At 40.7% G+C, this 137,127-nt stretch overlaps 5 protein-coding genes across 7 annotated transcripts; 1 reads left to right on the top strand and 4 right to left on the bottom strand.

Annotated features, from left to right (window-relative positions):
• Nucleotides 1-20,967: 20,967 nt before the first annotated feature.
• On the bottom strand, nt 20,968-37,179 carry Rwdd1 (RWD domain containing 1). Its single transcript, XM_034523703.2, has 7 exons — nt 36,933-37,179; nt 30,246-30,311; nt 27,587-27,717; nt 25,926-26,069; nt 24,936-25,068; nt 24,419-24,481; nt 20,968-21,268 (listed from the first exon to the last, which is right to left on the bottom strand). Exons 1-7 carry the CDS (start codon nt 37,003-37,005, stop codon nt 21,150-21,152), a joined length of 729 nt encoding a protein of 242 aa, XP_034379594.1. The 5' UTR covers nt 37,006-37,179; the 3' UTR covers nt 20,968-21,149.
• Nucleotides 37,180-50,122: 12,943 nt separating this feature from the next.
• Nucleotides 50,123-114,717, top strand: Trappc3l (trafficking protein particle complex subunit 3L). 2 transcript variants are annotated; one of them, XM_076916503.1, is made up of 7 exons: nt 50,123-50,243; nt 54,927-55,000; nt 63,680-63,858; nt 66,962-67,059; nt 71,868-71,967; nt 107,190-107,375; nt 109,130-114,717. In XM_076916503.1, exons 3-7 carry the CDS (start codon nt 63,817-63,819, stop codon nt 109,247-109,249), a joined length of 546 nt encoding a protein of 181 aa, XP_076772618.1. In that variant the 5' UTR covers nt 50,123-50,243; nt 54,927-55,000; nt 63,680-63,816; the 3' UTR covers nt 109,250-114,717. The 2 variants fall into 2 exon arrangements, with proteins under 2 accessions (XP_076772618.1, XP_034380810.1); XM_034524919.2 differs by lacking the exons at nt 50,123-50,243; nt 54,927-55,000 and having other exon boundaries at nt 63,557-63,858.
• Nucleotides 50,458-56,063, bottom strand: Calhm4 (calcium homeostasis modulator family member 4). The gene is made up of 2 exons (XM_034524949.2): nt 55,244-56,063; nt 50,458-53,469 (listed from the first exon to the last, which is right to left on the bottom strand). Exons 1-2 carry the CDS (start codon nt 55,802-55,804, stop codon nt 53,083-53,085), a joined length of 948 nt encoding a protein of 315 aa, XP_034380840.1. The 5' UTR covers nt 55,805-56,063; the 3' UTR covers nt 50,458-53,082.
• Calhm5 (calcium homeostasis modulator family member 5) lies at nt 97,022-104,910 on the bottom strand. Its single transcript, XM_034524918.2, has 2 exons — nt 104,225-104,910; nt 97,022-100,479 (listed from the first exon to the last, which is right to left on the bottom strand). The coding sequence occupies exons 1-2, from the start codon at nt 104,894-104,896 to the stop codon at nt 100,090-100,092; spliced, it is 1,062 nt and encodes a 353-aa protein (XP_034380809.2). The 5' UTR covers nt 104,897-104,910; the 3' UTR covers nt 97,022-100,089.
• Nucleotides 114,718-130,731: 16,014 nt separating the features above from the next.
• Nucleotides 130,732-134,054, bottom strand: Calhm6 (calcium homeostasis modulator family member 6). Of its 2 annotated transcripts, none has more exons than XM_034524539.2 (2): nt 132,685-133,374; nt 130,732-131,293 (listed from the first exon to the last, which is right to left on the bottom strand). In XM_034524539.2, exons 1-2 carry the CDS (start codon nt 133,201-133,203, stop codon nt 130,871-130,873), a joined length of 942 nt encoding a protein of 313 aa, XP_034380430.1. In that variant the 5' UTR covers nt 133,204-133,374; the 3' UTR covers nt 130,732-130,870. The 2 variants fall into 2 exon arrangements, 1 of the variants encoding a protein (XP_034380430.1); XR_004608825.2 differs by lacking the exon at nt 132,685-133,374 and adding an exon at nt 133,790-134,054 and having other exon boundaries at nt 131,131-131,293.
• Nucleotides 134,055-137,127: the final 3,073 nt, after the last annotated feature.

Genomic DNA, 137,127 nt, shown 5'->3' with positions numbered 1-137,127 from the left:
GATATCATTGTGGGTGTGGGAAACCTACTTATTAAAATGAACTAGACTTTGGATTTAAGTATGTTCTCTTTCTCAGCCTAAGTAACAAGCCACAACCCCAGTGAGATGGAAGGGGAAGCACCAGAATTCCACAGTATTCTACTACTGCTGTCCAAGGTTGCTCAGTAACATAGGTGTACCACGTGCACTGGCCAGTGTGATGTTTTATATTATAAATATAATATATTTATATTATATTTATAATATAAATTTATATTTATATTATATTTTATATATTGGGTTTATTAGGGCTCAGCCCTCTTATGGAATGGGGGATTTGTACAAGCTTTCAATACCACTCTTACTTCTCGCACTGTCTTCTACACTAGAGTGACTATCATTCTTTTATACTGTTTTAAAGAATATAGGGGGCTATTTAGTTGTTCTGCTTCCTAAATGCCTTGTGATTACCTTTTTTGAATGACCTCATACCATCTAGAGTGTCTTGTTTAAGGAGCTTCTTGAGCTTCTGAGTGTTCCCATGTCAAATGGCCACATAAATAAAAAAAAAACACCCAAACACATGGAAAATCTTGTTTTTCTTTCTGTAGGAAATACATACTTTTTCAGACAAGTATTTTTCCAATTATCTTCTTAAAATGCCTTGCCATGTTTGTTAAAATGCATATTCAGTATTATCTAGCTTCTGCAACTTTTGCTAACTTATTATGAGTTGCTTATATACCTCCCCCTCCAAAGCTATCATTATAAGTTTTGTTCTAACTTCACAACATAGTACGACCTTCATCATCAATTTAGAGATAATATTATGTTTGCATATAACTTTAGGGTGTAGCATAGTGTGAGTAGGCCAATAAGTACAAGTGATCAAATAAATATATAAATCAATATTTTAATGTCTGCATTTGAATTAAGATAGGCTATAGATAATACATTTACATGCAAGAATCTTTATTATTCCCTTTATTTAGAAAAATTTTTAAATTATCATAATTAATGAAATTCACAATGATTAAATCATTGATATTACTAGTTTGTATTGTATTGCAGTTCTATGAGTCACTCGAGTACTAGAACCGTGGTGGTGGATGGTCAGTCCCACAGCTTGCTGGATGTTGGGCTAAGTTATAGACATTGCACAGTTCCCTAAGGAACACTGTACATACTCGTGGCTTTAAATGGACCTACAGTAACACAAACTGCTCCCAGAAGAAATAAACATCACATTCTAATTGATGAGTGTTTAGCTAAAGATCTCAACAGTGGTGGGGAGCAGTCTCAGGGGAATCCCAAAAGTCTAATTGGAACAAAAGGAACTAGCTGCAGACAGAATGAAGAGAACTGTTGGGTAGACTGCTGACAGAATCCAGGAAAACAGCAATGCCAACAGGAGCCAAAATTGGATCTCTAATTCCCCCTCCTACTGCCTTCAAATGTACTTCCAGTGTCATTGGTGGAATCGGACCCTAAACCAGAAGGTAGATTTCTCATTGGGTATAAGGCTAAGTCTGGGTAAAAGCAGAGTAATGATCAACATTTTGGTAGAGCATCAGTTTGGTAGAAAAATCTGTAGTCTCAGGAATTAAGTCCATGTCTTGGAAAATCATCTGGTTTCACACTGGGAAGCACCCAACATGCATGACATGCACTAGAGTTTATGCTGAAAATGCACATCCCCTGGTAGGACAGAAAGTCCATCTGACTGCATGCATTAAAGCATTACAAAAACAAAAAAACAAAAACACCACAACTAACATGGGATGGCAGTGGGTAAACAGAGGAATGGGTAGAAATGAAAGCCAGTCCAGATGTTCCTCAATGAATGAGAGGACTGAGTCCCAGTAACCTACAGCACATTGCAACTGTCCTAGGCTGACAGTGCAGCTGACACATCGACCTTCCTGGACAGCAGAGCTCAGTGGCACAGTGTACTGTGCAGTTCTAGGGTGTTTTCCCAGGCTACCTGGGGTGATGGCTTGCTGCTGCTCTCTGGTCTCCTAAGAGATAGTCCCCTATACATCATATCACTAGGAAAATGATTAAAACATTAAATCCAACATGGTTCCTGGGGCTGTATTTTATTCTGCAACCCATGTGCCAAAATACTTACATGTTGGGAGTAAAAATGTAGATCGGTGCCTCAGATGCAGGAGGCTGGGTTTGCCTCAGTGTTGTTATCATGTACACAAAAATATTTATTTATTTATTTATACTTTGAGCCATAGTAAGTTCAAGAGCATTGTGCATATGAGTAAATAGACTACTTCAAATCACAGGGCTGTTAGTCATAAACTTGTTGCATAGTCAGTGTGGGTGGAAATAGATTCATTCATATATCTATCATTAATGAAACTAATATCCCTGACAAATGAAAGATCCAAAACTGAATAAAATTTTCATAAGGGTTACCAAAATGGTCACATACTACTCTTTATTATTCCTGTACTAGTAAGACCTTTCTAAGCAAGACAGTCAACTTGGATAGCATAGATTACAACACTGATAGATATGATGTATCTTTTTATCCTTTAACCTTTTTGATTTGTTTTTTATTCTGTGTGTATGGGTACTTTGCCTGAGAATATGTCTAGGTACCACGGGGCCAGAAGAGCGCATCAACCAAGCCCCTAGAACTAGAACTACAGAGAGTAGCAAGCTGCCAGGTATGTGGTGAAGGTTCTCTGGAAAAGCAGTAAGTGATCTTAGCTGCTGAGGCATAATTAGCCTCTGAAACCTAATTATTGTGGAACACTTAAATATTGCATAGCCATGATTATAGCCAATTAGAGTTTAATATTTATTTTAAGGCCCAATTCAAGTTTCCTTTGCCTGTTTATTCACATCTGTCCTTTATTCTATTTAAATTTTTTTCTGACAAATTTAAAGAAAGTCCTTATACAAAATGGAACAAACTGAACCTTCAATAGTTACAAATGTTACAAATGACTGGGATAAATTTTTCTTTTACATTTTTATTTCTCTTATCTTATATGGATAGGTGTTTTATCTGCAATATATGTATGTGCACCAATTGCATGCTTGATACCTGTGGAAATCAGAAGAAAGTATCAGATCTCCTAGAAATGAAGGTAAGGATGCTTGTGAAGCACCATGTGGATGCTGAGACCCAAATCCAGTTCGTTTCTCTGTGGGAATAATAAGTGCCCTTATCCACTGAGCTATCTTTCCATCCCTTGAATATTTTTATCTTCATATAATTTCAAAAATATTTGTTTTTGTTTCATTCCAATTGCATGATCTCTCCTTCCCTCTTTCCCCCCTCTCCCTTTTCCTCCTTCATCACCCTTCCTCCCTCTTCCTCCCTTTCTTCCTCTTCTACTTCTCTTTCTTCCCTTGCTCCCTTCGTTCTGCTATGTTTATAATATCTAAGTATCTCATAGGACCCCAAAATCATTTAGCTTAGGTAAAACTTTCCGTTAGTTACTCAGAAATTCTCAGCAAAGCCATTCATTTTAATAAGTCTACAACACTGATTTGCACATTTTGCTCTTTGTTGCCTTCACAGCATGGATTATTTTACAAACATTGCCACATTGGGGTAGGCTCAATGTTTAGATGCTTAAATTACCCCCTGATTATGTCCTGTTCCCTTACCAGGCAAGATTTGTACATTGAACCGATTAAGAATCTCTCTTGGGGTCAAATTCTGTGGGGTTTGGGAACCTGAGACTCATCATTACCTAAGAGTAGCTCATGTGGAAAACTGAAGGCTTTAATAATCAACTAAGAGATAAGAGAAGATGATGCAACAGAACTGGGGCAAAAGACTATTGCTGTAGGAAACAAACATACAGTAAATATCTAACTTTAGGAAAAGGAATGGATATTTCTACCAGTCTGCATGCTCATACCAGCCAGACAGAGATTTTGCAGATCCCTACCCCTGACACCTACTCCCCTCCCAAAGCCCTGTCCTCAACTGGGCTGAACAGGTTAGAAATCTTGGGAGCCCATGGTTTCTACATGCAGTTTGTAATAGTTTGATTTGTCTTGCTGTAACAAAGCACCCTGCCAAAAACATCCGAGGGTGGGGCAGGGTTTACTTGGCTTATTCTTCCACATCACAATTCATCATTTTGGAAAGTCAAGGCAAAAACATGAAGCAGAACAATGGAGGGATGTTGTTTGCTGGCTCATCTTCAAGGTCATGCTTAGCTAGCTTTCTTACACAACCCAAGCAACCTGCCCAGAAAATAGTGGTATCCACATTTGACTGAGCCCTCTTACATCAATAAAAAGAATTCTGACAATTTCCCACAGGCATGCCTTCGGACCAATCTGATCTGGATTTTCTCTCCACTGATACTCTCTTCTTAGGTCTCTCTAGGCTATCAAGTTGAGAATCAAAACTAACTAAAACAAAATTCCACTGCTGCATACATAGGTCCTGGCCAGACAAGTGCAAAGTATTGCACTTTTCTGCCTCTCTCATGCAATGCCACTCCATGGCTCCCTACTAAACCAGACAGGTTATAGGTCTTGGGAACTTCTGTCTTCAATACACCTTTCACTCCTTCTGTGTGTCCACATTGTTGCACACTCATGCAGCTCTGTCTTCAATCAACCTGAACAGCTTAGAACTCATGACTTCTATCTCCAGCACACACTGCTGTTGATATATGTGCTCACTCAGGTGGACAGCAAGGAGATCTCAGGAATCCACTCCTGCCATGCCCATTTGCTGTTGCACACCAGCTTTGTCAGACAGATTAGAAACTTCCACTCTCATTGCACATTTCTTCAACACTATGTGGCTTCTGCTGGTTAATCAGAGAAATGCAACCTCCCTATACCACTGCTCACTGAGGAAATGAGAGGTTGCAGAGCAGCCCACATATAACATACTCATGAAGCTCTCTCAATATGCATTTCATCTTAGAGGTCCAGGATCCTCTGGCCAGCTGCACACTTCTTCAGTGCCAAAGGAAGCACAGCTTATGAGGTCAGAAGTTACATGAAACTGCCATATGACTGAGTAGGCAGTTATGATCTTTCAAAACTTGAAATATATCCTCTGTCCAGTGTTCCTCTAGCTTTTAAAGTTTCCATTAAAAAGTAGCTGTTTTTTGAGCAAACCTGCGTTTGTATGCGTATTGGTCTTTCTTGCTGCTTTGAATATACTTTCTTTTTTTCTGAATATTTAGCATTGTATGATATTGGACATATATTTTTTGTGCCTGTTTACTGGGTGTTCTCCATGCCTATTGTAGCTGGATTGGTTCACACCCCATTGATAGAAATGCTTCAAATAGAATTGAATTAAACACATGCAAGAAGCTACAGAGAAAATTAGAAGATACTAAAACATTTAGTAAGCAAATGTGAACTGCAAAATATCAAACACTAAAATAAGCAACAGAATAACAGGAATTGATACAGACCTTTCTCTAGCAACTCTGAATATCAATAGGCTGAACTCCCCAGTAAAAAGACACAAACTATGTTAAAAAACAGTATACCTACTTTTTGATGTATCCAAGAAACATAATCACCACTAAAGATAGGCACCACTTTAGTGTAAAAATATATTTCAAGCAAATGGAACTGAGAAACATGTAGGAATGAATGTTCTGGTATCTGACAAAATAGACATCAAGCCAACACTAGCCAAAAGAGATAAAAAAAAGAGGTAACTGCTTAAGGGACTAATCCACCAAAAGGACATTACAATTATAAATACAGAATGGACAAACACGGGTATAGTAGATGATTCTAATATTCTCACCAATAAATTATACAGGCAAAATGTGAGCAGAGAAGCATTAGAGCTAATGACATCAGGGATCAATTGAACTTAACATATATCTCAAGAACATTCCACCTAAACACTACAAAACTCACATTCTTCTCATAGGATTTACTCTAAAACTGATCAGGAAACATGTAAAAGTGGTGCCTTTGAATACTAAAAACAATCAAATGTACAATGTTAGTTGTGAAATGTCAATTTCAGAGTCAAGAATCAAGTGAGACTTTAAAAAGAAATGTAAGCCTAAAGACTATGCATAACAAACAAAAAGACGAACAAAACAAGAATGTTGAAGTAAGAACATATTAGTGATATTTCTGAATCCATTCAACTAACCTATGTCTTTAGATTAGAGGTTTGAGGCCATTAATATTTGAAGTTATTACTGAAATCTACGTGTTGATTGTTGCTGCTGTTAGTGTTTTTTGTCCTACTTTGACATTCATTGGTTACAGCTTCATTACTTTTCTTTCTACAGACTCTTGGATATCCTTACTCTTCTCCTCAGTATAAAGTATTGTTCCATGTAAAATTTAGTTCTCTGTAGAACTAGTCTGATGAATGTTAATTCTTTTAGTCTATTTATACCATGGTGTTTATTTCTTCTTCAACTATGGAAAATAGTTTTGCAGTGTTACTACAGAATAATAGTTTGTGTTGGCATCTGTGGTGATTGAGAATTTGAAGTAGATTTCTCTGGGTTCTTATAGCTTTGGTTTCCATTGAAAAATCAGCTGTAATTCTAATGGGGTTTTCCTTCTATATGAATTGTGCTTTCTCTCATCCAGCTTTCAAAACTCTCTATTTTATTGGCATTCAACCTTCCTAATGCTGCCACCTCTTAATGCAATTCTTCCTGTTGTAGTGACCCCAACCATGAAAATATTTTTGTTGCTACTTCATAACTAAAATTTTGCTACTATTATGAATCATAAATTAAATGTATGCTATGTCAGATATACAAGAAATCCAAGACACAATGAGAAGGCCAAACCTAAGGATAATCAGTATAGATGAAGGTAAAGACTCCCAACTTAAAGGGCCAGTAAATATCCTCAACAAAATTATAGAGGAAAACTTCCCTAACCTAAAGAAAGAGATGTCCATAAATATACAAGAAGCCTACAGAACTCCAAATAGTTTAGACCAGAAAAGAAATACTTCCCGCCATATAACAGTCAAAACATCAAATATACAAAACAAAGAAAAAATACTAAAAGCAGTAAGGGAAAAAGGCAAAGTAACATATAAAGGCAGACCTATAAGAATTACACCAGACTTCTCACCAGAGACCATAAAAGCTAGAAGATCCTGGACCGATATCATACAGACCCTAAGAGAACACAAATGCCAGCCCAGACTACTATACCCAGCAAAACTCTCAATCATTATTGATGGAGAAACCAAAATATTCCACGACAAATCCAAATTTACACAGTATCTCAACACAAATACAGCACTTCAAAGAATAATTGGTGGAAAACTCCAACACAAGGAGGGAAACTACAACCTAGAAAAAGCAAGAAAGTAATCTTCCAAAAGCCGTAAAAGAAGGTAACTACACAAACATATCTCCACGGATGTTAGCCCAAAAGCTTGGATTAGCGAAGACTCAACCCGCAGACCACATGAAGCTCATGAAGAAGGAAGACCAAGAGGGGATGCCTCAGTTCTACTTAGAACGAGAAACAAAAATGCTCAAGGGAGCAAATAGGGAAACAAAACATGGAACAGAAACTGAAGGAGGGGCCATCAGGAGACCATTCCACCTGGGTATTCATCCCATGTACAGTCACCTAAGGTAAACACTGTTGTGGATGGCTGGAAGTGCATAATGCGAGGAACATGATATAGCTGTCTCCTTAGAGGTCTGCCAAAGACTAACACACTCAGAGGATGATGCTCACAGTTAACCACTGATACGATCAGGGGTTTCCCAATGGAGAACTTAGTGAGAGGACTGAAGCTTTCTATGTCTTAAGTTGATTTTCTGAGGTATTTTATTATAGTGATAAAAAATGTATGCCATAGGAAACTGATCCTTGGAGTGTTGTTTATAGTATTGACAATACCTGATAATGGTGTTTAACAATGGTCATAATTTTTCTGGGGAAGTTTGGAGAATGTTGTAAGTAAAGCGTAATGACTACTTCCTGTGGCTGATCAGAATACTGACAGAAATACAATTTCCTAAGTTCACTGCTAAGAGTTTGACTTCAGTCTCACAGGGGACTTTAGATCTAGACCTCTGAGCAATACTGGAACTGTTAGGACATAGTGACTGTTAGAGACAGATTAATTGTATTTCCATTTAAGATGAGGACACAAGCCTTGGCAGACCAGTGCAGAATGTTATGGTGGTCTTTATCTTTATTTTATTCTTTTATTAAAAATATGGGGGGGGGGTTCTCACATAACATCCTGAATACAATTTGCTCTCCCTCCAAGCTCTTCCCCAACCCCCCCTTCCATCCAGATCCACCCCCTTTCTCTCACTAGAAAACAAACAAAAACAGGCTTCTAAGGAACAATAATAGAATATAATAGAATAAAATAAGAGAAAAAGTAACACAATAGAAGTGGACAAAACAAATAGAAAGAAAAGAACCCAAAAGCAGGCACAAATATCAGAGACCATTTATTTTCACACTCGGGAATCCCATAAAAACACTAAACTAGAAGTCATAATATTTACACAGAGACAAAGAGGATATGGTTTTGACCTTAAATATTCCCTAAAGTTTGACATGCTGAGTACTTGATCAGTGTGGGGCACCATACTTAGAGTGGAGCCTTGAGGGAGTGGGATGTGGAACCTAGTAGAAGGAAGTTAAATCACTAAGTAAATGCCCCGGAGGGAATATTGGGAATTCTGGTTCCTTTTCCTATTTTGCTTCCAGTCCACTATTAAATGAGCTGCTTTGCTCTACTTGTCACTTTTCAGCATGGAGTTCAAATACAAATTAAAGTACCTGCCACCCATGTAATAAAATCTGAGACCATGAGTCCAAATTAAGGTTGGGATGTCAATTGGTTATCTCATCCTTTGGCCACAGTAACAATGGTGTGGTGGTAAATGAGAATGATACCTGTAAGCGCATACATTTGAATGATTAGTCCCTAGTTGGAGAAAGTATTTGGGAAGAAGTAGGATATGTGGCCTCATTGTAGGAGGTATGTCACTGAGTGTGGACTTCGAGGTTTCAAAAGTGCATGCCATTTCATTAGTGCCCTCCATGCCACACCATCACCACGATCACCCCACAATGCCTGTTGCTTGTGGATCACGATACAGCTCTCAGCTACTCCTATTGCACAATACCCACCTCCCTTCTGTCATACTCCTTGCCATCATGGTCATGAACTCACCCTCTGGAACTGTAAGTCCTGATAAATGCTTTCTCCTGTAAGTTGCCATGGTCCTGGTTTCTTATAGCAACAACAACAACAAAAGAATGAAGTATGGATAAAAAGCTTATCATCAGAAATGGGACAAATTAGAATGAAAACAGAGCACAGATACCCATGAATATTTCCTACTCAGTGACTGACAAACTTGCTGTGAATAAAGGGAGTTTTAATGAATTATGATCAATATATACACAACTATCAGGATTCACTCTTCCCCTCCTTAAATAGAGTATAGCTGTACCAGTAAAGTGTCACTTGAACAAAATATAGTAAGATTAAAACCTGGTTTTCCCCTTTGAGAAAAACCACAAGGGATCTAAGTAAGAGACAACTGAATCATGAAAAAGGAAGCAAAAGGACTGTGGTCACTACTGCTTATACTGTATTCAATTCTGCTCTAAGGGTCACGTAGTGTTGTCCAAGTGATATGCTTCATTTCAAGACTGTCACATAACATGAAACACGAGAGTAAGCTTTATTTGTTTTCCATAGATGGTACACAAGTGCTTCATTCATTCAATCACTTCTAATTATTAAAAAAAACTTAAATACCTCTAAATGAATAAAATAGTATCTGCTATAGCATTATAATATAAACCATAGACAGAAGTGTAGCACAGTTATTCTCTGAGGTGCTCTACAAGCAGCTGAGACAGATGCAGATACTCACAGCCAAGCACTGGACGGAGGTGGGGAACCCCTATAGAAGAGTTAGGGGAAGGATTGAAGGAGCTGAAGGGGGTGGCAACCCCATAAGAAGTCCAACAGTGTCAACTAACTTGGACACCTGGGAGCTCTCAGACAGAACCACCAACCAAAGAGCATAAAGGGGCTGGTCGGTGGCCCCTGGCACTTATGTAGCAGATAAGGGCTGCCATCCTCAGTGGAAGAGGATGTGGCTAATCCTGTAGAGATGTGATGCCTCAGGGTGGGGGAATATAGGCACCCTCTCGGAGGCAAAGAGAATGGGGAATGGGGGAAAGAATTCTGCGAGGGGTTACTGGGATGGGGGCAACACTTGGGATATAAATAAAATAACTTAAAAAATAAATAAAACTATATAAATCATTATGCTTGCCGGGCGGTGGTGGCGCACGCCTTTAATCCCAGCACTTGGGAGGCAGAGGCAGGTGGATTTCTGAGTTCAAGGCCAGCCTGGTCTACAGAGTGAGTTCCAGGACAGCCAGGGCTACACAGAGAAACCCTGTCTCGAAAAACCAAAAAAAAAAAAAAAAAAAAAAAAAACATTATGCTTATATAGTACTTGGAATAAGCATGTATTTATATTTAGCCAATAAAGATTTTTAAATAAATATAAGATTTGATAAATAAAATTTCTAATGTTTCCATTACCAGGATAGGTAAAAGGTAATAGATTATTTACCTTAAAAACTGTGTCCACAGTGGCAAATATCTAATAAATCTCATGTTATTAGATATGTTTCTTTTTATTCACATGCACAACCATCAAAGTAAAACAAAAAAGTAGGAATTTTGTGCCCAATGCTAAAAACATTTCAGGTAATTTTTGTTCATTTATTCCATAAATCTATTGGGAAATCACCAAAACCTCAAATAACTATCATCTTTCAGTTACATGAAATAATTTGAATGAGGCAAATTAATGAAAATTAGTTTATATATTCCTTTTCTAATGAAATCTAGTTCTATATGTAAGGTCTACTTCTTTTGTAATATAATTTTATTAATTTTTTGATAATTTCTTACAACATACTTTTTGATCACTCCCAGCTTCTCCTAACTCCTCTCAGGTTCATCACCAACTCCTTTTGACCCCAATTTCATGCTGTTTTTGTTTGTTTAATTTGTTAACTTATAGACTCCAATGTGTGTTGTCCAAATACTCCTGGGTGTGGAGCCATTCGAATGGCCCACCTTACAAGGAGCCACACCTTTAAACTGACTGTTGCTCACTCTTACCCACACACCCCAGAAGCCATCGATTGTCCATGACTCCACAGCCTCAGTTGGTGATGGGCCCTTGTCAGCTTCTTCCCCCTCCATAGTAGAAAGCTGACTGGCATGCTTTTGAGCAGGTAACCACAGCCTCTGTGAATTCATAAGTTTAACAGTCCTGCCATATCCAAAAACAGTGCTTCACTCAAGGCCTCTCCAGCTTCTGGCTCTTCGTGTCTCTGCCTACTCTTCTGCAATGGTCCTTGAGTATTTATTGCTATAATACAGATATCCTATTAGTGGGTGAGCACTCAACTGATACCTAAGTCTCTGCCCTTTCACCAGTTTGAAGTTTTTGTATTTAAAAGAAAATAAACTCCTCTGGGGAGATTTGAAAGCTGCATTGATCTGTGCATTGATCAATCAGCTTTGTTTTCATGTGTTTTCTTTTGTGGACTGTAATGTGACTTTACAATGTGACTTACTTTGATCTAAGTTCTAAGTGACTGATCCTCCATGCTTCTGTTCACTGGGTCTACCACTCTTATCCAACATGGGTCTAAGAAAACAGCCTCCATCATATCTCCCCACTAGCAATGAAGATAAAAAGGAGGGAAGAAAATCCTTAAGACAAAACTTGTACCAGTTACCATAAAAAAGTACTCATACTTCTAATGTTGTGTGTGTGTGTGTGTGTGTGTGTGTGTGTGTGTGTGTGTAAGTAAAGAGGTTTGGGGGAGATGTGCGGAGTTCAGAGGAAAACTTGCAGCAGTCTCTCTCCACCATGTGGCCAGGCAATCCCACCCAGGTCATCAGGCTCAGCAGCAGGTACTTACACCAAGCCCACTTTTAACAACTTCCCATTTTACTTTCAAGACTCCCTTCATTGATTTTTGCTGCTCAGAGATGCGAGTTGCATAACAGTGCTGAAGCTAGAATGAATGCTTTCATCACTAGGTGGCACTCGAGAACACTGCATTTTGAAGACAATTTACCCCATTTGGTTGCTAGGTGGCGATAGTGTCTTTGCATGATCAAAATCACATGACACCTAATCACAAATCACATTACAATACACAAAGAATATGCCCTAGGTTTAGAAAAGGGTCTCTATCATGAGAAAATATTTATTTAATAATGTATTTCATCATATGCTATCTCAAAGTAAAATTAAGATATATCTCAAGTTTGTTAAACAGACATCTTTATTTTCATCATAACAGACCAATAAAAGGAAAAGAAAACCACACAGCATAGCTCCAATAGAAACACTGCTATCTCTTTGATAGCTACCAATATTCTTGAAGTTTGGAAACCTGCGTGCCTTCCGTGTTCAAGGGGAACTTCATAACAGAGCTTCCTCCTCTATCTCTGATATTGACTTGCCGGCTAATGTCAACCACAATCCAGTTCACCTCTTAAGACAAGAGTTTACTGTAAACCAAATATGAGTTATTGTGGCTCAAGAACACAGATACAGGTTGTCCCAAATGACATTTCATCACAGAAGCAGTTACATGAAATTTTTATAGTTACAGAACAAAAGAAAGTCATACATTAAGACATTCACAATATATTAGTGAGAACACCAGGTAGATAGGTTTCAACAAAGCAGGGACATACTATGTTAGAAAAGGCTGAGCTCATATCTGGTGGCAAGTTAGTGGTCTGTTGACAGAATACATTCCCGAAGTTGCACCCTGTGGGTGACTAGATGAGAACCCAGACCCAGACAGGTGACAAATGGCTACTATATTAAAATGATTAACTAAAAGAAGAATGGCTGTGGGTCTCCAACTTTCCAACTCCCCACAATCACCAAGGTCTCATCAGTCAATTGGTCTTTTGATACCTTTAACAAAGGTGTGGTTTTGGGTTTTGGAATCAGCTCATTCTAATTTGTGCCCTAAAAGCCACTCCGAGAGCTGAGTCCAACTTAAATCTTAGGCTTCAGTTGTTTTACTGCATTTAATTTTCCGATAACTGGTCAAGACTGAAGCTCTGTGAGTCCCACCATAGAGCAAGGAGCTATTTTCTGTCCACTCGTTTTTTACTTTTTCACTCCATCATAAACAATAGAAAAAGCTCAAAGGTTGTCCAGTGTTTTAACAGTGACCTCAGATTAACATCAACACAAGTTCAGTACCAACAGGGCTATATTCTCCCCTCTTAATAAATCCTCGTTCCTGTATTCCACAAAATCAAAGGCCTCCAAAGGAAGCTTAGTATGGGCGTGTCAGCAGAGGCAGGACCTTCCTCTTATCTGTGTTGTCTTCTTGATCCTTGTTGATCTTTACTAAGATGTGCCTCATTCGACCTGGACAGCCATACAGGTATCTCATACATCTGGTAGCCATGGAGCTTGTCTGATGCTCATTCACCATGCTCAGTGGCCTCCTGATTCCTGCCATAATCTCCTGTAGATGCCATTGGCCTCTGCTCATTTTTTAACAGAGAAACAGTGGAGCTCTCTACTGTGGGAAAACAGTTCTCAGCCACAGTGTATAGTCGACTCTTTTATTTGGACACTTCCCTTTTACAATACCATTTAAATTGGGGTTGAATGTACACACTACAATATTCATGAGTACTGACCCAAAGATTTTGTAAAATATATATTTCTATCAACCTACCTTTCCAAAAACTTTCCTCTATCTCATAGGTAATATATAAATGGCATCATTTTGCCTTACATAATATTGTTGAGATTCATCTATTTCTATCATGACCTAGAGTGTTCCTTTTTATTTCTGAGTAGTATTCTACCACATAAATACACCATATTTTTTTTGTTCACTCACCTGGTTATGACATTTAGGTTGTTTCCAGTTTGAACTTTTCTGAATAAAAGTTGCTAGAGTAGTTTTGAGTAGAATTCAGTTTGCGGTTTCTAAGTCTCCTACAAAAATACTAAAACTGCTGGCTCATAGAGTAGATGAATAGTGCCTAGTTCCCATTACACTGTTTCACAGCAGTGTCACTAGGCAGTTCCAGCTGCTTCACACTCTTAACACCAGGTTAACAGTATCCATGATAACTAAAACTGCATCACAAGCTTCGTAATATAAACATTCTACACTCAGCTGCATATGGACTATTCTCAGCAAGGAGTACCTAGTACATTAGAAACCTGCACAAGATTTCAGACTCTTTTCCAGCTCCAGCGTGGTCACAGGACATTAGAAATATGTATTACTGGTGCTGTCCAGATTCAGTCACCCTAGCACAGCATGGCCAGTGAGAAGTCTCAACACACTTCTCTGACAGTTCTACCGTCATTTGCTATTGAGTCAGCATGGTGTTTGTTTTTTGTTTTTTATTTTACTTTTCCTTAAATTTTTAATATCACACTTAATTAGTAATATGTGCCAAAAACAAGAATTGTTCTTGAAAAAATATAGTTACGCAAAACCCAACCGCTAAAAAATTATCCAAACAAAACAGCAGGCTTGCCAGATGTAGTAGTACACAGCTATTCTCTCACACTCAGAGAACTGAGGCTGGGGAATTCCAAGTTCCAAACTATCCTGGGTACTAACGTACCCACAATAAAAATACTAATAACAATAAAATTGCCTGAGCCTTGCTCTTTAAAAATAGCTCGTTTAGTGCTGGGTGTATAGTCCAAAGAAGTAGCACTGGCCCTATATGTAGGAAGCCCATGGTTCAACTGGTAGAACCATTTTAAAAATGCCCTAATTCAAGTTCCACATCCGCTACGTAATCCATAGCACACTGCTTGCCTATACTATTTAAAAGAATTATATGCTAAGGAATTATATCTGAAAGCAGAAGATGAACTTCATTTGAGACATTTTAAGTAGCATTTTACAGAAACTGTAAAAAGTACCCAGTAAAAATTTATAGGAGTCATATTTCCACAGTTCAGCTGCAGAGTAGGTGTGTTATCGCTAATAGTATGCAGGCAGAATGAACCTAAGAGGGGAAGACATACATTCATTATACACACAAAATCAATACCCAGTAGGTAATTTGCCTGGAAAGGTTGTTAATAGAGTTTCTACTTAACCCCAGGCAAGCACTTGCTCCTGACCTGATTTTATTTAATTCTAAAAGTAAAGCTGTAGTGTTTTTTTTTTATAGTACTGACCAAATCAAACACACACACACACACACACACACACACACACACACACACACACACACACATTTTTGCAACCCAAGATTAAGCAGTAACTGTAAACACTAGTATCATCAGGACCCGTGGTTAGTTGTTCAAGTTCTTGCTCCTCATAATGGTAACTCAGAAACCTGTTACTACTCCTGTCTTCAAGTTCTGACTAAGCTACGGCAAAGTCTTTTTGATTCAGAATTTTGTAGATCTGCTGGGATCCTCGTGTCAGCAAGTCTTCCCAGTGTATTCAAGTGAACAATAATATTCTCAGACATTTGTTTCAGCTCAGCATCTATACTTTCTGCTGATCTAAAGATTCTCTCCTACTCCTGTCTTTGCAGCAGATTCAGGATGGCTGTTTCTTCTGACTAGGTCGACAGATGCTTTAGTTCTTGCTGCTGTAACATGAGACTGCCCAATTCTTATTCTTACTTTTTCTAATCCTAGAATTGACTTGGTTGGACTTGGTGAAGAAGGTACCTCCCTAGATCTTGTAGCTCCAGGCTCTTTGTCCATCAGACTATCCACTGGACTCCTAATCATCACAGGAGTTACTACTAAATTAAGAGCCAGGTAAGAGTATAGAAGTGCTGACTAAACCAGTGTTATAAATACAAGTTGAAGTCACCATTAATCACGGCAACAATATTAGGGGTAACCACAACAGCAGCATTTGTAGATGACGAGTTCCATGACAGCCATGGAGGAAGAAACATTTGACACTGCAGTAAGCATCGATGTCCCTGAACTACCAGTGATGGCAACAGCAGAAGATGCTAGAACCAATCTTAGCTGCAGACAGATGACAAAGTAAGCATGCAGACCTCTGAGACTGCACAGCACTGAAATGGGCCAATCCAAACCCTGACCTACTCCATCAGGGAAAAAGTGAAGTCCTAGCTGAAGAGTGCTAGACTCCAGCAGCCTGTTTTAGGTCACATTAGGTGTTTTAGGTTGGATTTCCCCAGAAAGCAGACTGGGGAATATTGTAGGGAGTGAACATCTATGAGAGTAAAGGAAGCGCCACTGAGCAAGGAAGAAGCAACTGAGACAGAGGCCACTGTTATCAACATGGTACTCAGGACATCTCTAGTCTGCTCCTCAGAATTACTCAAAATCAAGGTGCTGCTGCTCCAGACAAGGATGAAGGGCGAGACTTGTGGAAGAAAGAGTACAGCCTACTCTGCTTAGCAATCTTTCAGTGTGTGCCTGGTCTATGTTTGGTTTTGATGTAATAATGGCAAATAGGAGATGGAGTACACTTACTTCTTATGGTAATGTATAAGAATGATTTATAGATAAAAACACATGAAAGTTTTCATTACTAAGTACCAATCTTAGAGCAGCTTACCAGCTTTTCTTTCGAATTCTATAAATACATGTAAATATGGGAGTGAGGGTAGGGCCTACAATGGTCAGAAGAGGATATGATGCTCCATGGAGCTGGAGTTACAGGTGAGCTGCTTCAAGTAGATGCTGGAAACAGAACTCAGGTCCTCTGGAAGAGCAAACAAGAGTTCTTGACCACGGAACCTTCTTTAAAGCCTTTAGCTTTTTTTTTTTTTTTTTTTTTTTTTTTTTAATGAATTATTCATTATCTTCCCCTTACAGACCAGGAAACTAAGAATCAGACATTCAATAAGTTCACACTCCCATGGCAGTTATTCCAAAACTAGAGGCTGTTAGTCCAATTCTCTACCATTTGAAACAATCATATATTTTCTTTTTAAAATGTTTGCATAGCCAGGCAGTACTGGCACAGACCTTGAATCCCAGCACTTGGGAGGCAGAGGAAGGTGGATCTCTGAGGTCAAGGCCAGCCTGGTCTACAGACCAAGTTCCAGGGCAGCCCCAAAATCCCCCCAAAACAAAACCAAAAAAACTTTGCGTTTGTATAGTACGTATACATATGTTCATATTCACTGGGCATGTGCATGCCACAGCACATATGTGAGAGTCAGCTAAGTGGACTCCCATCTCTCTATAGGAACACTGGGGTTATATACATGTCTGGCTTTACCAGAGTCCTAGGGATATAGCTCAGGCTTCATAACTATGAGACAAGGTCTTTTACTCACTGTGATATCTTCCCAGTCTTGACAACTGAATCACACATATGTATGTGAAAAAATATATCAGTCATCACTGGTGAGTAAAAATATTAAGAATCTAATCTTTACTATCTTGTTTTTCCTTTATGCTTAGTTTCCAAGGGCTGCTTCACAGTGCACAGGTTCATAATCAATCAAGTACGAATGGCAGTCAAAGCAAGTGACTGACTGAAAGGCAAAAACCATCGAGTGATCACTGATCCCTTTTCCTGTCACTGACTCTGCTGTGGCTGGAAAGTCTAGATATTTTCAGTGTGTTGCCCTATCACAAAGCAGTTTTGAAGGTCTTCAATATTTTATCCTTCACTTTTCCCCCCGAGACAGGGTTTCTCTGTGCAGCTCTGGCTGTGTCCTGAAACTTGCTCTGTAGACCAGGCTGGCCTCAAACACATAGAGATCCACCTGCGTCTGCCTCCCGAGTCCTGGGATTAAAAGGTATGTGCTCACACTGTTCAGCTTAATCTTTAATCTTGTTAAGGAAAAAGAAGACCTATAAAAATTCAAGAAAGTTCTGTGTGTAGTGAATCCCACTGCGTGCTGTGTTGTCTAAAAGTCAACAACCAGATGCTCCCACACAGAGGCTTTCCAAGGCAAATGCTCTCCTTTGTGGAGAAGACACCGTCAAGAACAGTAACACAATAAATGCCTAAGAACACCCTTCTCCCCAGTTCTGGCCGCCTTCTCCTAACTTGCTCTTTTTGCAAGGCTGTGCTTTTCCATTAGTATTTGTCAGTCTGTCTCTCTTTTTCCTTCTACCTCCTTTTCTACCTACTGCATTCTATCTTCTCCTTTGGGTCCATATTTCTGAAATATTTACCTAGATCATACACTTAAGGAAAACAACCCAATTTAACATTATGATTCAGGACCGCGGACAGTGCACTAGGTTGACCAGTTCAGGGACCAACTGAAAATCTCATCTATTATTAAACATATCTGTTGTGATAGTTAAAAGTGGGGAAGGTTCTGGTCACAATAGTAAAACTCTGGACTGAACTGCATTATTTCTCTTCATGGGAGAAGGGAAAACAGTAACACTACCACAAAGCACAAACGACATATAACAGCTATCCAGTTACGGAACTTTTAAGTGACTGTTCCCAGTAAGCAACTGGAACAAAATCTGTGTGTTTTAAACTGCACATCTACAATGTCTATGCAATTAGCTGAGGTTGGATCAAGGATAAGAATTGGGTGGCAATTTAGTCATTCTCACTAGAGAATGCATATAAATATAAAATGAAAATCAGCATAGGTCATTTTTCTTTGATGATATAAATAAAAGTCCTTTGATGAATGTGTCCTAACAATTAAAACAACCCCTTTAGCCATCTTTTGATAGAAGTAAACTGACAAACAGGTCACATGAACTTTCACCTAAACAGCAGAAGCATGACAACTTACTATCTTCTTGGAAGCATATGTGTCTGCTACCCAGACAGTAGTTATGCCACCCACCTGTGGGCACACTGCATGCCAAGCTTGCCACTTGCCTGTGTACACACTACATGTTCCACAGCTTTTGAGAGCTTCACCTACTACTGATAGTTCCTTCAATGTTAGCAGGTGATCATTTTGACACATACTCCTGCTTCACCTTCCAACCTGACACAAAACACTTCAAGTGATGTCAGAGAGCTCACCTCCCTACATTTGAAGCCTGTGGTAACAACAATGGGTAACATGCACATGTTAACACCTCACAGGCATCTTCTGGAGTACAAGAGCTCATCTCTGGCTGCTTACACATATTCTAGACACACAGTTTGTGAAAAGTAATGAACTCTTTTCCTCTTTTCAATGAGATGACACTGACCATTCCATCTGACCTCAACTGAACAATATTCATCTACATGCTGCCTCAATTAGCACTTTTTCAAATTGCCCCTGAGTATCTTTGCTGGCAAAAAGAGCATGAAGGGATAAGAGGATGAGGTCTTATTCAAGAATGTAGGTATAAAGAGAAGACTAGTTTGAACAATCCTAACAACTCTCATTCTTTCCATAATTTACATATTCCCTCCCCAGTGCTCCTGTGCCACAGGATCCAGCATGATGACGTGTTTCCCTTTTTATCCTACTAATTTTTCATGTCTTGGCACAAATAAAAACAAAAAACCAAGCAAGTTTCCCCACATCCACCAGTCAGCCTGCTACACAAGCGGAGTCATGGGCTTACTCCCAGAATGTGAATTCAACTGAGATTTATATTCTTGTGACAAATCTTGAAGTGTCAATAGAAGTAGCCAGGTTACCTTTTTATCATTGCTTTCTCTACATTCTCCAAAGACCAAGGTGGAAACCCACTTCAGTACCAAAACACCTAAAAATCTTTTAAGTCACATGAATAAAGAGGGACTCCTTGGCACGTGGGTCAAAGGCTAACCTTGGCACATTGTTCCTCGATGCTTACTTCCCCCAACTGCACAGCTTTTCCCAGCTTCTTCCACATCTATTGATCAGCTTCTCAGCATCTCTTGTATGGAACAGAAAGCTCACAGAATGCAAGCTTTTGGCTCTCTGCATAGAAATGCAGAAAGTTATTGCTACCGCCTGGCATCAAGACCAACTTAAAAAAAACTTCAAAAAGTATTAAATTCTATAATGACAATTTTATATTTTTTGTTTTTTGTTTTTTTCAAAACAGGGTTTCTCTGTGTAGCCCTGACTGCTCTGGAACTCACTCTGTAGACCACATTGGCTTCAAACTCAGAGATCTTCCTGCCTCCAACTCCCAAGTGGTGGGATTAAAGTACAATGCCACCAAATCCCAGCATGATGGTTTTATTTTAAATAGTTTGATTTTAATCATAAGTCTCATTCCAAAAATAACTATGTGGTTAAGACTGCATTTCTGGGTATGTGACAGACATTTTTGCCTGAAAGTAGATACTTGAAATACTACAAGTGATTCCCACCAGGGTCAAGTCAACCTTTCAAAACTGTAGTGATTGGGTAGCTCACAGGAAGCCTAGCTCACCAATCTGATGCACCAACCAACCATCTCAATTTACTATGAAGAGGGCATCCCATATGTATGTATCTAGATGTATTTCTCTTCCAATAATGAACAGTCCCAAGAGAGTCTTTGGACTGGCTAACTGGCAGGAAAAACACTAACCCAGGTAAGACAAACCAAGAGACCAGTGGCTCAGTCAGAAATGTATGTTAGAACACCTCTAGATCTGCTGCAATGAGACAGAACTGTTTTAAAATCAGGTTGGGATCCACTGTTTCTGGCTATAACCCACAAAGGGCCCAAGAATGCATACCTCAAACCCCTCAAATTCTGATTCAAATACTACCACCACTGTAATAAAGTCTATTTCATTCCTCCCTAAATAGTATTTGAGCTTCTAATTTTGTTATAATTCAAAATTATTGTGTCAGGCACTAGGAGTTCAGGTGGGTTACTGTTCTGCTCACTCATTCTTCTTGTAAGACACTTGGAATCCAAAGTAACCACTGACTTCAGCACAGAAATCCTGAGTCACGCCAATTCCTCATTTATAAAGCCATGCATCTACAGCAGCAGCCTACATCAGTGATACAGGCGGCGGGAGCCCTCTCCAACACTAAATGATAAAACATCTAAATTGTTCATCAATAAGAGGAAATAGGCATTTTATATTTGAAATTTTATGGGCAGTTTATTAAGTTCAATGATGAAAGCTATCAGAAGAATATTCTCCTGAAAAATGTTTTTTCTTAGAAAAAAAAAAAAAAAAGAAAGGAAGATCAAACCCTCTCAGCACAGCCACAGATGCTGTGGCGGTCACATCTCTCTGGAGACAGGGACAGTCCGTCAGTCTGAGTCACTCCCCGGGGCAACGGGATTGTAGTCAGGATCATCCTCACCATCTTCTAGCTCCAAATCATCCATTTCTTGGAACAATGACTCATCCACCTCCACGTTGTTCCCAGCTGTGAAGAGTAAGACAGCCTCACCTTATAATCCAGGAAAAAAAAAAAAAAAAAAAAACTGGTGTGTGTGTGTGTGTGTGTGTGTGTGTGTGTGTGTGTGTGTGTGTGTGAAGAGTAAGACAGCCTCACCTTATAATCCAGAAAAAAAAAAAAAAACTGGTATGTGTGCGCGCGTGTGCGTGTGTGTGTGTGTGTGTGTGTGTGTGTGTGTGTGTGTGTGTGTGTGTGTGGGGGGGATAGGAGGGCGGGGATAGTGATGACTCCCAGGCTACCAGTGGAAACCCTTCTGAAGTTGATCAGCAGAGACTCTGACAATAGAAGAGCAACTCCAATCTTCACAGTCATAGCCAGGCGGTGGTGGCACACGCCTTTAATCCTAGCACTTGGGAGGCAGAGGCAGGCGGATTTCTGAGTTCAAGGCCAGCCTGGTCTACAGAGTGAGTTCCAGGACAGCCAGGGATACACAGAGAAACCCTGTCTCAAAAAAATATAAAAAATAAAAAAAAAATAAAACAGGTTCAAAGAACACTTAATGACAATGTAGCAAGCTATAGTTGAAAATGGGGACTCACTGGTGGACCATCACTGAGACCAGCCCCACAGCTCAGCTCACCTAGTGGCAGCAGATATGCGTATCATCAAAGCTGAGCTGTAACTTCTTACTTAATTGACTGTCAGCTGGGAACTGACTGTCAGCTGGGACTTGCCTAGTTCCCTTTACATACATCAGATGGCAAAGGCTCTAAATGTCTAAGTCCTATGAGAAGCACTGGCCAGGCTCCGCCTCAGCAAACTTACCCTGCAGACGGCCTGAAGTAGATACAGCAGGATACCATAGCACTCCTCCATCCTTGCAAACATTATCTTCCTTCCCTCTTAAGAGTCTAGTCTACTGACATTCAATCCAATGAGAATATAGAGAGACTATATAAACTACAGTCTATATAAATAATACTATAGGGCTGGAGAGACGGCTCAGCCATTAAAGGCTAGGCTCACAGCCAGAAGTACAATGACAATGCCCTGAGTCCAGGCCACAGAGTAACTGAGTCAAGAGCAGTGAAGGCTTCTCAAGCATCTTCAGGGAACATCTGAATCCAACAGAATATGAAGGTCTGGACAAGCAATTGTAAAAGTATATAAAATGTATGTTCAAAACAATAAGATCTTGATATTTCCAATTAAAAGACAAGAGTCTTAAGGGAAATATCTGGAAGTAACACAGGTAAGGCCAGACTGAAATGGAACTACATATTTTTCCCCTACCAAAGAATTCTAAAGTTTTATAGCTAAATATGAGTTTCACATTCTCAGAAGCAGAGCAGTAACTATAGAATATTCAAGGCTCTAAGACACAGAGAGATTCATGGGTTGGAGAGATAGTAGGAGGACTGGCTGCTCTTCCAGAGGACCCAGACTCAATTCCCAGCACCCACATGGTGGCTCACAGATCCATAACTCCGGTTTCAGGGATGCTATACCCTCTTTAGGCCTCCGTGGCCACTAAGCACACATGCAATGAACATGGTAACATGCAGTCCAACATTTGAATATATAAAGTAAATAAATCTTTAAAGAGAAAAAGATAAAGACATTGAGAGAATGATTTAAGTGGCTACAATAAGTCCAGGCAAAAACAATAAAATCTTCAAATGAGAGAAGAAAATTGCTGGGGGTATTTCCAAGGTAGACTCAGCAGCTCTCTGGGAAATCTACTAGAGGTGAAGAGATTCCTTGACCCACAGGTCAAGAATAAAGGAGTCAGGGATAAGTGAAACCAAGCATGCTGAAGCATGCTTCTAACCCTAGCACTCAGAGGCAGAGGCGGGAGGATCTCTGAGTTCAAGGCCAGTCTGGTCATAGCAATTTTCTAGGCCAGCCACTACTATATCCAGTGAGACACTACTGAAACAAGGGAGGGAGGGAGGGAGTAGACTAATGAAGTTTCTGAAGCACAAGAGAGTAAGATGAATGAGGGAGCTGAAATTTCTCAGCAAAGCAGAAGAGAATATCCTGGTAAATTTCTGATGTTTGGCTTTGGTTTGTCTGAGACAGTTTCACTCTATAACTCAGACTGGCCTATAACGCACAGTGTAGAACAGAACACCCTCAAACTTAGGCAGTTTTGTTTAGTCTCCAAGTGCACAGATTACAGATAGTAAACCAACATGCCTAGCTTCAAGTTTTGTTTTTAAGATTATAAACGTAAGAATATTGACCTATCAGCTAGAGAAGGTAATAATATATTTAATGGGGAAAAAAAACATATTGAGAGCTAACAGTGTAGCTCAATGACAAAGCATTTGATGTGTATACACAAGGCCCTAGGTTCCATTCTTATCACCAGGAAGAAAAGAGGGCAAGTGCCAGCAAAGGCTCCTGCAAGGTTAAGAAGAATGATTTAGCAGTGGGCCACATCAGCAGTACCTACTCTTCTCCAGCAGATAATCCAGGGCATGTTTGAGAAGCCAGGCCTAGAGAATGCCAAAGGACAGGGTAGACATAAGAGGGTAATGAGTTGTACAACCTGAAAAAGGTACTACTTCAACCAGGTTTGATAAGCATGGGTCCAAGTGTAAACACAAGCAGGCCATCAGCTGCAGGAGGCAGGAAGTGGCCCATGCTGCTTTTTGCTGTGTGGAAAGTGGGAAGGATGGCCAGCACGTAAGCATCTGTGGGTGGGTATGATAATATGCAAATCAAGAACAGGAGGGAGGGGTGGAGGCAAAGAGGTGAAACTTAAGGACAAGAAACTCCAACAATTACACAGTAAAGGAGGGCGGGCTGCTCTGCAGAGGATTCTGGAAGCTCCACATATAAGCTTCTATAAACCCAGAGTGGACCCTGGATTCAGTTCTCCCACATCTGTGATACAGACTTTTGAGCAAAACGGTGACCTGAGTCATGCTACATCAGTTTCCAGCTGAGGAGGCTTATACACTATAACTGCCATCCTTGAGGTGTTTAAGTCATCTGAAAACTTAAAAACATACATCGCTATACAATTAGATTGAGTATATAAACTGATCAACTGTTAAACCTTCAAAATTTTGTTTTTAACAGGCTGGTAGGAAATTTTCACACTCAATAAAAATAGTCCTCTGCTTTTCATATATACTATATCCACAAGGAAGTATAACAGTAACTTACCATCCTCCAGGAACTGGATATCGGATGTATCAAGATTATGATCTGTTTCAAATAACTGTTTCCCTAAAAGAAATAAATATATTTAATTAAAATAGGATAGCATTGCTTTATCCCCTGTAATCACAAGGGTAAGACCCAAGAAAACAAATCTGAACATCTGCGTTTCTGAGAATTTCAATACATCTATGAATTATGCAATAGCACAGAATGCAAGATATGTATTCACACTAAGACAGAAATCATGAAAAGCCTAGGTTCCCCAGGAATGGAAAATTATGAGTTTGATTCTATCACTCTGAAGGCTTTAGTCCTCAATATTCTTGTCTAAGAATCTAGACTATAAGCCCAGACTCACCCAATACAAAACAGAAGTATAGTATATAGAGCAGCTATGGACCGTGTGTGAAGAGTGTGCGCATGTTTGCCATGGAGATCTATCCCAGTCATCTCTGCTGTGTGGAGATGGCGTGGGCTGTGGGCTGGGAGGACTGGCCAGGCCAGGGGGTACCATACACACCACTTAGTTTATTTTTCCCTGCTTGTTCCTCTTCTTTCATTCGTTTCTTTTTAATTTCCAGGAGTTCTGCGTCAAACTTGGCCTTCCAACTCAAGAAATTTTCAATCGTAACAGGGGTGCCATGGAACAGTTTCTAAGAAAATGAAAGACACAGGTGTCATGTCGATGAGATAGTAAATTAACAAATAAAGCCAAATGATTGTCTTCTAGATAACCACAGCCACACAGTGAAGCATGGACAGACACTACTGATGTCTGCCTGGGCTAGCTCTCTACTTAATCTCAGCATCTTACTCTGGAAAAGTCAAATTTTAAAAACATTCTTCTTGCAAAACTTAAAACAATAAAGATAATTAATGTGTGGTGCACTTACTGTCCTCGCCACAGCTGTTTATTACTAAGAAAGTTCTTGGTTTTAGTATGCTTTCACTACATATCAATTGAAAACACTGCCACCACGTTTTCACTTTAGAGTCTGGGGTTGGCCCTGTTTACATCACTGTGAAAAGACTTGTTGGGAAGCATTTACATTTCTTGATCGCACACAAGTGTGCTTTATCAATCTGTCATCTGTTACTCACAATACATCCTCAACCAAAATTTCACCCTAGAAAAATTTACCTTTTAGTCTCACTATTGTGATTTCCAAAAGCAAGTTACTAACATTATCAAAAAAAAAAAAAAAAAAAAAAAAAAAAAAAAATCAAAGTGGGGGCTGGAGAGATGGCTCAGAGATTAAGAGCACTGACTGCTCTCCCAGAAGTCTTCAGTTCAATTCCCAGCAACCACATGGTGATTCTCACCATCTGTAGTGGGATCTGATGCCCTCTTCTGGTGTGTCTGAAGAGAGTGACAGTGTACTCACATACATTTAAATAAATTAATAAATAAATAAATAAATAAATTTTAAAAAAAAAAAATCAAAGCTAAATATCAACTATGCTATAGAGAGATGTAAAGAATATGAAAAAACAAGGTTTTCAAGTATACCTTCTCTGCTTCTTCTGCTTCCTTTTCTTTCTGTTTCTTTTCTTCCTCTCTTCTCGTTTTTATCTGGTCAACTATTTCATTTAACTTTTCTTGAACAGCTGTCACAAGGGTGAAGATCATCACCATGCCGAGGTTCTCCTCAGCCTGTGGAAAGCAAACAGAGGTGGGGAGAAACACACTTCTCAGGAAAGTATAACCATCCAAAGAAACAAAATTATTAACAACTAAATCCTATGTTTATACCATGCTTCCTTATTCAGTTATCTCAAACAGTTGGATACGTAGACATTTAAATTTAAGTATAGAGCCAGAAACAGTAGTAGTAAATCCCAGAATCTGAGATGGAGGTAAAAGGATCAGAAACTCTTGACTACACAGGGAATTCAAAGCCACCCTGGAATACATATGCCCTTGTCTTTAATGACTAGGACACAGACCTAGGAAACAAGTTAAGTACTGCTGTTCTAAAATCTGACAATATAGACTTCAAACCAGAAACTAGTGAGGAAGATAATGAAGGGTCACTTCTTAATAATTAAGAGAACTTCCAGAGGACATATACATAACATCAGATACAAATCCCAGTACAACAGAGTGGATGACTTCAATACCCCAAAGTATACCCAACCATGAAGAGAATCATAACAGCCCAAAGTATGAGAATAAATGACTGCTGACTCCTCATCCATAAATGGGACATGTCTATCAGCCCATTCAGTCCCCAAGTTCAGAGCATCATGGAAGACTGTAAGATCGAGAGGATAGGGAGGTGGTCTGTGTCTTCTAGACATAATACAGCCATAATATTTGCCTATACAAAACCTGAATTAGACCAAACCTTCCAAAATCCCAGCATTGATGGAAGAGGGCATGGGGACCTACCCTTAGCTGAGGAGCTCTGAGCAGATGATAGCTTCTATGGGAATAAGTCATTTTTCTTTGGGGTATGGCCAACAGTGGGTTGCCTGTGCTCCAGTAAATGGCCCCTAGTCACTGCATATTGGAAGTACTAATTGGCCTTAGTGAGCTATTTAAAGCAAGGGCTGGAGAGAGAGCCCAGTGGAGTTAAGAGCACAAACTGTTCTTTCAGAAGTCGAAAGTACAGCTCCCAGATCCTGTATCAGACAGTCACAACTGACGGGAACCACAGGTCCAGAGATCTGATACCTCAGAGGAAACCTGCACTCATGAGCATACCCACCTAGAGACATACACATACATATGCATAATTAAGAATAATACAAATCTTTGTTTGTTTGTTTTTAAGACAGAGTTTCTCTGTATACTACTGGCTGTCCTGGAACTTGGTCTGCAGACCAGAATGGCCAGAACTCAGAGATCCTCTGCCTCCTGAGATCTGGGATTAAAGGCATGTGCCACAACACCTGGCAACATAAATCTTTAAGACAATAAAAAAGAAAGAACAGGACATGATGGTGGGGGAGGTTATGCTGAGGGGAAATGTGGGGAGGAACATTATATAAATATATGAAATTCTCAAAGAATAAAAATCTTGCCTTTTTTAAAAAGATGCTTTGTGGTCATATATCATGAATTCTGATTGGTCAATGTACTATTTATATATAGCTAAAACATTTTCTAGCCATCATTTAATAAAGGCCAATAAAATATGCTACTATTAAGAAAAATGATTTCCTTACCTGCGAAGCCAGTAATTTTAAAATGTCTGAGACATCATTATCTTCTAGATTTTCCTGGGAGAATATTTCATAAAGGGGAGTCTCATCCGGGTATTTTTCACTATATGTAAACTTGAGAGTAGTTTGGACAGCTAAGGCACAAGAGAAATGTTTAATGTGAACATATTAAAAGTATAAAAATCAGTGTTTCTATTGAGTCAATGATTTGTAACCTCAGTGAAAAGTATCACAAAAGAATTACTAATATAAGCAACAACCTCAACAAGATGAGTTGAAGAAATCAAGAGAATGGCAGAAACTCTTTGCCCATGAAACCCACTTACCACCTAGTGGCATTTTAATATACTGTATTTCAGAGAAAGATACACAAAATCCATTTAAAAAAAAAAATCCTGGCTAAATAAAAACCTACTTCAAAATAGTATTAACAAAATTATTGCCATAGTCTCACATTCAGCCTTTACCACAGAAGTTCCTGACTGCAGAGGACTTAGCTAGAGCGTGGAATTCATATTCAAATACACAATGGCAGGAGGATGTTGCTAACTGAGTGTCTAAGTGACATGTCTTTGCACTGGCAGTTTTTGAGAGGCTAAATGCTGGGACTTGTATTACCACACCTGCTAAAAAAAAAAAAGCATAAAAAACTTACTGCTTCTACTATAAACAAAACCAGATATTGACTACAGAAGAGTATTGATACCCATAATGCTCTCTATGCATGTAACTGAATCATTTCACTACATGTAAACTTACCAAATCAGAGCACTAGACCATGTCTATAATTATTTACCAATTCAAAGTAAGAATGAAAGGCAGGAAATATAATCCATGGATAAAGCACTTGCCGCATAAAAGCTGGGTAAAATATAGCACACATGGAATTCTAGTGACAAGACAGCAGACACAGAACAAAGCTTGCAGACCATGCAAAGCAAAGACCAACACCTAAGATTGTCCTCTGATCTCTACACGTCTAGACAGTCAAACATACACCGGGTACTGGAGAGATGACCCAGCAGTTAAGAGTAATAGCTGCTCTTCCAGAGGACCTAGGTTAATTTCCTAGCACCCACACAGTGGTTTATCATAACTCTGGATCTGAACCCTCTTCTAGCCTCTGCAGCAAACAGGTATGTACACTTACATACAAGCCCAGAAACACTCATGTACATAAAATAACAATAAACTTTTAAAAAATAAAAACAAAAAAAGGAAGATAGAAGAAACAAAATATATAGACATATCTATAATCTCAAACCTACCAAGTACATCATTCCAATTCGCTTTGCTAAGTATGTCACCCTTTCCTGGTTAGGACAGAACTATGCTTATTATAACATTCCAAGTATCATTTACTTGTGTTGAAATACTTTCTTTACAGTAATATTCCATAAGTAGAAACACACAAAGGGTATTTTCTTACATTCCATGATTGAACAGCTCTCCTGTACTAATCTAAACTCACAACAGCATATTTCTCTATTCTTCAACACTGAAAATTTATTGGGTGAGATGAAATATCTTCATTTTATCTTGCCTGAAATACTAGTGAGACAAGCTTTTAAATATTCATTTATACTGCTATGTCTAGACACTAAGTATCAACTCTTCTTGCCTACTCTTCTACTCATCAGTTCATTAAAATGAGGATAGAGACAAAACCAGCAGAAGCTAGCATTGTTTCAAAGAGCTAAAAACATTTTTCAAACTAAAAATGAACTGTACACAGCTGTTTTTATAAGAGTGCTATTAGCTCCCAATAAAGGCACTGTTCAGAATATGAGAATGCTCTCTGGAAACTTTAATAAGAAAGTTAACTTCTGTCTCAAGGAGCAGTGCCTTCTGCACACATACTGGTTTCACATAGCTACCTGATACCGAAGAGCTTCAAGAAGTATTTATTTGGAACTTGAATGGAAAGTTTGTAGATACTTATCTATAAAAGTACAGAAAGAATAACTGTGTCTAACATCTTTTCATTGAAATTTCAAAGCACCTCAATGTGGAACTCATTTTCCATTATTAAGAAACTAACAGTTTTCAAGTGATACCTCTAAAACTGACTGACTCCTCCTGACAAAACTTGTATTGCCACCTAAAAAAAAAAACATACTTGAGACTGTCAGCTTATATATAACCTTTTAAATTATTATATTAACTGACTTAGACCAAAAACAGATAACCTTCATACTACTATGAAATTTAATTTATTTAACTTTAATTAATTTAATTTAATTTAATTAACTTTAATTTAATTTAATTTAAAACTGTTTTACTTTGGGGGAATCAATAAATAGGTATACATTCAGCCTGTTTATAACAGTAAATGGTCAATAAATAATTTACACTTCCAAAGAAAATAGCAGAAATCAAAAGGTAAAAATCACTTGACAAATTCTCTGAACAAGTCTCTACTGTCCCTTCATCTGCTGCATTGTTAACCTATCTGCTTCACTTTTAAATACCACACATACCAACTCTGTAGGCCCAACTACAGAGCCTGCCTCTGTCCCTAGAAGTCACAGGCACACAGAAAACACAGGCTACAAACACAACAGTCATGCACAATAATAACAGCACCTCCACACCTGCAGTGCACTGCACACTGACTACAGAAAGAGCCTAGGAAAACCATGAGCAATTCCATCTTACTTACTTTCATCATTTTCTCCAGCCTCCGATGTCACGGTAATGGTGAAGCTGGGTGGGTTTTCTGATAACACTGCAAGAAAACACACACAGCGGTTCTGCAAAGTCAGCAAATACTGGCTTAATGGACTAAACTAATGGACGAATGAAAAAAATAACGAAGAAGATTAATATTAAAAACCAAGTGAGAAATAAGCCAGAAAGCTCCTAGCTGAAAGGGTGGCTACAGTGCCTAAGCTTTATGCCAGGCCTGGTCTGCAGCAGCTGTGTGAACTCTGGGAGAGCACAGATGACTCAAGTCACCAGGGAGACTGCATAGCTTTCAAGTGTCCAGGCCTTCCTCAAATCTCCTCAGTAATGGTTTTAAAACAGAGGCCTTCATCGCGACTCAGGTTTAAAACACCATGTCAAACATCTACAAAGACTCAAAAGCGGTTTGCCCAACCAATGAAGCACTCTTCCTGGACTCAAACTGTATATCAGTCTCAGACAGCATACCCCATGCTGAAGACGCACTAAAGGCTTGTTATATACTCCCAGATAGGTTGTTCTTACCAATTTTAGGTGTTTATTACAATACATTAGATAGGTCTCCTCTTCCTTAGCATTAACATGTCATGAAATGTAAATACCATGACCACAGGAATCAAAGCTTTAACCCAACATCATACGTACCAACAAGGACTCCAGAGGGCTATTAATTAGTCTAACAAACACAGCCATACTGAGCACCACATTGTACTTGTGCTGGGCTATGCAGTTAAAGAAAAATCCTTTAAATCCAATACCAAGACCATAGTTTTATACTCTTAACTACAGTCAGCTAAATTTAAGAGGTTAAACACAATTAATTTACCTTATATACCACTAAAAAGATGCCAAGATATAGTTTCCTTTCAGTCATAATTCAAATATATGATGTGCATCTTAGAAACAGTCAAATACACCATCACCTCAATGCCACAGATGCAGACACTGAACCATGGAGCTTTCACATAAACTGCATATGGTTCTTCAGCTCTGTCAGGGCTGGTAAACCACACAGGACTTCATTTTAAAAAAAAGGGGGCGGGGGAGATACAAAGAAAGATAAAAAAACGAACAAAAAAAAAAAAAAGGATAATATTCCCTGCTGATAAATTTCAGGGATGTTATTTGAATGAGGCTAAAAGCCATGAATAGCACATTAGCAAGTAGGCATGAAGAAGGAGAATGTGTGTTAGAATACCCCAGTGGCAGAGCACAACAGTTGGGAAACTAAGGAACATTTAGACAATTAGTTTTCTGTTGTGTGGGCATATATGAGTGAGTGAGTGGACTAGTGAAAGTATGTTTGACAGTGTAATCTTAGATAGTAACATTTTCAGCAGCTGGAACTGTATCTCTGCACAGGACAATAAATCTTGCAACAGTGCACAAAATAGGAAGCAGATGAAACTAGGCAACCTCTACAACCAATCAGGCAAGGATAATGAGGTTCTGAACTAGGATCAGAGCCATGGGAATAAGAGGAAATTAAGATGGTAATGACAAGTTGAGTTTGCAGCTGTGAATATGGTGCCACTAAGCCAAACAAGAGTACAGAAGAACCCAAGCATGATGTATTTTCAACAGAGAAACCTGCAGAGGTGAGGAGTAGGCCAGCAGAAATGAGGACACAAGGTCTGAATCCAATTTGGATCTTCTGGTCATCACTAAAGCTATCACATTAAGGAAATCATTAGAACTAGATTAATGAGATCATTAGAAAGAAACAAGACAAAGGGCAACAGCAGCTTTGTAAGGAATCCTTATTTTGGAGAAAAAGTGAGAGGGAAAAACTTGCCAGATTGAAAGCAGCAGCCACAGAAGATAGCAACAAACAAGATACAAGTGTTATACAGTCAAAGGACAAGTATTGGTGTGGTGTGAAGGACAATCCCACTACCACGCCCACCCTACCACCATCTCTGCTCCATTTTCTAGTGAGGTTTTATCACATCATTACATGCTTTTAGCAGCAGTTAAGGACAGGTCTGATGGCATTTAGGATGGAGGTAGGACAGTCAGAAATTCAAGGATGTCCTCAGCTACACAGGGCACTGGAGGCTAGCTAGCTATGAGAAATCTGTCAAAGGGGTGGGGTTGGGGGGTGGTGAGACAAACATCAAACACTAAAAGCAGTTCTCTATTTGTCCTCCATGAGTTATGATCATTTATAGAAAGCAGTATATGGTCCGAACACTAGAAAACCTAGCCCTTCTTAGAACACTGGGTTTGATACATGTAACAGTGTCTATAATGAACACTGTACAGTTTGTACATGGAGGACCCACTGACAAATTAGGTCATATTAACCCCTGAGGAGGCCTTCAGTCATCTAGAGTTCCTGCTCACTTGTTATGCTCTCAGTTCCTAGATCCCACCACTTAGTTGATATTCTAACAATGTCACCACTTGCACTAGAAGAGTCCTGCTTTTCCGGGTGCTATGTCCCTCTGAAAGACTGTTCCCCAGGTTCCACTTAACTCATCCTCTCTCAGTTTTCCAAAAGAATTGGGCTATCCTCTCCCCTTGAATGTATATTGCCTAATTCAAGTAGACTGAGTCCTTTACTGTGTACCTAATAAATACTTAGTAAATAAAGATGCCTAAAGGACACAGAGAGGTTTTAACAAAAAGACAGAATGGTCTAATCTTAGACAACAGAAAAGGTGGATCAAACGAGAGAGAACTACCAATCAATGAGAAACCACAAGAGGACTATGGGGCACTGGAACCAAAACAGAAGGAAAAAAAAAAAAAACCATAGGACCTCAAAGTCAGGAACAGGAATCACCCTGGCATTTCCAAGGTGTGCTGATACGCACATGCGTATCAAAGTTATGATCTAATGAAGACAAAGAACAATAACACCCAAGTAACAGAAGGATCAACAACTAAAACAGTATTATTTCTCATAAGGAATATCTTATGCTTATTGAATTGCTATAAAGTATTTACATTTACATTACTTCCCATCAAATGCTTGAAGAAATCCAGGCTTGCAAAGAACACCACAACAACCTGCCACTCTGAAGAGGGGCAGATAAAGGAAAATGGGTACAGCTAAGAAAAAGAAATGCTAGAAAATTCTATACATGGGCTAAGTTCCTACAACAAAATGAAAACAGATACACCTCCTAACAGTTACCAGGAAATCTCCTAACTAACCTCCCGCCTCCTCCTCCAATCCTTTATCTGCTGCTGCTGCTCCTTGACGAAGATTGTGAGACCTTAAAGATAACCAAGAACTAAAGTCAGAAGCCCCTTCCTGAAGGAACTTTTCTGAAGAATGGGTGCTGCCAAGAGACTCTTATATACAATAAAAATAAACCTTTGCTTTACTTTTAAAACCTAATGTTTTCCAGGTAGTGGCACACACCTTTAATCACAGCGCTTAGGGGCCAGAGGCAGGAGGATCTCCAGGAGTTTGAGGCCAGCCTGGTCTACACAGTGAGTTCCAAGATAGCCAGGACTACATAGAGAACCCCTATCTCAGAAAACCAAGGGAGTGGTGGTGGGGGGTACTTATAATTGCAAAAACTACTAACCCCTACATTTTTTGTTCTTTAAGATGAGGTTTCATCACATAATCCATATTGGCCTGGAATTTTCCATTCTCCTGACTCAGGCTTGGATTCCCAGTCCTGGTGATAATCTCACCACTGCTTGTTCTAATGACCTGCTATGGACTAGGTAGGATACACCACAGGTGCCAACCTTCCACCACTGTGTGAAGATCACAAGTATTTCTCAAGAAACCCTGCTTTTACAATAGGACCTCTCCTCTTCCTCTTTATCACTGTAATTTTGGTGCCAACAACAACTACACAGGGACTGATGAAGCACATACAGGATGTCCTTTGCTAAAGCAGACAGAATTAAGGGAACTTGATTTTGTTTGTTTGTTTGTTTGTTTGTTTGTTTTTGTTTTTCAAGACAGGGTTTCTCTGTGTAGCCCTGGCTGTCCTGGAACTCACTCTCTAGACCAGGCTGGCCTTGAACTCAGAAATCTGCCTGCCTCTGCCTCCCAAGTGCTGGGATTAAAGGCGAGAGCCACCACTGCCCAGCGGGAACTTGATTTTGACTTACTAAAGTTCGACCTTGGACTTCTAAAAAACTCCCCTCTATCAGACATTTTAATAGAGAAATGGAAATAATTCTACTACCTTAGCAGATACATGACTGGTGGGAGAATGGTGTGGAGTCGGTTTATACAGGTTGTTAGGAGAGCCAAAGTCCAACCAAGCTGCCAAACAGGCAAAAAGAAGAAACTCGAGTACAATGATTGAGTGCAACACTAAACCACGAGTAGAACAGCAACTAATCCTAAGGTTCAGCTAGGTCTGTGGACCACAAGTACGCCTTTTTGATATCATACAAGGTCAGTGGACCTAACAAATGCTTCTCTCCTAGTTCATTGGGTATGTACTAAAGAAAGGGTAGGGTGGGGTAGGGTAGGGTGGGGTAGGGTAGGGTGGGAGATCCAATTCCTTCATCTGACTGAGCATTTGCCAAATCTAGTATTAAATGAGATACAAAATGAAGGGGGAAAAAAAAAACTGAAAACTACTGTTCCTGGCAAACAAGGTAACTTTCTTAAGCCTGAAAGCAAGTATGGAAACAAATCCAACTGGCCACAAAACTGCAAACCTTAAAAACCCTCAGAATTTCTGAGTTCAAACACAGAAATATTTTATTTAAAAGTCCTACCTTTTCCCTAAAAGGTTTCAAAAAAAAAACCAAGAGTAATACAAAATCCCTAAGAACAATTAATCAAGATATTTTATTCATTGCAAAAATGTGTACATATGCTGGGCAGTGGTGGCGCACGCCTTTAATCCCAGCACTTGGGAGGCAGAGGCAGGTGGATTTCTTAGTTCAAGGCCAGTCCGGTCTACAGATTTCCAGGACAGCCAGGGCTACACAGAGAAACCCTATCTAGAGGGGAAAAAAAAAAAAAAAATGTGTACAGATACAGAAAGGAATTACAAGCAGGCTCAACAGGCTGCTATGGAATAGCTGAGTGAATCAAAATATTTGTAAGTCATCATTTGTTACCCTGCCTCAGGCTCCTCATGCACTTGTACATTTGACAAGAATTTCATTTACTACCACTACTGGGACCTAGTAAAATTCGACACAATACTGCTTTAGGACCTAAAAATATGTCACCGTTGTAAGACACAAGCACAATATTTAGTGAAGGATATCCTAATATGAAAGACAAGTTAAAAATATTGTTTGCCTCGTGCATTTTTGCTTCTGCCTACAAAAGGTTCATGCTTTTTTTGTTGTTGTTGTTTTTGGTTTTGTTTTGTTTTGTTTTGTTTTGTTTTTCAAGACAGGGTTTCTCTGTGTAGCCCTGGCTGTCCTGGAACTCAGTCTGTAGACCAGGCTGGCCTTGAACTCAGAAATCCACTTGCCTCTGCCTCCCAAGTGCTGGGATTAAAGGCGTGTGCCACCACTGCCTGGCCATGCCTATATTTCTAACGTACTAGAAAGGTCTAAACATTGTGATTCAGACTATACTGACAACTGACACTAGCGCTCTATTTTAGTTTGACATTGACATATAAGCAAGGTTAGAGAAGGGAGCCAGACTCCACACACACTCATCCAGGTAATGACAGTCTCAAACCTACCCTTAACATCCGCAGCACAGCTGTATCGCTGGTGCGAGAGAACATGAACACAACTGGAGCTACACAAGGGTAGCTGAAAGACATCTGCCTGTTGGCAAAGCGGAACAAAATTTGCTACTATTGCAAGCAGTTGGTCAAAAAGTGGAGCCAAAAAATAAAACTAAGCTAAGCAATGAGAAGGATGATTTGGAGTTTAGGAGTTAAAGTAATATGCCTTCCGTTCTTAATTCAGACAGTAAGCGATACTTGACAACACTTAAGAGAAATGGTTGTGGAATGTAAATCCCGGCAATCCCGAGCTTACTGACTTTACCTTGAGTGCTTCTCTAATTTGACAAAACCATAGATAGGTTGTCTACGGAAACGGACTCACACGGAATGGTTCTACAAATGAATTTCCTCACAGATGTTTTCCCTTACCTCCAGTCTGCTCTCCCTACATCTGAGCTGAGGCTGAATCCCCAACCCAAGTCTTCAGGGTCTAAGAACTGGGGACCTCTGGCCGGAGGAGGCAAAGCACAAGCCACCTACCAGCCTTCCCTGGGCCTCCAGAACCTCGACGACATCTAAAGATACCTAAGATCCACAGAGGCCACATCGTTCATTGGGCATTCTGCAGAATGCCTGATCACTCTTAGACTTAGAGAAAATAAAAGACAACCCGAGTGTGCTGCTCTCAAAAGTCAGTATCCCAATCATCACAGAAGGGCAAACAGCTACTACTTCACCAGAGCTTAAAACAGGAGGGGGTAAGGGGGTGGGGGTGGGGGGGGGACACTGAGCAGCTCAGGAGAAACTCATCGCACTGCCAGAGTTTCCCTCCGCGCGCGTGCTTCAGTGAATCTTGGACGGCTTGCGGTTACGCGAAGACAAAGCGGTCGGGATCAATTCCAGGGCCTCCACCGAGCCACCCAGACCTTCGGATTTCAGGACAGTGGGGAAGGGAGCAGGCGGGTGCTGGAAACTGACTGGAGAGAGGGAGGAAGGGCCCCGGCCTCCGCCCCGGCGCGGACGACCGCCAAAGTCACCTGTGAAGGAGTCGGGGTAGATAGACTCCAGAGCCTCCAACTCGTTGCGTTGTTCCTCGCCGTAATCTGTCATCGTGGCCCGCGTTGCTGCCCATGCATCTGCGATACCTTGGCGGCAGGCTGCAGCGGACACCGCGGCCGCCGGCTGCCGTGCAGGCGCACGCGCAGAGTCCGGGTGGAAAGGCCTGGAGCCACGCCTGGCTCGGCTGGCAGAAAAACAGCCCGGGCTCTGCCGGCCGCCGGATCCCCGCGTCGGAGTTCGACTGATCGCGCCTGGAATGCCGGCCTCCGATTCGCTGCCTGCTCGCGGCCGCTCGGGATTGGCTGGAGGGTGACGGCGCCCCGCCCGGCGTTCGGGAAGGACATCCAGGGTCTGCTGCTGGGCTTTGCAGGCTTCTGATAGAGAGGCCTGACAGAGAGGCATCTCCATTCTGCGCTCGATGTGTCTGGTCTGGGTCTCGCGCAGGGCGTGGTGGCGTCGCCGTGAGCCGGGCGCAGAGGTCTGCGGGCTTTGGCTTTTCCGGGTTCCTAACCCAAGTGTTCGCCCTGATCAGCCTCTGGGCTGCTGCCGGACCGGCTTCTTGAGACATTCAATGGCTGGATCTGTGCTCACTCCTGTAAGCCCAGCTGGGAGGACTTGGGGTGAGCGAGGTTCGTTCTGAGCTGCTGGAGAAGCTGTAGATTCCGGGAGGAACCCGGGAGAGAGGCTGGAAGTCGAGCCAGAGGTTTAGATCTTGGACCGCACTTTAAAGTTGTGAACGAGGGGGAAAATTGGCCTAAAGACGTCTCCAGTTGTGTTTCAGAGAACCAATGAAGGGGCGGATTTTAGTAACAGATTTGACATTGCAAAAACTACAATAAGATACCGGGGAAAATACTCAACCTTTGATTTAGTTCTACTTCTGCTGATAGATTTGTCAGCTTCAAGTTCATCACTACAATCAAAATGCCAAATGCCGTAACTGCAAAACTAAGAAAACAGCTAAATTTGATTTTTTTAATGAACACTAAGCAGTTACTTGGGTTTATATTTGTTTATAATAAAGGAACACGTATTAGCTTAAACAAAATGTAGGGAAATGTACCTTGGGAAAAATACCTCAAACATACTAAAAATGTTCACGCAGAGTTGTCTACCTTTCTCGTGTATTAAAGCTGGCTTTACTTGTATAGATTTTCATCCTAATTGCAGTTTCCCCTCCTACTCCCCCCTTATCCCCTCTCCCATCCAGATTTCTGTTTCCCATTAGACAACAAACAGGTACAGGGGAATATATAACAATATGTAATATAATACAATATAATATAATACGTTTTAATATAATATAAAGATACTCCAAAAACTAACACATCAGAATAGCACAATGGAAAAAAAAAAAGGCCCCCAAGAAAAGGCACCAGATAACAGATGCAGGGCCACCACTTATTTGCACACTGAGGGATCCAATAAACACTAAAGTATATGCGGTAGTATATAGGCAAATACTGTGTAAGGTAAGCAACAGAAAAAAAATGCTTATAAATAAGATAATCTTTTTAAATGTGCACTGTTAAATTGTTAGTACAAGATCTCTCCAGGTTTTTTTGTTTTTTGTCTTTTGTTTTTTTCCCCGAGACAGGGTTTCTCTGTGTAGCCCTGGCTGTCCTGGAACTCACTCTGTAGACCAGGCTGGACTCAAACTCAGAAATCCGCCTGCCTCTGCCTTCCAAGTGCTGGGATTAAAGGCGTGCGCCACCACCGCCTGGCTCCAGTTTTTTATGTAGATAGTGCTATGGACTTGGATCTAAGAACCGCTTTACTTCTGTCCCATAAGTTTGGGTATGTTGTGTGTTCATTTTCATTCAGGAGTGAGTTGTTCAGTTTCCATAAGGTTTAAAGCTTTCTGTGGTTTTTGTTAGTGTTGTCCAGTTTTTAATCTGTGATGGTGGTCAGATAAGATTCAGGGTGTTATTTCAGGTTTTTTTCTATCTGTTAAGACTTGCTTTGTGTTCAAGAATGTGGTCAAATTTTGAGGAAGTTCTCTGAGGTGTGAAAAAGAAGGTGTATTTTTTTGTGTATGTTAAGTCCATTTGGCTTACAATATCACTTAACTCCCCTAAGAATTGGGGCAGAGTTAAGGAGAAGACAAACCAGGTAGTCTGCTACAAAACTGGAGAGGAGACTGGGGGATTGGAACTGGAGGAGAGGAGGGTGAGGTGAACATCTGTCGTTAGCCTGCCTGCTTTCCTGGCCAGAGGCAAATGCTGCTTTATTTAAATTTTAACTTTCTAGTTGAGGTTTCTAGTTGAGGTTGTGTCTTTTACTATCTATTGTAATGCTGAATGCCAGGCCCCCAAGACCTGGAGTCTGCATGTAGTCCCTATTACCCCGCCCCCAAGTTAATTCTCATTGGTTAATAAAGGTGTCAACAGCCAATTGCTGTGCAGAAGAGACGTAAGTGGGGTTTAGGTTTTCATAGTCTTGGGAGGAGAGGGGTACCACTTGAGACGAAGGTGCAGGAGAGGAGGAAGGAGAAGCAACCATGGGTTAAGGGTCAAGAGAGCATGGCCCTGAGGGCTGCCCAATTGGAGTTAAGAGCAGCCCAGATTGAACATAGTAAATAATAACTTGAGATTATCAATAGGAAAATAGATTCTAACAGCATGGAGGGTAGGCAGTTGCCCAGCTATCGTGCAGTTTAAGGCATATCGTAAATATAAAGGCTATGACTGTGTCTTTCATCCGGAAACTCAACGAACAAGGCGAGACAGAAGCACTGGGTCGGAATTTTAATAATTTTCACTATACATTTTATTGTTTGTGAGTTTCACATCATGCACCCTAATCCCACTCACCTTCCATCCTTTTGTATCCACCCTGTACCCTTGCAACCTTCCTCTATCCCTGCAAAACAAGATAAAAGCAAAAATTTAAAAAATAGAGACATCTCCTCATGGAAGCTCTAGTGTGTCATGTTGTGTCACACATCTTTACTTTCAGATGTTCATTGCAATGAGTCGTTGGTCTGGTCTGTGGCCTCTGGCTTCAACTACACCACCAGTACTAGGCTCTCTTCACTGGGATGTATGCAGCTTCGATCTGTAGGACTGGCCCTTTCACATTCTCCAGCAGTTCATAGATAAGGTAGATAGATGTTGGGGTGGGCCAACTCAAAGCTCTGGATTTGGGCCTGGGTAGTAGCTGAGTTGGTCAGACCACCAGCTCTTCCTCACCTACACTACCAGGTTAAGCTCTCCAACACTGCCCCAGCCAGCTCATGCAATGCAGCAGCCAGCAGGGGGCAGGGCCAGCTCTCCCTAGTGTAGCAGCTAGTGAGGCACAGGGCCTCTTTCTCCCACTCTTATGACCCCATGGCCAGCTCTCCTGACTGCCACAGGTGTCGAGGAGAAGGAAGATATCACCCTCCTGCCCTGCCACCTCACAGCTGGTAAGTGGCTGGGCCAGCTTGTTCTCACCCACACCCCTCAGGCTGGCTTACCTGCACCTCTGCCACCAGGGCCAGCTCAACTGTTCTGCCCAGGGCCTGCTCTCCTAAGTGCTGCAGCAGGTGAGGGGTAGAGCTAGGTCTCTGGAGTGCAGCATCCAGTGAGGGGTGTGCCCAGCTCTGCCCAGCCCTTGGACGTCCCAGGCATTGTCCCAGGCACCAGCCCAGACTAGGGACATCTGCATGGTCGTTAGTAGTAATATGAGCTACAGACATTGGTACAGACCACTGCTGCTGCATGGCCATGGACCCACACATGGCTTTCAGTGGCAGCTAAGACTTCACCATGACCTCAGGTGGCAGCGCAGGCTGCTCATATCAGACTATTCCTCTCCACCCTTGCATCTCCCATTCCACTTCTCTTCATAATGCTCAAAGAAATTTCTCTCTCTCCCATCTGCTCTCCATATACTTGCACACCATAGAGGCTCCTGGTGCAGGCAGGTCATGCAGTAGATGGGTTTCTGGGTGTCTGTAGCTCGCCAGTGAGTGCCCCATGGCAGTGGGCTGGCCTCTAGGTGTCTTCCATTCACTGGTGCTGTGTGGTGTGGCATCAGACAGATATGTGGGTGTGCCTACCCAGCTACCACCCACACAGCTTGGTCCAGCTCACCACCATCTCCTGCTCACTGCTTCGTTTTTAAACCATATACATGATGAGGACCTGTCTTATCTAGGCAACAAAGCAAAGGCAGCAATAGTTCTGAGGGAATTGCACTTCTAGTATGGTTGTGTAAGAACAAGAAGTGATACGAACAGATAACTTTCTGGAACACTAGGGTACATTTGTATAGGATAACAAGCTATGTGTTTTCACTTCTGTAAACACAGTTGGTGGCTCCAGCTGCCCAGAATGTGTTCGATCACAGATGGCTGTGAGGTACCATAGTGTCAGGAATGACCCTGCTTAAACATTAACTCCTTAGTCAGTCATACATGCCTATTGGCACAAAGTCTTGGCCTCTGTGGGAAAGCACTAATTCAGTTAAGAACAAATAGCTATAGATCTTGTGGATAGGTAGCCTTGGTGGGAAAGTACTAGCTTAGATCAGAATAAATGATCATAGATCTTATGGACAGGTAGCCTTGGTGGGAAAGTACTAGCTTAGATAAGAACAAACGACCAATAGATCTTATGGACAGGTACCTAGCACCCTGTTCTGCTCTGTTTCTTCTGCAAACTTTTCACCCAGCCGATATTCCTGTTCTTGAGAACATCTGTACTCCCCCTAAGAATACCTGCACTCCCCAGAAACAAAGAGAACCTACATCATCCCCCTCCCCATATCCTGCTTCTATGTGTATATAACTGGTGTGGGAACAATAAAAATTCGACAGCTTGATCAGACTTCTTGACTTGCTGTCCTTCTTTGCATACCCTTGTCCCCCAGTTCTCTCTTTCAGGTAGTCTCCCAGTCCCAGTTCACTGCCCCACAGGCCAGGGCACAATAGGCAGAAGAATGTCAGGATATATGCTTGCCCCCAATTGGACAAAGGAAGAACCTTGTGGGTTTTGCCTTTATAAACTTCTGACTAATATTTGGTGCCATTTTTTGAGAATGCCTAGTGTGGACATGGCCAGTGCCTGTCATCCTAGCAAGTATTTAATAAAGCTTGCTTCCAATCTGGCTCAAATTTTGTGGAAGTGGTGGTCTTACTCTTGCCTGATGGGAACATTTTCTCTCCCTTGCTAGAAAAAACAAAGGAGCAAAAGAATAAATAGGACAGAGTTAGTGAAACAAAATGCAAATAACATCAAATGCACAAAACAAAAGTGAACTTGAGTTAAAATGAAAACCCAAATAAGTTACCCTTGGTGTGAGGAAAGGGGAGGATCCAGTCAGGGTTGTGCTAAGGCACACAAGCTCCAGCTGGTGTCAGGAGGTGGGGAAACAAACCCTCCAGCTTCACTTGGTTTTAGATGGCTTTAAAAACCACTCATTTGGAAGGGCTCAAAGCTGTATATGTTACAGCCTCCCCCAGATTCTGATGTGTGTGCTGTGGGAACAGTAGCCTAAGTTGCATTTCAGGAACATTGAGGCCATTTGGTTGAAACAACTGACCCTTCAGTCGGGCCTGAACAAGCAAGGGTCAAATTGGTAAAATTTTTTGTCAGTTGGTCAAGTCTACCACCTAATCTTACTAACACCATTATTTTCTTCACAGACACTCTTTCAAGAGCCATGAAACTGGTGGTATATGTGGAAACTGTCACTCCTTGTCCCGAAGTCTGCTTCTTTTTTTTTTTTTTTTTTTTTTGGGGGGGGGGGTGTTGTTTTGAGACAGGGTTTCTCTGTGTAGTCCTGAAACTCACTCTAGACCAGGCTGGCCTCGAACTCAGAAATCCACCTGTCTCTGCCTCCCAAGTGCTGGGATTAAAGGTGTGCACCACAACTGCACAGCTTTGAAGTCTGCTTCTTGTACATGTATTCAAACTTTGTCCATGAGGAGAAAGACTTGAAGCTTGAGTCTTCTGCTATTCTTGGCCCCTTACAATAAACTCCTTTGTACAATCAATTAGCATACTATGCAGTAAGTAACAGAGCTGTCTGTCTGTTTAAGAAAGTCATTGCATTAAAGAATGTGTTTTTTAAATTTCATGAGCTGGAGATACGGACCATCTTTCCATCTTGAAGTTGGAGAGATTGATGGCTCAGCAGTTAATTGCACTTGCTGCACTTCCAGAAGACCCGAGTTCAGTTCTCAGCATCCCCATTCACCTGTAGCCGGCTTCCTGTAACTCCAGCTCCATGAGATCTGATGCCTTCTTATGACCTCCATGATAGAGGTCATGATATACACATAGAAAATACATGCAGATGCACACACACATACACAAAAATAATAAATCCTTTAAAAAGGATTTCATGGGTCTATCTAAGATATAGTAGATTTACAAAAAAAAAAAAAAAAGATTTAGAATAAGTAAGAAGGTACATATATACATAATGTGGTTCAGATTCCCAACACCCATGTAAAAGCCAGGCAAATGTGACAACTACCTGTGACCCCAGCACTTGTGAAGCAGAGACATGGGATCCTAGCTGGCAAACTGGAATCTGTAAGCTCTGGCTTCAGTGAGGAATCCTGCCTCAGTAAAGTGTAGAGCAACCAGGGAGGATACCTGATGTCAGCATGGTATCATGGAGCTAAGGAGAGAGGGAGAGACATGTCACATGCAAGCATACACAAGTATCCACACCCATACGTGCACTCACATTTGAACATGCTACACGCATGCATACCACACACACACCACGCACACACACGAGCACACAGACACACACACTAAGTGTTGTCTATGTTCTGTCTCTTCCAGTTGAGGCTGAACAGCCACCTTTTCTGTTCTTTAATGTCAAATGTTCACTTGTAATTTTGTATACCATCATGTCAGCTTCTGCTGACCAAGCTGACCTCAAACTCCCAGAGGTCCTCCTTCCCACCTCTTCTTCCTGAGTGCTGAGATTAAAGGCATGCACGACCACACCTGTGTTGGGGGCCGACTTTTAGCAGAAAGCGGCTATCAGCTTTGCAGCCATCTTGAGCCATATACCCTGACATGAGACTTGGATTACAATAGCCTACAACAGCTGAGCACACTCCGATAATCTTGGTTTAGATACCTTGAGATTAAAGGTGCGTGAGATTAAAGGCGTGAGAGATTAAAGGTGCGTGAGATTAAAGGTGTGTGAGATTAAAGGTGCGTGAGATTAAAGGTGTGTGACTTAAGAGTATGACTTAGAAGTATAGAGATCAGAGTTAGAGACAAGACCTAAGGGCATGATTAAAGGTGTAACTTAGAGGCGTGGCTTAGAAGTAAGACATATAAAAAGCAGAGGCAGACAGTAGAAATGAGACTATAGAGAATCAGACAGGAGACACTTAGCGGAAGAGAGACTGAAGAATAAACGAGATTGAATCACACCCTGTCTGGTCTTCATTCTTTGAGTCTGCCCTCACCCTCGCTCTTGCTGAACCCCGGCCCGCAGACTGGAGCAGCAGCTGTTTGGCCGGGATACAGTGGCCGCCCAAACGTGGGTCCGTGGGTCGGCCCGGGCCTCAACATTTTGCCTGGGCTGCAACATTTATTTTGGCCGCCCCATCGTGGGGCTAGTGTGGACCCCAACACACCTGGCTGCAGTAGCTTTGAGGGAATTTTGTTTGTTTGTTTGTTTTCTGGCTATAAATTTTAACAAAGTTCAAACGGTCTTTATAATGTAAATGGCAACAACAGAACTATCCCAAACCTTTCAGTGTGGTTCAAACCTGTCATCTCAGCAATGGAAGACTTGGACAGCCCTATGAGCAAGCCTGAGCTACATGAGGAGAACTTACCTCTAATAATAACAAGAACAAATAATAGTAATAAAATTCTAAATCATAATACAATCATAAACATTTGAATGTTTTGTTAGTATATGTTAAATATACATAAAAATAGGTTCCTTGTGACACTTTCATGCACGTGTATAATGGGTTTGAACCTACTCAACCCTCATTCTCTCTCGTCCCTCTCCTCCCACCCATTCCTTTCCTCTTCCCAACCAACTCCCTCCTGCTTTCATGTCCTGTGCCTTCAGTGGAGGGAAGGAGAGAGGGAGAGACATACTGACAAGACAGACCTAATCCTAATGAACGACCATATAGGATCGCTTATAGAGTCCTGGAGGTGAGATTCTTTCCAGGAACAGACACCCCTTACTAAGTGACCTCATCCCGGAAGTAAATCTCTCTGCCTGTTCTGGCAGCCATTATCTACAGACCTGAGGGCGTGGCTTAGTTTGTACATAGTATAAACTTCGCCTATCAGTTGATTCTGCAAAGTGTGTTTACGTTGATTCACATGCCAGCTATGCGAGCTCTCTAACCCTTGAGAAATTCTTCCCAGCCTGGATGGGGGGCAGGAGCCATGATAGATAGATAGAGGGTGGGTGATTATAACGGTTGGAGATTTTATCTTTTTAAAAGTGGTCTGCTGCAGAGATTCGGTTCTTTCACCATGGGATCCAAGAATCCAACTCTGGTGATCAGGCCTAGCTGCAACTGCCATCCCTCAAGATCTAGAATGTGTTTTCATTTCTTCCTTTCGTTTTTATTTTTTATTTTTGTTGTTGTTCTCTTTTGTTTCTCTGAGACAGAGTTTTTCTGTGCAGTCCTGGCTGTCCTGAAACTGGCTCTGTAGACCAGGCTGGCCTCGAACTTAGAGATGCCCCTGCCCCTGCCCCTGCCCCTGCCCCTGCCCCTGCCCCTGCCCCTGCCCCTGCCCCTGCCCCTGCCCCTGCCCCTGCCCCTGCCCCTGCCCCTGCCCCTGCCCCTGCCCCTGCCCCTGCCCCTGCCCCTGCCCCTGCCCCTGCCCCTGCCCCTGCCCCTGCCCCTGCCCCTGCCCCTGCCCCTGCCCCTGCCCCTGCCTTCCAAGTGCTTGGATTAAAGGCAAGCACCACCAGGCCGGGCTAGAATGTGCTTTTTTTTTGATGGCAGCAAATTAAAAAAAAAAAATCTTACCCAAAATGTGCAGGAAAATGTTGTGCAGCTGCCATCTATTTTCTAAATCAGCCAGATTTACTACACTTCTTCCAAACGCTTTCCTCAACCCATGCTCACTGTATTTCTGAAACAGGGTCTCTTTTGACACTGGTTGCAGGCACCTACCGCACCAGGCCAGGGGATGTGACACAGACTTTGGTCAACTGTTGCCTAGGTTTCATTCCAGTGTGGGAAGTCCTTGATCCACCCCACCCCCACCCCCCACCCCCCACCCCCCAGCCCACCCCAGAATGTCCAAAATTGAACTGCGGTCAGAAAAGACAACGATCCGACCAGAAGGACTCAAAGAAAGTCCTATCTCAGACTGCTGGCGTCTACGGTAGCCCACCCTGGATGCCAGGGTGCGACACGCTACCTCGCCAATAAGGAGCACGTCACACTCAAGATTCTTCTGACAGCGTCTTTTATTGTTACAGCTCTTTTAGTTAGAAGGATGCAAGATGGAGAACAAAGGAAGGACCCCAAGCCCCAGAATGTACTGACTTATATACTATCAAAGAGACATGATCTGTCCTCATTGGCTTACAGACTGGGGTCTCATTTACATATCCACTGATAGTACTATCAGCGGGAGAATTCGCGCCTACGAGTGTGCACAGCTGCAGACACCAAGGCCAAGAAGAACCAGGAACAGGAAGCCAGCGCCATCTTATAATGGCGAGTGTATAGCTACTTCAGCAAACGCAGCATGGCTCCTAACACCAGGGTGCAGCTAATGCGGGGCCTGGCCACTCTATCAGCTAGGGACACAGGCGGGAGTTGGCACCTGGGAGAGCAGAATAAATGGCCACGGGAGGGCGTAAAGCTGCTGTGCAATGCATCTTCATTCGCATGCCCCACCCCTGAATCCAGGATGCTTCAGAGAAAACTCAAAGGCCAGGCGCTCTGATGGCAAGGAGGACAGAATTCTGTAATAATCTTTACTGCTTGTTTTGCCTGTAATGACTTGCTTTTTGCTTTGGGGAACAGAGGAATGATGTCTTGGGCTTAATCTTCAAGTGGGGAAAAAAAAAAAAACCCTTCTTGAAGAATTTCAGTTATTCTACTAAATATGCTGTGTCATAGGTGACATTGTTCAAGTAGAAGAATGGCAGTGTAATCTTTCCAACAGCAAGCCCGCTTGATGTATGAAACTTACACACTCCATAAAGTCCCACAGAAATTGAGAATCTTGAGATTCCTTTAAAAATGACAGACAAGGGTTACACAGTGAAACCCTGTCTCAATAAAACAAGACAAAAACAACAAATTGTGTGTGTTATGCAGCATATATATGTATGTGTTATATATATGTATATGTGTATATACATATATTCATAGATACATCATAGATACATCATAGATACATCATAGATACATATATACATATATACATCATATCTACATCATATGTACATATATACATCAGATATACACATATACATCATATATACATATATGTATCATATATGTATGTATATATATATATATATATATATATATATATATATATATGTATATTGCTAGCTGTGGTGCTCACCTTAATCCCAGCAGGTGAGAGGCAGAGATAGATGCTAGCTCTTGAGGAGGTCTTGGATACCTAAGCTCTTATGTGTTGATATGTGCCACCACCCTACCACACTATCACCACTATAATACATTTCTATGAATTGGAGGTTTTAAGAAATTCAAATTTATCATCTTGTAATTCATAAGAACTATATAGAATCCTTACTAGTCTGACAGGTCTCTGTATCTCAAAATCAAGATGTCGGCAGAGCTGTGTTTCTTCTGCCAGCTCTCAGAGTCAGTCTATGTCTTCGCCTCTTTGTTTGTAGAGGATGCCCTCGTCCTTTAGCTCATGGCACTGTTTGTCAGGGATGATGAACACTCAGTAATGACTCTTTCTTCTCCTATTTGCCAATATACTCCAAATTGAAATATTTCCTCCAGATTAGAGGATCCTCAAGACTCAGAGAGTAAGTGATTCAAGAGTCCCAGGAGACCTCAAAACTAACCTGATTCACAAGACCTCTCCTACCAGAAAGTTACATAAGCAGTAAAGATGATGCAGAGAGATGCAGGGGTGTAGGCTGTGTGAGTTGTCACCCATGTGGACTGGGCTCTGCGATGACGCACTTCCCTTAGAGTCGCTCCTTCCTGTAAGCAACCCCTCACCTGTACTCTTATGAGCAGTTCCAGTAAATTTCTTGGCTTGCCAAGTCGAACTTGGTAGAATTGTTTCTTTGGTCTCTTCATTGTTACTTCTCTATCTGTGGTGAGTAGACATAGTTTGTGATTCTCCCAGAATAGCCCTACACTTTCTCTGACTGATTCTTCCTGTGGAGGAATGACTCGTGACTATATGGGACTAGACCTCCTCATCTAAAAACACTTGTATTGTATCTTCCAAATGCCTTTTTCCCATCAAAATAACACTGATGAGTTGCAAAGACTAGAGTGTGGAGGTCTTTGAATATAAGTCCTGTGGCATGTGATTGTGTCTATACATATGTTTAACTTTGAAGGGAATTTGCTCAATAGAGATTTCCATAGAACTACTCTGCAAATAAGTCTGTGCTCAGAGTAGTATTTCACTCAACGACTCTTACAACTTAATCATCCTTTCCTGTCTTGTATAAAGGAAAATTAAAGTTCCAGAGAGACTGACATCCATAAGGTCATATGAGTAATGAGAGACAGTGTTTCACTAACCTCCACGTCAACCCGTCATAACTATGGCCTTCTGAATGAAACAAGATTATAGTGCTGTCATCATGAGCCTCTGTGTGTGTGTGTGTGTGTGTGAGAGAGAGAGAGAGAGAGAGAGAGAGAGAGAGAGAGAGAGAGAGAGAGAGAACCTGAGACTCCTGGACAGGGTGATGGTAATTCTGAGAGTGTTGTAATTCTGGGAGTAGTTTTGTTTTTTTTTTTTGTTTGTTTTTTTTTCTGGTTTTCGAGACAGGGTTTCTCTGTGTTGCCCTGGCTGTCCTGGAACTCACTCTGTAGACCAGGCTGGCCTCGAACTCAGAAATCTACCTGCCTCTGCCTCCCAAGTTCTGGGATTAAAGGCGTGTGCCACCACTGCCCGGCGAGAGTGTTTTCTTCAAGTGGGGAATATTTGTGTAGATTTACTGATGGAGCATTTCAAATCCCTCATGTTGCTATCTTAAATGTTTCAATGTTTGTACTGCTTCAGATTTCATAACTTTTTAATGCTCCATTGGTACTGCAGTCACCCACTACAGATAGGTGCATATACTCATATAAACCACTAGATGGCAACAGAGGAAGCCATAAGTGAAAGCTGCAGTCTCCCTAGATGCTGAGTTTAAAGACTGATTCATCATTCTTGTTTACAACAGCCAAATAAGCTCCACCAAGAAAGATGCAGCTCACCTGTCTTCAACCACCGTGCGCTATTCCGTCTGGAACAATGCAGTTTGCTTGTCTGGAATCACCGAGCGCTATTCCGTCCGGAAGTCACATTTGTGGACTCGTTACCTTCCAGCTCACACAACCCGTTTTAACTCTGTCCGTTCCCCAAGCCTGTAACTCTGCTCTTTCTTGATCACATACTAATTTTTGGTATGCTGCATGTTGAACCTAAAGTTGTGTCTATATATTTGGGGATTTCTTGAGCTAAAAAATATATTTGTACTCTGAATTCAGACAGCCTATTAATTAGTTATGTGATATCAAAATGTAATGGTTTGTTTGTGCTTGCCTTTTAGTACAAACTAGATGCAAGAGAACAGCAAACCCATACTGGTGTTTCTTTTTTCTTTCTTCTTTTTTTTTAATTATTTTTTTATTTGTGTGTGTGTGTGTGTGTGTGTGTGAGTGCACGCACACACACACGCTAGTGCCAGAGGAGGGCAAAAGGAAGTGATATAGATCTCATAGGACTGGAGTTACATGTGGTTATAAACTACCAGGTGTGAGTGCTGGCAACAGGATTCAGATCCTCTGGAAAGGCAGAAGTGCTATTAAACTCTGAGAACCACACTGCTGTTTCTAATTGTAGTCATTAATTTAAACTTTTAAACAAAAACACAGCTGGAAATGAGTTCAGAGTTAAGGAGAAGGACAAAGTGTAAGTAAGGTCTGTGCAGTTCAGCTTTGATACCATGAAGGAGTCAGAATCAGCCAGAGCTAAGCTTTGGGTTTATTTTTCTCCTAGGAAGGTGATCTGAATCCTGGTGGAGTAGTGGAGCTGACAAAGGAGAAGTCAGCAAGTCTATCTCTGCCAAGCCACAGAATTTGATGTGCCAGCCAAAAGAACTTGGCAGCAAAATATAAGGTAGGTGTTAGCACATATAATTGATTTTAATTATATGTTTTATAATTACATAAATCCATTTAGCATAAAGGAGAGGAAGGCCATGTTCGTAATGAAAAAAATTTTACCTAGCTAGCTGCAGAACAAAAGAATACATGAAAAGAGGGGGGTATCAATTTACTTTACTTGAAATAGATGATACACAATACAAAAAAATCCCAAGTATATATGCTATTCTTCATGCATTCATATAGATGCTAGGAATTCTTTGAAACCATGTAAATCAGGATTTCTCCATGTCCTTTACCAAAAAGCCAGACCACAATTAACTGGCTCAGAAGGTAAGCTTTCTATGTCTGAGAAAATCTTTGTCTGAGTTTGATGAGGAGAGGGCTTTAGAAGCTGGCAGAGGCTGTGTCCAATTAAGTCCTAAGGAACTATTAATCTTTCTGGTGATGTAACACTATAACTTCATACATTCTTTGATTGTGCTGTTAATTGAAAACCTTATTGAAGAGTCTCTTTAGTGGTGAAGGTCCTGAAAACTAATAAACCAATTCTGAGTTTGGTGAGGATGATTCATTTACTAGTAAGTCCCAGGACAGAGGAATTGTAAAACTCTTGGATCAGTAGAGACAGAGAATTCTCGAGCTTTATGGGAATTTTGAGAATAAAATGGATGAGATATTCCATATTTACTAACTTTCCTATTGGAGGGAACTGAGTGGTCTTCCACAGTGTACATCTACTTTAGCTACGTTTTCAAAATTGCTTCTGTAACATTGTATCAGCCCTGAGTACACAGTTAATTGATACGGTAGTGCTAGCTTTCCCAGGCCACCTGAAAGAAGTGACTCTTAATGTTCTTTCAAAAGCAGAATGTCAGTTGATGTTTTTTAGAGAAAGATAAAGATACAACTCAGTGAAGAGGCAACTGTATAGAAATACTGTATACCAGTGGTTCCCAGTCTGTGTCACAACCCCATAAGAGTTGAATGAAACGTTCACAGGGATCACCTAAGACCATTGGAAAACACAGATATTTACATTATGGGTTATAACAATAGCAAAATTACAGTTATGAAGTTGCAACACAAATAATTTTACTGGTTGGGAGGTCATCACGACATGAGGAACTGTATTAAAGGGTGCCAGTATTAGGAAGGTTAAAAACCACTGCTCTATTCACATGGATTAACCTATATAACAGTGAATATAAACATTTTATCAGATTAGGAAAGGACTTCAGTAGTTCATGTGGTTCAGTTCCTTGACTTCCACAAGATAAGGTATCATTATTTCTACTTTATAAATCAACAAGTTAAGCCCCATAGAGATGGTCTGACTTTCATAAGGTTATCATTGGTTGATAGTGAGTTCAGGACAATCTTCTGGCCAAGCAAAGTGTCACACTAAGCAATAAACTATTAGGGAACCTCCTGAAAGAATTTCCTTTTCTCAAAAATTTCTTCTTACTTGTTTCTGTCAAAACAAAGCACCCAGAATTTGACACAAAATAGAATCTTCCATAATTGTATACAAATACATTAATAAGAAATTGGTGGCATTTTAGATAATCCAGTTAGTTGATCTTGAAAGTCAAGGTGACCATCAGCAGTTGGTTCTCTGGCAATCAAACATTGTTTTGGCTAAAGAAGTGAATAAACAAAAACCCCGAGGTCCCTCACTGGGCCCATGAGCCAGGTGCTTAAGTGAACATGACAGAAATCAGGTTTGAAGCAAATCTAATTAAGACACATTTTCTAATGTTTATCTTGCCCCAGGTTCTATTTATTTTTAAAATCATGTATGTGTATGTTTCTCTGTGGGGTTATGGTTCTGTGAGACAGGTACCTGTGGAGGTCAGAGGTGTTAGATACCCTGGATCTGGAATCAGGTAGCATGGACCACCTGACATGAAACATGATTATGAACCAAAATCAGGTTCTTCACCAGCACAGTAGTTGCTCTGACTCAATGAACCATCTTTCCAGCACCTCTTCCCCTCACTGCACCTGCTGCTTTGAGTTCAAGAGACAACTAGAAATCATACAACTTCATTCCTTAGCTCCTTAAAGAAGTTTGGGAGCATAAAAGAAAAATTTGACAAGGAAAAGTTACAGTTGGGGCCTCTGTTGTGGAGCACAGAGGGGAAGCTTTAGAATAAAGTTTATAAGAAGTTGTCATGAAGACACCCCTACTGTGATGCTGAGAATAACCTAATGGTAATGATAATGTGGTGATCCACCATCATCCCCGAGCACAGGACATTACTCAAAACCTTCCTCACTGTTACCACTTAAGAAAGAGCATTTCCTTCTACCTTCCTCTCTAGTCAGCTGCATCTACAGAGAAAAGGTAATAAAAACATATCATTTAAGTGAAGACAAGGAGAAAAACCAAAAATTAGATCGAGGTATGATGGGAGATGAAATTTGGAGAGGATAGAGGAAAGTGATGCTGTTTCGTGGTCACTTTATGAAAAGCATAGTGGTAAATGTTTCTTGCCATCACATTAGTATCTCAGTAGGCCTCTGAGGGAGCCATTATGAGCATAGGACAAAATAGCACTCAAAATTATTGATACTTGCACAGGTACTGAGCAACACAGCTAAATTCCAATTGACTTAAAATTCCATGCCCATTCAAAATGGACCATCATGACACAATGCTCATCATGATGTGATGTGATCATCATGTGATGGAACTGCATAAAGATGCATATATATATGATCTATATATAGGATTTTGGGTGGACTTCTGTCCTTAAGTGTCAGAGAGAAAGAAAAGAAGAGATAGTACCGAAACTCTAGCATCAGAAAAAAAAATCAGGCACCCTGGACTTTGAAAGGTGTGTCTCTCAAGGTTTCATTTCAATACCTTCTTGTCTGTCTTCCTCGTTTTCCTCAACCACCCTGTCTCCAAGGAAGCTATAGGGACCCTGTGAGGTGTCACCCACACATAGAAGATTGGGTACAGAGATTTCTCTCCAGTCTTGACACGAAGGGATGCGAATATGTTTGATGTCTTCACTCCCAGGAATGAAGCCAAACACTTTCTTGATTCGATGTCTGATAAGAAGTTGGGAATGCTCCTGGGCAGCTTGCTCAAAGAGCACTCTCTCGTTGTAGAGGTGGTTGGCCCAGTAGTAATGCTGCAGAGAGGTGAGGGGAGAGCAACATCTTGCCAGACATTTGGAGACCAGGAGAACAACGGTTGCCAAAACAATCAGAATCCAGCCCAACATCTACAAACAATCATCAAGAAATTAGTGGGTTCAAGCATTGATGCAACAAATATTCAAGAAACAGCTGTGGGAAGAGGGAGCCCAACAGACCTCAGAACTAAGATGTGGGTAAAATCTGTGCTTCCGTTTTTTAATATATTCTATACAATGATGATCATTTGGTATGGAAATATCTGTGATAGAAGGACAGGTTAAGCCATTTCAGCAGAGCCTTCATATTACAAAAGAATTTGACCTGTTAACGTGGGATGGATTATAAGTACCATCCTTGAAGTGATAGACGCTATAAACCACCAATTAACCTTATATAAAATGTTTAAACTTTGTCCTTTGCTTATAACCCAATCTTTGTTGGGGGCTTAATTAATATTTGATAATAACAGTGGTGAAAATGACGCTGTGATGGACACTAATGGCAGCCTCCCAAGGTCTTCAGTGACCTGCTACCAAGTATTCACAGACACGTCTTCCTGCATCTCTCCTTCCGCTTATCTCTTGTAGGAGAAGAAGTCAGTAAGCAACTATGAGCTATACCTAGTTCCTTACCGTTTTCCTTTTTAGATAAACTAGGTCTATTTGTGACTACTTAGTTCCTGCATTTTAAACACTGGATATTTTTGTCATAGACTCTTTTGTTCCCCTCTGTATCATTCTCTTAAACGTATTTAACAACTGGTAAATGAGAAAGGCAAGGTTTAATGAGGAAGAATTCTAACAGTGCAGATGTCCTCTGCCTCTGGCTTTTCTCCTACAAGCCTTCACAAGCTCCTCTTCCTGAGCTGGTTTTGTGATTAGTCAATATAAACAAACAAACAACAAAATGACCACAAAAAAAAAAAAACAATTGTGACAAATAGTATCTTAATGGACATTTTCTGACTTTTCTTTGATTGGGTATTAATGCAGCATTTCAGGATTCTGTGTCTTGATTTTGTTTTTTCTAAATGATCAATATCTAAACAACTGAAAGATAAGAGGCCAAAATCCATGGAAGCCCTTGTAATCAGTGCTTTAAGGTTTAGTACTTTGAAAATATGTTTGAATTCATTCCTTGGAGAAAGTCATGTGGTTTTCTTGCCAACATATAAAACTGCACTACTGGAATTTAACCTAAAAGTATTGCAGGCTCATGTCTTCTTCCTGTACCATCTCTCTGACACTAATTTGTCCACATGCATTACATTTAGAACCACCACTGGAGATTTTAAAAACAAAATTGAGCTTCCTGTAATTCCAGAAAAATATTTTTAGTACAGAAGAACACAAATGTGGAAACATGCAGAAAAATGATATTTAATGATAGGGCACTTTACTGATAATCTATGTAATATTATTAAAATTCACTATTTTTAACAGAAAGTAGGTACAGTCATGAGCTCTTTAAATGTCTTAGTTCATTTTCTCACTCACAACCATTTAAGTGACAGAGTCTATTATGGTGTTTCTTTCACAACTAGGAATGGAAAGCATGGAGAAGTACAACTAAGAAGAACAACAAAATCAACAACAACCAAACTACTTGGTTACTAAGGTAAGGTGACAGGAGTGAAACAGGTCTACTAATCCCCAACATCCTATCTATGTGTATGCAGCTGTCCAGTAGAATACATTTTGATACATGGGCTCTAACATATCTTCTGAATTCAGATAATATGAGAAACAGTAGACCTGCAATATGTTCAGTGTCTTCATAGAGATTGTAACAAGTTTGGAATAGTAGGACAATGAGGGGTAGGGGGTTTGTGGGGAGGGGGCGTGGGGGTCATGAACTTACTTGTGATTGGTATCTGTGTAGAAGAGCCACTTCATCTCTTACTGGAATTACATCAGAGGGAGCTGACGTGTAGCATGGAAATCCAGCTAGCATCTCTTCCCGTTTGCTAGGAGTGATGTTAGCAAACATTGGGTACTGGTCCACAGAGGCAAACTCACTTGCTGCACATTCATAGTAGGTACCTGTCAGCAGGGTCACCGTCAGCCATGTCAGTGGAGCAACCAGAGCCCTCCCAGTGATGTCGAAGAACATGAGGCAGGCCAACCTCCTCTCCAGAGGGCTGCTTCTCCGGTATGGAGGGGTACAGCTGCAGCAGCAGTACTCGCTGAAAACTGACCACATTTGGCCTCGTAGAGCATAGCCAGCAATCAGAAGGATCAAGGCAGGAACCACAAGAAAAGCTGAACCATAATAAAAATTTTTTCCGACTTGACATGGACAACTGAATGTGTAAGAGGAGAACAGTTGCTGCCCACAAACGGTCAAAATCGCTATCAAAGAATTGATGCACGGTTCACTTCTGAGCAGAGAAGACGAAATACAATTGAGATCTGGGCTCATGGTGGAAGCTCTGACACAGCCAGCTGGTAGCCCTTTCTGATGGCTAAACTCTACCAGCTGTGACCATTTTATAGGATAGTACTGGTTTAACTGGTTGTGTCAAGTAACCCAACATCCTTGTATGTTTAAAGGATTCTCTTATATACTTTGTGAATCCTGAGCTAATAAATTTATACCAGATCGTAGCTGGGAGAAAGGGAGGGATCTCAGTTTTCTTTGAAAAGAGAACGTCTCAGGGTCACATCAGGGATGACCACAGCACACTTGCCAGGCAGATTACCTCCAGTTTTCAATGCACCACTTTGTACCACAGAAAATGCTAAGCACCACATAACACAGTCTAGGAAGCAAAACAGAGACACTCGTATCTCAGTGGCAAACAGATTCTCCAGACAAAGCATTACAAAACACAGAGAAATGTAAAGTATCAAATATTAGAGGAATCCAAAACTTCTAGGAGGTCCCAAAATGTTTTTTTAAAGAAAAAAAACCAGGAAGCCAGGAACAAGGGAACTACCTCAAAACAGAGATATCTCTCAGTAGAGTGTTGCTATATGCTGTTATAAAAGTTAAATTGAAATTTGTTTTTATGATATTCTTTTGTTACATGAAATGTGACTTTTCAAATAGTTTTATAGCTTTAAATAAATGAAATGATCAAACATGGAAGTTATCTTTGCTGCTTACCCAATAATTCTTTACCATAGAATTTCTATGTAAATGGGAGTCCATTGGATTTATAAATCTTCATTCTCAAACCCTCAGCTGGGTGTGCTAAAACACGTCATTAGTGAACTGAGAGAGTATACTGAGAAAGCACAACACAGACAGACAGACAGACAGACAATATAGTTCAAAAAGCAACTGAGGACATGAAAGACATATGAAGCCTGAAAGGAAAGAAAAAAGCTAGGCAGAGAAGCAATATTTCTCACACACTGGTGACAGAAATGTCAAGTCCATTTGGAAAATTGTGGTTTTCTTAAAAGATTATCTATCCACACCATATAATGTTCGTATCTCCCAGTTATTTGTTAATAGAAAAAAGAAAGCATATATTTATGTAAATACTTATACCCAAATATCCCTAGAAACTTCATAAAAGCTGTAAACTAAAAACAGTCCAAATGTCCATCACCATATGACTGAATTAACAAGCTGGTATATATCCAATATTACCTCTCCCATAAATTACATACATATGTGTGTGTATATATGTGTATATACATATACATATATGTATATACACAGAAGAAGCAATATTTCTCACATACTGGTGACAGAAATGTCAAGTCCATTTGGAAAATTGTGGTGTATATATATGTGTATATATGTGTATATACACATATATATATACATATATACATATATACACATATATACACACATATGTATACGTATATTCATATATATGTATACATATATTCATATACATATATGTGTGTGTATGTATATAAAGAATACATTTCTAAATGAAAAACTGAAAAAATAACTATGTATGATATTCTTTATACAAAACTCTAGAAAATATAGTCAGGTATGGGGCACAAGCCTTTAGTCCCAGGGCTTAAGAAGCAGATACAGAGGCAGGTGGATATCTGTGAGTTCAAAGACAGCCTGGTCTACATAGTGAGTTTTAGGGCAGCAAGGACTACATAGACAGACCCTGTCTCAAAACAATAAACTCTAGAAAATATAAATAGATTGGTGCTTTTTGAGGAAAAACAGGAAAAAAAGGGATAAAAAGAGAGGAGTTATAAAGAAACTAGAAAACTTTCGAGAGGCATCCTTTTCTGCCCACAGTGTTTGGAGTTGCACAAGAGATGCCAGTGCTATAGAAAGATTTATTCTTTTTCTTTCCCCAGGACACCAGGTCAGGGAATGCCAAGCAAGGTCACGCCAGGAAGTTTCAAACTGGGTCAGAAGGTGAGAGAAGGAAGAGAAAGCCTAGACCAGAACCTTTACTGGGATATCTGTGAGAAAGATAAAGCACACCAGGAGAACAGTGAAGCTTGACTTTTAAATAAATCTAGTGGGCTTTGGGGCATAGAGATTATCCCTATACATCTGCAACCTGGGAATGGTTGATTTAGGGCAGAAAATATTAACTCAGTATGTGAGCATTACATAAGGTTAAGGCTCTGGCCTTTGACCTCTGGCTCATAGGGGAAATACTAATAGCTTATTATTTGGCTCCGTAATTAATAGATACCAGATAGATAAACATAGAACAGGGAGATAACAGTGTTAATTACATTGATTAAAAAAAAAACTTGGTCTAAATACTTATCAAACTGTGTATCAAATATGTCTCAATAAACCATAAACATTTTAAGTATGATCACTAAGACTAGATATCCCATGTAAAGATCATTTAAAACACAAAGGGAATAAAAAGAGAATCTTTATAGGCAAGGAAGACAAATAAATAAAGACAAACAGGATAATAAGGAGAAAAGACAAATCTATAGTATAAATGATCAATAAAAATGATTTAAAAATATCTGAAGCACTAACAGTGACTGAATGTTTACTGTCTGCTAGGCACAGTGTTAAGAACACTGAATTTCCTAAGTAATCCAATCTTCAGATCTGGTGAGTTTAGGGAACTTGCCCAGCACCACACACAGATGAATGGAGGAGTTAAAATTAGGACCCAGGTAGCCTGACACACATCTTTAACCACCATACCAGAGCTGGTTTAAACCTGCTCGTGTACTGTTTTAAAAACAGCCGTGCTCCTTACAAGTGAGCTTCCCCAAACTATACTGTATACAAAGCTTAAAAACAAAGATATGGAAGCATGTACCACTGTGAAGAATAACGTTAGAAGGAGAGACTGAATATAGGTTATTTAAAGGACTACCTGCACATTCTATCAAAGTACAAACACTGCATTATGAAAATATAGGAGTGTCAGCTTGTATGTCCATGATGGCATAACTTTAAAATATGTAAGTGGAATATCCAGCCAAATAATAAGAAAGAATTATTTCACAGGGAGATTTTTAATGTAACACTAACAAGTGACCGAATAAGCGATAGTAGATAAAAGATAAAAAGAATAAATTTAGCAAGTCATGCCTAAATCAGATTGCTAAAAGATACATAATGTTCTATAGCCTAAAAAATAGAGGATAAATATTTTCTAAGATCATCCCCAGAGAATCACCAAGGAAATCTCAGTATCAGTATGCAATAACAAGGAATTTGATTCAGAAACCAAGGCAATGGCATACTGCAGAGGTGGGGTTAGCATGTAGCATGGTAGCCAAATTGGCCACTGCTTGTTTTGTCTGACTTATGAGTTAAGAATGACTTTTGCATTTTAAAATGCAAAATATGTGACATGAAAACTAAATGAAATCCAAATGTTGGTGCTTATTAGTAAAGTTTTATTGTAAAATAGCTATATCTGCTACTTATATGGAGATGGCTGCTTTTGCACTGACAGAGAGGAATTATCATGACAGAATTTGTATGGCTGCAAAACCTAACTAACCTACTACTGGTTCTTTCAAGAAAGACTCGCTGGGCTGATGTTAATCTGTGTGAATAAATCGTCTACAGTGACAGGTACGACTGTGGATGAACCTCAACAAACTCCTTTGAGAGCAAAGTTCTGGGTGTGAGGTGCATGCTACATGATACCACTATAAAATAAAGTTAAATGTACTGTTACATATTCTGTATGGATACGAACATACATGGAACTTTAACAAATGCATAGGAATGATAAAATACCAAGGTCCACAGAGTGACGAGCACTAAGTAGGGAAAAAAAATAGGATTTAAGCAAGTTTTGGATATTTTAGCTAGCTCAGACTTGCTTTATGTCTTAAAACAAAGCCTGAACCATGTACAGCAAAGCTTGATAGCACATACCACATCCTTTTTGTGATTATTAACTCATTCATTACAGTATCCTGTATATGATGAAATGGGGATAAAAATGATAGAGCATTCCTTATGGAAGCTGCATAGGACACAGAAGAGCTCTGTTTGAACCCTACTGGATAAGCGCTTCATTGATGCAGATCTGTAAAGATGTGGTTTGCAGGATCCTTTTCAGCATTTCTGTGTGCACTGGATTTGGGCTAACCCTCCGCTTACCCCTTCCCCACCCACACTTAATCTTTTGTACCCCCATATTTTCCTTTCACTTTAATATCACATGTGTTCTGTTACCCTGCCTATGCCTCTCCTAGGTGACTCTGGTGACCACATAACCCTTTCTTTCATAAATACACTTGGATCAAAATTCAGTTAAAACCCACACAGAAAAGAAACATGAGTGGAGGCCAGGCGAAGACATTGGTGTCTTCCTCTATCATTTGTCACTTTACTTTATAAAACAGAGTCTTTCACTGAACTGGAAGTTCACTGGGTCTGCTTGGCTGGCTAATCCATGATCTCCCAGAATTTGCCTGTCTTGGCCTACCAGTGCTGGGGTTCTGAGTACTTGTAGCTATGCCTGGCATTTTAGGAGGATACTGGGAATTTCAACTAGGGTCCTTTTTCCTTTATACTGTTACCCATTGTACCGTATCATTAGGTCCTACAAAAGACTTACAAGAAGAAACAAGTCCCTGTATACGTTCTTTGGTTGCTGTAAGTAACTCTGTTAGGGTTTTCTCAAGTCTTTACTCAATTGCTCCACTGCCCCCAAAAGGACCTGGGTAGAGGTGTGATCCAAGACACTGTTTACTTGTGGTGGCTGACAGCTGGGCAATCAAAGGATACTTCTTTCTTTTAATCCCAGCTCCAAATTCTATTCTACTATGCTTAAAGATTCTTACTAAAACTAGAAACACAACACGTGGGCATTATTTTGACACAATTCTCTTCCCTACTCTAGTGCCAGGGCAAATGTTAATCATTTACCTTCTAAAGCACCAAACTATGCTTTCTGTTTGAGAGAAGGATGTTTTCTAAACAAAAAGAAGGGTCCTGGGAAACACAAGTGCACACAGATGTTAAGAAGTGTTGAAAGAGGTTGTTTTGCAGTCTGAAAAATAGCAAACTGGTGCCCAAGTGACAGTGACTATAGCTGTTTGTCTAAGATTTATATTGTGTACCTGTCATGTATGCAGTGTCCACCTCAGGTGCTGGGTCCTATCTGGTGGGCTGCTGGCCAGCAAAGAGCCTTGTTGGTCTGGAAGGATTCACCTCCATTATTTCTTTTCTTTTCTTTTCTTTTCTTTTCTTTTCTTTTCTTTCTTTCTTTCTTTCTTTTTCTTTCTTTTCTTTCATTTACCTTTTCTTTCTTTTTTCCTTCTTTTATCTCTTTTTCTTCCTTTTCCCTCTTTTCTTCTCTCTCTCTCTCTCTCTCTCTCTCTCTCTCTCTCTCTCTCTCTCTCTCTTTCTTTATGGTTTATTGAGACAAGGTTTCTCTGCATAGCTTTGGCCGTCATGGAGCTTACTCTGTAGACCAGGCTGACCAGGAACTCACAGAGATCTGCCTGCCTCTGCCTCCTGAGTATAGGGATCAAAGGTTAGGCTGCACCTTTTTAAAGGCACCCATGTGTGGAACAGTGGACCCTGCTAGAAAACTAAGTGAGGCAGAGTGGATTCAGAAACCCTGGTATCCTCATACTTGAGGACAGTAGATGTTTCATCTACTCCTAACCAGGTTTCTGTTCTGGAACATATGACCATGATACACCATAGAGAGGACCATGAGAATCAGCCATGTAGGGCAGTGCCCGAAACCCCTCCACATGCAGATGAGGCATCCCTAACATCTCAGACCAAGCCAATAGAAAGCATCTGCTTATAAACACCAACCTACCCCAAAATGTATATAAGATCCTGTCCACAAGGAATAAAGCACAAGAGTTATTTCATCAGATCATCTGAGAGCACCTGTCATAAGTTCTCTTTCAAAGCTTTTGCTGCTGTAAGCTACTCAAGCCTACCTTAGTCACTTCCTGCTCAATAGCTCCAACCATAGCTCCTAGCCACTCACAAAGACTCCAGAGCAGAGGCAGTTGTGGAAGAGACCTAGTATCTCATCTAGATCTGACTCCCCCTCCCTGCCCAAACTGGCCTACCGCATAATGTCAAGCCGCTCCGGAGCAGCAGTGGCAGCAGATTAACCACCTCATCCCCTTCAGAGAACACAACATTTTGGACGCCCAGGCCAGACCAAAGCCCCACAGGTCTCCACAGATGGCATTCAGTACACAGAACAATACCCATGATATCTTTGAAGCTCTGTAGTGGCCTTGATATGACCACAATATAGCTACGATCTTGTATTATTGTTGATTACAGTGCCACTTTCCCCCCTCTACAAGCACATTTACTTTTCCTGCTCAGGATCTCTTACCTTGAATTCCAAATTGCACCCCCTAAATTGGCTACATGCTATCAATTACACATTCGTTATTTGTTTAGAATCTACTTCTAAAAATTTTTTTATCAACTACATTAGAGTGTATACAATAGATAAAAGGGAGGTGGTTTGGAATCTGCAAATGTTCTGTTTCCTATTATCCAGATGAGCTTGAAAAGCTTTTTTAGTCTTTTTATTCTATATACCTATCCTGTAAAATGGCAATGAATACTATACTGGTTACTTCAATGACTGTAGTTGAATTAAAATAATACAAATAATGAAATATCACACTGTAAGCTATAAAGTTATAAATATAAGTCATTAGTCTACCCCTAAAAAGCTGTCAAATCTCCAGACCAATTAAAACTGATTTTTCCCTGAGACCATGGTTTCATAGATCATAAACAAGTATGGAAATACTTAACATGGTATAAAATTTGATCCCATATATCCACCTGTAAGAACAGCCTGCAGTAATTAGTTTTTATGTAGTGCATTATAATGCGTTTTACAGTATATATCATCTCTTTGATAGTCAAATTATTCTGTAGGGTAGATATTACTACTGCCATTTCACAGATGTGGAAACAGCCATGGAGCAATAAAGTGGCTTACCCATGGCCACACAGCCAGCAATCAGGAGACTGGCAACTGAATTGGAGCCTTGTCAACCATCCAAGGCTCTTTCAACTGTGCCCCACTCTTCTTCAAAGGGCTTGCCAGGTTTTGCTTTGTAGGAAGAGTGTTCGAGAACCAATAGGACTAATTGTCTCAAGATGTAAGCAGTAGAAGACTGCCTTCTCAACTGAATTTTTCATGTCTATTTCTGGAACAGCTCTGAAATCCCACACCCTGCAGTTGTCACGATGAGATTTCTTATTTAAACTTTAAATATCTGTACTTTTGCATAGATAAAGAGAGAATTCAATAGCTTAGAAACTATCAAAAGAAAGATAAGGGCTTACTTACTCTCTCTGCCAGAATCATTATACATTATTAAACTGCAGAGCATCCATTCTGCGCAACAGCTTTATAAGAAAATATCTGCTTTAGGACTCGTTAAAATTGCTGATGGGTGTTATGAAATTTATCTTTTAAAGACAAGATTCTAAATATATTTGAATGTTGGAAACCCACAAGATGGGGGCAGACACTGTTCCGGGGACAATGTAAAACTCATTTGTTGATCAGATTTAAACTCAGGATTTAGTGCCTAAAGATTGCTGATCCTGTCTCTCTGATTCATAGAACAATCAATACAGAAGTGAATAATGCTAACATTTAGATCTGTCTTGGATTGCGAGGGTTTCTGTTCCTGATTTTAAAACAATGCCTTGGCAATAGAACAAAACACCACTCATCAACTCCCTGGGGCTAGAGAATTTTTAGTATCTTGGTGCTTTGGGACTGACTTCACACACACTGTGAGCTTTTATGGGCCTGGATTACAAGTGAAGCTGTTCCTGGATCAGCAGCAGGTTACAGAGATATAAAGCATTGTTCACATTTCTCTCTCTCTCTTCCATTCATCAAAGAGCAAAGGCAGTAGAGAGCACTGTGCATCAAAGCAAGGAAGAACTTGCTAAGACAAAAGATGGGAGAGGACTACTGATATGTATCTAAGTCACAGACCGAAGAAAAGAACTGAAGATCTTTTCACCCACCAGGAAAGATGTCTCGTCCTGTGCACAAAAGGCCAGAATATCACAAAATAGTAAGACCTTTTTGCCAACTTGCTTCTTTCTTTCAGCAAATGTTTTCTTGACGGATGTTTTGTGTGTCTGGGGGAAGTGATGCTACTACATGTAGAAGGTTTCAGTGAAGCAAAAGTGATGTTTAGTGAATGGCCCTTCTGGAAATAGTTACAAGCATCTCTTAACAGTGTAGCAGAGTGATCAGTTTTTTTTTTTTTAAATCAGTTTTAAGGTATTCTTTGCTGATGGATGACTTAAATAAAGGTATCAAATAATCCTTTTGCCTCTAAGATAAAATATCAGACCATTAATCAATTCTTTATATTTCGGGTTATATTAAAAAGCAAATAAAATGTAAAGTTGATTATGTATAAATTGAACAAGAAAAGATTGTCAAAACACTAGGAATCAAAAGATTGTCATTAAAAATACATTGCCTAGTACTAAATGTGTTTGTATTTGGCATGAGCCATTGTCCTTTTTATATCTTCCAAATTCACTTATTGCTAAGATTTTTTTTTTTTTTTTTTTTTTTTTTTGGCACATTTAAATTGAAGCAATAATTTTGGGTTTTTTTTTTTTTTTTTTTTTTTTTTTTTTTGGTTTTTTGGTTTTGTTTTATTTGTTTGTTTGTTTTTTAAACCTTTCACCCTAGCATCAGTAATGCAAATGTTACAGGTAGGAAAACTTAGGGTTCTATTTTAATGCTGTATTAATAATCTCAGGGACTTATGGGAATTTAATGTTATTAGGTGATTTTATTCCTGTGCTCTGAAGGCTGCATTGACAACCTGGTGTGTGCCACGGTCACAAATGCCTAAAAATATTCCATCTTGCATCCTGGACTCTTGAACAATTGGTCTGTCATCTATCAAATGACACAAATATATAATACATAATTCATATTGTGCCTAAATCACTACACACATGTGCACACACAACAGTTAAAATGTTTTTATACTAGTGTATACAAAACCATTGAAAATAATTACTGGAATTCTATTTATACATTGAAAGTGATTGATTTTATTGTTTTAAAACCATAAAGATTCCTGTTGATATTTCTTGAGATGTGTAGTATGGATGTGAGACCTATGAAGATATGATAGATATGAAGTTGAAAATATAATCTCTGGTCATGATGCAGGATGAAAAAAATGGACCTTTTTTGGACATGTACTTAAAACTCAGGAAATAACCATGTTTCAAGGTTTATTAGTATATCCCATGTGAGAAGGAGTACCTGAGACTCAAGGCTGTGAGAGATAGAAGAGGCACAATTTCTTCTCTCTCCTCTGAACAAATTCTTTCTATAGAATGAAAACATTCCTCCTCTTCCTCCCTCTCCTCTCCTCATTTCCTTCTTTTTCCTCCTTCCTCTGCCTCTCCCTGCCTTCCCCCTTCTCTCCTTCTCTCCCTCCCCTTGCTATCCTCCCATCCCCTCCCCCTAATTCCCATTTGTTTACTTCTAATCTACAGCACTGGTACATAGTAATATTGTTTTTTGCTGTGGCTTCTTCTATGCTAGGCAGAAGCTTCATTTATAAATCATGGATATTTGGTGTGTTTTGTGTTGAGGTTCTTGAAAAACAGGAATAAAAGTGAGAATTAGTGACCCTCAGTGTTAGGTTAACATTATTTTTGTTCATGTCTCTTACTTACATTCCTTATTTCCTGGTAAAAGTACTAATATTTTCCTATATTACTAATATTTTATATATTACTATAATACAAACTAACATGTAATATAAATTAGTTTATAAAGTATATGTTACATATACCTTTGACATTTATTTCTAATTTCCACATAAATTGGGCCCATATGTAATAACTAATATTTAGATTCTCTTAAAAATTATCAACAATAATATTTCTACTTGATAAGGAGACATATTTGTTATGATATAAACCCACACATTTCATTTAGATGTCCCCCAGTGGGGACCCTGCAGAATTGGGTTAACTTTGGAATTATTTGTATAAAAAAGTCATGGTGTTTTAGAGAAGTTATTTGGTTTAATAATAATAATTTTATTGTTTTTTAAAAGCCATTCACATCCAAATTTAAAACATGAACCCATACATTCATTATCTGGCCTTTGCTCCTCTATTTATGAAGCTAAGACACTTTATGGTAGAGCTAAGGATGGCCCTCCTACCCTGAAATCCATATTAACCTCTTACAAAAATCTAATACTATGTATGAAACAAGTTCAGCAGCAGTCTGCTCCCTTCACGTGGACCTCCGTGATTAACTCTGTGGTAGAGTTGGGACATGGAGTTGGACGAGTTCTTCTGGATCCTGATGCCTGGCAGCTTGCTGTGTCCTCTGAGTCCTTCATTTAGTTTGTAGGATGGACAGTGTGGGACATATTCTCACCAGGCTTCTTTCCCTTTTATGGGCACTATTTCCTGGTGAAAGCAAGACAGACTTTTTTAATGGGTAAATCAAATTATCTTTTCTGATTCCTTTCTTTTCTTTTTTCTTTTTCTCTCTCTTTTTTTTATTTTCTAAATGAAGCATTACTGGACTTCTTTTCTTATAATTCACTCTAAAATTAGAACACAATTTTAAGTTCTATTTTTTTAAAAGAAGCAATTAATGTTTATATTTGGCTCCTATAAAATGCCCCTCTTTTCTTTAAGCAAAAAAAAACAAAACGAATTCCATCTGGCTTGCTACTGTGGTTGGGAACACCCTAAAGTCCTTCTTGGCAGATCTAAGACTCATAAGAGGCTATGCAGACTCATGGTGAGCCTCTTCAGTTATCCATTCCAACTGAAAACAGGCAGTGGGAACCATAAGCTAACCTAAAATAACAATAATTGTATGAGAAATTAGTAGTAAAGAAACCTTTTCCCCGTTAAAAAGCACGTCATAGTATGCAATAGTTACAAATGTGTATGACGATGTTCTCATGTGAGAACATACACTTCTCCTAGCCCAGCAAGGTTGGTAAATGCAAATGACTGCTCAAATGTGCAAATTGTTACAGTCGTTCGAGGGTGAGAAAGGTGAACCAATGATCTCTGAGCGTGATTCCAACCCATAGATTAAAGATAAATGACACATGATATTCTGCCATAGCTGCCTATAACAAACCATACGCATTTCCTCTACAGAACAAAGACCTTTTTGTGCTCACCTATGGAGCTCTGGTTGCCCAGCTATGCAAGGATTATGAAAAAGATGAAGATGTGAACAAATACTTGGATAAAATGTAAGTGGCATTCTCATTGCTGTAGAGTATTTATTGCTTGTTGATATCACTGCATTTTCATTTCTAATGGCTTACTTCACTTCACCAGCTCCTCCTGGCTTCTATAAGCCACAGCTGAGAGTGAAAAATGATTTCTTATAACGCAGCTTAACCAATAGATCTAGATTTTTATCTAGATCTGTCAAATATAGACTTCTCTTTCCTCCGGTAAGACAGGATTCCTCTGTTAAGTCACTTAAGAGCAACCAACGTGGTGGAGCAAAGTCATTCTTTTAGTAAGATGAGGGATATACAGTTTCATTTTGAATTCTCACAATTCCTTACAGTGAATTAGACTGTGATTTATAATATGTAACTCCTTACATAAGCAGGAGTGGCCTTTGGGAGGCTATGCAATAAACAAGAAAACAAGCAGAAAACTAACAGTAGTTAGAAGACCGATGTACGAGGGATTCGATGGAAACACGGGGGTTTTCTTTTCTTCTTGTTTTGTTTTGTCTTGTTTTTCTTGTATAGTACTTTTATTGCTTGAGCATTTTTAAAAAAAGCTTTTTAATAGGAAAACTCAACCTCTCCTTTTTATAAATAAAGCTCCTTTTCCTTTCTATTTCACTACTGAAGTCTCTTTCAGATTATATCCAACCTTCTAATGTCCCACAAGCAAGTATATGATCATCAAATTATGGCAATATTATCATTCATTTTTTAACATTTTTAAGTGCTTTACGAGCATATGTGTATTACACATAATAATGGGTTTCACTGACTCCTTCATATGTGTTCACAGTGTACGTTGATATATGTACTCCCATTAGCCTTGCCCCTGTTCCTCTCCTTCCCTTCCTTTTCTCTCCTAGCCCCACCTCTGCTTTCATATCTTCTGTATACCCTGTGAGTTTCATTGGAATTATTTACAGAAGAATGAGCACCTTACCAAGTGGCTACGCCACTGAACAAAATGTCTCTCTCTCTTTCATCAACCATTACCTGCATAAAGACTGGGACTCCAGGAGCTCCTCCCCCTTTCATAACAAGTGTTGATTGGTCCACTTTTGTACAAATGAATCTGTGGTTAGTTACAGCTGCTGAGAGTGCAAAACTCACTTCAAGCCCAGATGTTGGCATTCCTTATCTTTCCCCATCACTCCAGTTCTTACATTCTTTCCACTTATTCACCCTCAATTTCCACTAAGTCTTGAAATGAGTGTTAATGAGGCCCTACTTTTGGCTGGGCATTCAATGATCATTTATTTTCACTGTTTAGAGTATACCTGAGCCATTGCTAACAACAACAGAGAGCTTCTCTTACCAAACCCAGCAGTGGCACTATTATACAAATACGAATATATGGTTATTTATGAAGCAATTTGATATGTTCATCATGTCCATGTAGCAAAACAGCAACTGTAGTTGCTAATAGGGTCTAGAATCTCTCCAGCCACAGGCTTCTGAGTGGGTTTTCAGTCTTAGACATGAGTTTATTCTCATGGAGAGGTCATCAAATCTAGTCAGAGAGTGGTTACCACGTAACAGACTTGCCATTGTCACATGAGTTTATTCACCTTGCCTGGCTGGTCAGTATTGTTGTTCACAGGACCCACAGCTAAATAAGACCACCAATGACAATTCTCCCAGCAGCCTGCATAACACCTAGTACTCTTGATTGTGGCCAGTAGGGAGGAAACTTCTAGGCCAGTGCTAGCTTGATTTATCTGTCTTGCAAACAAGATGCATAGCAATAATTCTTGGCTTGGATATCTTAGTTTTGATGGGAAATGAATAGCAGTAGCAATTGCTTGTATTTTTTTTTAGGACTTCATGGACCTCTGTGACCAACAACTCATAGCAAGGTAGCCCAACCCTGGCACTGAGATTTTTGTTTAAAAACCTATGGCTCCTGGGAACAGTTTAAGCCACCCACATGTGATGTTGTTCTTAAACTTGTTTTTTAAATTGTTTATTTATTTAAGAGTATAGTGTGTGAGAGAGGGGGTGCATGTGTGCTCTCATGCACATGCCACAGCATGTATGTAGAGGTCAGAGGGCAACTTTAGAGAATTGAAACAATTCTCCCAGTTTATGGGCTCTGGGGATCAAACACAGGTAATTAGGCCTATGCACAAACACCTCTACCTACTAAGCCATCTTGTCAATTCTCCACCTTAACTTTTTTTTTTTTTTTTTTGAGGCAAGATATCTCACTGAATACAGATGGTCAGAGCTGGCTGGCTGGCAAGATCTTCCCATTCCCCTGGTGGTAGTTACAGACACATGCCACTATGCCTAGCTTTCACATATATGCTGGTGACCTGAGCTTTATGTGTGCATAGCAGGTACTTTATTGACTCCACAGACAGGCTATAATCATATATTTGGATTGGCTTATCAAGTTTCAGATTTCCTTACAGCTTTTTCATACATCGTGGGTTTGTTGACCAAATCCAACAACCTGTTCCCTCCCCATCTGCCAACTGCCCTTCCCATCTAAGCTGTCCTAGCTCCAGAGTTTTTAAACCCCTTAATTATGGACATTAAAAAGCACTATAGCATAATAATGACTGGGAATTATATATGGGTTATAAGATTATTCAGGTAGGGTGAAGGGAAAATTGAGCTTATGTTTTTAAGAGTATTAAAAAGGGTCCATTAAAAGGGGTGTTTTTCCAGGAGCAGAGATAGTCAATGCAAGGGAAAGCATGAAAAAAGTTTTAAATTCTTCTTGTCTTCTATTGGTATGTGCTTATACTCTTCTTTGGGAGGATTCTTTCTAGGTATAGTACACATAGTTTTATTGCACTTCTTGATAATTGCATTTGCAAAGAAGCAAACTCCTTTTTTTTCCTTTCTCAAATGAACAAACTGCCTGAGGTCATGAGAGCTGACATCATTGCTTATGCCTGGGACACAAATGTCTGATATAGCATTTGCAGAAAGGATCCCAAATTATTTGATTTCTGTTAGTTGATTTTGCCTGATTTTGTGAATTAGCTGTAGAAGGCAAAGAAACTCCCCTATTTAAATAAAAATATGTTTGGTGAACTGAGTGCATAGCTTAACAGTTAAGAATGCAATAGTAGGCAATGAATAAAGTTCAAGATGCTATAGCAAGGCCTTGCTTAAGAAAAAAGGTTTCACATTTGAGTATTTTGAATAGCTTCTAAGAGCATTTCACACTGTACATACACATATAAATTTGTATCGTTTGGTGGAAGCCAAATATATACATAGCTGTGTCTCTACAGTATGCACACGATTCATCCATCTGCCCTATGGCTGAGCTTATGTATTATAATAATTAACAAATATTGGACTCTTTTAAGGTCCCTGTTCCACTGTCTTTTGGAGTAGATATTCTACTCTTACCTTTGTGGTTATGAGCCTAGCCTTTAATGGCTGAGCCATCTCTTTCTCCTGCACAGATGGCCCGCTCTTAATAAATAGTACATATCACTGTACTTGGTGAATTATTAAGGACTCTGACCTCAAATCCATTTCTCTGTAACTGCCAAGCTACCAGAGATCTTCTGCATTTTAGATTACAAGGCACAACTATTGTCTTGGAAAATACCAACTCTGATTTTTCTTGTGTTTCCTGTTGCTTTGTCTAAATGGTTTCATTTTTCTATTTCTGTATGGATGTGAAAGTAAAGGCCTTTTGGCTAATGATTACAAAAACAATATTCCTTTTTCTTTGTATTTTAAGGTCTTATTTCTGTAACTGGATTAGAGATTCTTGAAAGACAAAGACTGTGGCATCTCTTGGTGTCCTTCTTAGAAATTTAAGTTCCTCAAGGTGTCTCGTTCAACGAGGCTGCTGGGGCTTCTGGGCCATCTTAGCCACTTATTCCATTATGATATGATACCCTAGTGAAAGCTTTCTGAATTTTTTTTAAAGATTTATTTATTTTATTTATATGAGTAAATTGTAGCTGTCTTCAGACACACCAGAAGAAGGTATCAGATCCTATTATAGGTGGTTGTAAGCCACCATGTGGTTGCTGGGAATTGAACTCAGGACCTTTGGAAGAGCAGTCAGTGCTCTTAACCGCTGAGCCATGTCTCCAGCCTAGCTTTCTGAATCTTACTTTAGCTACTGTAGATGTAGTGGCTTGGGTGGAGTTAGTATTAGGTAAATATGGTAAATATGCACTTTCCCTTGGACCTATCATTCCAGCTTCTATGGAGTAAAAAATGTGTTTTTATGAAGTTGCTTGCCAACCTCTGCACACACACACACACACACACACACACACACACACACGAGAGAGAGAGAGAGAGAGAGAGAGAAAGAGAGAGAGAGAGAGAGAGAGAGAGAGGAGGTGGAGAGAAGGAAGGAGACAAGGACAGGGGAAAGAGAAAGGGAGATAAACTTAAGAAACTTAAGAGCTGAAACCTTTAGTGGCAGCAATATATAGCTCTCTAGTTCCTTCCCCTCTTCCTAACTCAGCTTCTCTTATAAATGTAGCTCCCTGCCGTGATGAATACACTATGAGAAACTCGAGTATCTAGGGTCACACCTGCAAGCAGAAGTTAGCAAGGATCTTGCTGTGTTTCACAATAGCTAACAATGAGAAATATTAGGCTGCAGGCAAGCATCCTTCTTTGAATTTACAGTCAGGTTTGGGCCAGTCTCACCTCCAATTAGACTCTTCTGCTTGCAGAGACTAATTAATATTTCCTGGATATGCTGATCTCTGCTTTTGTGGTCTGCAGAACACACACAACACCATTACCTAAAACATTTTGACCTGTTACATTGGACCTAGTTTGTTATCTATCAGGCAAATCATACTTTACTTCATCCACAGGGGTTACAACATTGGAACACGGCTGGTGGAAGATTTTTTGGCTCGATCCTGTGTGAGAAGATGCCATAGTTATTCAGAAATTATCGACATAATCGCCCAGGTAAATGCATTTCTGGTTCTGTCAATGTGTCTTGAAAACATGTCAAGTATGAGGGTGTATATCTATAATCCCTATAATACTACCATTTGGGAGGTTGAGGTGAGAGGATTGTGAGTTCTAAGTCTGTGCTAAATAGTATGTTCCACGGAAGCCTAAGCTACATGAGATTCTGTCTCAAAAACAAAACAAACAACAATAAACAACTAAGATGTTTTCTGACTTTAGTAGTCTTTCATCCTGACTAGACAGGTTTCTGCTGCATATGTTGCATAGGTGTTGAGAGAGGAGATTATGATAGGAAAGCCTTTTATTTTCATACAGATATATAACTATTTCATAATCTGTATTTCATACAGATATATAACTATTATGAACTATTATGAACTGAAGACCAAGCTTCTAAACTGACTTCAGTGTGTGTGTGTGTGTGTGTGTGTGTGAGAGAGAGAGAGAGAATGTGTGTGTACATGTATATGTGTATGAAAGAGTCTATATGTGTGTTATGTGTGTGAGTGTGTGAGAGTGTTAAGTGTATGTGTGTCACATTGGTAGCAGTGTTTTACAGGAGATTGGGAAGGTGGCTGGGCTGGTGAAGTAACTGTTACACAAGCATGGGGACCCAAGTTCATATCCCCAGCAGAGTTGGAAAGTTCTTGGATAACCTAGGGGTGCCAATCAGGGAGCCATCCATTGTAGAGCAGTCTGCATAAAGAAATCTCCAATGGTAACAACATCCTTGGCATATTTTGAAGGTTGGTAGTCTCAGAGGTTAGAAGCAGCTGCAGAGATTCAGTCCTTCATGGAGCCAATGTATATATTCACAGCCTTAGAAGCTGTGAAAGGAACAATTCTCCCAGCCTGCAGCCTCTGGTCACTGACTGGAGGATCGGTGGAGCCTGAGCAGACTCTGTGTGCTTCTAAGAAATAGTGAAGGCAGAGACAAGCAAGGCAGTGCGGATCAGATCCTAAAGTCTTCAGGCTTCCTCTGAAAACAGCAGGCCAGGCCTTCAGAAGTCTCCCTTTCTGCCTCATCCTATAGGTCTGTAGCAGTACCCAATTAAATTATCAAATTGATCCCATTGATCCTAGTGGTGGCTCGTTCCTCAATACCTGACCCAATGTTCTGGGTTCCCGAATGAAATGTGCCCATGCACGCACGCACACACACACACACACACACACACACACACACACACACACACACACAATATTCCCAAGTTATTACTTACCAAAATCTATATTCCAGCTTTGCTGCCCTGAACCTGGTCAGGTAGCCCTCTTGGGTCCATTCTTTTCTGGCCCCTACATGGCAGCTATGCTCTCTCCCTCACCTTCTCCCGCATGGTGTCTTTTCTCTCCTCCTGAATTTCAGATCTCCTTCTTTCTCTCCTCTCCCTCTGTCTCTAGCTTGGGAATCCTAAAAGTCCCGCCTCTGTCGGCCCTGGCCAGCCATTAGCTGTCAGTATCTTTATTTACCAATCAGAACCAACTGAGTGCAGGATCCCTGAGTGTCTTACCTGCAGACTCTTGTGTAAGCAGTTTTGAGGACTCAGATTAACATAAGAATATAAGAAGTTACACAGGTCTAAGATGGTTCTAGTTCTGAAGCCCCAAATGACCTGAATTTCTAGGGTTCAAGCTAGGCCCCTGATAAGGTTGAATGTAGTTGTGAAAATAAGGTTAAAAAAAAAATGAGACCAATCTTTCTTTCTTTCTTTCTTTCTTTCTTTCTTTCTTTCTTTCGTTCGTTCGTTCCCACAACACTAATCCTTTGCAAGTGTTTTGTGGAGGTCAATCCAGCACAATGGGCAACCTTACAGCAGGCATGCCCCAAATCAGTACCAAATGTAACCCTGTGGAAGAGACTAGTTTTTTACCAGCATCAGAAATTATTTCCTGAAGCAGTATTTTCCCAAGAGAAAAGTAAAGCTTCCTGTGCTTTGCCCAATATCTGGTGCTTGTGCTAGCATCTTACACAGCTCTGATGTATGGAAGGCAGCTTGGGATCATCCAAGACTAGCTCACCTTTCTTAGAACAACACATCTTTAGCCACTGTCCTTTCATCACAGACACAGGTTTTCGGGCTAGTGTTACTCTGTGATCTAGTAAGTATTTGAGAACACAAGCTATGTAGGAGGCTTTGGCATGCTGCAGAATCTGGTTCACATAACAGACCTACTAAGCTGGCTTCCCCTTCTTTGGTCTTCTGAGCCCTGATATTTATGTACATGATGAAACTGACCCTTTACACAAGTGGCTTTCACACTAGCACACAACACTCATTTTATGATTCTGAGTGCAGGTACTGCCTTTGGTCTGTCAGTCTCAGAGCATCTCTCTGAGAAGGCAGGAGTTGATTATTGACATTTTTTCAATAAGAAAACCAAGTTCTAGAAAGAATATGTTGGAAATGAGTAACATACATGAAGAAATAAACTTTCAGTACTAAAACTCAAGTGAAAGTTGTTTCTTCTTTATGTTTACTATTATTTTACGGTTAGCGAATCATGAAGATGACATTGGAATCCAGCTGTCTTCCAACTTCAGCACAGTGAATTCAATGCCATTAAACAGGTTCAAGAAGAGAAGAAGAAATTCCTCTCCACGTGTGCTGGCAGAATATATGCAAAATCCTGCAGCAGTGTTCTGTGTATGTGCATGTGTGTATGGGAATACATGTACGTGTAAGTGCATGTATATGAGGTCCAGAGATCAACCGCATATGTCATTCTTCAGGTACTACCTACTTTACATTTTGAGATAGGGTCTCTCATCATCACGGAGCTCCCTCTGCAGTGAGGTTACCTGGCCAGGGAGCCCCAGGGAGCCATCTCGTCCTCCACAGCACCTGGGATTATAGCATGTGTCATCCCACCTGCACTTCTCACATGCTACCACCCCTGGTTTTTCACATGGATATGGGAGATCAAACTCAGGTACTTGTGCTTCTGTGGTAGGCATTTCTTCAACTGAGAAACTTGAAAGTTTTAAAAAATAAAATAACTTCACTAAACCAATTACGTGGTGGGTGGAACTATAAAAATAGTTTTAATAGTCATTTTAATGTAAAGAAAATACTGTGACTGAACTATATTAACATATATAGCCTTACTTATTGTTTTTCCTGTTGGGAGCTACCCTAATCCTTTTGATTAATAAGTCACTGTATTCCAATAATGGTGATTCTGAAATTTCTTTTTTTTTTTTATGGTGAAAAAAAAGTGTATATTTAGAATTAGCCATCTGGACTCAGTTTAGATGATCCCAATCTTGTTGGCAGCATCCAGAGCATCATAATCAGGAGGCAAGTGAACACACGCCTTCTTCTCCCCATCAGGCCTTATCAGGGTATTGGACTTTGGCCACATCAATGTCATAGAGTTTCTTCACGGCCTGTTTGATCTGGTGCTTGTTGGCCTTGACATCCAGGATGAACACAAGCGTGTTGTTGTCCTCTATTTTCTTCATGGCTGACTCAGTGGTCAGTGGGAATTTGATGATAGCACAGTGGTCAAGCTTGTTTCTCCTGGGGAGAAACTTTTCCGAGGATATTTTGGCTGCCTCCGGAGCCGCAGTGTCTTGGGCCGCTGGAAGGTGGGTGACGTTCGGATCTTCTTTTTGTGGCTGTGGACTCCTTTCAGCACTGCCTTCTTAGCTTTCAAGGCCTTCGCCTTGGCTTTGGCTTTTTGGGGGTGGGGGCAGGGGCTTCCTTCTTCGCTTTTGGCGCCATATTGGTGAAAAGGCGATTCTGAAATTTTTTTGGGAATGATTTCCCTTGGCCTTTACCTGAATTCACCTCAGTGTCTTAAATGTGCATATAAAGTTAAATATAAAATATTCCTAAGGGATAAAAAGTTTCCAGAGTGTTAAAGCAAAACACCAGCAATAACATGTAAAGTCATATAACATGGGAATTAAAACTTTTTGTACTTAAAGTTACTTTTTTTAGGCTTTACATCTGAGACAGAAAATGATTTTAAAAGCTGATTAGGACTCCATTATAAAGTCATGCTCATAGAACACTGGGTTTTTTAATTTATTCCTTTGGATCTGTTCATATGATCTACATATTTTCTATTTTAATATAATATACTCGTGTTTAAAACAGCATGATTAGCAAATTTTTTTTTAAACATCAGTTAAGAGCAATAAGCAATTGAGAATTGGGGATCTTGTGGCCTGTTATTGACAGCTGAAGGTTATTTTCTGTCATGCATTGAAAGACTTGAGCTCATCTGCTCTGTGCTCAGTACATTGAGATGTACTGGGGGACACTGACTGTTGATCTAAGTGAGCTACAGACTAAATAGGGCAGCAGCACAGGGGGTCCTTTAGTTTCCTCTGGGTGTTATCCTTGGATCCAATCCCACATATTTATCTAAATCAGAAAGACAAACAGAAATAGACTTCAAAAGAAATTGGCTTCTGTGCTGTCTGGCCTTATATCAACTTGACACATGCTAGAGTTATCTGAAAAAAAGAGAACCTTAACTGAGAAAATGCTTCCATAAAATACCGCTATAAGGCGTTTTCTTAATTGGCGATTGATGAGGGAGGCCTAGTATGAGTGGTGCCATCCCTGGGTTGGTGGTCCTGGGTTCTCTAAAAAAGCAGGCTGAGCAAGCCATGGGAAGCAAGCTGGTCAGCAGTACTCCCCCGTGGCCTCTGCATCAGCTCCTGCCTCCAGGTTCCTGCCTTGTGTGAGTTCCTGTCCTGACTTCCTTTGGTAATGCACAGCAATGTAGAAGTAAAATAAAAAACTTTCCTCCAAATAAACCCTTTCCTCTCCAACTTGCTTTTTAGGTCACAGTGTTTTATCGGAGCAATGGAAACCCTAAGACAGCATATATATTAGGAAATAAATCCATGTTAGAACTTTTAGCTGGATGTAATGGCATAAGCTATAATTCTAGCATTTAGGAGGCCGAGGTAGGAGAATCATAAGTCGAAGACCAACCTAAGCTACACAGAAATTGAAGCCAGCTTCAGAATGAGACCCTGTTTCAATACAAAACAAAACAGAAAGAAATCACTTTTTTCCTAATCAAAATTATTCTCCAAAGAAACCCTAACAAGTAATTTATGAAGGTTACTCTAAAAGGTGCCTAAGGTGACAAAGGTCTCACATAGAATGTTCTTGTTATCCGTACTCATTTGCTGTCAGCCATAGTAAAATTACACTGCCAAAACCAAAACTAGCAATTCCAGTATGAACTATGGTGTATGTTTAGTCATTCATGTTTTGGGGCCTAAGCCAGAACTTGGAACTTGGTAACACTGAGCATCAGTAGGAAAGGGAGGAGGGTGAAAAGGAAGACGGGAGGAAGGAAAGAGAAGAAAAGAGAGAAGTTTGTTGTTTAAGGCCTTCAGGCAAGAGCTTCTCTCTAACAGGCAGGGCCGTGGCATGGTACTCAGAGTGTTATGGGCTTCCTCAGCCCCTTTCATGAGGATACATGTTGTGGCCATACCTGGTGGAAAGTTTTCTCTGTAGAAATTAAAGAAGAGATGCCTCTATGTACGAGATTATAAAGGAATCAAGTGAAAATGGTATATGAAGCACGAGGAAGGAGATAAGAAGGGAGAAAGAGAGGGAGGGAAGGGAGGGAGGAATGAAGGAACAAATGAGGAAGGGAAGATAGGGAAAAGAAGGAAAAAAAGAAGAAAAAGAAAGGAAGAGGACAGACGAAAAAGAAAAAGGAAAGAAAGAGCAAGCAAACAAACACAGAGAAAAAGATTAATATCTCAGCCAAAGAGAAAAAAAAGTCCACACACAGTGTCCCCTACTAAGAGAGTCTGTTCTGTCTTTAACAGCAATAAAGTGTCTCCTACAGATGGCAGCCACCGAACTGTATAATATTCAACAGGCTAGACACAAGATGGTCAGAGTTAAAATTAAAAACATGCAGGACACCTGCTTTCCAAAACTCTGATTTCTAAAGGTGTCATGTCTCATCAGTCATCCTGTTATGTGTAAATTCCTCTGTCCTCAGTGAGGTTGCATTCCCACCCCTGTCAACTTTTTCTTAGCAATGAAAAGAACATTTTCCCATTCTCACAGAGCAGCTGTCTTCTGGACACCTCTTCCTTCCAAAGCCTGGTTTTCACCTCTTAATCATTTTTACTTGTTTAAAAAAAAAAAATGTTCTCACCTAGAGTGATGATGTCACCTACTTACTTCAGGAGCATTGCGACACAGATGCAAGGTCAGGCTTTAGCTATGTGCACGCCCACGGATGCTTTCCTTATAATTAGCAGCTGTCATTAAAAAGACCTGGCCTTTGGCAGCATTATCTCATTAACCCTTTAAACTCTCTTCAGAGGAAGCAGGCAGTAAATGTGACTGAATCGGTTTTAGAGAACTAGGACAAATTCAGATGGGTTTAGTCATAGTTTATCCCCAGAGAGCATAGGAGAGGGAGGAAAAGAAGCCATGGCTGCGCTTTGCTTAGCTGATCTCTCAGACCAAGCACTGTGTGTAACCCTCTGCTTTATTTATGAAATGCAGAACACCCACAGAACCCACAGTAGCTGCCCTGCTTCCAGAGAGAGAGAGAAAGGATACATTTCAAAAAAATTACCAGAGAAATGTATGTCCAGATAGGAAAGTGATACCTCTGAATGAGTTAGAAGGCTCGGTGAAAACAGAGCTCTCTTGAACTTGACATCCACTCTGAACTTTTCTGCCTTTCAGAGTTGAGGCCTGGGAATTTTCACAGGTTAACAGAGTTCTCTCTTTCTCTTATTTTCTCTTACTTTGTATTTTCCAGCAGAAAGGTCATTCCATTGCTGGGCATCAGCCCTTCCTTTCAATGTGTGTGTAAGATCTAAAATTTTGCCATCTAGTGGCCTAAAGAAACATCATCTCATGGGAGAGAAGGGTAGCAACATGTTTTCCACTTTTATTCTACATTTTATTTCTTTAAGGAGATGATAGCCTAAATCTGAATTAATTTTCTGAAACATTAAAATAGATTCAGTTTTTAAACTGTGACTTTATCATCTACATGTTTAATTTTTGTAGTTGTAGTCAAGGATATTACCCAAGATGCACAGGCAAGCTTTCATAACATATTCTGGTTGCTTCTTTTGTCAACTTGACACAAGTTAGAGCAGCAATTGTTGGGTTTTTTGTTGTTGTTGTTGTTGTTGTTGTTGTTGTTGTTGTTGTTGTTGTTTTTTCAAGACAGGGTTTCTCTGTGTAGCCCGAGCTGTCCTGGAACTCACTCTGTAGACCAGGCTGGCCTCGAACTCAGAAATCTGCCTGCCTCTGCCTCCCAAGTGCTGGGATTAAAGGTGTGTGCCACCACTGCCCAGAGCAGCAGTTCTTAGCTCATGAGTCTCGACCCCTTGGGGAGGTTGAAGGATCCTTCCACATGGATCATTTAAGACAATCTACATGTCAGATAGTTTCATTGTGGTTCATATAGTAGCATAATTACAGTTATGAAGTAGCAACAGAAATAATCTTATGGTTGGGGGTGGATGGAGTCACCTCACCATGAGGAACTATATAATGTGAGTAACGACACCTAGCAAGGCAGGAAATCCTCATAGTGACTATGGTAAGCATATGCTTTACTCGGTAGTTCTCAAACCTTTTTAATCCTTTAATACAGCTCCTCATGTTGTGGTGACCTTAACCTCAAATTTATTTTCCCTGATACTTCATAACTATAATTTTTCTACTGTTATGGATGGTAATATAAATATCTGTTTTCCAAAAGTCTCAGGCAACTTCCATGAAAGCTGTCATTTGACAGCCCATAGCTTGAGAACCACTGCTCTAGGGCAAAAGATTTGGTGGGACTCACTCCAGAGAGGAGGCTGCATAACAGACAAATACTTTTTCCAGGCTGAATCATTTTCATTTTAAAAAAGAAGTCTGTTTAAAACTACAGTTAAATCTACATGAAAAGGTTGCAGTAAGTCACACCAGTCACATTTTTTTAAAATCCTGCTTCTAATGTGAGCATTCAGCACTTTCATGGCCAAGTCTGTGCTGAAAATCCTAAGCCTTTTGAAGTCTCTCATTCCCATGCTGCTTTAGCTGGGAAAGCACTGTGGCCATAGACTGCCGAGGCAATAGAAGTATGAAGATTGGGGTTCCAGCCCAGCAGTAGAGCGTTGATTTGCATGCATGGGGCATGGGGTTCAGTCTCTACTGCCAGCAATAACTAAATAATAGATAAAGATAGAGGGCTTTACCCAGAAGCAGCTATCTGGTGCCTTAACAGGAACATGGAAATCTAGCATTATAAGGCATTTTTCACGGAAGTGCCATGGATTGGAAGGCTCAGCAGTCCTTGTTGAAACGCTAGGAGACAGTACACAAAATGTATGCAATGCTTCAAACACGGAATTCTAAACATAAAAAAAAATGTAAACTGTATATAGGGATTAGCTACCAAGGAAGGAACAACACATACTAAAGAATCTAGGGATTAAAAAAAAAAAGTATACAAAGAAGGGACACATTTTGAAGGAAGAAAGCCTGAAGCTCAAATCTGGTTGAAGGAAGGAAAGATTCAGACCACAGACAGTAGAAAAGTTTCCTGGGTATCCAGGCGGACACTAATGGTGGCAATGGTGCATGACTTTTCCTACAAAGGCATGAATAGACATATATATGTCCACTCTAGATATCATCCAAATGCAACCTTGTGAAACAAGGAGTTTAGTAGGCTTACTTACAGGGCATGGGTAAAAGGTGTCCCATCGGAGCATGGATGATGTGGGCAGCTACATCATGAAAAGCTCACCCCGGCATGAGTGATGATTCACAAAGCCTGCACCAGTGAAGCTCCCTGCATGACTTGCAGGCAGCTACACTACTGAAGGATGCAGCCACCACACATACAAGATGATTTCTACAGATATATACGTGTGTGTGTGTGTGTGCATACATATATACATACATACATACATACATACATACATACATACATACATACATCTATCTTTGGGAAGGAATCTCTTGAGTTTACTAAATCAGAAGTTTCATATGAGCCTCATTCTTACTCCAGGAAAAAAATGTTTCAAATCTAGAGTAAACACCTACACGACAGGTAGGTTATCAGCATGTAGGAAATCCTCCATGGGGTGTAAGTGATCTGAGGCTGGTACATTAGAAAGGGTAGACATCTCATGCACTTTTAGTTACTAAGGTAGGTGAAAACTAAGAAAGGATGAGCCAGAGAGGGTGTCTCTCCATCTGTTACTATAGCATCTTCTGCTTAAAAAGATGCTATGGAGGGAATGCTTGTATATTCTAGATGGAGCATCACAAAGCAGTTAAGAATGGCTTTTTGTCTCTTACACGGAGAGCATGAACCATTCTGATGAATATTTCTATAACCATTGCTATGGAACCTTTTTACTTTTGTGGCTTTATGTTTGACCTCACCCCACCTGCTTTTGTACTGCTGTTGTTGTTGTGTTGTTGTTGTTATTGTTACACTCTGACTACTTCATGCTCATCTGGGCAACTCAAGCTGGGCTATGTGAGGAGCAAAGGGAACCACATTTTTTCCTTTTCCCAGAATCTGCCACTGAAAACAAGTTGAGTGAGAAGGAGCACTATTCTGTCAGTAAACGTTTCTTCATATTAAGGATTTTTTATTGAACATTGTGAAATTTGTCAAATACAGCCACTGCCTCTAGTTTCTGTGAGTTTCTTCACTGTGATAACTAATTCTCTCCCTAACTCGCTGTCATGACTTTTATTTCCAATGTCCACTTTATTACTGTTTAGAGGTGCTACTACATGGTCAAATGGCCAAGAACCCCAAGATATTGCTGACCAAATCTGCTCTCTGTAAGCCCAAGGACATGGCATGTAAGACACAGTGGCAGATACTGTCCATAGCAAGTTTGGTGTGAGCTCTGGGTTTAGCTTTAATGAGTATGTGAGGGTCCCATAAACTTTTAAGTCATGTTCACCTTCTGAAGTACCTGTTGGTTTCATGGTGGTGAAAGGATGAAATTCAGTTTGTGGGACAAAAGTTGTAGATAGTGTCAAGATAAGTAAGCAAAGACCCACCTTAGAAAGGAAAGGGGACATGTGATTCTGTTTCTTAAATCCTTCTATTGTGAAAACTGAGCAATATAAATAAACCTTTGCATCTGAGGTGGTTTTTTTTTAAAACTTTTTGGATTTTTTTGTAAATATCACATCTTGGACCCCAATCTCATTCATCCCCCTGTCCCTTCACATCTACCTCTGACCTTGCAACCTCCAAAAAGAAAATAAAAGCAAAATAAATAAATAAATAAATAAATAAATAAATAAGCAATAACGAAACATCTCACTGTGGAAGCTGTGGTGTGGCACAGTATGTCCCACAGTACACTCTTTTGTCCACACGTCTTTACTTGCAAATGTTCATTGAAATGAATCACTGGTCTAGTTCAAGGCCTCAATACTGAATCCTCTCCAGGACTCCTCTTGCATATCCTATTGTTACCCTGTGTCTTGGAGATTCTACAGCTTTGGATCTGTAGGACCATCCCTTTCATACACACCAGCAGTTCCTAGATGAGGTAGATGTTGGGTGAGCCAATTCAAATTCCTGGATCTGAGCCTACGTGGTAGCTTAGTTGGTCAGCCTGCCAGCTGCCTTTCACCCATACCACCAAGGCAAGCTCTCCAACACTGCTCTGGCTACTGCACCCAATGCTGCATCTAGCAAGGGACAGGGCCAGCTCTCCTGCTCTCATGGCCTCCAGCCAGTTCAGCTGCACCCATGACAGCAAGACCAGCTCTACTGTGATGCACAGGCAAGATACAGAGGCATTCTCTCTCAAGTTCTGCAGATGCTGAGGGGCTGGTATAGTTTTCTAGCTCTCACAACCTCAGGACCAGCTCACCTTCCCCTTCTCCATCAGGGCCATCTTTACTGTGTTACCCAGGTTAGGCCTAAGGTCTGCTCTTCAGTGTTGCAGCTGGCAAGGAATGGAAACACCTCTCTTGAGTCTAAAGTTTTAACCAGTCTGAGAAATATAATCATTTTACATTTAATCTTCCAAAATTTTTCTATTGATTAGTTTCCTTTGTATGTATTTCAATTATTTCAATGCCCCATCATCATTCTATAACAAAAATGTCTTGAGGAGTGTACAAACTGTTACCATAGTGGTCATGCTAATAGTCCTTCCTCCTCAGCAGTTTGAGGTGGGAGGATTCCCTGAGCCAGGGAAGCTAGGCTAGGCATCAGTGTGAGATTCTGGTCAAAGAAAATAGCTCCAAAGATATGATGGTACATGTCAACTTTGGTTGATTTATATTTTCCAGTGCAATCTTTCATTTCTAGGCAATTTCATTTCTCTGTTATATGAGCAAGCTTATTAAATGGAGAAAATTGTTCAACATTGCTATTATCTAGTCTGCTCTGCTCACAGTATAGACTTTACTAGGTGTTATTAATGTGAACTCAGAAAAAAAATTTTAAAAAATCACACATATGCAAGGCATCTTTTTTTCTATTCTGTCAAGACACACAGAGAAATGGAGCTGTGGTCTACATTCATCTATAGTTGAGGATTAGCACCCTTTCCTGTTCTACCTTAGTTCCTATCAAATGAAGAAGAACCCTGTGATCCAAGCATATTTGCTATGTTGAAAACCCAGTGTTCCAGATATGTCTGGTAGTTCTTAGTAACAAACCACAGATGCAAGACTTAAACTACAGCAGAATCCAGGTCAGGAAAGTATCTGATTCTCATTAAATAATAGACAGTGAATTCATCTCGATAATTTCATCAAAATGTTTATTTTTACCACTGCCTATCCATATGACTATGGAAAGTTTCAGAAGAGAAATATTCAATCCTCTACGCTGAGGTCAGTCACAATTGCAAAATGTAAACATTAAATAGGCAATTAAGTAATTACTAATTCTATTTTCACACTATTATGAAAAATGTTTGAAGTGCATCCTAAAACTTACCATGGACCCAAAATGCTGTAGATAGACTCCTTTAGTTGCCAACATTAAGATTTGTCACAGTGTTTTCTGAAGTATATCCTGGGATGCAATATTCATCCCCAAGAAGATCAGAATTGGAAAACTGCTCCATCGGTCTCATCGGGCCTCTGGACTTCCTGTTGCAGTCTATTTGTTGATTACTTTTTATTAGTTACTTGTTTCTTCTTGTAGGTAGCTGCTAATATTTTCTTGGTTGTTTTGTGGTTTTCCTCTCCATGCTTCTGGTGCTACACAGGATTCTCTGTCTTATAGATTTTGCCCATTTTTTAAGAGAGAGAAAGGGGGGGGAATGAATCTGTGTATCCTATGAGGAAATTAGAGGACAACTTGATCAAATTGGTCCTCTCCTTCTGGGAGTTCCAGATGTTGAATTTGGGCCATTTTGTGAGCAAGAAACATTCTTTTCTCTGGGTATTGTTTGTCTTCTACCCTATCAGTCATTCACTGTAACTTTCTCTGTGTGTCATATAAACATATAAAAAGAACATCTATAATCTGCCCACTCATTAGAAACCTTCTGGATAAAGTTTTTATGCTAGGTTATTTTCAGACCCCCTAGAGAGATGAGATGAACTGCCAGATTCTCAAATGCCCACAGCAGCCCATTAACCATTACCACAATGGCAGGGTCATGAGACAAAGCATGGCATCATGGAAACCCCTCAAAAAGAATGCTTGGGTATTAAATGTTTTGAGATTTACAAAACAGGGCAAAGTCATTGGTTCCTCCTGCCCAGGAAACTAGTAAAATGTAACTCTTACCTTCTCAGAACCCTCTGTCCACTTCATTCATTTCAGAAAGGCCAGACTTGGCAGGGACTCAGTGAAGCAGGCTCCACCTGTACTTACCGTGGGTACTGCAGTGGAGAAAACTGCCTGCCTTAAGTGTTTTACAGATAAGTATCAAGTAAGTAAATCTTAAAAAAAAATAAAATAAAATAAAATAATGCTTCCCCTAGGAAGCAGTCCAAGTGAAACCGAATTGTTTGTTGAAAGTAAGTATTTAAGACCATTAGTGAGAGTGGACAGACATTTCTCAGAATAGCAAACGCAAAAGGAAACTTTGATAGCAGAGAGGCAGACAACCCCCTAGGAAAGTGTTGTTGTGATGCAGGAGACAGATTGGCTTTTCTTTTGAGTTTAGAGAGGAAGCAAGCATGAAGCAAGCATACAAACTTGCCCTAGTCATCTAGTTCTATGGGGCCTTTCTTTTGTTTCCCCCACAAATGTTTCATGTTTCCAGTCCTTTCTGTGGACATTCTGTTTTTTCAAATAATTTTGCCTGAGGTGACCTGATATTTTTTTATGTGAATGGGAAAACTGCCAAGATAAAATGAATTTGAACCAGATTTCTCAAGACAGAGACATCAGTATGTCTGAGGTTTGTTTTTCTTTTTAAAATTTTCTTTTTATAAAGAAATGCTTTTGTACCTTATGTTTCTGTATTTTACTAACTCTCCATTGTTATTATTCCTCCCCTTCTTCCTCTTCTTCTTAATTATATTTGTCTTCCTTTTTATAAAACAATTTTTATTATTTACCCTGGATTTTTTAAATTAGTTACCCTGCATGCTACCATATTTCACAACTAAAACTTTCATATCTTGCCCAGCACTTGCACTGTGCTGTCATTACAGCACTATACTCCAAGGGCTGTCTGTGACTAACCTCTGGATGGTCTTTCTGTCGTCAGAATAGAAATCTCTATTTCCTCTTTACAGCCATTTTCTACGCCCTTTAACTGCCTCTTTTGTGCATGTGTGTGCACACACATGTACACACACACATGCAGGCACACACACATGAACACATACATATACACACATGCACACTGTACATAACCTTCTTTTACAACTTATCTTAAGAGATGTGTTTTAAAAAAAAATGTAGTCAGAAGAGTGAGATGGAGAACCAGAAATCTGTAAGCAAGGCAGAGTGAAACCCACAAGCTAGACCATTCCATGGGTGGAAAGAAAAGTTTACTGGGAGACACAGACTGCTGGAGAAGAAAGGACAGCACCCTGCAGGAAAAGCTTTCTCAGTTTTATTGGGACAGGCAGTAGCAGAGGCAGGATGCAGATCAGAAGAGCCTGGGAGTTTGCATGGGGACTTTGATCTGTTGCAGGCTGTTTTGGTTAATTGGCCTTTGTCCCATTAGGGGGTAGATAAGGAAAGTAATGGCCCCATGAGATTCCTAAGGAATGCTGAGTTTAGGTGTCTATTTACCTGATAGCAGTCCTTCTGTTTACCAGTCAAGGTCCTGCCTGGGCTGAGCCTAGGCTGTCACTTAAGACAGTCTCCCGAAGTACTGCCATTTGGGGTCACTTTGGACCCATCTTTTTGTTCTCAAGCCTTTTGTTTCTGCTCTTCTATTTGTTAAAATCTCTCACTATTCTATAGAGTTGATATTTTCTAATTGACCTATTTCTGGACCTCATTTGAGCAAGGAGCACATCACTATGACTGCTTAGCTGTCCACTTCTCCAGGTGATGAAGCTAGCCACCCCTGTCTGCTAAAGGGGACTCTGACTCCCCACATTACTTCCTAGGGCAGATATAAACATAGGACATTTCCATGGAAACTACTCAGAAACACTCATCTTGGAAACTCAACGCTCTATCCAGGACAAATGAGGAGGATAAGAGAGAAAGGCACACTCACAGAATTCACCCCAAATAGTAAACCTCTTAGATGCTTTGCCACTATCTTATGCAAGAATAATTTTTAGAAATTATATGCTGTTTTCTGTGCTTCTCATACAGCCAAAGACTGGAGAAAAAAAATGAGACAGTTAAATAATACTAAGAATTCTGAGTTTAAGATCCAGGCAGTCCTTACACTACATGGAGCTGAGGACTTTGGTGGGGAGGCCAAGCAGAAAGGCCATTTGTTAATACAGAGGGTCTGGAGAGGCATTCAGAATGAAGGCTCACAACAAATTGGGTGGAAACTGAAGGCCAGGCCAGAGACAGCGCTTCTCAGCACAGTACAGGCAAAGCAGGAATGAGGGCCAACGCATCATCTGTGCCACATTTTAAGCCTGGAATAGATTCATCACTTCCTCTAGTTCTTCAACTGGAAAAACTGGATGCTAACCAGATTACATTTACACTTAACATCTTCTTTTGCTGTTGCTACTTGGCAAAGCCTAACTCACAACCTAAAGCAGAAGCATAATGAACTGTTTTAATTTCTTCTGGTTTTTTTTTTTTCTTTTTTCTTCTCACATATATTAAAATAAGTGGGAGCCCTCAATAAATGGGAATTAAATTCCACAGAAGTCACAGCCCAACATAGCACAGCATTCCAGAGAAGGCTGGCATCCGAGTTAGTTGAATGTCAGGCCATTTTCCTACTTAACATTTTTGGACAGAAAAGAAAGGAGTAGAAATGAATTTTGAAAAAAAGAAAAAATTTTGTGGTTATAAAATTTCTAATATTTCAAAGATGGTACTATTAACAGTCAAACCAACTCATAAAATAGTTTAAGAATTTTTACAATTTGGACTGGAAATATGGTAGATAGGTTATTTATAAAAAGAAACTTTAAAAATATGTAACCACATAAATATTTTCTCCCTTTAAGTAGGAAAAAACTGTGTAATATAATCTAACACATAGATGATATGTTCTGTTCTACAGGGATTGGTAGAAGGGAAATATGGGAAACTGTTTCTTGTGGAAAGCATGTGTGTGCAACTACTGAGGGCTACTGATTTTAGACTCAGGCTGGGGAAGAACCCAGAGACATGTGAGCAGCTTTTGCTAGTGTTTCAATATGAAGAAGAGGTGCCTTCAGAAAGATCATCCTCAAATTTTAGTGATTATATTTGAGAACAATGTTTTTTCTTCAGTCATAAGGAAGTATCTGTTAAGGCTTGGTGGTCAGTGAATTCTGAAAGTCCGTGAAACCCCTGCTTCCTTTCACTTTATTGACAATTGTCTGTCCTCCTCTGCTGGTTGTGATCAGGTTTTACAGCAATAAGACATGCAGCTTCTCTCCTTGGCACTATAACCATATATTACTAATCATTCATTGGTTTAAATGTTCCATGTCAGCATATGTAAACTAGGCTGCCTCATTTTGCATAGGAGTCTCTTAGTTTTATTCATTTGTTTAGTGTGCATATTGTATGAATGTGTAGATGATCATGTATGCATATTCATGTGCGTGCATGGATCCATACTCACCTATAAACATGTATGCCGAGACCAGAGAACAATGTCTCTGTCACCTTAGGAGTCATCAATCTAGGTGGATGTGATGGCATATGCCTTTAATCTCAGCACTCAGGAGGCAAGCAGATCTATGAGTTCAAGGCCAACCTGTTCTACAAAGTGAATTGCAGTTCAACCAAGGCTACAGAGAGAAACCCTGTCTGGGGTCGGACAAGTTGGGGGTAGGGGGAGACACAAGGACAGAGAATGACCAAAAAGGAGACATCAGGCTTGTTTTTCCAGAGATGGTCTCTCATTGGCCTGAATCTCACCAAGTAAGCTGGACTGGCTGGCCCAGTGCCCTCTTTGTCTCCACCTGCCCAGCTCTAAGGTTCTATGTGCAGTACTAAGTCTGACATTTTTATATGCATCCTCATGCTCAAATTCAGGTCTTCATGTCTCAAGGCAAGCATTTTCTCATCTGAGCTGTCTCTGTGGCTCCAGAGGTCTCTTTCCCAACTCCCCTAATGCTTAACTTCTCTCAATCAAACTCATTAGAAAAGAGAGAAGAAAGAAAGAAAGAAAGAAAGAAAGAAAGAAAGAAAGAAAGAAAGAAAGGAGACAAAAAAATTTCAGTGAGCCAAACCTTCACCTCCAAACCCTTAGGTTTTTCGTTTGTTTTACTTTGAGACTGGGTTATAATTGACGTAATCACAAAAAACACCTGAATATATTTAATGTAAATCTTACAATGCATGAGAGCCTTCATTAAGAAACCAAGAACCAAAGGATTGAATACTAATTAGAAAAGAATGATATGTTGCCAAAGAGCAACTAAATTAATTAGACAGGAAGACTGGGCAAAGATAGTTACATCAATGAAGTCTGTAGAGTGTTCTCAGCCTCCATCTCTCATCCTATACAACAGCTATGAGGCTCTCCCTTGTGCTGTAGAGAGAGCATCTTGCTTTGGGGTCCCATCTATCTTCTGCTTTTGAAAATGATGTGAAAGTCAAAGTGACCTCCTGCTCCTGATGTTTTGCAGGTACCTTTAACTCAAAAATAACTTGGCAGAGTGACACTTTTAGGGAGTGTGGAATAGCCCCAAAATGTTTGAGACAAACTGGCTCCTGTGGGTTGGAAATGGCTTTGAGGGCATTTCATCAGTGTGGCTATTTATAAGGAATTTTTTTTTATCAAGAATAAAAACTATGAAGCAAATATTCTGGGAAACAAAACTCCACTGAGCTTTCTGAGTATAAAGAGTTGGAAGCATCAGGAAGGCCAACTGAATTCTGCGCTATCCCTGCTTGTCTGGATAGGTCATTTCAAAAGAAATACTTGCTCAATCCCGATGTGCCCTGACTTCTCCTGACTCTCCAGGCAGCAGTTCTCAGCAGCAGCTGCCCAAAACTTCTGAGCAGCACAGAAACTGCAATGCTCAAGGCTAATTTTCGACCAGTGAAGTATTGGTTTCTCAATAAGACAAAGGCAATAGAATATTTTTAATGTTTCCTGTGTGTTTCTAATGAACACTCGTGCTTATAGGAAGGGTTTACAGCAACTGTGTCCCATGATGCCGTGAAGCAACTACTGTAGCAATGAGGTGGAACTGTCATGTCATGCCTATTAAAGTCTTCAAGTAATATAAAATGAAATGAAATAAACCAAGTGCACTGGAGTAAAATGAGAAAGCATTCCAAAGATATGACATATGCTAAAGAGCTTGGTTAAGATGGAGAACTTTCTTCCTTGATTAAGGAAGTGGTCTGATCTCCAGGGAGGAAGAAGTTAGAGAAGTCCATGTTTTCTACACCCTTACTCCAATGATATGGAAACTATTTTAAAAAATAAAAACTAATTCAGAAACTGAATTTAAAAAAAAAAAAAAAAAAAAAAAAAAAAACTGCCTTGCTTCATGTCCAAGGTCAGGGATCTCAGAGTCAGCCAACTGTTTAAGAAAGTAAAATTTTGTAAAGCCCTGATCACTGTCCCTTATGTTTCCGAAACCCACCATGCAAATTCCAACAAAGCCACTGAGAGTAATAACCCTGTCCCGTTTAAACCATCAGCGTTTCTCATTACTGAAGAAGCACATTTTTTTCTGTTGACATCTGGAGCTTGAATGCTTTTACAAAGTGACCTGTCACCAAGGATAAACACATTTTGAAGCTTTGTTCCTATAGTCATTTGTTAGATCATATAATCATTTTATTCTCTTCTTTGAAATGAGCCAGTAAATGTAATTAGGATATTTAATTAATGTTCTCTAGTTTAATCTGTTTTCATTACAATTTATACGACATTATAATTTGTAAGTATTTCCTTCTGGTATTCATATAGCTGCAGGTTTAGGAAATTATAAAAAGCAAACTGTTCAGACAAATAAAGATAAGTATATGAAACTTTAAGTTTAGAGAGAATTCTAAACCTTTTATGAACTTCCTACCAATGTAAATCTTATCAATCATTTTTAACAAGGTACCAAAAGTAAACAAAGTGAAACTGTGACCTCATTAATATAGTAGAAACTGATTAATATAGGACAGCTGCCCCAGATGTCCAAACACTGGATGCAGAAGGCTCCAGTGCCCACCAGAAGCCACAATCCTAGAAAACAGACACTTATTCCACACTTTCCAATACCACCACGAGCCGACCACTTATGTACAGGAGCCTTTAGAAGACATTTCAGACACAAGTGCATAGAGGAATAATCTAAATTGGAATTTGCCTGGTTGCTTCTTTATTATATTAAATACATTGCCGTATTTTGCCTATAAACTAGTAGTTTTCTCTAAATGCTTGTTTATCTTCTGGTTTTGTGTTTTAGTAAACAATACTTTCCAGGGGGTACTATGTGCTTAGTTTTATCTTGTATCACGATATATCAAATGTCTGCTTGCTGTTTTTGAGGAAGCTACTATAGATGAGTGGCTTCAAGTTACACAGGATTTGACTCACTTATTTTTCACCTAATAGTTTAGAATTTAATACTTCTTGTCGCCATCCATTATGTCATTATGAGTTTCTTTTTTTTTTTTCTAGTTCTGAAAAGCTCTACAAGCAATAAAAAGATCAATAAGGAGGCATAAGATGGCATAAAATAATAGCTTTTGTGTACTCGGATAACAATCCCTTTGGAGAGACATAAAGGAAAGAGACACCACTGAGAATAGCAACAAAAAAATACTGACAAATAACTGTAACTGTTGCAAGAAATTTATGTGAGATAGCCTATAAACCATTCCTAAAGCATCAAGAATATCTTTGAACAAATGGAAAGATCCCCAAGTTCTTGGCTAGGTTGATATAATAAAAATGTCTGAGTGAGTAGGTCTAGGGAAGAATCTGAAATTGTGAATTCTGTCTAGTCTTTTTCCCCAGAATGGCTGGCTCCATGCTTCAGAGCTATCTCAAATTCTCAAAATGTGGTTACTGCATCAGTGGCATCAGCATTACCAGAGAACCTGCTAGTCCATAGGCCTATTGTCTCAGACCCTCTGGAAAAGAAGCCCAGCGAGCTATATTTTACTTAGCCACATGATTTCAACATGAGCCAAGTTTGAGAAACTTCTAAGCTCAAATTTAACTTAAATAAGAGTCTACATGTTTTCAGAGCAGACTAGATTCAGCAAGTGTGGACTGCGGCTCTAACTTCTAAAAAGTTCCTCCTTGAAGCTGGTGATCTGATATAATAATGCACTAAGAAGGAAGACTTTAGGGCCAGTCTTCCATCTATCTCCAGCTTACTCAAAATCAACCAAGCCTGTAAGTTCCCCTCCTCTCATTTTGACCCAGTTATTAACAACAAATCGTACTTTAATGTGTTACTCCTCCAATATCATGTTTACTTTCATTGGAATTTAGCCTACAGCACTGTGACTTTTCCAGGTAAAATTTAACCAAAGATAATTCGAAAATACATTTCAAGCTTTGGAGGGGCATTAATTCATGTTTATTAAGCAAATGACACCTGGGTTATGGTGCTACTTGGAACCCAAAGGAAGAAAATGACAATGGGAAAGAAAAGGAGAATCTTTGTATAACTCTACAGAGAGCTACATTTTCGTTTCTAATTTTTTTTAAATAGAATTTTGTGTTTTTATTTTGAAGTGTTGCTATGTATTGTTTCAGGTTGCCCTCTCTCTAACGTAGTGGCTTAACACAATAAGTATCTACTGAAACTCATGGTGTTCCAGAGTCAGAAATCAATGAGACACAGCCTCATATGAAGTCGCTCGAATGTATAGGCATGGCTTATGCTGGTTAGGTGAGGGTCTTATGTTTAGGACCCTTTAAAGCTTCCTGATTACTTTTTATGCTATGCCTGCCATATTAGGACCAGACTTTCCAAAAGTGCCTCTTCACTCACAGGCTTGCCAGCCGACCTTCAGTGATTGAAACAATTGGGTCTGTTAATTTCCCTTTCCTTTGTCCTCACCTACTCCACATTCTCCTCCCACTCTGTTCCTCTCTCTGCACTTGTCTAATTTGGACTTCTTACATAATGACCAGGTTTAGCAAAACACCAGACACTTCAAAACAAGCTGTAACACTCTGCATTGATCCAGTTTCGTGTTCTATTGTATTTTTGGTTTTATTATTGTTATTCACTTAAGTCTGAGGATCAAAGAGTTTCATCCTTCATCTGAAATTATTAATTCTATTTTATTTACCACATGTAATTGTTAAAATTGGATGTCAACCTGAGAAGATTAATTTTCACTTGGTAAATCCTTATTTGGGAGTGTATGTCTATGAGGGTGTTTCTGGATGTGATTAGTATTTGCATCAGTTTACTGGATAAGAAAATCCACCATCACCTAATGTGAGTGGTCACCATCCAATCTACTAATGCCTTGCAGAATACAAAAAAAGACAGATGAAGGATGGATTTGCATTTTCTCTCTTTTGCTTCCTTAATTATCTTACTATCTCCCTTTCCTCCTCAATCCCTTCTGTCCTCTTCTTTATTACCCACACCCCAGCCCCCATTCTTCCCATTATTTGTGAAGAGTTGGCACATCCATCTCCTGCCCTTCAGGATCAGAACTCCAGGTTTTCTATCTTTTGGCCTCAAACTGAGTTATAATATTAGTTTCTCTGTTTCTCAGGCTTTTGAATTTGAACATATGTCCCACTTCCCTAATTTTCTAGCTTGAAAATGGACTGTAGTGAGACTCCAGTCTCCATAATTGTGTAATTACCACAGCAAATACACACACACACACACACACACACACACATGACATGTAATTGTTAAAATTGGATGTCAATCTGATAAAATTAATTCTCATATATATTTATATATATTTTCTCATATATATTAATTCATATATATATATATATATATACACACATACATGCTATTGATTCTTTTTCACTGAAGAAGCCTAGTTAACACTCAGATATCAGATTTTGTAAAAAATGAGATCTGTATTGCCAAAGCTATTCCAAAATCAATTTAGCTAGAACTGTGTACCTCTGAAGAATCAAAACAAAACTAGGTGTGGTAATGCAGGTCTTCAATCCTAGAACCCAGAAGATGGAGGCAAGAGGGCCAGGACTTCAAGGCCCACTTTGGTTACAAAGTGGCATAGTAAATTTAAAGGTCAATCTAAGCTATAAAGCACAAATCAACAAATATGGTTATAGTTTTTTCCTACCAGTTATTTTTCCACTTAATGGCATCATATTGGCAACTTAAAAACTCAACAATGCACATCGGCAAATAATTCTAATTAGGGTTTTTTTCCCTACCTGGACATATAAGATCTGATTATGAGTTACTCTTTGAAAACCAAATAGTATTGCAAACATCACAACTTTCGGAATTCCAAGAATTCTTTGGGGGAAATCTTGTGGGTAGTTTTCAAAACCCTAAGGTCTAGGTTCCAATAAGAAAAATTATATCAAGAAATGTGGAGTGGGGCAGACAATATTGAGACACACGGACACACATAGAGCTCTGAATCTAGCCCAACATGCTGATCTCTTAATTCTTTTTTCTTAATGACTTTGGGATAACAAAAGAGATAGATCCTAGTCTTACTTATAAAGAAACTAAATATCCTTTAACATGCACAACAGAAGACAAAATGGGAATGTTTTTGAAATTAAGAAATAGAGAATTCAGAAGCACAGCCGTCTAAGTATGATAATATGATTATGCTATGGTCCGCATCCGGAATGTCATTCAAAGGCCCAGTGAAGGCTTGTCTATAGTTCTTCATTCTTTGGCGGTGATGCTGGGAAGGGTGATGCTGGGAAGTGATGGGACTTACTGGGAGAACTAGGGGGCCACACCCATTGTTTTTCACCTTTATTGCTTCCTGAGTTTCACGGCTTTGTTATGCCCTGAGATGTATGTGATGTGCTGCCCTCCCACGTGCCTGAAATGGGAAAAGTCTGTTGTGAATGCTAACTCCCAAAATTCTGAGCCAAGATAAGCCTTTTCCTTTTGAAAGTTGAGTTAAATCAGGCATTTGTTTTAATGGCAAACAGTTAATAACAGTAGTTGAAATACCTGAAGTGAACCATGGAAGAAAAGGTATGAGTTTTCTACCATCTGGTGACTCTTATAGTCTTAGTTGGTTTTTATGATAAACCATTGAATCATTGGGCTTTGAACTATGGTACCACATTTCAAGTGAATAGCTTCGTCAATTTCCTACTAGATGTATATACATTCAATGGTGTTTCACAGGTATAAGAAGAAAATAATATATACCTTTAAAATATAGTTTGAGAACATATGTGCAAATTTTGTGATTTAAATGTATAATATGCAGAATTCGTTTTCTGTCTATCAAGACTTATTTTTATTTTACTTTTTAATTTTTGCTAAGTACTTTTCCCCATTTCTATTGAAAATTAATAAGAAGCTGAATGCATCCTAAAACTACATTTATTGAGTCTGAACAAAAAGTTATAACACATGGGAGTAAGAAAACTTTATATATTTGTGGTTAGTTTCTCATGGGATGATTTAAATAGACAAAATGAAAATCAAGTATCTTCACTTTTTTTCTCCTATTGGTCCCTTATCTGAGGAGGCATGGCACCCTTTGGCAGAACTCGAAATTCTTTCCCTAATATAACAAAGCAGGAGTGGTTAAAGAAGGCAACTGCCCACTTTGTTGGTGCTCCAGCTTCAGGGAAATTAGAAGGTGAAAGAGGTAGTGATTCAGGACTTGGGTGTGTCCTGACATGTCTTCCCTTTCTGTCTTTTCTATAAAGGAAGGCTTCATAGCAGACATTAGGGGAACCCTTCTGACACCTTCAGATATCTAATCTCCTGTTATGGAAAAGGGTCTTTCCTACTTTGAAGAGCTCACAGCCATAGCTGAAGCCTTTGGAGTAGTGGTTCTCAACCTGTAGGTTGAGCCCCTTCAATATCAGATATCCTGCATATCAGATTTTTACATTACAGTTAATAACAGTAGCAAACTTATAGTTATGAAGTAGCGACAGAAATAATTTTATGGTTGGGGGATCACTACAATGTAAGGAACTGTATTAAAGGGCTACAGCTTTAGAGAAGGTTGAAAAGCACTGCTTTAGAGCCCAAGGCAGATGGCCCAGAATTTGCTGTGGGCTTGGTAGGGCTGGCACATTATCTGAAATCCCATTCTACTTGCCTCTGTGTTGTTAGTGAGCCTTTCCCAAGCCTGTTCCTTTTGGAAAGTTCCTTACATAAGCTCCCTAAGTTTGAGGTTCCTTCTAGGGAGCCCCACCTGCAATAACAAACTGCCACACTTCCAAAATTCTCTATGTGGAACATCTTGTTTTCCCACCTCCAGAGACCTTCACTCTCTAGACACTAAAGAACAGATACCAATTTGCTCCCCCTGTCTCTACCCATGCCTTCCAAGGCTTTTGAGAGGATAGATAAGATGTCTTGAGCTTGTTTGTCTCCTGCATAAAATAGCACTCCACAGGAATCAGACCAAGAGTCAGGAAGAGACTCATCTCATCTCCGACTTGTTCACAGTAGAAGTGTCAGCTCTTCTCCTGCTTAGTAAGCAAAAAGTGCAGGCTGCTGGCTTGTCAGCTGGGATATCCTTGGATGTTGCATCCATAATCCTGAGTATAGGCTTGTTGAATGCAGAAAGGCCCTGAGGTAGAGGGAGGCAGAGATATGCCCCAGTGAGTTTTCCTTACTCCTCAGCTTCCTGCAACTAAGGTACTTTCCTAGAACTGTCTCTGCTTTTGGCCCAACCCAAGAAATGTATGGCTATTGGCTGGGTCCCATCTGCTTTCTAAGTCTAAGTAAACACCTAGAGATAGTCATGAAGGGATTGCAGAGAGATTCTCATTGTTTACTGTTTTATTTATCCTCATTTCGATGCCTCTGCCTTGTCTCGACCCTCTATTTCCAACCCCAGCTCACACTCTTAGTGCTGCTTTTTGGAAACCTGAAGGATGTTGTGTTTATCTTTCTGTATTATTCCAAGCCTACAAGCATGGGTGTTTCCTGTCAAACTGATATATTCTCCAATCTAAATTGAGTGTCCTATAATTTAAATAATTTCTAATATTAACTGCAATTAAGCATGGCTCCCAAGCTGGTTTAGAGCCCATTTCTCAAGAATTTTTCCTGACTCTAGATACAAGTCACAAGCAGAAGGCGTCCAGGCTGCTTACAAGTTGTGCCAGGTGCAGATACCAGTTAAAGGTTCTCCTGACCCTTTCTTCTTGTCACTTTATTTACTAGAATAGCCCACAAGACTCAGGAAGTGCTATACTTATTGTTATGTGTTTGGATTTACATTACATTTTGTATGTGTGTGTATGTGTGTGAATATATATATATGTATGTATGTGTGTGAGTGTGTATGTCTAACGCGCCCCCCCCCCTAGAGCTTTGCGTCCGCGAAGAAATCACGAGACGCAGAGATCAGGTAGTTACTGTAAACGAGGCTTTTTAATCTTTATCACCCACGTGGAGAAACGTGGAGAGACGCGGAAGGGTCGAGCTGAGGAAGGGGTCCCGCTTAAGTACAGTCCAGAGTGACGTATTCACTTTTGATTGGCTGTTCGCTCACCACCCAATATGCCTCGGGATTGGCAGTGGCTAAGGCACGCCTATCTGCCTAGCAACTGCGCAGCTAAATGTTTACATCTGGCGAAACATGCGGCCAGGGCCAATCTTGGAAATGCAAACGTGTAGCCACTGAAACAGCAGCTCACTACATGTATGTGAAGTGTGTATGTATGCATGTGTATATGGACTGTGTGTGTATGTGTGAATGTGTGTGTTTGTATTTGTGTGTGTGTGTGTGTTTGTGTGTGTGTGTGTGAATATGTAGACTATGTGTGTTAGGATTAGTATTGGCTCAGGACACCCAAGTTCCCAGAACAAAGGAGATTTATTTGTCCCAGAGAGAGAGAGAAGACAGAAGGGAATAAGAGACAAAGACAAGAGACAGCAGACCAGGGAGAAGGGAAATGGAGCAAGGGAGAGGAAGCAGGAATATTTGTCCATGAGGACAAAGGTCAGCCTCTGAATGGAGAGGAAGCAGACATGGCACATAGGTAAATAGCAGTTTATAAATGTAAAGGCAGTTAAAGCCCAGTTAGGATGAAGAGTTTATTTTCATTTTAATTGGTATGTTAATTAGGACACCCAAAGAGGGCTTTTGATTGCTGTACTTGAATGCTTTGATAGCTGGACCTTGGTAATCAACCTCGGGAGTGGCCAAATAAGGGAACAGATCTCGGTGGCCAGCTTTAGGAGTGTAATATGGTTTTTAGCAAGGCAGAGGGAAAGGAGGAGAAAGGCCTGCCAGTGCTATGCTTGCCACTCTCAAGCAAGCCAGAGTCCCTTCAATGTGTATGTGTAGGAGTGTGTATGTGGTATGTATTTATGGGTATGTTTAAATGGTATGTGTGTGTGTGTGTGTATGTGTGTGTGTATAAGTATGTCTGAGTGCTTATATGTGTGCATGTGTATGTGTATGAGTGTGGAGTGTTTATATATATGAGTGTGTGTGTGTGTGTGTGTGTGTGGTGTAGTGTGTATGTGTGTGTCTGTGCGTGTCTCTGTGTATATGAGTTGTGTGAGTGGGGGGCATAGTGTGTGTATATGTGTATGGATATGAGTGTGGAGTGTGGAGTGTATGTGTATGTGTATGTGTATCTGTGACTGTGTGTGTGTCTATGTGTCCTGATTGTCCAGCCAGTCCTGTAGCATCAATTTTGTAGCTGACAACATATCAAACATATGTTTGACAAACATATTGTTATGATATCAAAAAGGTTGGACATTCCTGCCAAGATCAAATCAACATGTATTCAGTCCTTGTCTATTCTCTGGAAGTTATGGGATGAGGCAGAAATTACCAGTGGTCATTTATGGCAGCCAGACCCATCTCTTGCTGTACAGGAGTCGTCACCTCATTAGTAAAAGATAATGACTTCAAATGGTAAGAACACAAGGGTTCTTGAAGCTTTGTTCCAAAGATAGGCAAAACATACTTATCATTATAAATCACACTCTTAAGCTTTTCTGGGGGTCTTGAACCTGTTGGATTCTCCTGAAGTATCTTATCAACTTTTTTGTTAATGACGAGCCAAGATGAATGCTTCCTAAATCTGGGGATGCAAAGAGCTTGTGACATAAGGAGTAAGCTACAGCGCTAAATGTGGATACTGTGCCTTAAGTACAGATCTACCCAGAGACTTATGAGAATTCACACACACACACACACACACACACACTAAATATCACATAGTAAAGAGTAACACATTATTTTTGAAACGTATAAGAAAGGAACATAATTTTATGCTGGGACTACTGTGGACAGTCTCTGAAGACTTCTATTCAGTCATTACCAATGTATGCTATAATATGCTTATATCCCTCTAAAATTCACATAATGAAACCTATCCTTGAAAGTAATGTCATTAAGTCATCTGCAGGGTCATTAGGTCATTTGGGCAGAGCCTGCAGCATGGGCTGAGCTTCCTCAACAACGTTGCCCCAAGAAGCTTATCTACCCTTTTCTGCACACAACTCACAATCGGGCATCAGCAATCAGCAACCTGAAGAAAAGCTCTCAGTAAGCCCTGCCCTCAGAACTTTTAGCCTCCCAAGTTATGTGAACAAATGTTTATAAGCTACACAGTCTATGGCCTTTGTTATAGTAGCCCAAAGAAACTAAGACTTACCCACAACACAGCAGGCACCATGCTATGGGCCAAAAATATTAGTGGGGACTCATAAAAGTGATTTTCAATTTTAAAACCATAAAAAATGGATTTTTTGTTGAAAAAAACTACTTTAGTATACAATATTAATGTATTTGTCTTTATATCAATACAGTCTTGTATGTGTGCCTTATGTGATTGTCTTTTGAGTAGAGAAATTGTCCTGTGAAACTATAAGTGCCTACTACCCACAGCAGTCATGAGGCAGCCCTGTCTCCCGGCAGACTTTCAGAAATTGGGGGAAATTCAGGAACCTCTGACTTTCAGACATTATATTCTTTCAGTTTAGTGAGTCTTGGGAATGGAAGTATTTGGTTGAAAGGGATGTTAATTAAGTGGAAGAGTTTCTTCCAACTTAAAAGGTGTTGGATTTATTTCTGAAACAGTTTCTGATGGCCACTGTGTGGATACCACTGTGCACAGACCTCTCCCCGAATACCCTGGCAGATGCTTGCTAACAGTGGCAGGCCATCTTGCCAGACTCTGAGGGCTGAGTTATAAAATCTTAGAGCTTGGACCAACAGTTGGACCTCCTGGGCACAAGCCTCCACCAGCTCAAAGTGTCCGCCATCACTCTGCATCAGTCTGAGCCCATCCAGACATTGCTCTCCAAGGCTTCAGAACAGTTCCCCACCGTGTTACTATCTTCTAAAGGAGCTCTGATGGTGAGAAAGTGCAGAGGCTCCGGTTGTCATGGAAACAGCAGAAGACTCAACTCAGAATGAGTGTACCACTAGATATCTGAGCCAGGGATAGTGGATGATTCACAAACTCTGGGCGGTGCCCACAAGGATCATTGTTGTCTCTTCCTCTTCCGGGGTTTGTTCCAGACCATCGTCTACCACCTTGTGGAGGGTGCTATAGTGCTCGCGGTCTTGGTGGAAAGAATGTAGTTCAGATGCAGCCTCCCAGGCACTAAATGAGGGCATGGGAAAGGGATCTGGCTTCTTCTTTTCAAAAAAGCATTTGAGGTTCCTCTCACTCAGCTTGTTGGCACATTCCAGGAGTTTGTTTTCCAATTGCTCCTTCTCCCTTTGTGCATACGTCTTCCAAAAATTCAGCTGCAGATAGCTGACTTTAGATCTGCATCGTGCATAACAAGTGGTCACAAGGGAGAAGAAGGATGCTGAGCAAATCAGGCACCATCCTAGAATCTTAAGAGCAAAAGAAATATTGAGGACACAGAAAAGGAAAATGGCATCTCAGGGAGGTGGATGACATTACAGGACAGTATATAACTACATTAATACCACAGTCATTACTACCATCGCATTTGAAATTACTCATCTTAACTTTAAATGCTTTTTGACAGTCAAAATTGAGAGTCAACTCAATAGTCATTTTTCTACTCAACATTGTTGCTATGCAAAGGAAAGCCTGGAAGGCTGACAAATGGGAAGAATGACTGTTCAATAACTTACTATTAAAGCACATCAAGATAGCTTAGTAGAAAAAAGAAGTCTTTTTAATGAGTCATGGTGGTCATTTGAATGACTGATCAATCTATTAGACATGTGTCCAGGTGTTGATCAGTGTGTGTACACCCTGAGTGATTTTTTTCCATGTGACTTTGTTTTTAGAGAGCAGCAGCCAGTCTCTGGATCCCAAAATACATTGCTCACAGTAAAGAAAGAAAAGACATAATGCAGTAATAAGCTGAAGCTATAAGAATTTGAAGCCTATCTAAAGCTTGAGAGAGAGAGAAAGAAATGGATGGGGGTCATTCCTAACTTTAAGGATCATTTGTTCTTTTTCTAAAATTAGAAAAAGCAAGTTCTTTTTAAAACAGGAATGTTCCTCTTTTTTTTTTTACTTTAAAATCAAAAGTCTATAGTTAACATATCTTCTAAATTTGTTGCTCCAGTTTAAGTTCTCATAATTTGAATTAATTTTATATTGAAGTAACTAACAGATTTTTTTGAAAGCATCTTCTGATTTCAGTTCAAAGGACCCTTAGCTCGTGAGCTTAGTTGAGAACAGAAACAATGGTCTGCAAATGGGTCCACTCAGATCTGAACCTTAGCTTTACCTCAGTGGTTCCCAAACTCTGGCCCAGGAGTAGGGATACTAGAGGGTCTCAGTCTTTACATAAATGTCATTCTTCAGATCAAACACCCAAATTTCTCCTCACCATGGATACTGCTTGTGCCTCAGTCTCTATTATTCGATCAAAGTTAGCCATTTTACAGAGTATTTGGGGGGAAGCTGGGCAAAAAGCTAATCAGTTCTACCTGATATCTACCTGTTTTCAAGCATCTCTTTCTGTTCTATGATAACCAAGTGGGGCACAGTCACTACTGTGTGAGAGTCCTCCTTCTCTTCTTCAGTCACCAGTAGGTTTGTGGTTGACTCCCTCAGACCTTCTTCTTTCAGCATCCCTTTCTTCTTCCCTATGACTGGACCCATTTTCCTCTACCTGATCCTGATGAGTTAGAAACTATATGATCAGCTGCATGTTCTTTTCTTTCTCACCTGACTGGTGAGTCTTTTCTTTTCTTTTCTTTGGTATTATATTTACATTTCAGATTTTATCCCCTTACCCTACTTCCCCCCACCACCCAGAAACCTCCTATCCCATCCCCCCTCCTCATGCTTCTATGAGACTGTGCCCCTACCTACCCCCACTCCCCCTCCCCACTCTCACATTCCCCCCCAACTCTGTGTTCATTCTTCATGGGACCAAGAATCTCCTCTCCCACCTATGCCCGACAAGGCCATCCTCCCCTACATATACCGCTGGAATCATGGGTCCCTCCCTATGTGCTCCCAGGCTGGTGGTTTAGACCCTGGGGAGCTCTGGTTGATTGGTATTGTTGCTCTCCTCATGGGGTCACTAAACCTTTCTGCTCCTTCAGTCTTCTCTCTAACCTCTCCAATGGGAAACCCTTGATCATATCAGTGGTTAGCTGTGTGCATCATCCTCTGAATGTGTCAGTCTCTGGCAGACCTCTAAGGAGACAGCTATATCATGTTCTTGTCAGCAAAATGCTGACAAGAAGTGCATGCTGACTGGTGAGTCTTATCTTCCTCTCAGACTCACAGCCCCTAGAACCCCAGCTAGAATGTGGTGATTGTGCCCATCCCAGCCCCTAATTCTGTCCTATTTGTCTCTTCCCCCAAATCCTGGCAGTTTTCTCACCTTGGAATACTTAATAACGTTCTAAAAGCTTTATGACTATTTATGTCCATTATCTCTAAATAACTTTCCACAATAGGTATTTTGTCCCCTAGTGTGAGAAAATTGTCCAGAGGTCTATATCACAGGGCTGGGGAGTGGCAGCGTCAGGATTCAATGCCAGCTGACTCCATGACTGAGCTCTTTCCACTACTCCATCCCACCTTCCTAAGAGCAGAGAGTCATCCAGCTGGGTTTCTTGTTGCTCTGCTCCACCCGTGAATGAATGCACTTTTCCACCTCCGCCCACATGCCCAATTATTGTTGTGAACTGTGTGATGCCTGCTGCCATCTGAACCTCATGGTTAGCACCTGCTATTGCTACACCTCCCTTCAGCCACGTCTCCTGGGCATCCTCCTGTAGGTCCTTCTCATTCTACTAGAGTATCAAACAGGTCTTTTGTGTCCGATCTAAGCTATGCCCTGTGCATGCTTTCTTTGAGCTTATATGTAAAGAGGAGCTTACACAGGGAGGAGTGTCTGGGTTGGCACTGGCCGAATGGAGCCCAGTGCCTACAGAGGTAAGCCATGTGTCATTCACACTATCATAACATTAGTAATGAATACCTTCCTTCAACAAAAGATGGAAGGCACTCAGAGGAGTCTGACACGTTCAATCTAACCTATGCTTTATGAATTAAACAAAGGAGTTTATTTAGGGAAATTCTTTGTCTTACTAGTTTACAAAGAATATAACCTTACTAGTAACCATCTTATGTTGTAGAAGCCAACTTTACTTTGATGTGTTTGTTGTAAGGGCAAGTCCTTGCTAAAAAAGTAAAATTAGTGTGTGCCTGTGCATTTATTCAGAAACCAACACTATTCCTGAGAAAGGATGAGTCTTGTTGATTTATTCCTACTATTTTTGGCCTCAGAAATAAGAAATCAGCTTCAATGCAAGGCTATGCCAGGACTATGCACCTGGATCTTTGTTCAGATACTTGGCAAGATAACAAGTTCCTTCCTTGTATTGATTAGTTGAAGCTGGAAATTACAACCCATAAGGAAAACAGTTCTCCAAACTCCAAGCTTCTAAAGTAGTATGGGAACTTCCTTAGTCACACAGCACAGAGAGTAAAAGCCATAAACTCCCCAGGGAATGTGGTCACTCTTTACCAAAGACCATTTAGAGACTGCTCAGTCCCAATTTATTTGGGAAACTCTCAATCCTGACAAGCATTCATACATAGAAATACCAGTTACCACTGTGGTTACTCAAGGAACTCTCTATGCTAGTTACGCCACATGCTACTTTGAAAAGTGGTCGCTGATTTGGCTCAGCTATATTTCAGTGGATGAATAAGATGTGATCTGATCTGTGGTTTTTTGTTTTTTTTTTTTTTTTTTTTGACAGCGGCTTGAAAATAAATAATTTATAGGAGTCAGTAATGCTTAATTACAACTCAGGGTTAGTGCTCAGTGCATAACTTTGTGTTCTGCATTATTTACAGAGTCAACCCAGAGAGATAGTTTTGAGCACTTAAGTATTTACATATGCATAACCCAGAGGATATTTTCTCTTTGGAAATGGAGACTACACAATCCAATCAGCAGTTTTACTGAGCCATCTTGTCCCTAAAAAGCTTTTCCTGAGATTCTCTTAATGCTACATCATGTTCCCATTTCCACTTAGTGTCAAAATATCCTGGCAAGACTCAGACTCTGGCTGATGAAAGGAAGACAGAGAAGTTCACACCGAGAGCAAAAGGCATGTTTGTCCTTACCTGAGACTGGGCCTGCAGGGACAGCCTCACTTCTTCATTGTCCATGGCTGTCATGCTACTTTTACCACAGGAGACTTTGTGCAGTTCTTCCCAGCACTCTTTGGGCTTGCCCTTGCAAATCATCTCCAGGAGACTTGTGCTTTTTGTCCCACTCATAGCACATTCATAAAACGTCCCATTAAGCAAAGCCACAGAGAGCCACATCACTGGGGCCACCAGTGAACTCAGTGTGATGTGGCCCAGGACGTAGAAGAAGCGGCAGCAGCGTCTCCTGGAAAAGATTTTTTTGGGGTTCATACAGCAACCAGTGAAGAGTCTCCACGCCTTGTTATTCAGAAAGAATCCAAGAATCAGTAACACCCAAGCAGGGGCAAAGAGGAAAACCAGCCCATAGGCAGTATTCTCAACGCTGCAGGGGCACTTAAATGCCACTAGGGAGAAGAGACGTTCGCTTCCCACGGTGAGCAAAGCCATGAAGCTGTAGCCAATAGCAGTTTTTTGGTTAAGAAAGAATTTTAAAATGCTCTGAAAAGCATCCATGTTGGACACACATACACACACACACACAGAGAGAGGAAGAGGGAAAGACGTTTGCCTTCGTTTTAACACAGCAACTGTGGCTGTGGGTGAGGGTGGGGCTCTTTCGAAACAGCAATCCTCCTCTGTCTGCATCCAGCCAGATAAGGAAACAATGTCATTCCCCAGGAATGCTTTATTTCCCAACAACGTTCAGATAACGCCTCCTACTGGTGGTTGCTGACACTTGAGGGTAGCTAAAAACACTGAAAAGTAAACGCAGGTTCCTTTTAGTAGTCTTTGCACGCACTTTTGATTGCAAACTGAAAATTCTCATACAAATTATAGTATAGTATACAAATTTTCCAGCGGGAGGCTCAGTGCTTCCAGAAATGTGTTTCAGCCACTGACTGGTAGTCAAAGCCAATCTCCAGACCCGTTGCTCCATGGTAGGTTTCTGCTCTTGTTCTGTGTCCTAAGATTTAGTAGACAGGGGTTCTGGCTTCCTAAAAGAGCTTTCTTCATTTAGAGACTTGAAACATAGCTTAGGGGGTGGAGTTATTAAAATCTATATGGGAAGTCTAATAACTACACGGGCTTTTAGAGAAAAAGAAAGCCCCTCGTTTCTCTTCATGTAACTTCTTTATTTATTATGATAGGTTTTGTTTTTCTTTTTTCTTCTTTCTTTTTTCTTTTCTCTTTTTTTCTTTTTCTTTCTTTTTTTTTTTTTTTTTTTTTTTGTGGGAGGGGTGGTCACAAAGAAAATCCTTCTAAAACAGATGTCAGATCTGTATTAGGATATCTTCCAGGCTCCAAACTGCCCACCACATGGTCATATGAACCATCACTGACCACCGTCGGCATGGTGTTTCATATCAAAACATGTTTCTGTCTAAAGGGCCTCTACAGCCCACTTTGTTCACATAGCAAATGCTAGCCGACTCCAGGTTCTTGTTTTCTGGGACTGAACATGGTGTCACACGTAGATTGAAAACTCACTTGGAAGTTTGATTTGCAGGCGGCTACTGAATTTGCACCGTGGTAGAACCATGCGAGATGGGCAGTCCTCCTGTCTGTTAAATCAACCGATGAGCACATGAATGAACATTTTTGTACTTTACATTATAAGTAATTTAAGAAATTTTCTTCCATTTCTCTCCTGTACTGCTCCTAATTTAAAAATTAAGTTAATTAACACCTTTGAATGACGGCAACACGTCCAGTTGTCGGATTTCGTGAATAAGCTTGAGAAGTTTGCCCTAGGTGTTTTGTGAAAGGATTTGTGCCTTGGATTAGGCGCCAAAGAACTAAAAGACTACAGTCTTCACTGTTGTTCTTTCTTTTCTAAATAGCAGATTCCACATTTGTGGGAGTTATGGTTTAAAAGAAATAAGGGGACCAGCGAGATGGCTGCATGGGTAACGGTGCTTTTCACTAAGCCTGACCATCTGAGTACTATCTTCAGAACCCATACCGTGCAAGGGAAGACCCAGCTCATAGCTGTCCTCTAACCGAGTGCCTTCCACATAGACATACACAGGCAAGCAAACAAACAAATGTGAAACAATGTTTCAAAACGACATGAGTCCTGAACTGCTTAAGCACAGCTTGAAAACAAAGGCAGCACAAAGAAAAGGGAGAGTAAAGGAGGTGAAGGTTTCTAGGTGGTAGGGTTCTTTGAGCCCTGAACCACAGCAGCCCCTTTGACAACTCAATTCTCACACATTCATGTTGTCCCCACCACTTTCCCTTGCTCCTCCTCGAAGAGTTGACATCTACAGTATGATTATGGTAATTTTGTGTGTCCAAAAACATGTTCTTGTGCCTAATCTGCCCAAAGCATACTCTCCTCAGACCAGTGATCCCCTGTTGTGAAACATGTGCCCAGGATCATGTCTAATCTGAATTTTATGTTTTTACCATGATCAGTGGAGTCTATCCCATGCTGCCGTGTTGATGACGAATGATCTTTTTGGTTCTCAACATCCTAAAGCCTATGTGTTTTCTACGAGCATTATTGGAAATAATTTTGTTTGTCTGTTTGGATTGGTTTGGTTTAGTTTTTGAGACAGGGTTCCTCTGTGTAACAGACCTGACTATCCTGGAACTCTATTGACCAGACTGGCCTCAAAGTCATAGAAATCTACCTGCCTTTGCCTCCCGAGGGCTGGGATGTGCTACCCATGCCTGGCTATAAATAATGTTTTACAAACCATATTGTTCCATAAAACCCAGCAATTTAGAATATTCTATAAAAATAAAAAATAATTTAGGCATCATACATGGTATAAGGCCAGTAAACTGCAAAGATAACTGTGAGCTTTGACATCCTGACTGCCTGCTCAGCTTGGCAAGCTTGGCACTGCTGTGATGCCTGGCATAGGCTACTGGCTTGTCTGAATAAGCTTCTGTTGAGACTAAGTGCTATGATTTTCTCTTTGTTTATCAGGTTGCTTTCAAGATGTACTTGGGAATTACACCGAGTGTGGCCTGCCACAATTCAAGCAGAAATGAATTTTCCCTGATTCTACACAAGAATCCTCTAGCAGAATTCGTAGAAGAACTGCCTGCTGGGCGGTCTGCGCTGTGCTACTGCAACTTACTCTGTGGGATCATCAGAGGGGCCCTGGAGATGGTAAAGCATGTGTTTCATCTTCTCTTGCATGTTAGCCATCTGGGGTTGTCCTCAACATGTAACAACTTCAAGTGAATGCACAGTCTCTAGGATGGAAAATCTTAGACCAAGTACACGCCTGTGATCTCAGCAACTTGGGAGGTAAGGTAGGAGGGTCAGGATTTAAATTCAAGGTCAAGTCTGTGCTATAGAAATCTAATTCAGCCTTATCCCAGGCAATTCAGTAAGGTCCTGTATTAAAGTTTTTTAAATGAAATGGAAGACTGAGGAGTTTGCCAGAAAAAAAAACAAAAAAACAAAAAAAAGAAAGAAAAGAAATCTGGGAGATATCTCAGTACATGCTATTTAGCTGAACAACCTAACTTCAGTCTTTTGTTCACCTGCTCCATAATGAGCCATACATCTAATTTTATTTGTAGAAATTAATGAAGGGATTATGTAACTGATATCCCCAAAGTATAAAACAATCGAGATAATAAATCTCATGTGTTTTCCTTGCAGACCCTCCCTAATATACCCTAGACTGTGTTAGATTTGCTCTGCATCAGTAGACAGTAAGAAAAAGTAAGACAATTCTGGGAAGGTTACACTGAAAGGGGTACCATCCATCTAAAACAGAAGATAGAATAAAGAAGTGTCCAGCATTCATGGGTAATTGTTAACCATTCAAGCTGACCACAAATGTCAGAAGTCATGTGATATCACATGTCCAATGAACTTCAGTGTGGTCTTTGTGTTTCTTTAATGGATTTTTTGTTATGTTTTCTAAGACATAAAAAAACATATGGAATAAAATTCAGAGATTAATTATAGGCCCTGTATTTCGAAGTAGAATCTACTCTCTTTTATTGAATGGTGAGTGACAAGGCTTTACACTCTTTGTGAACCAGATAATCTGACACTTGGAGGCCTGTGGTTTAGAAAATCCAGGCTCATTGCCTAGTAGTTCTTTATCTGGGATGAGTGTGTCAGGTAAGGTTCGATAAATATTAATTAATTGCCTGCTAGACCCAGGAGTGTTTCACTTACTACTTTCTTCCACTGGCTACCTCACTCATTTATCTTCTTTATCCCAATGACTAAAAATAACTCTGATCAGATGCTCTATTGAAAATAGGTCAGCAATATCATGCTGCTTTTACATGAACACATTTTAATAAATAGAGAAGCCCTTGGGCTTACTTTATTGTTTGGGAAGTGGGAAATGCTTTCAAGTTGAAAAGAAGCCCTAGCCATCAAATATTCATGTCTGTAACTCAATATCTAATTTTATATTTATAATGTATTTAGTCAGTATTTTTCAAAGCTCTCAAAGCCATAGGCAATTTCTAAATGTTGTTAGAATAAGCGATTATATTGTTTAGCTAATGACAGAATGCCTTATGGCAAATCAGCTTGAGAGGAATCCTATAAGGACTCACTTCTCTGAAGTTTCACTTGGCCAACTACCCAGAGTGAAGTCTATCTATGAGTCAGGAACTTGTATTCTTCCTGAGATGGGTAAACAAGTCTGAGCCACTCCTAGACCCCCTCATTCTTCTTTCAGTGCCCATACCATTTTGATGACTTTTGGCCAGACTCACCAGTTTGATGACATTTGGCCAGGCTTTGTCTGGATGAAGAGCACAATCCAAGGTTCTTTATTCATAACACAAATGTTTCTTATCAAAAAAGAAAGATGAAAAAAATAAAACGTAAAAATTTGTTTCTTTAAATAACACAAGCTTAATTTTTTTTTCTTTTTTCTTTGCTAGGTTCATTTGGCTGCTGACGTTACATTCTTGCAAGACAGACTAAAAGGCGACAGTGTGACAGAAATCGGAATAACATTTCTGAAAAAGCTGGACGAGAAAAAATATAGACGGAAAAAATGAAGACTAGCATGCAGAGAGCCGCTGGTAGCTGGCTGTCCAGTATTAACTAAACACACAGCCACAGAGGTAGCATTGCCTGACAGCATGGGCTTTGACAGGCTTATAAATCTTGCTGTGTACCACACTTTTAGCGATTTCAGATACAGGTAACTTCTTATAAAACAGTAAGCATGAATTCCACCTACATGTTCAATACATCCTTAGCCAGTCTAGCCATTCAAATATCTGTGGCAATATGAGAGAGAGAGAGAGAGAGAGAGAGAGAGAGAGAGAGAGAGAGAGAGAGAGAGAGAGAGAGAGAGAGAGAGAACAAGAACCTACATAAGCCGTTAGGGCCATGGCTCTTTTCAATAGAAAAAAATACAGCATTAGAGAGAGACAGAGTCTAGAGATGGTATATAACAGATATATTTGCAACATTTCTCATAGACTTTATTAATTATGAACGTGATTTCTCTCACTTATTGTCTTGGCTAATTGTTGGGGTATATTGTGTGAAGGTGTGTCTGTATTGTTAATTCTGTACTGGCATAGATCTAAATGCTGCCGGGATTCTGGTGTCACCATTTCTATGGCCTGTTTCCAGGTTTCCTATTTTTGTAAATATTTTCTTCCTCATTTGCCTAAAGCAATCTAGAATTTATCAGAGATTGTCTTACTACTGATTGGCTATAGTAAATATCTGGCAGCCAATAGCTGAGCCAGAGGTGGAGGGCGGAACTTCAGAGAAGGGAATGCCGGGAGAAGATAAGAGGCACAGAGATTTAGCCAATCGACTCAGGTGAAAAGCCAGACCAGAGAGGAGCAGAAAGCTTCCTGCCTTGTGGCATGTGGTAGGCTAGTTAGTCAGGTTACGTTTAGAGTTATCTAGGAGACTGCCCTAGCTAAAAGGCCTAAACTATAAAATAATAAACACGCTCTGTGTCACTATATCGCTGGCGGGTCCATGAAAGTCCTGCTGTAGCTTAATGACTTCAACTACTCTCTTATAACAGAGAACCCAGTTATCTATCTGGACGCCAATTCTGAAGCATTAAAAATTATATTTAATTTAATTCATTTAACTTTACACTTTAATTTCTTTAATTTGGAGATGGCTAGTATCAACGAAGTATCATTAGTGCTCATGACTTTTGACTGGTGGAACCCTTGGAGATCAAATGCAAGTGTCTTGCACCTGAACCAGCATGCCCTTGCGCTCTTGAATATGTTCTGGTTCTTGTAGGGTGCCCCTGTTAGCCTCTGCCTTCTTTCCTGTCTTGCCAGTAGCCACCTAACCCACCACCCTGAAAGCAGCGTTGCCTGATATTCCCAGGAACATTGCTGATCTGGAAAGCCAGCAAACAACAGAGTGGTCCTTGCCAAGTTGTCCTCACTATCATTGAGGTGACCCAGAGAAGCAATAAATGACAGTGGCACCAGTGGCCCATGTCTCAGAGCGTCTTCTCATCCTTGTGGGAAGTACCATCTTTTTGGGGAAAGGGCAACAGGGTTTGCTGTTATTTGGCACAGCAACAGGGTTTTATTATAATTCTACTTCACAAAAACCCTTCAGCCTGGCGCACGAATATTTATCAAAACAGATTCTTATCTGAGGGGGAAAAAGAAATAAAAAGGAAAAGATATTCCTGTTCATAGGTATGGTGGAGGAGAAAGTTTATTATAGACATGTAGGAGAGCATAGCCAGAGGCAGGGCCATCTGGGAGAGCACAGAGTGGGCATGACTCTGAACCATGTGAAGAAAGGAGGGGGGGGAAGGGGAAAGAGAGAGGGGTGAACCAGGTTCAACAGCTAGGAGGCCTTAAAAGAGTAGATGAAAGGGCCCAGGTAACCAAAATAGTGGGATTATATAGGGAATAGCAGCCCAGCCCCTGTTTTGGTATTCTTTGTGGTAGGGTGGGAGATGCCAGCCAGGACGGCCCTGTATCAGGTAGGGACTGAGAGAACCTGGCAGCTACTAAGTTCAATTACTGTTAAATAGGCATTGCAGCCATTTGTCCCAAGTTTGAAACCTAACACTTATTTATCATCTTTGCAAAGCCAAAGGCAAAAAAAAAAAAAGAGTTTGAGATGGACGCTGTTCAGCTGACCCCAGGTTGCCGTCTGAGCTCTTTCTCAGTGAGCCTGTTTACACTTGAGGCTCTAATTTCTTGTCTCCTTGAGTTTCCTGCATTAGTTATTGGAAGTCTGGACCCCATCAGCAGTTAGGCTGTTGGGAATGAGTGGAAAGTTCCCTGTTGACTTGATTACCAAGGGTCAAGTAGAAATGTGGAAAAACAAGTAGATAAAATGGAAAAATAGTGAAGACTTTGCAATCAAAGAGACTGGCTCACCAAATATCTGCTATTTTTTATCAACACCAACAACAAAATCTGTTAAATATTTACTAATGTACTAATGTTAAGTATAGCTATTATTCACTATTAAAAGGGGAAATTCAGCTGTGATGGTAGATCCTGGGTAGTCATGATATTTCCTCACCGAGCTGTGGAAGCTAGTTAGCACCTTTTCAACAATACTGAAGGAGCCAGTGATTGAGTCATTTTCTCTGCCATGGAACTTAGCACAGCAAGAGACCTAAAAACATTTAAGGAGACAACCTTACTTATTTCGTGTATATGCTTCTCTTCTTATGTGTCTCTGCATGTGGTATACAGTGTGTGTGTGTGTGTGTGTGTGTGTGTGTGTGTGTGTGTGTGTGTGCACGTGCACCTAATGTTGATATCTGGAGTCCTTGCTGGTCACTTCCTACCTTATCCACTGAAGCAGAAACTCTCAACTGAACCAGAACTTAAGGATGCTAAACTGTCTAGCCAGCCGGTTCTGCCTCTGCTTTCTGAGTGTTGGAATCATAGCCAGGCCTCCATGCCTATCCAGTAGTTATGTGGGTTCTGGGGATTCAAACTTCTGTTTTTCTACTTATCCAGCAAATACTTTATGCACTGAAACATCTCTCTAGCTCCCATATTTTGTTTAAAAAATATCTGCCTAGTTGCTGCAGCTTCTCTGTCTATAAACTTTCCAATTTTAGCTGAACATGATCAATAGTCAACCAAGAGTATCTATGGAAAAAACCTGGTAACAGTAAAGGGATGCGACACATCCACTAAAACTCTGTGATCTGAGGAGAAACTCAGTTTTCATGCAGTCAACATGTGTCACCTTAAGAGAGCCACTGCCACAGCAGTCAGAAACAAAATTTTATTTTTCAAATATTTGAATATAAAAAGTGTTCTCTCATGGGTAGCACACACCGGGCAGCTGGGCTGCTTTGCATATGGAATCCACATCAAATGAAAAAGAGAGTCCAAACCAAGTAAAAAATTCCAAGGCCTTCCATAAAAAAGTTAAGAAATAGATATCATGGGACAGTTTCTTGTTTTCCTTAAAACTCAGCCTCATCTTTCCTCATTAAATTCACCACTACTCAAGAGGCAGGGAGGCAAGAATGACCCTCAAAAAGCTAAGGTTCCAGTCAGAAGTGTAGAAGGAGGAGTCCTAGGAGCATGAAGTAAAGTTACCATTGAAGGTGTTTGTCACCACAGAAGACTCAAAAGAATTTGACTAGGAAAAAAAAATGTTGAAATGGGTAATGAGAAGGTCTTTACATGTGGCTATATCGATTACGCAATCACCTCACAATAGGATCACTAGACGAAAGCTCAACCAATAACACATTAGCCTTTTCAGAGGATGATTCCTTCCCACACCATACAATGGTATTGTCCCAAAGTTGTAAATATGAAAGAAAGAAAGAAAGAAAGAAAGAAACAAAGAAATAAAGAAACAAAGAAGAGAGGGAGGGAGAGGGAGGGAAGGAAGGAAGGAAGGAAGGAAGAGAAGAGAAGAGAAGAGAAGAGAAGAGAAGAGAAGAGAAGAGAAGAGAAGAGAAGAGATGAGATGGGGGAAAGGGGGGAAAAAAGGAAAGTATTTCCAGAGAAATCTGTATAAAAACCTGGAGCCAAGAAGTAAAATAGCTTCAAGAGAATTTTATTACTGGTTTATAATTTTATTACTGGCCATGTTAAGGATGGAGGGCAGGGCCTTGTACTTGCTAGACAAGAGTTCTACTACTGTGCTACATGCCCAGCCAACACAGTAACAATTGTTACTACTACAAGATGCTTCAAAACTGAAAGAGAGGAAGAGACAGGAGGATATCTGAGTTCAAGGCCAGCCTGACCTACAGAGTGAGTTCCAGGAAAGCCAGGACTAGATAGATAGATAGATAGATAGATAGATAGATAGATAGATAGATAGATAGATAAAACCGAAAGAAGATCCTTATCCTAAACTGTCAGAAGTCACCTCCTGAGCTGCAGCTATGACTAAGCTGTGACTGTCTATGGCTGCCTAGGTTATTTTGCACTTCAATTCCAGCTCAAAACAACCTTCTTTCTAACCCAACCAACAGGTGAAAATTGCCTTATAAGTTTCTCTAAACACCTGTTGTGTAGAGCCCCTCAGGAATCATTCAAATCAAAATGAATGGATGAGGGACAAAGTCCCCAAATTGGTTGCTGTGGTGTAGACATCTCTAGGGAAAATTCTTTACTAAGACTGCAAATTCTCCAGACCCAGGCTATGTCTATGCATGCCTCACCCAGCTATCTCCTACCAAAGATTTGTCCTCTGCAGTCTAAAGTTAAGCATATTTATCGTGGTTCATCCAAGTCTTGATGATATTTCTGATACCTAACTTTGAAAGGCAAAAATATTTGTCACAAACTTGGCTTGGAGACAGGTAGAGGGACCACACAGTTAGAAACTTGTTCCCAGTTCTGTGATAGTAGACTTTATGTAGAGAAAACTGTAAAGACAGGTTTAGGATGAAAACTGATACTAAGGATTATATAAAAAGCATCTTGCTTTTTAATTGATAAGGTTGTTTTGATGCATGAAAGTCCTTCCTGCATATAGTCACTACTTAAGTTGGTCACTATCACTAGGGCAATGGCTCTCTAGTCCCAGTCTTTCTGCAAACTGGCTATCATCTTGTTAACTATGTTATATGGGTGGGCTAATAGTCTGCTGGCTTTGTTTGTTCATTTGGTTGTTTCTAAAAGACAGGGTCTCACTATATAACTCTGGCTATCCTGTCCTCAAACTCACTCTGTAAGCCAGGCTGGCCTCAAACTCAGAGATCAATCAATCAGCCTGCCTCTGCCTCCTAAGTGCTGGGGTTAAATGTGTGGTCCACTATACCAAGTTTGTGCTTTGTAAAGATGTCTTTCACAGAAATGTATTAAATAATTTTGGAAAACTAAGACATTTGTATTTTTCTTCACATTCATTCACAGGAGAGTGAAGAAATCATAAAGAAACGGCAAAAATATTAATGTAGATGTATGCACGTGACTATCCGTTTGTACTAATTAAAAATACAAGGAGCCAAATGTTTATCAATATGTTAAAAAGGTACAAAATGGAGTATTATACCACTATTAAAATAATGAATAATGTCTAATTTATTGCATGATGTGATGATTTTTATGTTAACTAAATAAACTAGACAAAAGTATGTATTATAAACATAGAAGATTTTACTTTTGGGGGTAGGGGTGACACCCATAAGGCAGACACTGATGGAGGGACATGCCAGGTATCAATCTTGACCTCCACACTCACATGCATGGAATCCAAGCATATACATTTCCTCACACATGTATGTGGGACCATGAAAGAATAGCTTGGTTCCTGGTTGAGTGCAGGCCTCAAACCCCAGACCCTAATAGGACAACAGCAGGTGTTCAGCCTCATTCCCAGACCCCAAGGTCCTGACACGTGGCCAAGACCTCCATTGGTTCACACTTTTCAGTCATGTAGGGCAATGCAGCTCCTCCCAAAGAGGTTTGTGTCACCTAGCACAGGTAGAGGGCATGACTACAGGCCTCAGCCTCAAGAGATTTCCATATTAATGAGATACCTAAAGGCCAGAGGGTGTAGCCAATTAAGCATTCCTTCCCAGACCCTCCTCCTTACAAATAGTATTTAACCAAAGGCCCGCCCTGGGGGCTGTGGGGGTGCAGCAAGATCCATCTACCATCCACCATGACAATAAAGCTTTATAAAACCATGGAATTCCTTGTGTCTTTGGGGCTTGCCGTGGAAAACCATGGAGGGGCCCTCTGAGTATTGAGCCTCCGGCTAATCTCCCATCAAGAGCTTCTATGTGATCCCGCTGTGGAGGCCGCCTCTTCAAGCAAACTAGCCGAGCAGACGGTGATCCAGCCAAGCGAGTACAGTAACAAAGAGTCTCTTTCCCTAGGAGCACTGTCGGGGCTTCTTATCCCCCACCTCATTCCTCTCGGCAGCCCCATATGCCCCCACATCTCTATTCTTCCACGGCGTCTGGGAGCCCAAGAATGGAGACCACCAGCCTGTGGGTCCATTCAAGAGCCCTACCCCCGTGGGACTTCACACTGAGTTTGCCCCACACCCAGGGTCCCCGCAGCACCTGCCAGCACCGTGTGGAAGGGACTCGGTCAAATTCCTGTGCTTCTGCCACTCTGAGCCGCGGTTCCATCTGGCTGAGCTGTGGCAGACATGCAGGAACCACACATACAGACACCACATACATGCACACATACAAAACAAACAAACAAACAAACAAACAAAAAACAACCAGTAACCAGTTTGGGTGAGAATGTAAAGATATTGGGTCCTGTTAGCCTTTGGTAAGAATGTAAATGGTGAATTTTCTGAAGTACACAGCAGCAGTAGAATTGCCTTTTTATCCGTCTTTTTCATTTCTGGTTAAATATAAAGATAATTGGAAACAGTCTTGAAATGATCTCTGTGCACCCATGTTCATAGCAGCATTGTTTGTAATAGCCAAAATGTGAAGGCGGTCCAATTGCCCATCAAAGGTGAGTGTTAAAGATATATATATATATATATATATATATATATATATATATATATATATATATATACTTATCTACAGGGAACTTTCGCTCAATGTGAAAGGAAGGGCATTCTGGCACATGCTAGCACATGGATGAACCCTGAGGACATTAGAAGGAGCTGCACCACGGGAATGTTCACAGCACTGTGAATGAACATACTTCTATTAAAATGCATTCCTAAAGATGGTGGAGTATAAATATTATGTTATAGAAATTTTACCACAACATAAAAATTTAAAAATAATGTGTTACGTATCCACAATAGAGAGTTGGTTAAATAAACAAGAAGAAATTTAAGGAGTATTCTGGGCTTTTAATATACAGGCTTTATATGAATCACCATGCATCTGATACCTTTATGGCATGTGTGCGAGTGAATGCTGTCTGTTTTAGGATGTTGGAGAATTGCTGTTTCTCAGGTTCAGTGATGGGGGCGTGACCCTCAGTGTCTTTTCTTTGAATATATACTATCCAAGCACATATATGTATACACGCACAGGTGAAATTATTCTGAAGACATGCTTAAAGAAAATCTAGTAGCAAAGGAAACAGTGTCACCACAGATAAGACACTGTACCAATCTTTGTTGAAGCTGACATGTAGATACAAGATTTCATTATATTTGGAGGTTGGATTTATTGTTATCATCATTATTATCGCTTTGCTCTTGTTTATTCTCAAATCTCACCCTTAAAAGTCCTTGTTGAAAAATACTAAATAATGTCTAGACATTCTAACAATGTTATATGTTTATGGTGGGTTAATTACAGTGTTCTATTTTGTTCTGTGTTTAGGTAATAGTCACTGAGTTTAAAAAAAAAATATCCCCCTATATCTGGCTTATCTGACAGTATCAGCAGCTTCTCCACTGCTCCTTCATTGTCCTCAGGGTTGTATTACTCCCTCATGTGAAAAATGAAGCTCTCTGCTCCTTGCCTTTCTCTCTAGTTCTCTTCCCAGTGGCTCTGCGAGACCAAGAGAAGTTGAATCCTGAATGCAGGCAGCTGTTCCAACCTCTGTGCCATTTCACATCCTGTGAGATGCTCCTGGATATCCAGTAAGCATTCAAGCTTGCAGGAACCCAGGGATATAGTCTGCACTGGTGTTCTCATGCCTTCCCTCTCTGCCCTTCTCCTCCTTCTTAGTCATTGTATGTCTTGCCTTAATCCATGCCATGTGATGCTGCCCCTCAGAATGAATAGTCTCTCTGACTTGTACCTGTGTTTGCTTTTTATCCATTGCATCTTTAGCCTTTCCTGACACCTACACTGTGGCCATGCAGTGAATAGTCTGTCAACACTAGCTTCTGCTTTAAGGTTTTTGAGTGGCATTATGAAGAGAAAGAAAACCCACAACAAGGAGAAATCTATTCAACAACTGAATAGGTTTTTGCAGCTTAAATCCAGAGGAAATCACCACCACAAACGGCTCAAACTGGTTACAAAATCACCCCATAAGTTTTCATCCAGAAGTACATGGGGAATCTTAAACTGAGGCAACTGTCTGATCTATAGATATGCTGACCATATCTGAAAGCCTCTTGAAGAGTATTGGCCATTACAGGAGATGTCAAGTAGTGATAGTAGCACTTATATCCTTCCAGAGTCTTTTATATGTTTCAGTGGGTATTTTACAAAGAATCATGCTTCTTTCTTTTCCCTTTTCTTTTCTTATCTTTTTTCTCTTTAAAATTAATTTATAAAAGCAGTTTAAAGACCATATAAGTCATGTGCCTACTTCTAACCTTGATCTCCATGACTGCCACCCCCACTATGGTTCCCTGTGGGGTTCCAGCAGCTCCTGTCTACTGTATTAAGCCGATTCTCCTGTTGTTTATGATGTTTCTGGAAAAAAAACACACCCATATTTGTCTTTCATTGGTATTTCTGTGAGAGGCACTTTTTTTCAACTACTACATAGGAAACATGAGTTTTTTCTCACACATAATCCCCACCTCCACCACATACACAGGGGAAGTTGCTAGTCCTATCTCCTCTATCAGAGCAGGGGTTTGAAGAGCTTGTCTTCTCTTTTACCATTTCCTCTTCATTTTAACAGAGTCGTTCAGGGCAGCATGCTATTGAGGTTAAGGTGTGTCCCACCACCATCTGGCTTTAAAAAGTTTTGTTGTTGTTGTTGTTTTTTAAAAACAAAAACAAAAACAGGTAGTCTGTGTTTTTTCCAGTACTCTTTTTCCTGTTTGCTTTTGTATCTGTCTTTTCTCAATTCTCTTGAATTTCTTGGTTATCCACTTACTAATTTACCTTTTTAAATAACATTAATTTATTGCGGGTGCTTGTATGTGCGTGCATTTATATGCCTGTGCACACGAGCAGGTGTCACCGCACACATGTGGAGGTCAGAAGGCAGACTTCAGTACTTAGTTTGTCTTTCCACCACATGAAGACCCAGATATCAAACTCAGGTTGCCAGATTTGACAGCAAACCTACAGCAACCCTTTCCTGTTGAGCCACCTAAATAGTCCAGCTATCTAGCTATACTGAATAAACTCAGAAGTTTGGTGGGTGCTATATATTATGTATTTCAACATAAGTAAATATGAACCTCATACTGGGTCATTTTTATTAAAATGTTTTCGTTTGGTCAATCAAGCTAGAAATGACTCTTCTGACAAATTGCCTAGGTAGAGCATGGTGAGGGGGGAAAACCAGAGTCCACCTCAGTGGATACATTTCAACTTAATTTTCATTTACTCACTGTTCTGTCTGTACTTTCAACTATTCCTGCTACTCCTCAGTTAGAAATCTTTTCTAAACACCTAACCTAACCATTAAGGCTCCCACCCTCTGCTAGGAAGTGAGGAAGCGGCTGTTTACTGAGTGGAGTGGTGACAAGTAATTGGTGACAGTTTCTGAAATGGCAGTTGGTCGTGGGAGGGGGTGGAGGGGGGGCATTGCTAGAGACCGGATGTTGTTCACTTCTGAGCAGATTTGCAGACTCCGTGGTGAAGTCACACAGCTCATCTGGTGACTCTGGCTTGGCTTTCAGGCTCCTCAGGTCTGCTGGGACAATAGGCACCTACTATGTTCACGGCAGCATCTCCAGGTCATACCTCCATTTCTTCTCTCCTGGTCTCTGCTTATCTCATGCCACCAGAAAAGTGGTGACATTATTAGTTTTATTTTGTTGTCACTGAATATATCCTTGCAAGCAACAATTTTAATTGGAAGCTCCTCTTTTGATGGCCTGTCATTAGCAGGAATCATTTCTTTTTTATTTTTAGGTTTTGTTTTTGTTTTTTGTTTTTGCACAGAAAGGGCAATTGTTTATTAAGGCACAGTTACAGGGGATCATGGAGACCACACTTGTGGCCTGGCTCCAAGAGGGCAAGGGCAGAGTGAGGGAGAAAGAGAATGTCAGTGTGTAAGATCTCAGATAGGAACAGGAATACTGAGGCTCAAGAATTTAAGAAATAAAACTGTTTAAACAGCTTCACAACTTCTGCCAGAAGTATGCAGCTGCTAGTCGGGATGCATGTGCCAGTGAGCCTGGAAAGATTGTGGAATCTTGCTGATATGATCAGTGGCAAGCAGACTGAAAAGTTAAAAGGAACCATGACCTCATTAGAGTCTGCCCTCCGAGTTTGCACATGAAGAACAGTTGCCCCATCAAACGTCCTGAGCAGAGCTAAAAACCCAGCAAGAACTTAGGGTTGTTTTGATTTTTAAAAGGAAACACATCTGGGTTTGATTTCATGCACTGCCTTTTTTTTTTTTTTTTTTTTTTTTTTCTGAGTATTTTTGAAGAAGCCTAGACACGTGGTGGCTATGAGATGAGACTCCCTTCCTGCTCCATGCCTTCCTCACCTCCCCAAGTATCTGAGCATTTAGTGCTCCCTACCAACTGGCAGCTCTGCTGCTGCTGTAACCTGGGGTGGGAGCTTAGAACACACATACGCACACACATACACACACACACACACACACAAATGCTAGAGAAAAGTGATGAATTAATGTATGCAGATTATAAGGAAGTCCTATGTCTACTGGGTAAGACTTTCCAGGCATTGCTGGTTTGGGGAGGAGTAACCACACCCCTGTAAGTATCCCCTCAGTTATGCTCTGTAAGAAAGCCCAATACATTCACTACTTCCCTGGAGTGATTTTTGATGAGATTGTGCCTCAGTTAGCCACTGTGACCTTAGGAAAAAGATGTGTTTACATCTCCCTCCTGGGAAGAAATTCTAGCAAAAAGGAAGGTAAGTACAAGTAGAGGGAGAGTAAGGAGGGAGACAGGAGAGGGGAGGGAAGAGAAGAGGAAGAGTCAGGTATGGGGAAAGAGAAGCTTTATTAGACTTAAGTTGGCAGTTGACAAGGAGTTTCAAGGACCTTCTGAATTCCATCTTGTTAGGACTCATGGACTCAAAATCTTGTTAGCCTTTGCTGAAGCTTTAGCCAGATGGACACCATAATGGCCATTAATTCTTTTAGTAATCAGGTTTTTAAAAAGTGTTTCAGGGCTCTCCAGAAGTTGCCAAGTATTTCGGGCATTAGGGAATGTTTATCCTTCCATTTTCCAGAATTGCATTTATGCCTAGCAACCTTGGTTGATAAAGCAATGGCTTCTTCTCAGATGAGATGCCAGCCCCCTCCTGTAAAATGATAGCAGCACCTCAAGCTTAATGTCCTCTGCAGCAACATAACCTACTGTGTGTGCAGGTGTCCTCTTAGCCCTGTATGTTATCTCCAAGGAACTTAACATTGAGGATACCCATTGCAAATATGATGCCTGTGCTGTTTGCATCACCATAGTCGATAACAACCTCATCCACAGACCAGAAATCCCATCTCTTCTGCCAGCTTCCGTTATTCAAACAAGAGCCTTATAGATAGATGCATTGGATGTTGCTATGATAAAATACCTAACAGAAGCGAGTTAAGGAAGGAAAAGGTTGGTTTGGCTGTCAGCTCAAATGTACAGTCCAGGATGCCAGGAAGTTGGGCATTAAAAGCAAGGAAGCTGATTATATTGTTTGTCCATTCAGGAAGCAGAGATGGTGAGTGCTGGCACCCAGCTCACCTTTCCTTTTCTTTTTCACTCTCAGCTCATGCAAAGGTAACACCATCAAAGTTTCCGGCTCAGTTAAGCCAGTTGTAGAAACTCTCTTGTATCCTGAGATTTGTTTCCATGGTGATTCTAAATCCTACAATATTACAGTGTTAAACATCAAAGTAGGTAAACATTTATTTTTGGTTGTGAGCCTAACCTTTAACCCCTGAGCCATCTCTCCAGCCCACGGGTAAACATCTAATTCAAGAATTGGCATCAAAGTAATGAGAGAAAACAGAATCAATTGAATAGAGAAGTGTGACCAAACCTCACATTCTGGTGATGATAACAAATGTGGAAAAATAACCAGATTTCATGATTAAACCAGAGATCAGTTTTGAGACAACTGGAAAGAAAAGCAAAGGCAGAGAAGAAGGGAGGATGGGTGGCAGGGGGTGGATTTAAAATACTTCACTACAAAGGCTTTAACTCTGTTTACAAAAACAAAGACTTACATCAGCCTTGAGCATATGCAGATACAATCTCTCCACTTGGGTGAGAGAAAGGAGAAAGAAAGAGACCAAAATGCCTAGCTTCTATTGGAGGAAAAAACATTCATCACAGAAACTGCTGTTAGGAACTCATGGTGGTTGCAAGCCTTTAATACCAACCCTTGGGAAGCAGAAGCAGGAGGATCTCTAAGTTTGAGTTCTATGCCAGTCTGGTCCACAGAGGGAGTTCCAGGACAGCTGAGTCTACACAGAGAAATCCTGGCTCAAAGGGGGAAAAAGTGCTGTTAGTACTGAAGCTCTAATCAAGAAGCCACATGTAATAGTCAATTTCAAAGGCAACTTGCCATAAATTAAAGTCATCTGAGTAGGGAACCTCACTTTAGGAATTGCTCTAATTCCTTTAATGACTTAGGTGGACCCAGCTCATCACGGGTAGTGGAATCCCTAGGCAATAAAACAAGCTGAGCAAGTCAGAGGAAGCGAACCATTAAGCAGCATTTCTGTATGGTTTCTACATCAGCTCTGGCCTGAAGCTTCTGTCCTGACTTCCCTTTATGATGGATTGTGATGTAGGAATGTAAGCCAAGTAATTCCTTTCCTCCCCTAAATTGCTGCTGGACAGTGTTTATCCAGCAGCAGGAAGCAAAACTTCAGATAAATGGAAACCTGCCCCATTTTTGCTTAAGCAGTTGTTTCTGAATGCTAACCAGTCAACAACTCACACTTCTGAAATCCTCAGTCCAGAGAAAGCCTCACAGTTCTGAACGTTGGCTCATCAGCCAATAGCTGAACTTCCTTGCTTCAAATTCTATTAATTTGCAAACCCCACTTCTACAGCACAATGCCCTGAAATCTACTACTTCCATAAAATCCTGAACAAAGTCAGCACATTCTTTATTAGTGACAAGTCCTACAAGCCCCGCCTTCTTTTGCCCACAAGCACAAATTCAGCTTCCTGTTTTGGAAATCCAACAGCAGCAGCTCAGCCTCTAGGTTTGTTGAGGTCAACAATTTGGATCTCTCCATCAAAGGAACAGAAGCTATGACTTAGAAAGATTGCCATAGTTGGTAGCTGACAAAATTAACATCAGCTGCCGCTGTAGAGGCTGAAAGAGGATTTCTCTGTCTTTGTTGTCTGCAGAATTATTTACCACAAGTCACCTGGTAGATAAGAGGTAGGATGTTGTAAAACAGGATTGTCCACAGGTTGTTCAGCCAGAGACATTAGGAACGTGCTTGTATCTTCAGGTGTTTCCCTAGGGACTTGAAGTTAGTCAGTTCGTGGAACTCTGATACTTGTAGCCATGGCTTTGGCTGCAGAGAGACAACGAATAATCTGGGATTTCTGAACTGTGTTTTCTTGCCTAGTGTTCATCACAGTGGAGAACCAGCTCTTATGATATATATCTGTCTTTCAGCAAGTTTTAATCATATAATCTCTCTCCTGAATCTCTCCTAAGATTAGGAGAAACAGTATAAAGTTAGAGTAACGAAGATTCCTTAGCTAAGCCAGCAAACAACACAGCAAGTCAGAAAACGTTTCTTGGGTCCATGATGTGGTCTGTTTGAGGCCAGGCTCTGAAGATTGGTGTGACAATGATCATGTACCCACTGGGAAATAATAATCCTATTGTGTCTTGGTCACATAATGTTTACTCAAAGTTATCTTAGCTACCTTAGCTACTGTTTTTCAGAATGAAATGTAAAGATTGGACGTTACAGAGAACACCCGGGTCTCTGCTCACAGAAACACAAGTCTAAGAAGGAAGCTATGAGAGATAGTAGTGAAAACAGCTGAAGAGCCACACCAAGCCATACTAAGGTCAGAATCCAGCTACAGTTTTACCTTCATTGCCCATGTGACACCCTCTCTACCATTCACATCCTGAATGTGAATAATGTGTGCTTTGTGGCTAGCCCGTAAACTTGTCAGAAATGAACCCGGGTTAGATACAAAACTGCTTTGTTGGCTGGAGATAGCAATAACCATCTTTCCTGATTACACAAGTATTATCCCCAAACCCAAAGATCTGCTAATCTTAACTTGCAGAACTAACCACATTTGATAATTTTGTGCATATCTTTATGTGTGTGATGAGTATGTGTGTGTTTGCAAATGTGTGTATAAAATAAAAAGACTCTATACTACTAACACAGAGTTTTGAACTTTTGGTTCAAACCAAAACTTTTGGTTGAGGTGAGTTGTAGTATATCAATGTGACCAAACTGTATACAAAGAGTGGCACAAAGATCATTGTTTAAAAGGTGACAGTGTGACATTGGTAGGAGGCTACCTCTGAGAAGCACATATTACAAAGAAATGGGGGGGGTTATCTCATAGTTTTTGATAGTTTTCATTGTAATGTTTTTGCCTTAAATATATTTTTCAAAACTTTCTAAACTCCAAAAGAAAATGTGGAGCACAAGCCAACAACAATGGAAAAAATGCAATAGTTCTCTAGGGGATGTACACACAAAACAAAACTGGAAAACAAAATAAAAGATGTGAAAGCAAAACTAGATATGGTTTTCAAAAACACATCTTTTAGGGGAATAGAAAAGGGCTGACTGTGTGGTTCCTCCTGCCAAACTTCTCATTAAATGTGACCCCTCCACAACAGGATGTTCATCCTTGATGACTAGTTCTATTCAATGGAACAAAGACCAAACAAGCTGACACAGGACTTGGCAGGGAGAAAAGAGAGATAAATCTGATTAATGTCTAATTGTTTTAGAGATTTCACATTCTTAAATATACAGGAAGCAGCCATAAATCTGGGGGATGGACAGAAATGACAAACAAGCATTCTTGAAAGATCCTAAAGTTTCAAGAAGCAGGATTCTGTCTACACTGCTTTCACCAAGTTTTATATCCTGCCCAACAACAGTACTGTCAAACACATTTCATCATGCCTATGACCAAAGCGTACTTTCCCTGTTTTATTTACCAATAAACCAATACAAATCCACTCCTCTCAGTTTCTACTTCAGAGACAACATGATTAGACTCTATCACCTCCAATTTGGCTAATAAACTGGGTGGCAAACATGGCGTATATGTGTATAGGTGTATGTGGAACAAAAGCATGTACCATCACTGCCAAGCCTTTCTCTTTTTAAAAAGATCTATGTTTATTTTATATGTATAGGTGTGTAGACTGTATTAGTTAGGGTTTCCATAAGACAAGACACTATGACAGTGTCAACTCTTAGAAAGGAGAACATTTAAATGGGGCTGGCTTACAGGTTCTGAGGTTCAGTCCATTATCATGGTAGGAAGCATGGCAGCATCCAGGCAGGCATGGTGCTAGAGGGGCTGAGAGTTCTACATCTTCATCCAAAGGAAACAAGAAGCAGACTGACTCTCAGGCAGCTAGGAGAAGGGTCTCAAAGCCCACCCCAATAGTGATACAGTTTCTCCAACAAGGCCACACCCACTCCAACAAGGACACACCTCCTAATAGTGCCACTCCCTGGGCCAAGCATATTCAAACCACCACACAGGCTGAAAACCAAACCTTAGCATGGTTCCAAGTGATGTTATTTCTCCACCTGTACAGTGAGCCAATTCAAGCCAGATTAGATTATATTAAAGGCAGATTTATTGGGAAGCTGCTCTCTAGTGGGCAAGTTCATTGGCTCCAAAGGAAGCCAGTAGAGTTTCCATGGGAAGAGAAGAGGAGAGGGGGAAGAGATAGAGAGAAAGGGTGAGAGACAGGAAAGAAACCAAAATGTCTAGATTATATAGAAACGAGCATCTTGGAGAAGAGCAAGGATAGGTAGGAACTGAGGGATACAGGGAGAACCTAGAGGCCAGGGCTGCTGTGATATGAAAAATATCACCTCAGTCCCTTGTCCCTGAGCAAAAAACAAACATACCAGCATTTTGTTGATTATAAATGAATGAGGGATGCCATAATTACCCATGACTACTTCCTGCCGATATTGGGGCACAGTTTTGTTTTGGGGAAACTTAAGAAAATTGGAATGCTAGTCAAGTCGTTGGAGAGTTGGCTGTTTCATTGCTGACCAGGATCTGTGGGACCGTCTGCTGCTAGGAAAGTACAGGCCCAATAGAAGCTTCTGTGGGGGTAGGCAGCAGCATCTATGAGTAGCATCTCTGGAACTGTCCTAGATACAGATTTTGATTAAACAACTGGATTTGACAAGATGCTGAAACACATATACATATTGGAAGCAGAAAATAAAGTTAAGGTAAAGGAGAAAAAAAAATTAGGCATACATTTGAAACTCCTAGGCCCACAATCATGGTAGTTGGAGGAGAGGTGGGGGTCTCAGGACCAAGGAAAGAGAACTAGACCAAGGTGCTGTACAATCTGTCTCCTTCTTGTTTCCCAGTTGACTTTATACCCTCAGCAGTGCTAAGACCCTCCCCATCCCCATCGATGACTGTGCCACCTGGTTGAAATGATCTGCTCACTTGCTACTTTATATTCCAGCTTCTCACACGCTCTACCAAACCCTAACTCCCTTCATCTAAATCAAATCATAATTTGTACTTTTTAATTATTTGGATGACTTGGTTTTTATCTTACTTCCCCATTCTTCTAAAAATGTATGATGACTAGGTATGTTTGAGGAAAGGGTCCCTCTACCTTTTTCTTTGAGATGGGGGTTCTGGATGTCCTGGAACTTGTTCTGTAAGACCAGGCTAACTTTGAAATCACAGAAATCTTCCTGCCTCTGCCTCTTGAGTGCTGGGGTCAAAAGCATGCACCACTACTGCCCAGCCTGTCTCTTGTTTGAGAAAGATCTATGTCTATTTTATGTGTATAGGTATTTTGCCTGCATGGTATGTACACAGTGCCCAAAGAAGTCAGAAGGTGCCATCAGATGCCCTGGAACTGAGGTTACAGATGGTTGTGAGCCAACATGTGGACATTGGGAACCAAAAGCAGTTCCTTTAGCTCTCAGCCTCTACTTGGTATGTGTACTTTAAATTTACCAAAGTAAATAGGCTTTTCAAAGTCTTTTCTGACTTAAAAATGAATGCATCACAGGCCAGCAAATCTGTTGTGTTGTTTTGTTTTGTTTTGTTTTGTTTTGTTTTGTTTGAGACAGGGTCTCACTCTGTAGGCTTGGCTGGAACTTGGGAGAGAGGAGCTCAAATTCACAGAGACCTGTTTACCTCTTATTCCTGAGTATTAAGGTTAAAAATGTGTGCTATCACACCCAGTCTTTGACCTGAAAAACTAAAACATCATTGCTTACAGTTTTCTGTTCCATGATTAATTTTCATATAGAAATGATATTAGAGTCAGAAGATGTCATAGTATTTGAACAATCATTGTAGGCCTGGTTAGAAATACAGTGTGTTCTCCACTGTAGCAAAGAGCAGACTCTAATGTCATAAAAGTTATATTCCTAATATTCTGTCTTTGGCAAACAATAACAAAATGCTAATCTTAAAATTAATATCAGATAACCCAACAGAAAGATCTTAAGATCACCTGTTCCTTCACTTTTTTATTAAAGGCTTTTATATGATACAAAACTAGAATAGAGATATAAAATGTTTAATCTAGATTGTCACTTCAAGTAAATTGTTTTCTCTCAGTTTTGTTTATTTAACAATATAATGGCCCCACCAATTCCTTGCCAGTAAAGTCTGCCTGGGGCACAGCCAGCAGAGGTGAGGTACGCACTGTCCCTTGGCCTTTATTGTCTGGCCCGTGCCTCTTCCCACCTTCCCTAGGAGACTTTTGGGGCTCCAGGAGTGTCCATCTAAGACCCCTCTCAGCCAATCCCCTGCCTGCCAGGTCCACCCAGGGTAAAGTGAGCAGAGATAATCATCATCCTGTTCCCTGAGGTCCACTGTAAGATTCTGCCTGACTCCTAAAGGAGTCTTGCTGGTATCAGGATCATCCAGCCAACACCAAGGAAAACCAAATGGCTTGAAGACAGCTTAAGAACAAAATGAACAAGAGCCAGAGAAATATGTCACTCTCAGAGTCCAGCTATCCTGCTACAGCAAGCCTTGTGTATCCTAATACAGCTGAAGTACAAGAAATCGTAAAACCATCTTATAAAGATGTTAAAGGCCTTTAAAAAGGAACTGAATTAATCCCTTAAAGAAATATGGAAAGTACAGTCAAATAGGTGAAGGGAATGAATAAAACTGTCTAAGAACTGAAAATGAAGATAAAAGTAATAACAAAAAATGGACTGGAGATGGAAAACCTAGGAAAGACGGCAGGAGTAATAGGAGCATCACCAACAGAATACAAGAGATGGGGGAGAGAATCTCTGGTGTAAAAAATATGATAGAAGAAATTGACACATGAGTCAAAGAAAATGCTAAAGTTAACAAGTTCATGACACAAAACACCCAGGAGATTTGGGACACTATGAAAAGACCACACCTAAAAGTAAAAGTAATAGGAGTATAAGGAGATGATTCCCTCTTCAAAGGGCCAGAAAATAACTTCCAAAAAATCATAGAGGAAAATTTTCCTAACCTAAAGGAAGAGATGCCTATAAATGAACAAGAATCTTAGAGAACACCAAATAGATTGGACCAGAAAAGAAAATTCCACCACCACCGTGATAAATAAATGTGCCAAACAAAGAAAGAATATGAAAAGCTGCAAGGGAAATAGCCAAGTAACATATAACGGCAGACCTATCAGAATTACACCTGACTTCTCAGTAGAGACTCTAAAAGCCAGAAGAGACTGACCAGATGTCTTGCAGTTGCTAAGAGGCACAGATGTCAGCCCAGACTACTATATCCAGCAAAATTTTTATCACAATACCTGGAAAAAACAAGATATTCCATGACAAAACCAAACTTAAACAAGATCTTAAAACTAATCTAGCACTAAAGAGGATAGTAAAAGGAAAACTCCTACCCAATGAGGCTAAGTTCAGCAATAAAAAAAAAAAAAAAAAAAAAAAAAAAAAAAAAAACAGGAAATAAATAATTTCACACCACCAAAACTAAAAGAATAAAAGTGTGTGCGCACAAGCACACAGAGTATCACCACCAAGACCAAAATAACAGGAATTAACAATCATTGGTCATTAATATCTCTCAACATCAATGAACTCAATTCCCCAATAAAAGGACACAGACTAACATCGGATACGTAAACAGAATCCATCATTTTGCTTCATACAAGAAACACACCCTACCAACAAAGACAGACATTATCTCAGAGTAAAGGACTGGGGGAAAAAATGTTTTCTAAACAAATGGAACCAAGAAACAAGCTGGAGTAGGCATTCTAACACCTAATAAAATAGACTTTCAACCAAAAGTAATCACAAAATGGGGAAGAATCGATCCGATCCGACTCATCAAAAATCCACCAAGATGTAGTCTCAATTCTGAACATCTATGTCCCAAATGCAAGGGTACCCCTAAAGCTTAAATCACACATACGCCACACATTAGTAGTGGGAGACTTCAACACCCCACTCTCACCAATGGACAGGTCATCAAAACAGAAACTAAACAGAGAAATAATGGAACTAAGAGTCCTTATGAATCAAATGGACCTAAAAGACATCTATAGAACATTTCACATAAACACAAAAGACTTTACCTTCTTCTCAGCACCTCAGGGACTTTTTCCAAAAGTGAACATATACGAGACTTGCAAAACTCCTTCTTTGGGACCATGAAAGGCAGCCTGATTTCTGGTTGAGCTAGGCTTGAAACCCCAGTTACCCCCCAGGTCATCCCTCAGGGTCCTCTGCAAGGGACAGTAGGTATTTTGCCACACTTTTGGACTCCAGGCTCCCTACACAAGGCCTCCATAGATTTGTGTCTTTCAGTCACATAAGGTCAACACCCCCGACTAGCCCCTGCACAGGTAGAAGGCATGACTACAAGTCACAAAGCCTCAAGACAGATCTCCATATTAATGAGGTACCTAAAGGGCAGAAGGGCTTAGCCAATTAAGCTTTCCTTCTCAGACACTCCTCCCTGCAAAAGGTATTTAACCTCAGGCCTGCCCTGAGAAACAGAGGTATGGTTTCTCATCTACTTTTCACCATGACAATAAACATCTTAAAACCATTGACTGCTTCTTTTCGTCAGGATTCATAGTGGGGAACAATGGAACAGGCCTTTGCCTACAGAGCCACAGAGGACCTCTCTGGGTTCCCAGCCATGGTGACCACCAACCTAAGCCAGATGCTCGTGACCAAGCCAAACCAAACTGCCTGGACAAGCCAAGGACTCTCCCCTAGGGGCACAGCCGGAGCTTCTCTCCCCCTCTTCCCTTCGACCCTGGGCCAGTCCAGCCCCCTAGGCTCCCACTTCAATCTCAGCTCTTCCATGGCTTCCAGCAGTACCTGGGTGCCCAAGAGCCTGGGAACTAGATGGTCCCCAGCCACTCTGCAGTCCTGGGGACTCCCAAGCTAGTTCTGGCTCCCCTGGGACCTCAGACTGCGCTCCACCACCCCTGACACTATTAATGATACTCTGTTATGCTTGCAGACAGGAGTCTAACATAACTGTTCTCTGAGAGGCTCCACATAGCAGCCAGTGGAAACAGACGCAGAGACCCACAGCCAAACATTAGACAGAGCTCCAGGAGTCATGTGGAAGAGTTGGGGGAAGGGTTGAAGAACCCAAGGGGATTGGGACTCCACAGGAAGACCAACAGGGTCAACAAAGCTGAACCCTTGGGGAGGACCCAGAGCCTGAACCACCAACCAAAAAGCATATATGGGCTGGACCTAGGGCCCGCCCTCCTCCCTCCCCATATGCAGCAGAAGTGCAGCTTGGTCTTCATGAAGGCCCCCCAACAACTGGAGCGGGGGCTGTCCCTTACTCTGTTTCCTACCTGTGAATCCTGTTTCCCTAACTAGTCCTGTTTCCCTCACTAGTCCAGTGATTAGATATGCCAGGGTAGGTTGGTATTCAGTGTGGTGGTGGTGGGGGTCTCTCCCTTCTCAGAGGAGAAGGGGAGGGGAGTGGGAGGGAGAGGCTATATGACAGGAGGACTGGGAGGAAAGAGGAGGCTGCAATTAGGATGTAAAGCAAATAAATAACTTAATAGAAAAAAAAAAACAAATACTAAAAATATTAAACATTGGTTAGGTTTCAGAACTAAGTCTCACAACTTGGGAGAAATAGCCATAAAACATACCAATTTTTTTAATATAAAAGCAATAATTCAAAATTGTTATTATTGTTGTTGTTGTTCTAGTGCAAGATTACACTCCGTGAGTGTTGGCCATGGCAGCATCATCTACAAAGCCAAGGACAGGGACTACTGCATCTCCTTCCACAGAGCGGAGACTGCCGCTCATCTCGTTTCTGCTAACATACTTGTGCAGCATGCTGTAGAACTGGCTCTTGGGATTGAAAGTGTACAATGCTGAGATCTGCTGCCAATCTTTATTGCTCGGGGTCTTGCATTCCTTCGGCTTCGAGCGCTCAAAGAAACATCTAATATTCTCTTTTGCCAGCTGGGTCGCATGTTCTGTAGCTTGACTTTGAAAAATCTGCGTCTCCTTCTCCAAATAGATTTCCCAGAATTTTAACTGCAGATAACTAACCGGAGAGAAGCATCGGGTCACAGACTTAACAACAAGAAGTAAGATAATGACAGCAGCTATCAGAATCCAACCGAACACCTACAGGAAACAAAACAGAATGCCAACTTAGTGACTTTTGACATTAGAAAAATTTAAAAGCCTGAGATAAAGTGTTGTGTTGAATGGCGTTAGCGTCTGGATAGACCACACCAGGCCAAAACAGTTCCTCGTGGCAGATGTTTTATTAGGAAAGAACCGGGGCAAAGAGGGGAGAAAGAGAAAGACAAGAGATCGAAGGTGGGGGAAAGTCTGCTTTTTTATTTAGGCTGTGATGTAGGCTGTTTACAGGTGAGTGTGAGAAGTGGTCTCTAGGAAGGTATGCAGGGTTGTCATGGCAACAGATGTCACCTATGTGTGACATTCCTGAGTTTGGAGCCACCAAGATGGCTCTGGATACCAACATAAAGTATTTACTAAATTATTTACCAACTCCGATACTGAACTAGTCTTGTCTTGAGCCCTTTAGAATAAGAACTGTTAGTAGTAATTACCCTGCTCCACCCTGCAAACACACACGCACACAAGCACACACACACTCTACAACAACTCTATTGCTGTCTTAGAAAGTCAACAATAGTCCAAGTCATGTCAAGTATCCAAAAAGGAGTTCACGTATCACTCCCCTGTAACTAAAAATGTGGGGCTTCTACGGATCCAGAAAAAAAAAAAAAAAAAAAAAAAAGGCACTCATTATAAAGAGCCACTCGCCACCTGCGTGCACGCCCGCGGGGCTTTCTCAATGAATAGTGTATGGGTAGTGGGTTTGGGCTGGCAAGACGGGGTCTAATGTAATAACGCTTCTAGTTTTCCCCGGATATACAAATTCACCTGGTCTGAGTCTTTGCTACACAGTGGAAAGGCATACTAAAGCATAATATAAAAGTTACTTCTGGCTCCTACAGAGGGGACAAGTTGTTGTTGTTTTAAGAAGAAGTCCGACTGCAGCTCAGAACAGACCACTCCAGACCATGGGGTTCCAAGGGGGAGGAGGTTTATTCAGGGTAAAGGGCAAAGGTGGGGAGAGGACGGTGGAAAGAGAAGAGGGGAGAGAAGTAGAGGCCGGCCATGACCACGTGGAGAGAGAGGAAGGGGGGAGGGGACAGAGAGAGAGGGTGTAAGAGGGGGTAAGAGAGTAAGACAGCAAGAGAGCAAGAGAGGGAGGAGGGGGCAAGCAGCCCCTTTTATAGTGGATCAGGCTACCTGGCGGTTGCCAGGTAACTGTGGGGCGGAGCATACCTGGCAGTTGCCAGGTAACTGTGGGGAGGAGCATACCTGGCTGTTGCCAGGTAACTGGGGAGGTGGAGTTTAGACGGAATACTAACACAAGTACCGCTCCCTTTCCCTATTAAATATTCAGTCCCTGGTCTAGAGAAAAGTCACTGATTTCTTCTTCGCCCCTCTGAGCCTCCCCATCGCTCCCAGAGCCTGACCTGAGACTGAGCCTTGAGATGACTCAGGATCCCCTGCATTTCCGCCTCCTGCTCATTGCAGGGAACCTGCGGTAGCTTGTCAATGCAGTTGGGGTCGCGGCCCTTGCACAGGTATGGCGCCAAGCGCGCGCTCCCGCTGACAGCACATAGGTAGAAGGAGCCCTCGAGCAGCGCCACGGCCACCCAGGTGAGGGGCGCGAGCGCCGCGGTCGCGCTGAGTTGAGCGCACACGAACGCACGGCGCAACCCCGAACCGGATCGCGCGCTCCGGGAGCAGCAGCCAGTGAGCAGGCGCCATGTGCGCGCGCTCAGCGCATAGCCCAGGAGGAAAAGCGCGAGCGCAGGCACCAGCAGGAACACTAAGCCGTAGGACAGGTTCCAGGTGGCAGTGCAGGGACACTGGAACACCACTGAGGAGAAGATCTTCTCCCCACCAGCCGTCAGAAGGGTCACCAGCCCATAGCCCATGGCGCTGCGGTGATTGTTCAGCAGGTCCAGCACGGCCTTGAACTTCTCCATGGTTCTGCTCACCCTGAGCACCCCGCAGGCTCTACTCTGCTTCTCAGGAAGGTTGAGTGAATGGTGTATGGGACTTTACACCCTGCTTTGAAACAACTTTTAAAAAGGGAAGAAGGCTTCTTAGCCCTTTCCGGGTTTCGCTTTCTTTTTTCAATCACACCAGGTCTGGCATAGGCCCACAAAAAAAGACCAGATGATCTTTGACCCCCACACACTTCCCCCACCCCCGACACACTCCGCATCCCAAGGCTGTAGGGAGCAGAAAAAATCCTGAGTGAGAGAAGATCTGACTGACTGTGTATCTCGACATGGGCAGCCTGTGAGACCAATTGGTCTGTGTAAATTCACAGGAACCATTACCCATACAGATCAGGGCCAAAAGTAACAGCAAAGCTGTCCTTGGGAGTCCAAGCATGTTTATAAACAGTTAATTGGTGCATGCAAAACTAGCAATTGCTGCCTTCTCCTGGAAGTTTATCGGCTGTGACTTCCGGCCTACAGAGATGGTTTCCCTTCTAACCCCTTCTCCATGCTGTACCTAATATAATAAGTCAAGTACCTAATAATAAGCCAAGGGGAGACCTACCTGATCCCAGCTTCATTGTGTCTGCATGCCTGTCCCCTTTTCATTCTCTCTCAGCCCTAGCCAGCCCTCCAGGATCCAAGCTGCAAAGGACAGAGGAGAAGGCTGAGGTCCCGGGCACATTGCTGCCTCAGTTCTGGAACGCTTCCAAGAAAACTCTGGTTCTGTTGCTTTGCTTTCCTCCAACCAAAAGTGACCTCTTACAATGTAGCCAGTTGAGTAAGCTGGGAAAACTTCTGAATTTCCCTCTATTGCAGCAGCCCTAATTCCTAAGCCAACTCCCAATTACAAAAACCACAACATTTACAGGAAACAGAAACACTTCCCCTCCCCCCCCTTTTTTTTTTCATAAGCTAAACCACAACAAAACTGAGAGTGATGTCTTTAATCCTAGCCTATAATCCTAGCACTGGGGAGGTAGAGACAGGTAGACCTCTGTGAGTTCAAAGTTAGCCTGGTCTATATCTGGAATTCCAGGGCACGCAAAACTGTACAGTGAGACCAACCTGTTTCAAAACAAAACAAACAACAGCAGCAACAGAAGCCAAAACAGAATGCTAGTTAAACCAAACTGTTTTTAAGTTGAAGCGACATCTAACATGTCTCCTGTTTTCATTCTTCTCCTGGTAGTTCTCCCTGTACAAACTTTAAGCAAGGCTGTGACACTGAACTTCTACTGTTTCACAGCTCCCAAGTGAAGTGAAGAGCGCTAGAAAGAGCACCAGCTTTGAACTCAGGCGCTCTGTAAGTTGAGCAGCTGATGAGAAAACTGCGTTTGGTGAGTGTACGTGGCAGAAAGAGTGATCAATTCGACAGGTTACGACTTACCCTCCTCATCCCTGAGAATATACAACAATTAACTTCATGTCGTATTATTTAAGGCTCCACATGTGTTCACAGTTTTAGGCCAAGGAATATGCACAGGCACTTGATGACGATGTACTACTCAAAATAATTCATATGGCCCTTAGCCCAACACAAGGAGGGCATCCACACCGAGCCTGAGTGGATAGTTTGTGGAGCCAGGAGCCACACAACCGGGGTAACTAGGCCAGAGCAAGAGAGGTCCCAACCCCAAAAGTCTCATTTTGAGACCAGCAGGAATAGGACTACTTTCCTCCTCCCCCAACCCCCCGTCCTGGGCTGGCATGTCCAAGTGCAACGTAGCCTTCCACCCTACACCTCCAACACCCTCCAAGTAGCACATACCCTGGTGGCCAGGTTAAACTTCCTCTTTCTTTATAAGGTCATGTTCAACAAGCACCTGGAATTCCTCTTCATGCAAATAGGACTTTTCCATTACCCTGACCCTGGCCAATGTTGTATACTCACCCAGAAAGCCTCTATCCAACTCCCCAAAGGTTTAAATAATAACCTTTGTTCCCCCACAATTAAACGAGCTGTCTCACTGAAACTGTCTCCCTTAAAGGCTGTTTCTCACATACTCACTGCTCACAGAGATTCTATTTTGCACCCACCCTAGCTAAGCAACATTTCCTTCAGTACAACCCAGGAGCCTGGATGCCCCAAAGGGAAGCAGCAGACAAGGGGTGGCAGATAGTTCACAATAAATTATCTTTCCATCCACTAGGCTGGCTCTGTTTCATGTGATAAATATAAATAGTTTAGAGTACAAAGAAAAGATAGGTCAAGAAACGTATTCCTTTCTTAGGCCACTTGCCTCCCTAGCTAAACACACCAATGACTATCATAGTACCTAGCACAAAAGCTCAAGTGGTGGGAAAGCCCCTCTTTCCATGAATGGTTAGAAGCCAACCCCAGATCAGGATGTTCATTGTCTCATATCTTCCAAAACATCTTCCTTTCCATGTGACTTGGATAATTTTCTTCTCATTGCTAGATGACTCTTCATCTTCATCCCTCTCATGTTTTCTTCCTCATCCACGATTTTCATATTCCATCAAGAAAGAACCTCGCTGTGTTAGAAACCTTTGGGCAGGTGACTTTATTCAAGTGTTCTATAACTAAAACCTAACAAAAGTACAGTTTTCTAGCCTCTTAACTAAGGCTTATTTAGTCTTAAGTTTTTGCCACCCAAGTTCTAACCAGAGCAAATCCAAAATAATTAGAAAAGACATCTGAAGTTAGACAAGATACCCATCCCAACCAGTTCAATTGTGTGTGTGTGTGTGTGTGTGTGTGTGTGTGTGTGTGTGTGTGTGCTTATTAGGTTGACTTACAGAATCAGGGACTGATTGATGCCACAATGCCCATCTGCAGAGTGGAGAGGTGGAGAAACCAGGAGCTACCCAGTCAGAGAAGTCTAAAAGACCAAGGATGCAGCCTAGCCTGAGACCAAAGGTCTAAGCACCCCCACCACCCACAAAGAGCTGCTGGTGCAAGACCTGTGTCCAAAGCTGAAGAATGTAGGATCTGGTGTCCACAGGCCACAGAAGAAGAAGAAAAAAAAAAGTTTCCACAGTGCAAGTGTTATAGCTCTGAAGGAAAGGTATCCATCTGGTCAGGCAGAAGTCAAGTAATATCACAAAGTTACACCACACAACAAACCTAACACAAGAGGTTTATTGGGAGGGGAAAACCCAGGAGTGTGGTCACTCTGCACAGGAGAGAAACAGTAGAGAACTGAGTGGGAGGCAGGCTTTATTTAGGGTTTCTTAGGGGAGGAGATTTTCAGGGTGGAGATTCTCATTGGTGAGATTTCAAGCCAAGCCCAGGGACTAGTAAGATTTTGAGCTCGGGAATTCTTGGGGTTTTGTGCTTAGGAATTGGTGCGGTTTTCATGTCCAAGGATTGGTGGAGATTTTGTGGTCACGGATTTGGTGGGTTTTTCAAACCTGGAAGTAGACTTGTTACTTTTACCCTGTACAGGATAGCAGCAGCAACAGTGCACCACCCCAGGGGCCCTGAGGGTGCAAACTGGCTAAGTTCCCTCTTCTTGCACTTTTTCATTTCTTTCTGGGATCCCAGCCAAGAGGGCTGCTTATGTTTGGGGAAGATTTTCCCACTCAGTTCACTTACCTACTTGCCAGTCTTCACCAGAAACACCCTCACAGATGTGCCCCCCAAAGTATCCCATACTAAGGCACCTCTTAACCTAGCCATCTTGACAATTAACTGTGACATCCTCCATGATTGCCATGGAAGAAAGTTCTGGATGATCTCCCAGCAGCCATGGAGCTCTTCAGCACAGCCTGTGGTCCAACTTACTGCAAGAGCACAAGGACATGCAATCCTGAGGAAGAAAAGTGATCTCAGGTGTTAGTTCCAGTGTCTAGTTTCCGTTTCCCCCCATTTTCTTCCCTAGACAACAAGATGCAAACTGGTCACAGCGTGGTGCTCACAGCTCAGAATCTTCAGAT

The sequence above is a fragment of the Arvicanthis niloticus genome, chromosome 20 (genome assembly GCF_011762505.2).
Source record: "Arvicanthis niloticus isolate mArvNil1 chromosome 20, mArvNil1.pat.X, whole genome shotgun sequence".
Lineage (NCBI taxonomy): Eukaryota > Metazoa > Chordata > Mammalia > Rodentia > Muridae > Arvicanthis > Arvicanthis niloticus.
The sequence above is the reverse complement of the archived record's forward strand: the minus strand, read 5'-3'. Positions and strand labels throughout refer to the sequence as shown.

Bases quoted from the DNA above. Each gene is read 5' to 3' on its own strand.
- Rwdd1 (XM_034523703.2), bottom strand. From the start codon at position 37,005: ATGACAGATTACGGCGAGGAACAACGCAACGAGTTGGAGGCTCTGGAG. The intron at 26,070-27,586 runs GTAAGGAAATCA...TGCTTTCCACAG, and splicing joins TAAAATTACTGGCTTCGCAG to GCTGAGGAGAACCTCGGCAT. The intron at 25,069-25,925 runs GTATACTTGAAA...TCATTTTCTTAG, and splicing joins AAGCAGAAGAAGCAGAGAAG to AAACTGTTCCATGGCACCCC.
- Calhm4 (XM_034524949.2), bottom strand. From the start codon at position 55,804: ATGAGCCCAGATCTCAATTGTATTTCGTCTTCTCTGCTCAGAAGTGAA. The intron at 53,470-55,243 runs GTAAGTTCATGA...GATTGTTTGTAG, and splicing joins TACACAGATACCAATCACAA to ATGTTGGGCTGGATTCTGAT.
- Trappc3l (XM_076916503.1), top strand. From the start codon at position 63,817: ATGTCTCGTCCTGTGCACAAAAGGCCAGAATATCACAAAATA. The intron at 67,060-71,867 runs GTAAGTGGCATT...CTTCATCCACAG, and splicing joins AACAAATACTTGGATAAAAT to GGGTTACAACATTGGAACAC. The intron at 71,968-107,189 runs GTAAATGCATTT...TTTGTTTATCAG, and splicing joins TTATCGACATAATCGCCCAG to GTTGCTTTCAAGATGTACTT.
- Calhm5 (XM_034524918.2), bottom strand. From the start codon at position 104,896: ATGCAGACAGAGGAGGATTGCTGTTTCGAAAGAGCCCCACCCTCACCC. The intron at 100,480-104,224 runs GTAAGGACAAAC...TTTGCTCTTAAG, and splicing joins CCCTGCAGGCCCAGTCTCAG to ATTCTAGGATGGTGCCTGAT.
- Calhm6 (XM_034524539.2), bottom strand. From the start codon at position 133,203: ATGGAGAAGTTCAAGGCCGTGCTGGACCTGCTGAACAATCACCGCAGC. The intron at 131,294-132,684 runs GTCAGGCTCTGG...TGTTTCCTGTAG, and splicing joins ATCTCAAGGCTCAGTCTCAG to GTGTTCGGTTGGATTCTGAT.